At 38.2% G+C, this 144,179-nt stretch overlaps 1 protein-coding gene across 2 annotated transcripts; it reads left to right on the top strand.

Moving 5' to 3' along the window:
* Positions 1 to 35,523: 35,523 nt before the first annotated feature.
* LOC131066093 (uncharacterized) lies at positions 35,524 to 114,030 on the top strand. 2 transcript variants are annotated; one of them, XM_058000799.2, is made up of 5 exons: positions 35,524 to 35,886; positions 55,320 to 55,431; positions 113,237 to 113,308; positions 113,431 to 113,534; positions 113,910 to 114,030. In XM_058000799.2, the coding sequence occupies exons 1-4, from the start codon at positions 35,759 to 35,761 to the stop codon at positions 113,524 to 113,526; spliced, it is 408 nt and encodes a 135-aa protein (XP_057856782.1). In that variant the 5' UTR covers positions 35,524 to 35,758; the 3' UTR covers positions 113,527 to 113,534; positions 113,910 to 114,030. The 2 variants fall into 2 exon arrangements, with proteins under 2 accessions (XP_057856782.1, XP_057856781.1); XM_058000798.2 differs by having other exon boundaries at positions 35,525 to 35,886; positions 113,431 to 114,030.
* Positions 114,031 to 144,179: the final 30,149 nt, after the last annotated feature.

Here is a 144,179-nt window from a genome sequence, read left to right as displayed (position 1 = left end):
AGGATCGGTTCCTAGCAGAACCTATTGTAAAGTCTTTAACCGGACTAAGCTCCTAATAGAGCAAACTTCAAAAGAGTTCAAGAACAACTTGTGGGTATTCATCCCCACTGTGGTTTTTCCTAGTTGGGTTTCCACGTGAAAAATCAGGGTGTTATGTGTGATACTTTTTTATGTGATGTTTTAGTGTTTTCTGTTAAGTGGTAATGCAAGCTAATCCAATGGTGATTGTATTTCTAATGTAGTACTTGCTTAAGCATATGGGTGAATTTGAGATGAGATATTAGGTTTTGAGAAGATCTAGATGTTACCGATTTATGTCTTTTACAGTCATACTGTGTTTTACCGATAGTACCTTGATTTAGATCGGTGATATTGTTTATCGGTTAGTGTAGTCTTTGCAGTTTAAGTTGTTGAAGAAGTTTTTGTCCATACTGATTTACGCCCCGCTCTCAGTAGTTTGTTGGGCATTTACTGTTCATCATTATTTTATCAATTGGTATCAGAGCATCCTCTAGGTCCTCTGTGTTATAAGCTTAACCACTTGAGGAAAAGACCCTATTCTAATGATGAAGAGGGAAGGTCCTAAGTTCAACATAGATAACTTTAAGATATAGAAGGACAAAATGAAGATCTACACTAAAAGCATGGGTGCTCAACACTAGAACTATGTTGAGAATACTTATGTTGTCCCTACCGGTACTCTCATCGATGATCAAAGAAGAGAAATTCAGGAGAATGGGCAAGTTATGGAAGCTCTTATCAGCAGTCTATCTGATATTGAGTTTATAGATGTTCAAGATAAAGACAATCCCAAAGATGTATGGGATACTCTGGAGTCTATCTATGGTGGTGATGAGCATGTGAAGCAAGCTAAGGAAGAGAGCCTTAGGGGAAAATTTGAAGACATGTGGATGGTTGAAGGAGAGACCATTCAACAATATGGGATAAGAATTAGAATTGTTGTTGGAAACATCAAGAGTGTAGGAGGTACAATGGATGATTCCACCATTGTTAGAAATTTTTTGAGATCCTTATTACCGATCTACACAATAAGGGTTGCTGCTATTCAGGAGTTGAGATCTATTGATAAGAAAAAGGTATCCCTTGACTCCATCATTGCTAAGTTGACTGCATATGAGCTAAACAGTTATGATGGTAGTGTTCAAAAGACTGAATCAACCTTTAGAGCATCTGCTGCACTATCTAGAAAGGGAAAAGAAGTTGGTACCAGTTGTGAGCCTAGACAAAGCAGGGATACGGATGATGAGGAGATCCTGATGGAATTTGAAGTTCTTCTGGCCAAGAGACTTCCTAATGGAACTGGAAAATACAGAGGTAAGCTCCCTTTGAAATTTTTTTCTTGCAATAGGATAGGACACATTGCTGTCAACTATCCCAATAGTGATAATAAGGACAAACTGGAGAAGTTTAAAAAGTTCAAAGGAGGAAATAAGAGAAACTGTCTTGTTGCGGTTGATGAAGGTGTCACTAATGATGAATCAGAAGATGAAAAAAGTGAAGACATAGTGTTTGTAGTCGTTAAGCAAGATGTGTTAGACAACAAGGCTCTTGTCTCCTACTTTGATAATTCTAATGAGTGGATTATTGATAGTGGATGTTCTCACCACATGATTGGTGACTAGAGAAAGTTTCTGTCTCTGGAAGAGTATGATGGAGGTGTAGTCCGATTTGGTAATGATGCACCATGTATGGTAAAAGGCAAAGGGTCCACCTCTCTAAATGGAAAAAGCAGTGTTGATAATGTGTATTGGGTAGAAGGTCTCAGGCATAACCTTTTGAGTGTTTCCCAGCTGAATGATAAAGGACTCACTCTGGAATTCAAAGATGGACTATGCAAAATAAAAGGAAAGAGTGCTGAACTGATGGCCATCGGTATGCAGACCAGAGATAACTTATTTCAGTTAAATACAAATATCAGTCAATGTCTAATGACTAAGTTTGATGACAGTTGGATATGGCATAGGAGACTCTGCCATGTAAATTTTGATAATATTGTGAAGGCTAGTAAGATCAAGGAAGTTAGAGGATTGCCTGTGCTGAAGAAACCGAAGAATCCTTTGTGCAGAGAATGACAATTGAGGAAAATGTCTTCCTCAACCTTCAAAGGTAAATCTTTCACAGCAGATCATTTACTTGATCTTGTGCATGCTGATTTGTGTGGGCCTATGAAAACTAGGAGTGTTCAGGGAGATAGGTACTTTATGATTCTTACTGATGATTGCTCAAGAATGATTTGGGTCACATTCTTGAAAGACAAGTCTGAAGCTTTTGGAAAGTTTAAAGTCTTAGAGCACTAGTTGAAAATGAAAGTGGTAAGAGGATTAAATGCCTTAGAACCGACCAAGGAGGAGAGTTCACTTCTGGAGAATTCAATAAGTATTTCGAAGAGAACGACATCAAGAGGCAAATGTCTGCCCCCCGGACTCCACAATGGAATAGCCTAGCAGAAAGGAACAACTGGACTATAGTTGAAGCTGCCAGAATGATTTTGATTCAAGGGAAGGTTGCTCACACTTTTTGGAGAGAAGCGATGAGCACTGCAGTCTACACTATGAATCGGGTACTCATCAAGAAAGGTAAGGATAAAACTCCTTATGAGTATTGGATTGGTAAGACTCTAGTAGTAAGCTACTTTAGAGTGTTTGGTAGCAAGTATTATATCAAGAGAAGTGAATACCAGAGCAAGTTTGATGCAAAATGTGATGAGGGAATATTCCTAGGGTATTCCACTAAGAGCAAAGCTCTCAAGTGTTTTAACAATAGGACTCAGAGAATTGTTGAAAGTATCAATGTTAGAGTTGATGAAACCTCTGAGAAACCAAAGGAAACCAACAGCGAGCTGGCAGTAGATGAACCAGATGTAACCTTCTGGGAATCAGTTGCAAAACAACCAAGTACAAGTAACAGTGCTCCTACACCAGTAGATGTTGATGAAGATGAGGATGAAGAGGAAAAGAAAGAGGAATCAGTTAAGATCATTCCTAGGTATGTAAAGTTGCATCATGATCCAAAGCAGATCATAGGAGATAAGGATGCAGGAATACTTACAAGAAGAAAGGTGAGAAAGAATTCTTGCATGATTTTTGAATTTGAGCCCAAAACATTTAAAGAGGCACACAAAGATGAAGACTAGATTAAGGCTATGGAAGAGAAACTTGACCAGATAGAAAAAAATGGTACATGGTCTTTGGTACCTAGACCTGAGCACAAAAATGTTATTGGCACCAAATGGGTTTTTAGAAACAAGTTGAATGAAGATGGCACAGTGGTAAGAAACAAAACAAGATTGGTATGTAAGGGATATGCTCAAGAAGAAGGAGAAGACTATGGAGAAACCTTTGCTCCAATAGCTAGATTGGAAGGAGTTTGAATGCTACTTGCATATGAAGCCTTCAAGGGATTCAAAGTGTATCAGATGGATGTGAAATCTGCATTCCTGAATGGAATACTTGAAGAAGAAGTGTATATTGAGCAACCAGATGGGTTTTCCCTATCAGAAGACAATGATATGGTGTGTAGGCTACACAAAGCCTTGTATGGATTGAAGCAAGCACCTAGAGCATGGTATGAACGTTTACACTCCCATCTTGTGAAGATTGGATTTGAAAGAACAAGTGAAGATAGCAAAATCTATCTAAAGATAGAAGGAGATCAGATTCTGATCTATGAAGTGTTTGTTGATGACATAATTTTTGGTGGAGATGACAAGATGAGCCATGCGTTTGCAGATGAAATGAAGAAGGAATTCAAGATGTGACTAATCAGAGAGATTAAGTTCTTCATTGGACTATAGATTCAACAAATGAAAGATGGTATCTTTATTACTCAGTCCAAGTATGTCAAAGAGGTGTTGAAGACCTTTGGCATGGAAGACAACAAACTGGTTGGTATACCAATGATGACCGGTTGTAAATTGTCAAAAGAAGATGACTCAGTGTTGGTGAATGAGAATGAATACCGGTCAATGATTGGTAAGTTGCCCTATGTAGTACACAACAGACCGTATATTGCACATGCAGTGGGCATTACTGCACGTTTCTAGAAAAGTCCAAAAGAATCCCACTTAGTAGCAGTCAAGCGGATTCTTAGATATCTGAACGAAACTATAGATTATGGATTGTGGTATCCATACAGTAATGATTTCAATCTCAAAGTGTTTATTGATGCCAATTGGGCTGGTAATGTGGACGACCGGAAGAGCACAACCGGTGGTGCATTCTTTCTCAGTGGTAGACTAGTCTCATGGATGAGCAAAAAATAGAGTTGTATCTCTCAATCCACAGCGGAATCAGAATATGTAGCAACATTTATGAACCGCACTCAGACAATTTGGATGAAGCATGTATTAAGTGGTTTCAAAGTCCCTATATCTGAGCAGGTGAGTATATTTTGTGATAACACAAGTGCAATTGATATTTCCAAGAATCCGGTATTGCATGCTAGAACCAAGCACTTTGAGCTTGAGTATCATTTCTTGAGGGAGAAAGTTCATAACAAAGAGGTTGTATTGGAACATGTTTCTAGTAAAGAGCAGTTAGCAGATATATTCACCAAGCCTTTACCGAAGGCTACATTTACCTATTTAAGAGGTGAATTAGGGGTATTGCCCCTTCAAGAGGTGAACTAAAGGTATGTGCTCCACATCAGTTAGGTATTGCATTGTCAAATCTTTTCAGGATTGATGTGTTGAAGGATGCTACTCCTCAGGGGGAGCAGCATAGTAGATCATGGATGTTTGTGCCTCCACTTTGGCATTGTTGTCAAAGGGGGAGAAGATGTGAAGCAGAGAAGATATCTGCAGTATTGAAGACATATAATATGGAAGAAGATATTGAGATATCTTTGTGTATTTCCATCAATGCCAAAGGGGGATATTGTTGGCATATGTGTAGAGTTTGATGACATGCTGGGATTGTATGTTGTCATTGATGTCAATATGCTGAAGTATGAACCGGTATATTGAAGTAAGCAAACTGGTAAGTGAACCGATATGATGGTATGAAGTGAACCGGTATGATGGTATGAATTGGTATATGCAAAAAGTGAACCGGTATGTTGGAGTGTGAACCGGTATATGGAAAGTTTGTATCGGGGTTTCATTTGATATGACTACCGGTTGGTAGTTTCAGCTTCAGGGTTTCTGGTTGATGCATTCCAAGTCTGTGTGATTCAACCGACAACATCCTATGATGAGTTAGCATTGAAATGAAGATTAGATCGTGTTTCCATGTCAGCCTTGTGTGCGTGAAGAATCTCCTTGAGGATCTTGCATGAAGAAGATTGATTCTATCTACCTCGGGAATGTGCATAATAGTAGTAAACGGTGGAGAGCGCATGATGGGTTATCAGCTTCCAGAAGCAGTGAAGAACGAACGATGGAGAACGTCTTGAGATTTATTCAAGATTGTTCTACCCTATGTAATGTGTTTAAATGACCAAGATTGGACCGACTGTATTGTTAATCTAGATGCTTAGGGTTTTAGGTTTTGGCTACCGACCTAATTGTTGTCTATAAGGTCGATGATGATTTTTATTTGAAGTTGTTGGCAAATGTATGTATGTGAAGTGATTCTTGCCAGATCGGAGAACTGAGTAGAGATCTACAGAGTGTGATTGCAGATGTAAAGGAACTGAAGTGGACCTGCCTTGGCATTAAGTGTTGTTATCAGACCAATGTATTACCTGTTGACTTCTAACCATTTCAGCAGATGGAAAATCCCTTTACCGGGTAGCTTTAATAGGCTTTTTGTAAATCCTTTAACAGGGTGACTCAAAATCATCGAGTTCTTAAAATCCTCTCACTAGGTAACCTTTAACAGGGTTTTAACCTCTAACTGGGTATTTAGCCATCCCTTAACCGAGTGATCCCTAGCAAGATCGGTTCCTAGCAAAACCTGTTGTAAAGTCTTTAACCGGACTAGGCTCCTAACAGAGTGAACTTTAGAAGAGTTCAAGAACAACTTGTGGGTATTCATCCCCACCGTGGTTTTTCCTAGTTAGGTTTCCACGTGAAAAATCAATGTGTTATGTGTGATGCTTTTTCATGTGATGTTTTAGTGTTTTCTGTTAAGCGGTAATGCAAGCTGATCCAATGGTGATTGTATTTTTGATGTATTACTTGCTTAAGCATATGGGTGAGTTTGAGATGAGATATTAGGTTTTGAGAAGATCTAGATGTTACCGGTTTATGTCTTTTATAGTCATACTGTGTTTTACCGGTAGTACCTTGGTTTAGATCCGTGATATAACCTGTTAACTACTTAGAGATAGGTCATGTGATTGAGAAGGTAGTGAAATTTCCTATCAAAAATATTTTGCAAAACAATGTACATGTGCTCTGAGATTTATACAATACACTCCAAACTCCTCCTATTGGATCTCTACTTTATTTAAATAGGTGGCATATTTTGTGGAAGATACTATTATTTTCCCCTCTTGCAGTACTCAGTTGGATGGTTAAAGTAATTTTTTTGTCAAACATTCATCTATACATCTACCCCACTTCCACCTTGCGAATTAACAACTGCTACTTTCTAAATTCTAAATTAAAAAAATAAATTTGTTAACTGCTTAGAGATAGGTCATTTGATTGAGAAGGTGGTGAAATTTCCTATCAAAAATAATTTGCAAAACAATCAATACATGTACTCTTAGATTTATGCAATACATTAAACTCCTCATATTGGATCTCTACTTTATTTCAGTAGCTGGCAGATTTAGGGGAAGCTACTATTATTTTCCCCACTTGCAGTACTAAAATCATGTCGTACTATTACTGCATCATTTTATTAAGCCGATAGGCTTTTAGTGGGGGCTTTTGCCTGCCAAAGTGTAAGACATTCCGACAAGTTTTGTTTTTGGCAGTCGACATCTTTTCCCGGCGGTCGTGACATGTTGGGGGCAAGGGCATGTGGGTAAGTGAATTTTTTCTTAGATTGAGTAGTGTGTATTGCACGAATCTCGAAGACTTTGTGACCACCAAAAGAAAGGGAATAGTCAGTGGCTAACCCTAATTTGTTGTTTCCTTGTGTTTTTTTCGTCAATTGCTTTTTCTCTGCAATGTTTCAATTGTTTGGTGGTTAGCAATTAGTAACTGATGAGTGATGAAAACTGGTTAATCTTAATCTGCAATATTCTTCTGCATTGTTTTGAGTTGATTTATTCTGCAAGTTTTCAATTGATTGAGGTTTACAAAGAGTAAGTGAATTCTTGCAATGAATTAAAAAAAATACATAGTTAACAATCAATAAACCAAAACCAACACTTAAGATTCTAAGAAAAACACAAAACGATATGTAGTAAGTAGTCATTATACAACAAAGACAACGTTCTCATTACGTGATAACTTGCACATTTCATTTCTTAACAATTATTAATAATTATTCAGTTTTACATTTATTATGGTTTCCTTTCCTGTTTGTTGTGTTTAACTGTTTGTGAAGTAAATTTGTTGATTGCAAAACAATCTTTGTTGAGGTGCATCATTTAGGTCGCCTAAAATAGGTTGTCTAGAGCTCATCAACATACAATATTTTGACCGCCTAGATGACATTTCCTTTTGTAGTATTAACCGAGTTTGTAATTTATTGAATGTAAGGATAATCTCTATTTTCACTTTTTATGTAATGTAAAGGAAATGTATAATTTATTAAATGAAATTCATTTGTATAATTTCCTTCTCTTTTGTTTTCGGTCCTCATTTTCATCTGGATTCTTCCTAGCCTGCAAGTTTTCGATTGTTTATGTTTCAGTTTAATGGTTCTTGTGAGCAGTCAATTAATTCTTTTTTTGTATTTTTCATACTTTGTTTTTCTTTCACATTGGCTGGGTTTTTCTCCTGTATTAACTTTTTTAACGATTTATTTTGATTTGTTGGTTCTCACATAATAAAGCCACATTAATTCAATCAATTTTTTCAATGAATAGAGCGATGAAAGAAAGACAGGACATTAACAATGTCATGACGAAGCTATTGCAATAGAGCAACAAGATAAAGGAGAACCTCAAAAAGCTGATTCATCAACTTGAACGTAATATGGCCAAGCAATCAAGAAACCCTCCTCCTATTCCTGCCACTCCTGTTTCCACCATTCCTAGTATGGAATTATGCCCTCTTCCTATACCAATTGTTGACCAGTTAATAGATCCACTAGGTATTTTTGAGCTAGGAGACAAGATGCTTAAGTGGAATGATAACCAACTTGGATGGGTTGCATGGGTAGATACTGCCTATATTTAATTAGTCACTCTTTCGTTGTTTTAACTCTTATTTTGATTATATTTTGAGATTCAAAGTAATCTTTGTAATTTCGTACTTGATTGTTATATGTGTCAATCATAAATTGCAACTCTGATTTTTTGTATTGGTGTGCCTATTTCAAGTAATATAATAGAAATATCCACGCACCAAAATGTTGATTCAGTTTTGCTTTTGTTTATGTTAATTTTTCAGTTTTCTTTTGTTCCATCCCGATGAATACCTAAATGCATTCATATGTGTATTCAAATTTACAATGTACCTTTACATTGCAAACATTAAAAATCGTGTTAAAATTACAGCAAGATAACATTTATAGTCGGTCAAAATACATTGGTATGAAACCTCAGATGCAATCAACAAAGTTCTTTATTGTATTTCAGAATCTATATCATCTGATTGAGAAAATAAAACAAAAAGAAATAACAGACTGCAAATTGTGCATTATTTTTGGTGTACAACTTTCTGATTCACTAGGGTTTAGTTAGGTACTTATCCTTGACACAAAATTCCTCAATCCATTATATTGTTCAATGACTTCTAATAAGGATATTTTAAATGTCATAATAGGATTAAATTTAACATTATTCTGCAAGGCAATATACTAGTCCAGATGACAAGACTCCTTTCCTCAGACTGAATCTGAAACTGTTTGTACTCTAAAAATCAAGTAAATTATCCTTCTCTTGAAATGTACATCTCTCTTCTCTACAAATACAACTACCTCCTTTTCTGTAATTTTATTCAAAGATGCAAAATAATTTCCAACTGATTAAGTTATTCAGCTATGAACATATCTTTACCTGTCAATAGTTTTATTTAAGGATAATTTGTACAATATAACATTCTTGCAATAAATTAAACTTATACGTACAAAAAATTATAATTGTTTGTTAATAACCTGTATTGACATGTATGTTTAGTGCTGCCATTCCTCTCAAATTTAAAGATCTCAACCCAAAATGTCATCTGCGTCAGCTACCTCTGAATATGTACAACAATCCGTAATGGATACTTCAATAAGCTAATGCATCCTACCTTTTCAAAAACACAACTTTGTTGTCATTACTTTCATAATATACCTCTTCCATAATACATTTTATATTGATTCCATCCCTTCCATTTTGACATGCACCTTATTTTCTAACATACACAAATATAGTTAAGCATTCTGTAATTGATGCATTTTTTAATCGTTGTGACTTTTAATGGTTTAAATTTTTTTAATTGCATACACTCCAAAACACTAAACTATACATGAAGGAATGATCAGATATATGTCTCAGTACCCCTTCACATTAAGTCCTCAATATTAATATTATCTTTTTGTAGCAAATTGCCCAAGAGTATGCCCCCGCCCCATGTATAATTCAATCTATCAATGGTGGGGATGAGCTTCCTTTAGCATTACTCCAAGTTTTGTCATTCCAGAAAATGTAGGCTACCAAAGATGACACAAACAGATATAAACCAGTGTTGTCTGATGGCACATACATGCAGTTAGCAATTTTGCCTTCTAAGTATGTCGATCTGATAGATTCAGATGCTCTAAAAATAGGCTCGATAGTTCTATTGTCAAGTTATCCTTGCAGATATGTATGGAACACAAGGTAGGAAAGATACTATGTTTATTAAATACAATATCCTTCTTTCATATTCAATCGTTTACAACTACAATCCATAGAAACTTAAACAAAAGTATTTTTATTTTATAGGACTATTATAATACTTAGTTTACAGATCAAACAAAGTGACTGTCAATTCTTTGATAAACTTGCATACCTGTTCGAAGAACAACAACGAGAAATTATGAGCCAAGAAACACCATCATCCTCTAAACATTCCCTTCAGTTTGCTGCTACGTTACCATCCCCACAAAGTACGACCTCAGAAAATATAAGCCCTATCAAAAGTTTAAATCCGCACTAAAACAAATGGACAATCAAAGGAAAAGTTGCTGATAAACGACCAATATGGTCATACAGTACAACTACTAAGAATGACCACGTCTTTAGCTTTGACATTGTCAACAGTAAGGGTTGTGAAGTTAGGGTTACATGTTTTGATCAAATAGCTCGACTACATTCTGATCGTGTGGAGGTAGGTGCTCACTATGTCATTTCTAAAGGATCCATTAAGGAGGCAAACACAAGATACAATAAATTGAACAACCATTTAGAGATCATCCTATTTGATACTTCCATATTAAAACTTTGCACCCATGATGATGAACCAGGTCAAGTTCACTCCCCTTTCACCCCTATTAATGAAGTGGTTCAGCTAACTAATAATACATTAGTTGACATCATTGGTGTTGTTGTACATGTTGGAGATATCATTGCAATCCATAGGAAAGATGGCAGTGAAACAAAGAAGCGAGTTGTTAAAATTAATGATCTTTGTGGCTCAACAATTGATGTCAATCTATGGGGTCCAGCATCAGAACAAAGAGGACATGATTTAAAAAATATGTTAACCCCTGATGGTGTTCTTATACTTGTTGTGTGTAATGCTCATGTAGGGTAATTTAATGGGAAGGTTGTCAACATGACATCTGCAATAACATTACATATTAATCCTACTTTCCTAGAGGCAGAATCCCTCATGCTAAGAGGACATCTTCCATTACATACTCAGAATTTCTTGGGAGGATTTACTCACATTGATGGAAAATACACTAGGATGACTATTTCATCAATCCATTAATGTATGAGTATCAAACCAGAAACAATTCAAACCACTTTACTTGTTGTTCTGAGATTTGTGAATGTAACAGATAAAACTTTTTATTACGCAGCTTGTCCACTAAAAGTAAATGGAAAACCTTATAAAAAAAAATGCACTCAGCAGGTTGATGATTCATGGTTTTGTCCTAGATGTGAAATGACCATGGCAGAATGCAATTACAGTTACCTTTTACCAATGAAAGTGCAAGATGCAACAAGAACTATTTGGGCAACTTCTTTTGATGAGGTGGGAACTCAATTGACAAAGAAAATTGCAAAAGAGCTTTACGCACTGCAAAATGATGCAACGACAGCACAATCACCTTGCTCTGTCATTAATACACTTATTTCACATCGACACTCATTCTGTAATGCCCCACCAGGAAACCCTGAAGGGATTAAGCCATAACACAAGAATAGAGTGCAATAATTTTTTCTTTTAAAAAGGTTACACCACATTAAGATACAACAAGATATCAAAGATTCAGATTACATAGCGGAAGACATCAACTAACACCTAAAGAGTTTCCCAACGAGATTACTTAAATTTCACAAATCACTTAACTCACACAATTAATCCAATAAGCTAATTATCTTAATAACGAGATAATTATTAATCAGGATAATTTCTTTCAAAAAATGGAAATTTATAAATCACAAGCAAAGATTCATCCATTAAGATCTATTCATAATCTTCATTCAAGCTCTTCATTAAAATACAAGCCATACATCTAATATTCTAACACACTAGAATTTCATCATAAACATATGAGGTCTTTTCAAGCATACTTAATTTCCTTAACAACAACTGAATATATTCCATTACTCTAAGTTACATTCTTTCATATTCGAATTTATTGCATTTTAAAAGACGATTGCATACATGCATCTACGATGAATCTCATCTAAACCACTTATGCATTCGATCAAAATGGCATTCAAGAAAGGACTGCATATAAGCATTTAAAGTTAATTCCATCTTATCCACTTACATTCTAACATAAGCTATTCATACATGATAAAGTTGACTAAGGGAAATACAAGAGGATAACATCACATAACACCATAATGATCTCGGAGTTCACCCCTAAAGGGCTACATCTCTGGGTCTGCTCAACTGCAAGACCCCTCTGATAATTAATAAAGTTAAGAATACAAGAGGTTACACCATTACAATCTGGCCATCAAGGTGAAACATAATCAATATACAAACGACCACATCGGTCAATAAATACATAAACGATCCTTGAAAAGAAAAGGATCCAGCTAAACATAATCAAAGCTAATACAAAGGTCCATTGGAGCATCCACAAAACTGAGTCATCACCACCCAAGGTCTAACATGAAACCGATACTCACAAGGGCAAAGACAATAGGGCGACCCACAAACGTGCTCCTAACAGAACAATACGACAACACACTAGCGAACGTAGGGACAAGTGTCATCACACAACCTGGTATGGTTGCTATGGCAGGTCTTCATAGGTTCCGGCCCCATACACTGGGTTACCCTGGCAACCTAATCCGAGCCTCCGGCCCATCCAAGCCTCATGTGGACCCACACATCCTCTCGTGAAGACAAGGATGATGGTTTGCCATTTTAGGCCTTCTCACAGCATGTCGAGTCTATGTTAGCACTCGTCCCATGTGTGAGGCACATTTATCTTACTTAGAGATTACATTCTAATCTACTGCTAGGTTATCACTTATTAGACTCACTTTTGAAGGGTTGCCCAACAACCACTTTGGGCGCGGCCCCTAGTCGAAAGCCACTTCTCCATATGACAGTAGACTATACTCAGACGAACTCAAAACCAGGGAATAGACATGGTCAGACGAATGGAGTTCAAAAATGGAGAAATCCACCATTTGGTCAAACATGACTTCATACGAGGTGCACTGACAGACGGTACTCTAACTAGAGACTTGACCGACTAAGGTCAACCACGAATCATCATTCGACACCCACATAGAGGATATGACCAACTACGACACCACCACAATACAATAGTCAACTCGGGACCGAGGACTGAAATAGGAACCCCAAAACAATCCATACGACAGGGACCTATCAAACAAAGCACGACTTGCCATTACATAAGCAAAAGCGAATACAGAAATTAAACTCGCACAGGCAATCTCCAACAGATACAATCTTTTCCGAATTGATCTAAAAGTTAAAAGTCGATCAAGTTTTCTACATGATCTATGTTTCCAAAAATACACTAGCAGGAAATCATCATTGCAAGGTGAATACAATATCACAATTTGCAATAGTACCATTGTCTATCTCTCAAACAGAGGAAAAATACCATTCATTTTACTAAATGAGAATATCAGTAACTAAACAATTTTCCCAAATGATACTTAATTAAATTTCCAAAAGCACATCGTTAAAACTCATAATGTCCAAGGGTTAAATATTCATTTCTAACATTTCCAGATGGCCTATATTATTAAAATCTTCAAACAATATATATTCTTGAATAAAGTATGTTTTATCTCGAAAATTTTTCCAATATAAACAATATTTCATCTTTTTCAAAAGATGCTCCCCTAATATTATAGGTCCAAAAGGATTAAATATTAATTCATAAATATTTATAACCCTACGGTTAATAAAATATACACAATTAATATTTAATATTGCATAATAATCCAATTAAGTATTAATCAACATATATACATTTATTTCCATTGATAAATATATATTAATATTAATTAATAATTAATTAAACACTTTATATAAAAAAAAAAGGACTTTTAAACTAATAAATTTATTTATTAACTTTTTTTTTTTTAACTAAAAAAATAATAATAAAAAAAATACAAATTAAAAAGGGAGAGGGGGGGGGGGGGGGGGGGGGGGGGTTTCCACGTGGTCCCCATGGGAGAGCTCACGCAGCCCCCAAAGGGGAAGCGCTGCTTCCCAAGGGAGCACGCAGCATCCCCAAAGGGAGCGCTGTTGTTCCCAAAGGGAAGCACGCAGCTCCCCTTGGGGTGCGCTGCTATCCCAATGGGATACGCAGCTCCCCAACAAATAACAATTATTTAATTTTTAAATTTTTTTTTTCTAAAATTTGTTGTTAGTAAAATTCATACACAGCAAAAAAAACACAGTCTCACAGAGACTGAAATAAATAATTTTTTTTTTTTTATTCTCCCATTTGCAATTTTAAAAATACCCAGATCAGGAAAGGGGAAAATTTCTCCAATACCAACAACATATTGGCCAAATAAGATTGAATAACATTCATATATCAACCAACAAGCAGATATCTCTGATAAAAAAACTTGAATGTGAAAGCATTAACTTAGAATTTTAACAAATTTCATTGAAGAACAACCAATCTCAAGTTTATCTTTGAATTTAAAAAAAAAACAACCAGAGCAACCATAATCCAGAATTGAAATGGAAATAGAACAAGAAGAGATTGGATTGGAATTACAATCACAACTGTATCATTTTTCCCCAATAACTGAGATTTTTATTTATTTTTAATCTCCACAAACAGATTTCTTCATAATCCAAAACAATTTCTGATAAGCAAAGAACCAAAATATAAACCAGAATCTTACCTCTTATAGCAATCCTGGAAAAGATTTAGTAAGGAGCCCAACCTGCAGGCTCAAGAGATTTCTCCTCCTCCAAAACCCCCAAATTTTCATCCAAAAATATTTTTTCAACAAACATTTTTCCAAAAATATCAATCCCCCAAAATTTTTCCAAAAGTCTAGGTTATAAGGAAGAGTTGACCAAAATTTCATTTTTTTGGAATTAAAATTTTTATTTAAAATAATTCTCAAAAATAATTCTTTTCCAACTATATCAATAAATTGAATTGCTTTTCCCATTTAAAATTGATTTTCTCACTCAACTGAAATTTAACCTTTCTATTTCAAAAATGTCAAAAGATTAAATTAATTCTATTGCAATTAAATTTAAATCTTTATTTTTTCAACAGCATATACAAAATGCATTTAATATTCAAAATCAACCATTTAATTGAACTTACTCCCAATTTAAGACGAGCAATCCAAATCAACGATAATTCACATAAAGAAATCCCGATTAATTTAGTCCATTCATCTTTAATGCACAAATACATATTTAATCAAATTGAATACTAAGGATTAATTAATCAATTTAACCATACACACCAAGCACGCAAACCAAGAAAGTCAACCAGACAGACGACTCGCAAACCCAACAAAAAGGGGATACCAACGACAACTGACGATTCTCACTTGAGCACGACTATGGTCAACTAGGGTCTTACGACCACCTAATCCAACTCTAAGGATTAAAGAGGTACACTCAAACCTGCAAATCCAGGTGAAGACGAACCTCGCACTCATGCAGCGTTGTACCTGAAATCTCCTGCAACCAAGAGTCATACATGCATACATATATAAACTTAATGAAAGCGTTAGCCCGATATTAATACCACGAAATTAGGAACACTAAACAACTTGCATACAACTAGTGTGAAAACTACATCAATAGCTATGCATTAAATCAAACATCTGACTATAACATTATATTAAGATAAACTGACCAAGATTAAACCGAGATTAGAAATTGATTAGGGCAGGGGTACTACACATTCACTCTGCTGGTTTCTACTAACACATACAACTCGGAACCTAAGATGAAGGTTACAATCAACAAAATCTGCTCTGTTGATTATAAAACTGAGTGTGATGCTTTACTTGCAGAGATTGCTAGCCTCTCTGCATAGGCTTAGCTATACTAGACGTCCTGCCTAATTACAATGCTTTTGCTTCATACAACACTTATTACATTTCAAATTTTACATATTTTATATTAGTACAATCCTATAGATAGCTCTACATTTGGATGTTTTAATAACCTTGTCGCTTTTCCTTTCAATCCTACGTTATGTACACCTTTCTTTATATGTTGGAATAATTGTATTTACATATATGCACGGTAAATTTCTATGAATGGGCAAGTATATATATATATATATATATATATATATATATATATATATATATATATATATATATATATATATATATATATATATATATATATATATATATATATATATATATATATATATATATATATATATATATATATATATATTCCTTACATGTATAATTGCTTGCATTAGAATTTGACTGTTATTTCTTTGCAATACTTTCCTTATGTCATATGATTTCCTTCTATCATGCTTATTAGTTTTGCACATCATATTACAATTAAAATTAGTCCATTTATGTATGCATATATATTATAATAAAAAAATCCTATCTACAATATGCATCTATGTTTACATATATTAAAATGCATACAACCATGTGTATATTTACATCTGCAACCGCATATTCAACACTAAGAATGTGCATCTCTGCATATAGATAAATACATATGTACATGGACTTCTAACTATACAAGGTTTTAAACTCTTCTGGAAGTACTCATCGTTACATTGCACAATATGTTTGACTGCATACTCACCTATGCTGGTTAGTTGCCTTACAAAATAAATTTGATTTCCTTGAGATTTCTTCCATATATAAGTACTTATTGTTCATATTTTGGTGTAGAATTACATATTTACATTTATCTAAATTTTGCAGTTTTCTATTCCTTTCATTCATTACTAATTTTCCATTAATTACTTTCTTTGACTATGATGCTTCTACAAAGTTGCCACACTTTTCTATTCCTTTCTTTCCTTGCATTTTAACTTTAATTGTTGTCTTCCTCTACGATATAAACATGATTATGTATATTTCTATATAGAGACTGCATACTCATCTATGTTGGTTAGTTGCCTTCCAGAATACATTTGATTTCCTCGAGATTTCTTCTTTACATTTATCTAAAGGTTGCAGTTTTCTATTCCTTTCATTCATTGCAAATTTTCCTTCAATTACTTTCTTTGATGATGATGCTTCTACAAAGTCACCACACTTTTCTATTCCTTTCTTTCCTTGCATTTTTAGCTTTAATTGCACTCTTTCTGTATGATATAAACATAATTATGTATATTTCTATATAGAAAATACAATATAAAGATATGTACATATATATAAGTATCTCTAAATAAATATATATACAAAATTATATACTTATGTAGACATACATATGTATTTCTATTTGTGCATATCTATTTGTACAGATTTACACATATTTATATACACTTTTTTTTATTCATATATATATTTGTACATGTTCATATATATATATATATATATATATATATATATATATATATATATATATATATATATTTTATCACTTTCCCCAAATGTTATCGTAGCCAAAATTATAAACAAAATACCAAATATGGAAATGTACTTATATACAAATATATATTTATACATAGTTATAGAATTATATATACATATGTGTGTGTGTGTGTGCGTGTGCATATCTATGTATACAAATATACACATATTTCTTTGATATGTATATATACATTTGTATGTATATATAATTATATATATCTATGTATATATATATTTCAATAATGACTTTGAGAAAAAATCTCATAGGTAAAGTGTGCACTCAACAAAATAAACCCTAATCAATTGAAGTCTTGCAGAGCAAATACAATTCACAACAAAATGAGCACCACAAAACTAAACAGAAGAACATTACAAATTAAGTTAACCAGTTTTCAGTTGCTATATGTTTATGATTACGAGTTGACCAAAATTTAAGGAGAAGTACACGTAACAATCCAAAAGCGTCTGTATGCACCCAAAAATATCCACAAAAAAACATATATTACTTCTTACATAGCTTTATATAGATATAAACGTATTTATATATATGTATATGCCTCACTGCAATTATATATGTATTTACATACATACGTATATCTATGTACATATGTATGTATGCATGTATATATATTTTCAAGTACATATATATACACACGTATATATATATATATATATATATATATCTTACATTTATAACTATTTGCATTAGAATTTGATTGTTATTTCTTTGCAATACTTTCCTTATGTCATATACTTTCCTTCTGTCATGCTTATTAGTTTTGCACATCATATTACAATTAAAATTAGTCCATTTATGTATGCATAGATATTATAATAGAAAAATCCTATCTACAATATGCATCTATGTTTACATATTTTAAAATGCATACAACCATGTGTATGTTTACATCTGCAATCACATATTCAACACTAAGAATGTGCATCTCTGCATATAGATAAATACATATGTACATGGACTTATAACTATACAAGGTTTTAAACTCTTCCGGAAGTACTCGTCGCTGCATTGCACAATATATTTGACTGCATACTCATCTATGCTGGTTAGTTGCCTTGTAGAATAAATTTGATTTCCTTGAGATTTCTTCCATATATAAGTACTTATTGTTCATATTTTGGTGTAGAATTACATATTTACATTTATCTAAAAATTGCAGTTTTCTATTCTTTTCATTCATTACTAATTTTCCATCAATTACTTTCTTTGACTATGATGCTTCTACAAAGTCACCACACTTTTCTATTCCTTTCTTTCCTTGCATTTTTAGCTTTTATTGTTGTCTTCCTCTATGATATAAACGTGATTATGTATATTTCTATATAGAGACTGCATACTCATCTATGCTGGTTAGTTGCCTTCCAGAATAAATTTCATTTCTTTGAGATTTCTTCCATATATAAGTACTTACTGTTCATATTTAAGAAACACCAGAAAATATTAGTTAGCTTATGTAAAATTACATATTTACATTTATCTAAAAATTGCAGTTTTCTATTCCTTTCATTCATTGCAGATTTTCCTTCAATTACTTTCTTTGATTATGATGCTTCTACAAAGTCACCGCACATTTCTATTCCTTTCTTTCCTTGCATTTTTAGCTTTAATTGCACTCTTTTTGTATGATACAAACATAATTATGTATATTTCTATATACATAAGCTATCCCAACATTATTTCATAGTTGTTGCCATAATATTTTGGATCAACAACTCGAGCAACAGTATCTGCACCAATTATGAATGTACTATATGGTAAAAGTTCTGCCTTCTTGTAAAAATATGGCTGATTTGTTATAATGATTGTTTTCCCTATTGCTTCAAATTGTTTGACTCGATCCTTGATTTGTTTGAGTGTCAAAGGGGGCTTGTCAACATTTATAGCCGATATTTCATAGCATGAAAAGGCATTTTCATATATACTGGAAGCTATCTCCAAAATTCTGGCATGGCCATCATGTACATGATTGAATGAACTGAACAAAATCACTCTTCGACCACACTCCAAAACATGTCCTTTATCAAAAGAGTAAACTTTCATGCGTATTTGCCCAGAGATAAGTTGCTCCAATTCTTGATCTTCATCAAAAGATCCCCATAGGTTAGTTTTCTAGAATGACTGCCCGTTCGTTTTGATATTCAACTGTTGATTAGGTGGATTGGACTTCTGAAGGTTGCGCCCTGCCATCCAAATTCACAGACGGACCCTATTGTTCTATACTCTGAGACAACTTTCCTAGCGCTCTGGGATTGATCTGTTTCTTCTCCTCCCAGTCAATTCACCCACTTCTCCTAGGTCTCTCATTGGTGATGATTGATAGGGATAGGGGGGGCTCTTGTGTTTAGATAATAACGATGATATTTACGGTTCCATTTACTCTCGTACGCTGCTCCCCGCTTTATCTTCCACATGAACACCAATGGTGGGTGGGAGACCCCTCCCATTCTAAGGGTCGGGGAAGTACCTTGATATTATTGGTTCGAATCCAATTCGTGAGAGAAAGTTGACTGGCATGTGTAGGAGACATGGAACATGGTGCATCCCCATCCCGCAATCAATCGTAGGAAGGTGAATCGCCTGACACTGGGTCAAGAGCTACTGGTTTTTGAACTCATTAATTATCTCATTCTCTTGCAACTCCATAAGTGGGTCCATTGAGACATTGCATGTAGTAGCAATTCCCTTGAGTAGAAGCTGACTTGATAGCGTGTCTTCTCCCTCATGGTTCCTTAACCCCTTTGAAAGTATGATATTAGATCTCCACGTATGTTGTGATGGTCTTGCAGATACATAACATCTATGCTCCCCACGCTTTGAAGCATTAGATGCTATCTCTCCAGTAAAACCAATGCCCGATACTGGAATTCCTGTCGTAGAAAGTTTTAATGCACAGTTATATGCTAATAAAGCCATGTTGTCTGAAGTTTCCTGGACTACAAAACCCGCTGGCACCTTGACTATGCTCCACAATGATTCTTTCAAACAGCTACAAAGAAATATTGTCGCCTCCACGATCTACAGCACATGACATTTTGTTAAACAAGTCTTGCCATGAGATGACGTTTCTTTGAGGAATTCTATCAAACTATTCACGTGTGTTGTCTCTATTTTTCGCAATCATCTCCTTCCATTTTCTGTGATTTCACCTGCGCATTTTGTTCAACAAGTATCCATTGTTGATGTTTTGTTTACCAAACCTCCCATAGCCACGACATGCATATCAACCTCCTCTCAGAGCAAGTGCAATGACAACAACTAATGAAATCCCTCCATCTTTATGCTTTGATAAATGCCCATAACACCCCTTTCAACAACAATTCTCATGCATTTTGTCAAATATTTCATAAGTAGTGTTTGTGCTTTCATGATGTGCATTCATGTCGATCAAAGCAGCTATAACTTCAACATCTGGTGAAACCATTTACCTTCAACACATTGATGAACTTTCATAACCTGTTGTTTGAAGCTCGTTTTTAAATTCTTATGAAAGAGGTTAAGAATGCTCAATTTTTGAGCATTTCTAACCTCTTGACAAAGTGGGACCTGCAAGGTTAAGAAATGAGGTTAGAAATGCTCAAATTTTTTAGCATTCCTAACCTTTTTATGATAGGTTAGAAATACGGGTTAGAAATGCTCAAAAAGTGAGCATTTCTAACCTTTTTGACAAAAGTTTGAAAAATGAGGTTAAGAATGCTCAAAAAGTGAGCATTTCTAACCTTTTGCTTCAACGAACAATCGAGTACATCTTGGAAACCATTGGCCACTGAGAGGAATCAAGGAAGAATGCAATCAATATTTTTAAACATATTTTTATCGCAAATGACCAAACATATTAAAATAATTTAAAATATTAAATTATTATTTGAAAAATAATTTAAATATTTTAAATTTATTGCTTTGGCTGGGGAAAAATGGCATAACTTTCAAACGGTAGGGAGTTAGGTCCTGAAATTTGAAACACATGTCAATGATAGGGAAATAGGTCCACATAATTATTTACACCTCATGATGAAGTGTTAAATGAAATATTTTAATCATTTGGGAGCAACAGACACCAAAAATTGAAAGTTTAAAATATGACAGAGTATGCACTAGGTTCAGGCGAAAGTTGGACATGTGATACAAAATGATGTTTAGATCCTGACTGTCAACTGGTTTCCCTCAATTCGTGGTAATTCTCAAAATTCTTCCATTTTTCAGATTTTGACTAGAAAGGACCTTGGATAACGCGCTCATTACCTACATGTAAACACTCATTGGACCTTTACTCGACATTGAGATCGATTTGAACTTAAAATTTTATGTAGGCCAAATATTGGGGCAACAATATATATATATATATATATATATATAGAGAGAGAGAGAGAGAGAGAGAGAGAGAGAGAGAGAGAGAGATATACACATATTTCATTGATATGTATATATACATGTGTATATATATACATACATTTGTATGTATATATAATTATATATAGCTATGTATATATATTTCAATAATGACGTTGGGAAAAAATCTCATAGGTAAAGTGTGCACTCAGCAAAGTAAACGTTAATCAATTGAAGTCTTGCAGAGCAAATACAATTCACAACAAAATGAGCACCACAAAACTAAATAGAAGAACATTACAGATTAAGTTAACTAGTTTTCAGTTGCTATAAGTTTTTGATTACGACTTGACCAAGATTTAAGGAGAAGTACACGTAACAATCCAAAAGCATCTATATGCACCCAAAAATATCCACAAAAAACATATATTACTTCTTACATAGCTTTATATAGATATAAACATATTTATAAATATGTATATGCCTCAATATATATATATATATATATATATATATATATATATATATATATATATATATATATATATATATATATTCAAGTACATATATATACACACATATTTATCTATATACAAATATCTAACTTTAGAATTATATATTATATGCCTATGTATATGCCTTGAATTTCTTACAGTTCCATTAAAACAAGAGAAAGTAATTGTATGCTTGTTGTCATACATGCTTCAATGCCTTCTCTCTTCAACTGTTAGAATTCTAACACACCTTTGTTCTTTTACAACTACTAGATATCTATTGAACCTTCCACCCAACAAGGATATGACATCAAATGCAGGAGAAAGCAAACACATAGAACTTACTATGCAAAGAATAGAGGCAATATTTCCAACAAACGACAAATGAAACGACGTGCACATCAAATATTTGATAGTAACTCCCACACTCTATTACAAATAGAAACCAATGAACCTCAGCCAAGTAATGTGCCCCAAACACATTCAACTGCTCCTAAGCTCACCCTGTAGACTCCTTCATTCCTATACACATTATCTAACTTCCGAAAAAGAATTGATATGTTGGAGCTCACAAAGGCATGTTCTGTTTGTAAAGAAAGCTATGTGGACATGATTATTAAAAATGTGAACCATGCAGTTATATGCATGAGATTTTATGCTGAGAGAGGAATTCACCATTTCTCTTCATCAAACAATATGGACCCAGGTGAGCAACCTTATATTTTAAAGTGTCTTTCTCAAGTAGAAGAAATGCTCATAGCAAGGATTGCTCCTGTTTTGTAAGTTACTCAAAGGGGAGGGAAGTATAAGTATTCAGGTCACACAATTAACTTCCCATGGGATATTTCAGAAATTGCATTGTCCTTACCATGCAAAATTCAACATTTAAAAATCCTTATTGTCCGTAGAACTAATTTAGAAGTGTTAACTTATGACTGTTACGTTAATAGGTATCACATCATGAATGCATTGACTTACAAAATTAAGTATGACCAATACTATAAAGATGAAGTCATTGTTCTAGATGCACTACAACTATTGCCTGAATCTAGTACTAATATTTCAAAACTTTAACATTCAGTAGCTTCACCTCAAGAGGAACCTACACAAGAAAATGATGATGTAGCCAACATGAACAATGCTAAAGAAGTAATAGAAAATACTTCTTCATTTATTCCACGACTTCCATCCTTTATGCCTGAACTAGATGCAATCAGGACAATCCTACATCTGAATAATACCGACAACAATATTGTCCCTTTGGCCACAAATCAATTCATCGCCTATCAATGAGTACAATACAGAAGGTTTGCTTACAATGGCATTCCCAACACTGTTTTCCTAATGGATTGGGTTTAACACTTCAAGACAAAACAAAACATGTACATTTACATGAATATGCTTTGCACTTAATAAAATATTATGATCAAAGATTTGGCTAGCATGTTCGTTTCAGATATTATATCTACAATCTTATGATGAGGCGTCGATCTCAACAATATGTTGTTGTTTTCATAAAGACAAATTTAGAAGATTCTCTTTCGGTCAATCTTCATGCCCTAAGAGAACACTTACATAACACACCTTCAAATGAATTACCAAATCACATCATGCGATATGCTGCCTCTTTGCGCGACACACACACATTTTGGAGCAAATCCCATAGGGATCTTACCACAATGATAGAACAGTTAGGTCCACCAACACTTTTCTTTACGCTAAGCTCAACTGATACAAAATGGCCTGACTTGCAAAAAAATGTTTCCAAAACCACACTCAAATACTTTACAACCCAATAGAAGGCAATCTATTGAGAATTTAGTCAATAACCCACATACAACAACTTTATACTTGCATCTAAGATTTCAGATCTTCCATGATGAAGTAATTGTCAACCCGTTGCATGCCATTGACCATTGGTACAGACATGAATGGCAACACCGAGGCTCTGCACACATTCATGGCTTTCTGTGGCTGCCACAAACACCTAATATTGACAACCTTGATTAGACAAACCATGAAAGCATTGAATCAGTTAAAACCTTCTTTGACCAGTACATCACAACATGAAATCCACACACTGAAGTGGACTGCTCAAACATGCAATATATAACTGCAATTTTAGATCCATGTCTCTCAAATATAGATGCCATTTTTAGATCTGATCCTTGCACTGACTACATTGAATTGGTGAATGTTGTTCAACGACATACAAAGTGTTCAGAGTTTACACGCTTGAAAAGAACAACACAACTCTTGAATATCGATACAAAGCACCTTGGACTGAACAACACAACTCATCATTAACAATAGACCATAATAATAGCCCATCCTACAAGCTAGCAGGGAATGATAGCCGACTCAATGTTCACAACCCAACGATGCTAGCCATATAGAGGGCTAATGTTGATTGTCAGGATGTGTGCTCGAAAAAGGCAGTTCTCTGATATATCTCTAAATATGCATAAAAAACTGAATGTAAATCAGAGAACTATACTGACATGTTAAGAAGAATTGTTGGATCAACAAATTCAAAAGATACAATTCTCTTAGCATATCAGAGATTTATGATGGGCATTATTGCTGATAGGGACATTAGTGCTTAGGTGTTGCCAGGAATAATCATTATGTTATGTTGTCATATTATGTTTATGTTATCGTCGATAATAATGAGTTACGACAGTCAGTTAGTTAGTCATCCCGAAGGGCAGTTGGACGCGACGGTTGGTCACACCCCTTCGGGTATTATATATTGCATACCATTCCTTCATAGTGGCATCATGATAGTCATATTTGGGTTTAATGTTATAAGCACTTGATGTACATGGACTGTTGAATTAATACAAAGACTGGTTATTTAATATATTTCCATTATGTTATGTGCATTTACTTTCTGCATTTAATTGTTTACCCGTATGTGGCAAACATTTGGCGTTGTTGCCTAGACATACTCGGGAAAGGAAGGAGCGGATAGCATACGGACATGATGGGCCTACCCCTCAGTGAGATTAACCTAGAGGTCGATGCCGCGTGAATGAAACAATCATCGTGGGACGCAAAGTGTGATGGCAAGAGGCGAAGGGGAAATTGAACCCTGTAATAATCTCGACAAAATGTTGAGATAAATTATGGTCGAAAGCGAAAATAACAATTAAAAAAAAAATTGTGTACAGGGTGTGTGCTTGCTATGTACGGAAGTGATTTATGCCAAATATACTAAATAAGGACAAAAATAGAAAGATACAAAGTGACGAATGGGAAGTGGCACAAAGAGCGTTGAATATTAGACAACAAATAGAACAAAGGCATAGGCTAAGGCAGCTTGCCGAAGGACGACTAGCCGAGGGGTTTCTCGAAGGGAACCCAAGAGGTGTCATGGAGGTTTTGTAGGCAGAGATAGACGGAGAGAATTACACTCTCTACACTGTCATAGGGTTGCCCGAAGGGAACCTAGGAGTCACAGAGGGTGTCGAAGGAGAACTCTACAGTTCGCCAGAATACCACCATAGGGTAAGAAGTCGCGAAGAGTTGGTGGAACAAACAAGGCGAAGTCTAAACTTGATCGACGCTACCAGAGACCTACTAAAGAACTTGTCCATTTTGGAGGACAATCGGAGGGAGACGACCGAAGGTGACGGTACGACCGATGGTGCCGAGGGAGAACAAGGGTACCGTATGGGAGGCAATTTGTTCAGTTCGAGGTCAACAACCTTCTCCAGAGGACCCATGAGTGGAGGGTCAGGTGCAGGAGGTGGAGGCAGAGGATCACCAGGTACAAGAACACAAGGCACTAGAGGAGAAAGACCAAGCGGTGGGATGGCAGGTAAGCAGAAGTTGCTGAAGTTCAACGGCGATGGGAAGGAAGATCCCGTCCGCCATTGCTGCACTTGTGAAACCATATGGTCAACGAACGATGTTACCGACCAGGATGAATGGGTAACACAATTTCCAACAACCTTAAGGGGAGTGGCCATCGGCTAGCACTCAGATATGGATAAGGCCAAAGTCGACACATGGCCCAACCTGAAGAAGGAGTTTAGGATAGAGTTCCACCTCCTTAGAGATGACAATGAAATAGTAGCCAAAATCTATGGCACAAAGTAGAACAAGAACGAGATTGTCCGAGCCTATAGTCAGCAGCTCAAGGAACTGTTGGGGAAAAGAGTCAACCAGCGGATGGGTTGAAAAAGAGATGGTTCGTGGAGGGACTGAAACACTCCATCCGGAAGAAGATGAAAATTGTTCCACCAACCTCGTACGAAGATGCATATAATAGAACAATGGATCTCAAGAGTGAGACCAAGACATCCAAGAAGAAAAAGAAGAAGGATAACTCGTCCGAGGATGATGACTCTTCCGAGGGAAGTAGTAGCAATGGCGAGTCTGGCAAAAAGGTGCAAGCCCTGCAGAAGGACATGCTGAGGATGATGAAAGAGATGAAGGTTATGAAGGGAGGTCCGAGCAAGATTGACGAAGGGGAGCTTTGGTGCACGGAATGTAAGACGAGTGGCCACACGAAAGGCTCCTGCCAAAAGAAGGCCTATTGTGATATATGCCATTTGATGGGGCATCCCGCTAGGGAATGCCCCTACAACATGAAAACACGAAACCAACAAGTATTGCTTACGCAGGAACCACCAACTACATCTGGCGGTACCGACAGCTCCCAGGCGAACAATAATGCAACATCGGGAGGCTACCGAGATAACTGATGGGGAGGACGAAACAACAATAACAATACAAGGAGCTGGATCCAATACGACTCCAAAGGCTGACCGATGGTACAATGCAGAGCGTGCAACCAGTGGGGGCACTTCGGTCGAGACTGCTTGGAGGGAGAGGCCACACAATATTTGTGCAAATGGTGTAGACCAAGAGACCACGAAGACGCCACATGCTCGAAGTCCGACATCAACTTGCTCAATATCAAGGAAACCAAAGAAGAGGAAGTGTTGGCCATAACCCGCGCCCAAGCCAGACATGCAATGTGCCCAAACCCGGAGACGGAGAAGCGAAGGGTACTGGAAGCACAGGAAGAAATTGAGAAAGAGATATGAGAAAGGGCGAAGGCGAAGGGTACGACGGGTACTTCCAGGCGACCGGAGGCGAAGGAGGCTATACTTAATCAAATTTAAAAACTGGAGGTGCCTGTTAAGGTACACGACCTCCTCCAGACGATGCCTCGATTACGAATGACATTGCTGAATAATCTCTCCCAACCCCGCACCGATACCAACCACCGCACAAATGTTCCTAGGGGGTCTACAATAGACCCCATGCTACTAGAAGGAACTCGACCATTATAGAGATGGGTATCCTTGGCACCATTCTAACGGATACCATCGTCAATGGTGGATCAGGAGTGAATATTCTTCTAGAAGAAACCTGGCCGAAGCTGGGGAAGCCGACACTGTGGCCATCTACATTCAATCTGTTGGGAGCAGATCAACATGGAATCAAACCCATCGAGACACTGATGGGCTAGCAAGTTACCATCAGGACGCAACCCTTCATACTGGACTTCATTGTAATCCCACTAAAGAAAAAAGGGTATGATGCGATCTTAGGGAGAGGGTGGCTGGTGTCAGCCAAGGCCACCCACAACTGGAAGAAGAACACTCTGTCTATGGAGAATGGAGGAAGGAAGTTTATCATAGACCTTGGGACGTAGTTGGTTAGTGAGGAACTGGCATCATCTTCGAAATCAGAGGGTGAAGGAGAAGGCGACCTGAGGGACGAAGGACGAGGTTGTAGGGAGCCCAACGATGAAGGGATTCTCAAACTAGGAGAGTGCTCTGAGGATGAGACAGGGTCATTGAACGGACTCTTCCACTTACAGATGGAGGATTACGAAATGTTCTAGAGCTACAAGCTTGAAGTAGAGGAACCAGAGCAAGTAACAGAGGAGGTGTACCTACCAGAATACAGAGAATATTGGAAGGGAGACACCCCAAACCTCAGTGACATAGATAATCCCAAGATCATTCATGTTGACCACGATTGGAACCCTGTGTGGAAGGCCGTAACGTTCAAAATCTTTATTCTTCTTCTTCTTCTTATGTACGGGAAGGAGATCGTGGTCCCTGTAGAATTTGTGGTTCCAGGTCTTCGGATGGACTTTGAAAATAGACTTGCCACCAACGGGTCCAAATTGAAACCCTGCCGCGAGAAGCGCACAGGGGACCCGAGAGGCCGAAAGGACACCCGAGAGTCCAGAGGGGAACTCGATAGGATGGAAGGGGACCTGAGAGGTCGGGTAGGTGACTCGCAAGGCATGGGACCAAAGCGGGAGACTCTCGGGCGAGGCAAACTGAGAAAGGGCGATCCCAGAGGCACGAAACTCGAGCTGAATCTAGACACTTAGAAAAAAAATTAAAAAAATAAATAAAAAAAGAAAAAAGAAAGCCACGGTGGGACTACTGTGCGGTGGCAATGCCAATGGTGGGACCACCGTGCGGTGGCACCACTGACGGTGGAACCACCGTACGGTGGCAACACCAACGGTGGACCACCGTGTGGTGGAAACCACCGCTGCCGCAAGGAATAAAGGCGCGGAGACATAAAACGCCAGCCCCGCACAAACACGCAGCCCTTGCACAAACGCACTCCGCCCAACAACGCAACTCCCACACAAGCACAGGGCAGGCACACGCAAGGCATACACAACCATACACAGCCATCCAGGAGGTAGTTAAGTGTTCGACGTGCAAAAGGAGTCCCGTACGGTGTGTATGGTAGACGGTTGGTCGTGTATTCCATATGGGGTGATCTGTACGATGGAGGGGTGTTGACGGCACAGGCAGGTGGTTGTACGATTGGAGGTGTCAGTGTTGTTGTTGACCATACGGGGAGGTTGTATGGTCGAGGTGCCATCGGGGACATTACAGGAAAAAAAAAATGACGATGAAAAAATCATTCGATGACATCTGGATCCAGGACACTGAAAATATTAGAGGGGAGAAGAAGGGTTTTGACAACTTAAAATATCACAGAAATGATGCGCACCATGGACTTTCATGTGGTTTTGAGGGTTGTAAATTGGTGTTGGTGGCGGGGGCGTTGCCCCTCGACCTCGCCCTGTATTGCGATAGGGAGCGCACTTGGGGCGCTGCCCCTGGACCCCGCGAGGGGCGTTGCCCCTGACCCCGCGGGGGCGTTGCCCCTCGACCTTGTTGGGGGCACTGCCCCTCGACCTCGCTGGGGGCACTGCCCCCAGACCCCCAGTTTTTTTTTGAGCTACAATACACTTTTTGGAGTTGGGTGAAGGGCATCCGAGAAGTCACAGTAAGTGTTGGGGTTGTCCCGTACTGTGAGAAAGAAGCCTGCAGCTAAGCATTGGTGGGAAGCCATAAGCCGTAGAGGGAGACGAATTTGGAGGCTGCGAACAAACAGAGTCTGAGGGAAGGCATTGTAGGCATGAAAAGTCATACGGCACCAGGGAGTTATTCAGTTCAGTTATCAAACTTTAGGGAGTGTGATGGAGGATTTGGGGTGTCTCGTAGCCTTTGTGCCCGAAGGTTGTGGCCACTTCCAGGCATGAATGGTACGCTTTGAGGAACTCGGAGTATGTCTTGGCTGGACGAGAGGTTGCCTTGGTGGATGCACAGAGGGCACGGGAGGAGCTGACCACCAGGTTGGAGGCAATACTAGCATGAAACTTTGCTCAGTGTACCCAGGAGTTGGATGCCGAGAGGGCAGTGCGGGTGGCTATCGAGGATAAATGGGCGAGGGAGATAGTATCATTTGAGTAGCAGTTGGTGGAGGTTGAGATTGAAAAGCATGTTTTGCAGAAAAGTTTGGGTTAGGCATAGGAGGACTGTGATGTCCAGGGACGCACTTTAGCATCGGATGGTAGCAGAAAAGGGTTTTCAGGTGAGGACGCAACATGTGTATGAGTTTCGCACTCGACTATCTTTAGCAGTTCCTCCAGTTCTCTACCTTGGTTTTGTTTGATGTCATCTCTATTTTGTATTAAGTCATCCAGAGACACCTTCTTTTCTTAGGGGGGATGATGTTGCCGGGAATAATCATTATGTTATGTTGTCATATTATGTTTATGTTGTCGTCGATAATAATGAGTTACGACAGTCAATTAGTTTGTCATCCCAAAGGGCAGTTGGATGCGACGGTTGGTCACACCCCTTCGGGTATTAGGCAGTTCCCCGATATATCTCTAAATACGCATAAAAAACTGAACGTAAATCAGAGAGCTATACTGACATGTTAAGAAGAATTGTTGGATCGACAAATTCGGAAGATACAATTCTCTTAGCATATCAGAGATTTATGATGGGCATTGTTGCTGATAGGGACATTAGTGCTCAGGAAACTTGCCATATGTTGCTCAAACTCCCCTTGATCTCCTGCACATGTCAATTTGCCACCCTCAATGTTGGCAAAAAGATCTTCCAGCGTATAATTAACTATGATGAAGCTTCACAGATATGCATTTCTTTCATTTCTAATTACATGAAAAGACCATCAAAATTAGCAAACCTAACATTGCTACATTCAGCTCAGCAATATACATACAATCAACAACACAAATCATGTAAATGGAAAAAAAGAAAGCTACCAACAATTGTAAATGTCTTCCTCCAGTTCAAATCCTTACCTGCAGAAGATGACACTACTTTTGAATCTTTCTGTTGGAGTGAATTGATTTTGTACAAGCCTTTCCACAACATCCCTCTACATATAGGTACCTCAACTGATGAAATTATACTAAATTGGAAACAACTTCAAAGTACTCATTACATCCGATGGCATGTAAATGGCATTGAAGAACACTCCACTACTAAAAATAGTGAAGACCTGCACTTGCAAGATATTCCAGAATCTATAGATCAGGATCTCTACGAATGGGAGTTCCTGTCACAGATGGGAGCTTCAAACAACTTTGATGTTGCTACTCTTCAAATGCTTGGGAAACGTGATTATGACATTCACTTTAATTGGAGTGAATACATACCTAATGAATTCCTCCATATAATAGCTTCTCAATTCATTTCAATGGAGAAAAGCGAATCAACTCACACCCTTGGCAACATACACTCAAATGCCCCTAATGCCTTTGAGCTTGCAGCAAACCAAAAAATTGCACTTGATATTATAACCTCTCACACTGCACAAAATCTGAATACCTCACCATTACGGTTAATTATTCAAGGCACAACAGGTACTGTAAAATCATTTCTCATTGACTGTATATGCACACAAATAAATTTCCATTTAGATCCAAAGCAATACCCATTGCTTGTACTAGACCCAATAGGTGTATCCGCATATAATATCCAAGCTACCACAATCCATGTTGCCCTTCGTATACCTATTCAAGAATACAAACCTTTAACATGGCATTCATTGTTAATGTTTCAAGAGCAATGCAAACATTTACGATATACTTTGATTGATGAAATGAACTTTCTTGGTCCTCAGTTACTCATCAAGCTTGATAACAGATTGTGACAAACATTTCCCACCAGACAACATGAACCATTTGCAGCACTCTCAGTTATCTTGGTTGGTGATCTTGCACAACTGCCCCTAGTTATGGACAAACCATTGTATGCCTCCCACTCAACAATACTCGCTTTATGGCACTCCTTCAATGATGTTGTGACCTTAGATGTTTCTTTTCGACAACAAGGTACATGCCCCTCACAGATACACTTCCGTGAGCTTTTTCTTAATGTACGCTACACAACACCATTGTAAACAGACTGGGAAAGTCTATAGATGCGGTCAACCCATGCTTTGACACTTGGTCAAAACAACCACTTCAACTAGAAAAAACATTTGTTTGCAACCAATGCAGCTTCAAACTCACGCAACATTAAGATGTTAAAGCAATTGCACTCACCCATTGCACGTGCAACAACAATCATTGCAAATCACAAAGAAAAACAAACTCACCAAGATGAACAACTCTCATTTGAAATTCTTCTTTCTATAGACTAGTAAGTCATGCTCATTACAAATTTATGGATAGAAGTTGGTCTTGTGAATGGTGCTTTGGGTCAAATCAAAATGATTGTCTACGATGCAGGTTCTAAACCACCAGATCTGCCAAAATATGTTGTAGTCCTCTTCCAACATTACACTGGCCCACCATGGGATGCTGCAAATCCAAAACATGTTTCCATTCCACCAATTACTAGAGGAAACCGCACACAGATTCCATTAACGATGGCATGGGGTATTACTATTCACAAACCATAGGGTCTGACACTAGACTTTGCAACAATTGGCATTGGCAAAACAGAGAAACAAGGTCTTACGTTTACAACACTTTCTCAAGTAAAATCAATTAACCACCTCCAGATTCACCCACCTTTCACTTACCAGAGGTACTCAAAATTGCGAGGTGGTGCATCGACAATTTTAAGAAAGAATGAAGAAGCTCGTTTGCTGAAGCTTTCTCAGATCACAAAAGAAAATTACTTACAAAAAAAAAACATAGGTACTGCAAACACAACGCCCATGTGATTTTAATTCCATTTATCTTCTTTCATTCATTGCAATGCATTATAACTCTTGTGTCTTGAAGGATCAACAAGAAATGTAAATGATTACATCTCAACAAGCATTTTTCACTGCTGTTCACATTCATAAAAAACAGGGTCGCAAATCCCATCCACTATCTCTTCATACTATTTTCCTTCCTTCAAATTAGTTTCCTTCTAATGGTTACTAAACTTCTCTCGTCTTCTTCTACTTGCAAGGTATCAAAGAAGACATCATTTTAAACAACACATGCTACAAGGGTATCCCACTCTCTCTAACCTTTACACTCAATGATGTTAACTTCTGTTTGTACTATCCATCTTCTTTGCAGATTTCACAACCACCAGAAAAACTTTAGCAAACGAATCATCAACCATACTTTTAATAGTTGTAAGTACCATCCTTTCCTATTCTTTTCAATTTGCAAATTTTATTGCTTTCAATAATTTAATACGCTTAAAGTTTTGTAATAGAATGTTATTTCTCACAGGTATGCAATGGCAGACAACACATCACCCTACAAAACCAAACAAATGTTACAAGCTAGGGTTGTCGTTGCACCAAAAGATTGACCTGTCAGTGCCCGATACAACCACTAGACTTATAGAATCCATAGGAGGATGTTAAACCATGTCGCCAATCCCCGTGAGGGACACTGGTCCACTGCCAACAATCCCCCTCCCAGCGTCACTCGCCTCGACCTGTGTGATTCGAACCTGTGACCAAGCTCTGATACCACTTGTTACAAGTCAGGGTTGCCGTTGCACCAAAAGATCAACCTGTCAATTCCCGATACAACCACTAGACTTATAGAATCCACAGGAGGATGTTAAACCATGTCGCGAATCCCCGTGAGGGATGCTGGCCCACTGCCAACAACAAACACATACAAACAATACAACATCAACAACTATTGTAAGTACCTTCCTTTCATATAATTTTCAATTTGCAAGTTCTATCATACACTTATAATTTCCTAATAGATTGTTATTTCTCACAAGTTTAACACGACATCAGTTTTGTACATCGCAAATATATACATCAAATGGTTGTATAACATGCTGGCAACACCAACATGGGGGTTGGAGGGTGGATATCAAAGATTTTTTGGGTCCAACAAATAGTATTGGTTGGGTTTTATATAGTCTAAAATACAAACCATTTGTAATAACTACTTTTTATGGCTCTTTCGTGCTATACAACATGCTACATTAAGTAGCAAGGGGGATGGTGGGTGGGCCACTTCATATTTTGGGAACAACTGTAAACATTGGTTGGGTTATGTACAGTCACATTTCTACATATCTATAAAGATTACTCTTATTTTCCTTCAATGGGTTTGTTTCTTTATGACACTTCTACAAAGTCAAAGCACTTTTCTATAACTCTCATTCCTTGCAAAATTTGCTTTATTCGCTTCTTACTCTATAATGTCTTTACAATCACACCTATCGGCCTCCTATTGCAGGCACTCCCCCTGCAACTACTAGTTAATTTAATTAATTAACACTCCAAAATAATTACAAGAAATCAATGCCATCTTTTATTAGTCACGATTAAAAGGGGAAGATACCTAAATTTTGTAAGGATCATATCTTGTCGTAAAGAAGTATTAAGTTTCTTAAAACTTGGCATGGAAGGAAAAATCTAACCCAAATCGTATTTTTGAAAAAATGTTAGTTGAATTTATTGGGAAGTAAATTGAGCTAGTAGAAAAATGTTGTAAGGGGAAAATATAAGGAAGAAAGGGGTGTTTTTCCCTCTTGCCGCAACCCTCAAAATGCATGTGCATTAAGGAAGGTAATCATCATGTCTCCTAAAGCCTACAATCACTTGCTATTTGTATTGCCTATCCACATGCACACATTTCCTTCCTTTGATTATGAATTCACAAAGCATAGAAAAATCTCTACAATATAGAGAAGCACTTGATGAAAAAACAAACCACATAGAAATGACAATATTATTTTGCATTGTAGCTATGGATAAATGACTCCACAACATGACACAAATTGACAATATTACCTCATACAATGATTGAATATAAAGAAAATGTGTTTCTTGTTGGAAATTATGAAAGGGAGGCCTGCCAATATTCTTACATACAATTTTTAAATAACTTGACAACCAATACTCTTTTGTGCCTTATGCGTGCATCTACATTTTGTATTAATGTCCACCAAGACAGTGCCTACTACAACATTAGACAAAATTATGCTATTCTCTATGCTTTGATCGATGACCATACCTTGTTCCAAAGCTCCCATATTGGCACAAGTTGGTAGCACACCACAAAATGTGAAACTTATTAAGCGAGTATTTCAACATACCAACATATTTTTGTATGTATAGATATCATTCGAAAATAGTCTTTTTTTGCTAGATGCAATTTGATTAAATATAGTTTTTTAATCTTCTACGTACTATGCAATGACAACTAAAACATTTGAGGAACTTCTTCTATGCTTTATGCTTTGATAATATCCATACCTTGTTTGAAAGTTCTTATTTTGACACACTTGAGAATAAATCTGAACTTGAGTGCACATGCTTGAACTGAACAAGTAATATTACTTGTAATTTTAAGTTCCTGCCAATGATACTATTGCATCCATGATGTTTTTAAATTATTTAAATAATTATTAATTAAATATATATACTGAACAAGTAATATGTACTAACATATTACTTGTAATTTTAAGTTCCTACCAATGATACTATTGCATCCATGATGTTTTTAAATTATTTAAATAGTTATTAATTAAATATATATACTGAACAAGTAATATGTACTAACATATTACTTGTAATTTTAAGTTCCTGCCAATGATACTATTGCATCCATGATGTTTTTAAATTATTTAAATAGTTATTAATTAAATATATATAATTCAAACACTACAAAGAAACTCTGTCAGATCTTTAACTACAAAGAAACACGATCAGAAAGAAAAACCATTGGGTAGAATCCATCAATGGATGAATATGTATAATAGTTTGTCCGTTTGGCAGACAATTTACAATTCATTTTTGCAGCGAATTCTGTTCAAAATTTGAAGCTGAACTGTACACCCTCAATACTGTTTTTCTTCCTACAAGTTATGTTCTTCTATACCCATTTACCAGAATAGTTGTATCTATCATGGCCAAACTGAGCACTACAGGATTTCTTTTATTGCTTTCTATGATGGGTATGGGGGTTATTATCTATCTGAGACTCTGGAATGTGGAAAGTGATCTACACCTCGAGGAAGATACAAGAGTCGACCGGTATGTTCTACCTACCCACACTCAATTCAAATTGATTTCAGAGCTCTGTAATTTTCTAATTCATACCCTGATCTACTCTGAATGCCAAAACCCGTCATTGGACACTGCGTGAAATTAGTCGCATTGCAAGTGCAAGCTCACTAAACTGTCTCTTTTTCTTTGGAACCTACCAAATTATTATTTTACTGTTGTTGCTTTTTAAATGAAATATTTAATGAAGTTTTTTCTATCACATGAGTTTTATCAAACAATTTAGTTAAGAATCACTCTAAGATTATGTTAGATTAAAAGTTATATTAGGTTCAGGATAAAGGGATCAACCGCGGAATGTTTTTGCAATAATTGGGCTAGTTTCAGAGAAAAGAGGGCCGCCATGGCCAGTTGAAGATTGAGATTTTACGTTATATTTATATATGATTGTTGGATTGTGCGTATAGAAAACATCCCTAGACTGTTTCTGCTGTGATCGGGCTAGTTTCAAAGGTTAAAGGGTTGTCAGGGCCAGTGTAACGTTACATTTTATTAACATTTTATCATGTATATCGGATTCAGAGTGAAGAATCAACTTTTGAATGTCTCCACAAAAAAATAAGGTTAGTTCTAGAGGAAAATGACCTGTTAGGGCCAGTCTAAGGTTAAATTTTATAAAAATATTATATTGTGTTTACGTGAAGAATCAACCTTAGAATGCCTCTGCATTAATTAAACTCGTTTTGGAGTAAAAGGGCTGTTAGTGCTAGTCTAAGATTATATTGTATTATATTGAGCATATTGGTTTCAGGGTAAAAACTCAGCCGCAGAATGTCTTTGCAATAATTGGGTTAGTTTCAGCGAAAAAAGGGGCTGTATGGGCTAGACTAAGATTACATTATATTAATAATATAATATGCTATAGCCTATATTGGGTTCAGAGCAAAGAGTCAATCTTAGAATATATCTGAAATAATTTTGCTAGATTCGTGGGGAAAAGGGCTGTTCTATATATGTGTGGTGGATATTTTTTTTGGGTATAGAAAAATGGGATTTTTGAGTAGTATCATGTGCATATGAACATTGAATACTAATATCCATTATCGCAATGTCAAAATCTGCTGTCAAATAGCTGTTGGTAATTGATCTTATACTAGCATACTGCACTGGCACTTTTCCTTTGTACCCAACTAATTTAAACTTTTTGCAAGTTCCAAAGAGGTCATGAGCCTGATTAATATATTATATAATAAAAAACAGCTACTTCCTGCACGTCCAAGATTGAATGTAGCACCAGGTCCTGAGAAGCACTAAAATAAATACAAAATTAGCATAATTGCTACAGTAGTATTTTTATTGGTCAGCTTTCTATTCATTATTTGAAACGTGAATAGCAGGGGTCTACCCATCCAGCTGAATGGCCTTCACAGTCTTCTTCAAGGACATATATCTTCTTTATGAATCTGAGCACTTCTAGTTTAACCTGTGTGTGCTTTTTCATCAACATTTTGGATCACACTACATGATCTATCATCAAAATGAAGAGAGCAAATGGATCCAATGCATTTTCTACATGAAGATATCTCCTTGAATCATCTTGAAGGCCTTTGGATCCAGTCCTACATACTTAGAGATGGAATCAATCTTTCTGCTCTGCAACATTGGTTTCTTGGCTGGGGTTTGCTGCATCACCTAGTTCTTCTTCATCATATTTGTTTGCTAAAATCCAAGGTATACAAGTCTTCTTGGATAGTCATATTGTTGTTAGCATTAAACAACACAGTCTCTACCCCAATCGTATGCTTCATTTTTTGTCACATTCAGATGGGTGGTTTATTGACCTGGGTATTTTTGTGTTGCAAACACGCATACCCCATTGCATATCGGGACCCCCTCTTTCTTTTTTTTTTTTTTGCTTGTTAGCTTAGTTGGCATAGCTTGGCAATAATTTTTGTCTCCAGCTCTTGGGAAGGTAGTGATGTCTTGTCCATCCAGAGTGATTGCATGAGTCAATCCATGAAGTAAGTGTGGATTTCGTCCTTGCTAGGGGGATGTTCAAGTCAAGGATAGGTGAATGTCGAGTTTGGAATTCCAACTTTTGGATGTGAAAAGATTGAAATAATCCAAGATGTTGTCAAGGAAAGGTTGAAATGAAATTTCCTATGTGAGAGATGGAATGAAGGAATTTTTCTAAGGACAGAATTTCAAGAAAAAAAATGCCTTTGGATTAATTTCTTCCCTCAAAATTCCGTGTTTGAAATGTCTAATTTCATTGTTGAAAAATTGAAAATCTTGAATTGAATGTGAAATTCCTTGTCCAAGTCATAGATGCTCATTAGAATCTTTGTCCAAGGAAATAAAACGTTAGCAATTCCACTTCCAAGTCGTGGAATGTAAGAAATTTCCTTTCCATTGCATGGAAATGTAACAAAATCCACTTCCTAGTCAAATTAGCACTCAAGGAATTGCCTATTAATACTTGGAATTTTGGAAATATTCCAAATTTCTCCTCATAGGTGGAAATGCGCTCAAGAAATTTCCTTTCCATCGCATGGAAATGCAATAAATTCCTCCTCTAATGTGAAATGCTCAACAATGTTGAATTTTCATTGCAAATTACAAAACTTAGGTGAAATTCTTCTTGGAAATCAATAAGCAAGGTTACACCTTGTTTGAAATTGTTAATCCACCTTGCAAAGCACTAAAATTTTAAATTGCTTGCATTTTTTTCCTAAAATTGTTGGTTTACTTGGAAGCTTTGATCAGAATTGTTAAATTGAATTCAAATGCTGATTGAAATTGTTGAACAAGCATTCAATTCTGCTGAGAAATGATGGTTTGCTTTCAGAATTTGCTTGAAATTGTTTAAAAACCCTTGTAAATTTTTGCATTTTTTGCTTTGAATTGTTGAAACCCTTGCATTGTCCAGGCAGAAATGTTGCCTTGCGTCCAAATCCCACTCAAGATTGTGGAATTGCTTTGAAATTCTGATCAGAAATGTTGCATTGCCCTTGAAACCACTGGAAATTGTTGCTCACCCCTTTATTTGTGCTCAAAATTGCAAGACCACCTAAGATTAGTGCTTAACATTGTTAGACCACCTCTCATGTGCGCCTTGCATTGCAGCACTAAGTGGAATGGTGCTACACAACCTGCCCAGCAGTGCATACAGAGGTGAAATTCACACCCTGCAATGCAGAGCAGACCCTAAAATGCGCTCCGCATTGCAACATAACCTCTAAAACCCGCTCAGATTTGCACATTTATACCAAAATCCCGCTGAAGAGGTGTGTAATGCAATAAGGCCGACGTCAAGGTGAGGAAATTTGTTCAAAACATGAAGAGAATGTGTTGAAACATGCAAGGGAATGTAACAATTAAGGGCTGACCTAAGCATTTGATCCTCATGAAACGTGTTTAGGTTTAAAGCAAGGCTGACCTCCTTTGGTAATTGTGAAAAATCATATAAATGTAGAGTCAAAATCATTGTTTTGCATCAATCAAATTCAAATTCAAATAAATTGGAGGCAGATTGCAAGCAATCAAAAGAAGAACTCCAGAGAAGATAAGCGAATTTTACAGCGGAGGTAGCAGCAAATCCAAAGGTAGAAGTTCAAATGCTATCGAGGCAGAGTGGCAAATATGAGTTCGGATTCAATGCAGTTTGATAATTCACAGAGCAGAGTACACATCACTTATTCACATCACTTATACACATCAACACTATGAACAATGGGCATAGAGAAATTGAAGTTAAGCTTTTAATTGAGTTCAGACTAACCATGCACTGCAACTTGCAATCAACAAATTACAAATGGTATGAACCTATAGGCGTCACCATTAATCAACATTAAGATCTTCCATTCAATTAATCAACTCTATGTAAACAAATCTAAAACATGAGAAGTAGAAACCATGCAACATGTTGAAACTCATACTATGATCCATCATATCTTCAATGAAACTCATGTATTTATTTTGACATAGTCTTGGCAACAATTTCTTGTCTCCTCCTACTCTACTCTAAATCTAATTTCTAACTCTCTATTATTATTCTCTATTAACTAGAGAAACGGGAATCGCCCAAAATCGCCGAGTTTGGGCGATTTCCGAGTTGAGTCATGCTTGCTGAGTCCAGTGGGCTCGGGCTCGGACTTGGACGAGTTTGGGTCAAAAAATCGCCCAAAATTGCACTCGCCCAAAATCGCCGAGTTTGGTGAGTCCCGACTCCCAAACTCGGCCGATGACATGTAACTTTAAGTTAAAACAAAAAAAAACACAACTTCTAATATGTTTTGAATTGATTTTTTTTGGTTTATATTATGCTTTGAGCCTAAAAGTGAACTTCATTTCATTCATTTGGCAAAATAGGAGGAGAAAGGTGAGTTGTGAGGAGAAACAATAGAAAAATAACACCCAACACCTGTATAAAATAATAAGTCTTTTGGCTTCGTGGGGCGCTGCCCCTCAACCCCACCCTGTATGCCCTTGGACCCTGCAAGGGGCGTTGCCCCTTGACCCCAACTTGGGGGCACTGCCCCCAAACCCCCATCGTAAAATTAGGGGGGAAATTGTGCCGATAAAAGTAGGGAAATTTTAACCTCCGAGTTTGATTAGGCTCCAATTCCATATAACAACATATACTTTCATTTGGTGCATCACGAGTTGGAAAGTAAGAGTTTGCATCTCATTTGATCATATGATGACATGGATTTTTTATTCCATGAGTTTTGTAATATTGTATACATTTGACAATATTTATATATCTATGTTTGTTATTTCCTTCAGCTACAATTTGCGTTTATGCTTATGTGATTGATGTATACTTGTGTATGTAATCAAATTAGCTTCTATTTGATGATGTTATTGTGTCTTTAAGGTGTATTTAATAAAGGGTGCATGAAACAAGGTTTAAATTTATAAAAATCTCTAAATTTATTGAGTTTTTCTCTTTGCCGAGTCCAACCAAGTCTGAGCCGAGTTTTGACTCCGATTCCCAAGTCCCAAGATGATTCAACCTTGCCGAGTCCGAGTCTGTTTCTTTGCTATTAACCTTAACAAATGAGAAGGCAAAGCCTTATATAGAGGTCTTGATTACTAATGAGTGGCCCAAAATGATTTGAAATCAATGGCCAAGATAATTCTAAGAAACCCTAATTGGGGTAGTTATAACAAGCACCGGTTACATTTAATATGACCCAGTGGGAAAATTACATTTCTTGAATGTATGTCCTTTGAGGGAAAAGGACCGATGAGAAAATTACATAGCCTTGATGGCACAATTAACAAGGAGTAGATAAGGATAGGGCATCCACATGTTCGCTTGTTGATGAGTTAGGCTCATTGAACTTGAACATGTCGACTTGGCATTGCTGGATTGGTTGATGACGAGTGGTGGCCACCTCAGCGTATATATCTCTTGATACTCAATATCATCATTTTGCTTGATTGATTGTGATAGTTCATATTCCCAAATTGCATCATCTTGATCAAGTTTCTAATTTTGATTGACTCTTCTAAAACAATCTTTTTTCCTTAACTACAAGGAGCTTTTTAAGTTCCTTACTGAGGATTGGTCCAATGTTCTCCACTAGGCTGGCTGCAAGTTTTAGGGATGTTAGTTAGGGGTGTTTTAATTTTTGCCGTCGTTGCTGTTAATGCTGGTTCTTGCTGCAGTAGGCCCTCTTTTGAGACTGTTTCATATTTTGTTACTATTTATGTTTATGGCCATAGGTGGCCTGGTATTAAGACTCTTATTAGGATGCTAAAGATATTAGCTCTAATATATGCTGCCAATATTAGTTTTTGATATTAGTTAGCTGTTAATGTGCTACTAATGCTCTGCTAAACTTACGCCCGTTGGGCTGTTGTTATTGGGACATCACCCCTGTTTTGCTGCTTTTTAATATCAAAAACAATCTTCTTTCCTTGATCACATTTCACTTTCGCATCTTCATGTTCGGGAATTCACCTTGTAATGTCCCTTCATCCTTGGAATCATGAAATTCTTCCTTCTTGAACTTTCTTGATCCTAAACTCCTTGATGTAGTTCTTGACTTCATGTTGCAATTGTCTTATGCTTGCGCATCTTGATGTCTCCTTGCATTAATTCTCTTGTTGTTGTAGTAGATTCCATGTAGTTTTCCTCCTTTGCATTATTGAGTTCCTTTGATGATTTTGATTTCCAAGGGAAGTCCAAGGACATTGTGATCAACTTGTTTTTCATCCTTGTAAAGTAATCTTTCTTTGGTGATCTTCTTGGATTCTTCTTGAAAATGTTGATCTTGTCCTTTACATTGTGGAGGTATCTTCTAGTTCTTTTGCATTTCCACCTTCCACTTGGAAATCCCTCACCTCATGTGTTGTTGAAACATGCTTCATCTTCCTTGCATCATTCCATGTAATAACCTTGAATGTCTTGATGAAGTGTAAATCTTGATGTTGTCCACCCTCAAGCTTGTCTTTCCTTCGTCCTCTTTCATGTTGTGAAGTCCCTCTTTCCATGCTCCACACATCTCATTGCTTGCATCAAACCTGGAAAAGAACACTTTTCGAATCAAGAATAATGAAGTAAAACACAAACTTATACACTCCTAATTCATGATGAAGAACCTTAAGCAAGTAAAATGCAAGAATTTGGCAATAGGATAATGAAAGTTGACAATCTTGCATTCCAAATTCACTTTCATGATAATTAGCCTCACAAAATTATTCCCATAGATCTGGAAATACACCTTTCAACTTGGAACATACTTTGGAAATGACTTGGAAATCTCTAAAAATCACCCTTAAACAATTCCACCTTCAGGTTTAAATGATGCTCTCCTTGCTCCTTCAAATCTAGAAATGATGGTCCGAGTTTGGAAAATGCTCCTAGGTTTGGAAATTGCTCAAAATCAGGGTGTAAATCAGTTCCCTTTGCTGGAAAATTAGCTCCTTCTTAGGTCTGCTTATGAATGGCTTTGGATTGATATTGAACTGATTGTTTAGTCCCTCTTTATATGCTCTCAATGCATGACCTTAAGATCTGATTTCTTTACATAAATTTGCCCTTGATTGTTTATGAATTGCATTTGAAATGAGGTCTTGATCTCTAATTTATAGCACTTCACACTTTGAATTATCAATTCTCCAACTAGGCCGACCTAGGCAAGGTTTTTGTTGCATTTTGAATTTGCTTCATCCCGATTCAGGTCAGCTGGCCTCAATTCTCATTTTCACTTTTTAAAATTTCAACTTTTCCTTAAGTCCGCCATGAAAGCTTTAGGTGTTTCGCTTTCTTTGAAGAGGTATAAAGGTAGGGTTGTTAATGCATGATAGCCTCGGTAAGATAAATGATTGAATGAGAGATAAATGAAGTCTCTCATTCAAACATTTATTATCGTGAGGGGGCATGATCAAGTGATGTCTTGATCGGCCATGTCCAAAAGACATGGCCGGTCAAGGCATCGCTTGACCGTACCCAGCCCACTACATATACCAAATGAAATGTGTGAGAATGGACATTGAAATAAAAATGCTCCTCCTCTCCTGCAACATAAAAGAAGACAATCAGATTTATACAACAATTCAGTGATAGATAATACATAGAAGAAGATAAATTTTAATTCTGATCCACAAAATTAACATGGTATCAGAGCCAGGTTTCCTTCTATAAAGCCTAACCACTTGAAGGAAGATCTGATTAAGATCAGATTGATATCTCCTTGAAAGTCTCGAATATGGCCACATTGCAAGAACTTGTCCTCTCAAACTTAAACTACAAACGTCCCTTGCTGAAGTCAGAAATTCAGACGTATGTTCAGAAAAATATGTTCTCTAGAAAAAACTCAAGATACCTTGTGATTGAGAGGGAGCTTACTAATCAAGATTGAGCACTTATGAGGTAAAAATTGTAAATATTGATTATTATTATTAATACTAATAATTATTTTATGGGCCTTGTGTAAATCATAAGGAAGTGACGACTTCCAAATGATTTCCACTTGTATTTTTGAGGTTATTGGAAGGTGCCGATCTTACAATGACTCAAGATTGTGGATAGAATCGCCGACTGAGGCAATCCACGTAAAAGCTTGTGGATAGAATCGCTGATAGAGGCAATCCACGTGCGAGCTCATGGATAGAATTGCCGACTGAGGCAATCCACACAAGAGCTTGTGGATAGAATCGCCGACAGAGGCAATCCACTCAAGAGTTTGTGAATAGAATCGCTGATAGAGGCAATTCACATCTTGAAACTATGGTCCCAAGATAAGCATCATACGATTTATGAATATTGCTCCCAATACCTTTTACATTTATCTTACCTAGCTATAAGGGAGTGTTAATGCATGATAGCCTCGGTAAGATAAATGATTGAATGAGAGATAAATGAAGTCTCTCATTCAAACATTTATTATCGTGAGGGGGCACGATCAAGTGATGTTGGACATGGCCGGTCAAGGCATCGCTTGACTGGACCTAGCCCACTACATATACCAAATGAAATGTGTGAGAATGGACATTGAAATAAAAATGCTCCTCCTCTCCTGCAACATAAAAGAAGACAATCAGATTTATACAACAATTCAGTGATAGATAATACATAGAAGAAGATAAATTTTAATTCTGATCCACAAAATTAACAAGGGTGAGTGCTCAGCTTCAAGAACACAATTCACATTTTCTTTTAATTAATTCTGTTCTGCTTTTAGGTCTGATTCACACCTAGAATCTTCTTGAATGCAATCTGTTTGAATTAACTTGAATGAATGGTGCTGTTGATTCATCATAGGTATATACGTTCCACTCTCAAGGATTTTCATTTTCTTAATGAGGCCGACCTAAGGAGGATGTTTTCATTTTAAACTTAAATTTCTCTCCAAACAGGCTGACCTATTACACTAACTCTTCCTAGGCAGTATTAAGATGTGAAGAAGGATCACAAGGTGGGAATTCATGGTGTGTTCAAGGACTTGTCTAGGCGGGTTTTCAAGGGGTATAGAGACAAGGAGAAGGGTGCGTTTGAGGTGAGGAGAGGGACTAATGAAGGGTGCAGATGAGATGAGGTGAGGGACTATGTTAGGCGGTTTTGCAAGGTGTAGATGGACAATGCTAGGTAGATATGAGGAGTGTCCAAGGACTAGGTGCATCTCTATGTTGGGCGCAAGTGCAAGGTGAATAGGGACTAAGTTGGGCGGTTTTGAGAGGTATGCAAGGATTTTTACAGACTTGAGTGTGCTTGTGTGAGTTGTTCATGCACAAGTAGAGCGCATTTCCCCAATGCTCAAGGACTAGGATAAGTGCAAGTCAAAGTCACCCAAGGACTAAGGATGGAATTCCATGTTAAGCATGGACAAATGAAGGGCGGATTTCTTGATGAAGATGGACAAAGGGGAGTGCTAAAAAGGAGTTGTCGAGGATATAGGTCTCATGGGACTTATAGTTCTGGACTAGAAGGTGCAAGAGGACAAAGGTTGGTGAGTGCAAATCTAGACTAGAAAAGGACAAATTCAAACCAAGAGCACACTTGAAAGGTTGTGAGGGACTAGTGAGGGCAGATTTGAAGAGTCCCCAAGGATTAATGCTGATGTTGGGCGGGTTTGATTTGTTGTTGGGGACAAGGAAGATGCTACTTTGGTTGGTGCATGGACTAGGGACTAAGCAAGGGCACAATCCTACATTGTCAAGGACAAATGTGTGTTATGATGAACTTGCCAAGAAAATTCATGAATTTGTCCAAGGAAAACATGATCTTGAAAAAGGAATTTTAAGACTCGACCTTGACAAATGTGTGTTATGATGAACTTGCCAAGAAAATTCATGAATTTGTCCAAGGAAAACATGATCTTGAAAAAGGAATTTTAAGACTCGACCTTGACAAGGAATTTTCCTTGTCTATACATTGAATTTCCATCATTTGTCCACACTTACTATGTCCAAAATCTCAATTCCTTAACAACTTGTCCTGACATAATGGGATTCTCAATTGAGTAATTTGGTAATGTTAGAGTGGTAATTACGATATATATATATATTTGAAAACTAATGTATGTTCATAATTTTAGAATTCTCATACAGATAGGTTTATGCAAGAATGAAAAAATGTATTTTTTGACACTTTGTATGAATCAAATTCTACCATTAGTGATAGAATTTTAACAAATGAATCTACATGATATTTCATTACAAAGAATGTACAAAAGAATCTATAGCTTATTATAGTGATTTTTTAAAAGAAATTATAAAATTACAACTTAGAAGCATAACCATCAATAATGTAAGTTCTTAATTTTAGAAATAAAATAAATTTAAGTTCTAATTATATATAATATGTAAATCCTGTCTAAAACTAATGATGGTCAATAAAAGGTACTCACTTCTCAATCATATGGCATCATTGGTAACTCTTGCATTTAACAAAATTTTGAGCCATGAGAATCAGCTAGGAAAAATAAGATGTAAGATATAATTATTGTATATTATTTTATAGTAGTAAACTATAACAAAGATTAAAATAATACACAATAGATCATTTTATTTTTAGGAAATGATACAAAAGGGAAAATGGATCCAAACTACAAGGGTTTCAAACAATTAAATAAAATAACCCTCCTTCATATAGCCATAACCACTAGTAATTATTTTGTTTAATACTTTTTACATCATACCATCAAAATTCAACACATTTATTCATTTATACTCATACCCTTTCTCAACCCTATATTATTAGCATAGTAGTTATTACTGGTCCAATGAGCTTCTAAGTTTGATAAGAAAACCATGAACAATCATATGTCAATGTTATGACCTTCTTTGTTGGAGATTTTTTATTTATTTGGAGTAGAAATTCATTCTCTTTGCAGTGGTGTAATCTGTTTTTAATATAGGTGCCTAATTTTTCCATAAATTGCATATTATCATAGGTGTTGGTGAGCAATCTTCATTTTTGGACCTTTTGGGGCTCTGTTTGGGCTCATTTAGCAAAATTTTTGGGTTTTTCTTTTTCTAAAGTGCATCATCCTTTTATACTTTGTAATGGCATGATTAGATTGATCCTATTGTGTGTAGAAATTGTACTTCACCATTCGACCAAATTTAGCATATGTATGTACTAAGATCAAGTCTAGTCATTACTTTTTGGCATCAAGCACATGTAAACACACTAATCAGAAAGTGCCAAATCATATTCTATTAGGGGGATTCTCAATTGAGTAATTTGGTAATCTTAGAGTGGTTGATTGCATTCTCAATCTTGATACTCAATCATGGATTCTAGACTCGAAACTTGAATGCTTGACTTGACCATATCCACTTGACACTCTAACCCATTTGATCAATACACTCTCTTGGACTGACAAGACGAAATTCCTTCTCACAAACAAAGGCTAAAGACTACAAAATTATTGCCAAGCTAAAACTAAGCAAAAACACTAAGCTAGAAAGCAAAAAAGTGGGGGTCCCCATTTGCAATGGGGCATGTGTGTTTACAACACAACAAGTCTTTTGGCCCCTTGGCCCACAAGCATGGCAGGACCGACAATTCATCCATCTTGCGGTTGGCATATTTGATGAGGGAACTGGTACTGCTGCATCTCCCTATCAAACATTTCGCATGGATTCCAGATATGATTACTGTTGGAATTCAGATTGATAACTATTGATCTTATATTTCTGGATGGATTGGCAATTTTATTTAATAAACCAACTTAAAGGTTCCTTGGAGATTTATAAACAAATAAATAGTAATTACAATCATGTTGCATACCAATCACATTTATTAATATTACAGACTGCTGTATTTCCTCTGTATTATATTCAGAATCAGACTTGATCAATTGCTGCATTTAATCCAATGTGGTTCCCTTCTTTTATACCTTCGTTGGTGGTTGGGTCGTGACCCTTCAGTTTGGAGAGATATGACCCTACAAAGAAGCGCTGCCCTTTCCAAGCATTATGTAATTGTTAATTAATTATTTCCTGGCCGTCAACTAGGATTAATCTAAGTGTAACCGACTAGCATTTAAGATAAAAATGGCCAACCAGCATTTAGGATCGCCGACCAGTGTTTGCTAGGTGTTAGATCATTCACAAGGATGCGATCAGTATATAGGAGTATCTTCTTCCCTTGAAGAGTGCAAGTGTTTTTTTGTTATAATCTGCTGGTCTTGTGGCAGGGGCATGACATCCAGCCATTCTCCTTCCCTCCTCTGTTTTGCATTTTAATAGAGATACCATCAGCTGAATTTGAATGTTAGGAAGGGCTTTTACAAGTATTATTTTTGGAACTTGGGAAAGTCTTCCGTTGGCTCCCAATCTACTTTTTCCAGACTTTCAAAACTGTTCTGTGTGTTCACCTTTGGTTTCCCAATTTGCTTTCTCTGCCCTTTGTTCCTTGGAACCTTAATTTCAATTTCCTCATGGTAGGTTTTCTTTAAATTGGGACACTCCCATGTGAAATTCCTGTGAGCATGACACACCTTACATCTAAAGGGATATTCTCATTATTTATCTCTTGAAGAATTACCCTTGATTTAAATTGTAGGATGATCTATTCCGGAATGGGTTTTGAAATATCCAGATTTGCACAAATTATTACATATACACATAGAAGTCCCACTTAAGCGAACTTTTTGTTGCACAAACTCCCCCATCCCATTGCCAATTTGTTTGAAGATTTCCTTTCAAAATTCAGTTGGGAGACCACACATTCTTAATTAATCTCGAACTTTTGACATGTTTCTCTTTCTTTGGTGAAAACCCATTTCCCAAGGCTTGACAAACAAACTTGCCCTTCTCATGAACCACAGGCGTCCCTTGAAAGCTCTCTCTCTTTTTTTCGTAACAACAAATGACCATATAAAAACCTGGTGGAAAAAGACGTACCTTGGAAGAAAATTGAATCTTCCAGTTTCAAGCTAACCATTTTTTGAAGATCCAGTGCAGTAGGCCAAAGTACCATGAGTTTGCAAATTAGGGCTTTCTCCCAAATCTTTTAATTTTAGCACTGCTTGATTCATGCCTGTAGCAGATGATTGAAATTTCTCCCTGAGCAAGAATAGTTTGAGTACCATAACCAAAAGACTTGTCCTTTCATTTACTTTCCTTGTAGTCTCACTGTCTGGCTTTCCTCTCCCATTCCTTTGTAATCTCCTCCCGTTCTCCATTTGACTCAATCCTTCTTTTGCAAAAATTCATTCCATCCCTTTACTCCTTTGTTGTTTTCACTGTGTCTTTAATGAATTGATTTTAAATCCAACCAAATTAGTTTGATCTATATATTTTAAATTATGTTAGTTTGTTTTATTATGTTTAGGTTGAATGACATCTTTGCATAAACTAGGCTAGTTATGGAGGACACGGATTTGTTTTGTGCAATCTTTATATATGTATGTGGGGGTCTTTTCTGGGTGTGGAAAAATGGAAACCTCTGAGGCAAAGTCAATCCTTGTTTGGCAAAACATTCTTCCATCCCATTAACTCTGTTGTAATCACTATGTATTCAATGAATCATTTTTAATCCAACCAAATTAATTTGATCTATATATTAACTTATATTCATGCGTTCTAAAGTGTTTAGGGTGAATGTCATATTTGATTGAATTGGGCTAGTTTTGGAGGGAAAGGTTTTGTTCTATGTTAATCTTTATATATGTATGTGGGTATCTTTTTTGGGTGTGGATAAGTGGAAACCTCTACGACAATCTTTGTGTATATAGGTATACATGTAAAATTATATTCAAGTGTACAATTCTGTTCAGGGTCAGTAACATCTCTAAATTAATTGGGCTAGTTTTAGAGTAGAAGTGCTGTGTGGACGCGTGTGTTGTGCATGCATGCACATAATGCATGTACTTATGTGTTATGTTCTGTTTAGGGCTATGTTACCCTTAGCTTCCGGGGCGGGGAAACAGGTTTCCGGGACGTTTTTTTTTTTGCCCGGAATAGGGGACGACAGGGGACGGCTAGCTATATATATATGTATGTATAAGTTCCCAAACTCGCCACGAGTTAGGCGAGTTTGCCGAGTTGGCGAGTTGAGCCAAGCTCGGTGAGTTTTGACAACTTGTGACTCGAACTCGGCGAGTTTTTCCATAACTCGCCTGACTCTCGACGAGTTTTGACAACTTGTGACTCGAACTTGGCGAGTTTTTCTCATAACTCGCCGAGTCTGAGCTCTAGGACTCGCGCTGCGGCAGGTCAATGTTTTGACTTGCAAAAAACAAAAAAAAACATGAAGTGGCATTTCCTTATGTCTTTTCTCTTTCCTATACTTTAAGTTATATTCCATATATATTGTCAGGATGTTTGAGAGTGGTCTCAGACCTCCATGAGTTATAATGCAAAATCTAGTTTTGGAGGATCCTTCAAATTTCCAGACTTAGTCAAATTTTAGGCCATTTCAGGGTCACGATGGCATTCCAGACTTCTAAGGCGAGTTCGCCTTGATGTAAGGGACGAGACCTAGGAGGACACTATGCATTCAACCAAGGTTTGATTCAGCAACTTGAAGCGTGACCGGATAGTACACAAAAACCCTAGGAATGATCTAAATAATCCCTAATCACTCAACTGACCTAACCTCCTTCACTTCACCTTGAGGAGATCCACCTGACTTGATGACCTTTGAGAAACTCAATCCCTTCAATGCAAAGGCTAAGACACTAAAACAACCAACAACAAAACTAAAAGAGCTAACCCTACAAAGCAAAAAGTGGGGGTCCCCATTTGCAATGGGGCGATGTGTGAGTACCTCACAATAGGGATGTTTCTTAAAATTTTGAAAAAAGGGGGTGAGTTGGGGACATTTCCTACCTGTCCCCACATCCCAAAAAATCCCCCTATGGGGCACAAGGTTATTTTTGGCAAGGGACATGTCTTTGAGGAGCATATTTTCAAACCCTTCTGGCCTCACAATTCCCCCTTCTATCCAACATATATATAGCCCAAAAACTAAGAGGTCCAAGAAAGACCAAGGTCAACTATAGTCCCAAGGTAAAACCTAAGTTCAACAAGCACACTATTTAATGCTACCATACACAAGCTCTCCTTAAAGTTTCCAAGTGAAGATGTTCACGATGTCTCATGTTGGTGCTCCTAGCATTTCAATTTGGCCAAAGAAAATACTAAACAGAAGCCCCAAACAAGTAGATACTCTACCAACATGCCTTTCATGGCATAACAACCTAGCACACATTATAATTGGGCTTTATTCAATAATGGGTGCATGAAACAAGTTTTAAATCGTTAAAAATCTCTTAATTTCAAGGGTTTTTTAATTTTGCCGAGTCATTGCCGAGTCGTTGCTGAGTCATAGCCGAGTCACGAGTTGAGTCAGCCTTGCCGAGTCCGAGTCTGGGAACTTTGATATTATATATATATATAATGAAATTTAATAATAGCAATTAGCAACATAATAACATTTATAAATTAGAGTCTTGATTCTTATTCTAATTATTTGTAGATGATGTTTGATTTCAATGTTCTCAAAAAGATTTTCATTTATCCGCAAAATAAGTTAACTGTTCTCACTCAGATTGAATGATTAAGACTAAGCTATGAACACTCAGATATAAGAACAGAGTGCACATGTTACAAATGAAACACATACTTTAATAATGGTAGCTGTTCATTGATTGATAACAATAATTCATGGTGAGAAAGATTCTATAACTATTGAGCAGGCTTATCCATATATGATAGTTACAGTATTAAAATCTCTTCCAGCATACATGGAAATAATTGCAGAGAAATCTGACCTTAATATTGAGCAGATAACAACATACCCAGTGCAGCAAATGGATGAAGAAATACTCAGATTTATGCATAGGTACTCAGAATGTGAACAGCAACAACAAGAATCTTATATCTGCTAATTTTTTTTAATTAATTAATTTATTTATTGCTGTATGAGATGTAAACGGCTAGCCATCCCCGGGATGGCTAGGTGACGGCTTGGGCGTCCCCTGCTGTCCTGGGTATTAGAATAATATCTTTCTCTTTGTGTTATTAATGGTCATTTAAGTTGTTTCTAATTTTGCCTCTAGTTAATGATTGTTTCTTTTAGAAACATCGTCTTTGTAACTCTATTTAAAGAAGCTCCAGAAGTTCTGCAGTTTCTGGAAGGGTTGGTGGCAGACTCATCTCAAGTGGCAGAGTTAGTGGCAGGCTCTTGTCTTCTGTTGCAGCATGTTCTGAGAAGAAGGGGGCAACCTTCTCTGTTATTTCTCTTGGTAATTAGAACGATGACCATTAAGGGAGGGTATTAGAATAATATCTTTCTCTTTGTGTTATTAATGGTCATTTAAGTTGTTTCTAATTTCGCCTCTAGTTAACGATTGTTTCTTTTAGAAACATAGTCTTTGTAACTCTATTTAAAGGAGCTTTGTCTCCTTGATTAATTGAACAAAATCAATTCTTTGAAATCCATATGCTTCTGCATTTGTTTTACTGGGGATGGTCAACGGTCCCCGGGGAAAATGTTTACCGTCCCCGAGTTTCTGGAAATTTTCGGGGATCGGGGATGGCTGGGAAATGTTTCCGGCCATCCCCAAGTCCCCGAAAATGGGACGGTTTCTGAAACAGGTGCCTTGAAGCCGGAAACACGTTTCCGGGTAACATAGGTTTAGGGCAAATGTCACCTCTGAATTATCTAGGCTAGTTTCTGAGAAAATTTTTTTGTGGTGTGACAAACTCTGTAATGATTGGGCTTGGTTCAGAATAAAAGGGTTACTTCTGTGGGTTGCTTGTATATATGTTAAATTATATTCATGTATTCTGTTGTGTTCAGGGTAAGTGACATCTCTGAATTAATTGGGTACTTTTGGAGCAAAAGGTTTTTATTCCATTGCAATCTCTGTATATGTATGTCGATGTCTTGTTTTGGTGTGGAAACTTGGAAATTTCTGAATTATAAGATATCAATAATATATGCAAGGGAAGGTGAAAAGATACCCTTTTCACCCACGGGGTGTCCCATAAGCTCAAGGCTGTAAGGTAAAATGTTACCTTTATATCAGGTATATAAATTCATAAATATAAATAATATATAAATTTTATATAATGAATTTAAGTATCCATTGAAATCATAGAACCTACCACAGCGTTTCTCTGAGTTTTGGGGATTTAAAAATTTTTCTAGATTTTGGGGACAACGGGTTGATTAAAATAAATTAAGCAAACTAAAAGAAGTTGAAACTTATAACTTGTGAACATTTAAATATATCTACTAAAAATATAAACATGAGCCATTACAAAGAATATAACTCTTGAAGCTTATTTACATTTGAAATGGAGTGATCACATAAGTGTGTCAATGACAATCTGAAACAGATTTGATTTCGATGCTAGTGAATTTAACTTGCTTGATGTAAGTTTGTTCACTTTCATAAACACATTGAAAACAATGTTTAACCAATAAATAATATAAGCATAGACACATTGAAAACATTGTTTAAGCAAAAAGTAAATTGAGTTTGAACGATTTAATTTAATTCCTCCAGAAAGCATAGGATAAGAATCTTTTCCTGTAGGCCACCTCCCACATTCTAGTAGCTTAAAGTTGATTCGACCTCTGTATAAAACAAGGTTCTCAGCTGGCATTGGAATAAATGTTTGATCACAACATTGTTGCTGTTCAATTTCTATTCAACAGGTCCCCAACTTTCATTTATGGCTTTGTGTTTAATAATTTTATAATTTTTTTAGTTTCTTCTAACTAGTGATAACTTCCTCTCTACATTATGGCTTTTGTTAGCAAAATGCATGCCAAGGAGTTAATGCTTATCATTTTGTTTGTGAATGCATTTTGTTTCAACTAGAGCTTTCTAATGAATGAGCCATTCTAGTTCCTGTGCATGAATCGATTAGAATCACATGTGACAAATTCTAGTAGTTGAATTTTATCAATTTAGCTTTGTTAAATCTGGTAGGCTACTTGGATTCTTCACTCTGCTTTCTACTGTGCCTAAGAAGGATTGATTTCAGTTACAACAAACTTATGGAAAGCCTTATACGTTTTTTAAGCTGTTTAAAAGATGCAGACATGGTGGGATGCCTTCCTGTCCCTGTGACATCAGAGCATCCCTGATTTCAACAAAAAATAAGGGGACGCCCATTGGATACTAGACATGCTAGGGATGCCCGAAATTTTTAAAAACGGAGGGAATGAAAGGGCTGGCAGGGTGCAGATATGAGGGGTATATCTATTCTTCATTTCCTGGTCCCCTGAATGTCCTAGATGTCTAGGATGAGTGTCTAGGCCTTGGGGACATGTCCTAAGGAACACTGATCTACCATCAAACAGCTGTAACTGATTAATCTTATTCTTATCAAAAGGGCACAAAATGTCTTCTTTTCCTTTCGGACCTAACAAAATGTATTCTTATCATTTGTTTTATTTTGTTGAGTGTAAAGGAGATCTCTAAGATAAGATAATTGGGCTGGTTTTAGAGGAAAATACCTGTTTTCTATATATTTGTTTGTTAGTGTTCTGTGATTCTGAAAATGGATTTTGAATATTTTAATATTATCAGTTATCTGAATCAGAATCCAGTATCAATCAGCTTGAGATAATTTATTTTAGAACAAGCACATTAGACTTCCTCTCGAGTCTTTTCTTTCGGAACCAATTAAATCAATTTTTTGCCGTACTACATTATAGTTTTATGTTTTGTTGGTTTTTAAGTAGAAAATCAACCTTGGAATATAGCTGAAATAATTGAGCTAGTTTTAGAGAAAAAGGGCTATTCTGTGTATGTGTGTATGGATATTTCTTTGTGTATTAAAAATGGAAAATTTTGAATAATCATATTTATATACATTTTGTATATGAATATGAATTGTCATTATCAGAAAGGCAGAAACCACTGTCAAACAGCTTGTGAGGATTTATCTAACTTGCTGCAAGCACATACTAAACTGCCTCTTTTTCTCTGGAAACAATCAATATTTTACAAATCTATGCTATGGTATATTCACGTAAATGATTCAGTTTGGGATAAAGGATCAAGCAAACAATATATCTGAAATAACTGGGCCAGTTTCAGAGGAAAACGGGTTTTCCCTGTATTTGTGTGATTTGCTGTTGGTCTGGACAAGTAGATGTTTTGAATTTCTAAGGAAAATTACTGGGTTATGTTAAGATTAGAAGAAGCCTTATACAATGTCCATAACTGCTTCTGTGGAGGGTGTGCAGTTACATCATTTCAATGCATTAGAGTAAGGAAAGTTTAGTAAGGAAAGTTTAGGTTGATGGGAAATGACTTGTATTTAACAACTGAACATCACCTACAGAATGCAAGTGAACCAATCATTTGCACACACAAAATTTAGACACTATTCAGCTCATGGAATTTGTTTCTAGATTTACCATGGTTGTCTTTTATTTTCCTTCAATGAGGCAATTGCAGCACTTGGATTTCATATGGGTAATCTTTGTTGTTAATAATGTTGAGAGAAATTGGATGTGCGAAACCATGCAGGATTGTGTTTGAACAGGCACAGAGTGAAGCATTGGATGAAGCAGCTGAATGGAGAAAAAAGTATGATGAAGAAGCAGAGAAATCTAGTGAACAGCAGCAAAAGCTGGTAGAGGTGAGCTCATTATTGAGTGTTTAAGCATAGTGGAAGACCTGGTGTTGATTTATATTTTTTTCCCAAGGAATATCTTTTGCATGTTGAATGGAATTGAATAGGGGCTAAGTGTATTTGGAGATGTCTGCTAAAAGTGTTAAACTACTGGATATGCCATATCAAGTTGACAGAGGAGTCCATGATGGTGTGTCTATTGGTATGATGGCCATTGACTTCAAAGGGTTATGCTTCCTCTGGTGTAACTGTGTAAATTCTGTAACATTATGGAGAGTGATAAAGTGAAATGTTGCAGTGACCTTGCTCTTTTAACTGTAAATGCACATAGGACAATTAGCAAGAAATTGGATTGTAACAGATTGGAATTGAAAGACAAATTATTAATACATTTTACACAGACAAGAGACAATAAAAGAAGGCTAAACTATCTTGATGAAATGTTGGAATATGGCCGTCCAAATGAAATGATTATGCTTCTAACAGAATGCATCTTTCTTATTTTTTCCAGACACAAAAAGACTGTCTGTACCTCTGTGATCTGAATTTAGTTCAAATTACAAAGATGATTGCAAGCCTAATTTGTTTTGCAAGGTTTAAGTTGATAAATTTGAACCTGCAAGTGATAAATCATACTTCCAATTGAGTGAAATGAAACATTTACATTTCCCTAATCTAAAATTAAACAATTTTCGCACAGGTTACAAACAAATTTGAAGCTATTAGAGACAATATCCATGGGAAGTACATATAAATTATGTGTATTTTGAGTCCTATTAGCTGTAGTCTATCTATTTAAGTCAAACACTAAGAATCTATGATGTATTTGGCAGTGTTGTTGCTCCTCTTTGTGGTCTTTGATAACATTCATTATACATTGTTGGATTGGTTTAGAGTTTATTTGCTATAGCCTTGGGTTTAGGCCAGGCCAAAATTTCCTATGACAAACCAATTTGCAAACCAATTTGGATATACAGAAACTTTTAGTTTTAATGTGAAGTTTGTTATACTTAATTATCACATGTAATACTAATAATTCTATTTTAGTTCTAGGTATGACAGGCAATTGGAGGTAGATCCTTTTCTGCAAGAAAGGTTCATTATCAGAAATAGTTATTGACAGATATATGTATGGGCCAGTTAAAGTAAATGTTTTAATTTTTCTATTCTAGTGGCATACAAAAAAAGCAGCAACTTAGATGTGTGGATACTTAAACATCAATGAGATATTACCCATCAATCAGCGCTACTAGAAAACTGACCTAGCTTCCAAATATCTTTTTTTCTAGAGGGTTATATGAGTAAATATGATAGAGTGCTGAGCTGAAGTTCCATTTGTTAATAACCAAATAATCTCCTATGGATAGTTGTTTTTCTACTAGTTTTGGCCCCATTCCATCCCAGTCTGAAAAGCAGACCCTTCTAATTATGTTTTGGTCTCTTTTTGTCCAGTTCAGAAAGCTTTACTTGTTTTTCACAAGTCCCTTGTGTCCAAAGTTTTCTTTCATTGCTCAGGTCTAATAGTATTCTCCTTCGTCCTGACTTGTTAACTGGCAAGGAGACAATAGGCTCCATAATCATGACATCATTTGAAGATATCTTGCTCCGTGAAGACTTTGACATAAATTAATGGATTGAATGCTATGCAATATTTGAAGCATGTGTTGTTGGTCACTACCTGAGGTTGCAGATCAAAGAATCTAAATTTCCCAGTTGAAGCCCTTGAGGATCCACCAATTGAGAAAGACTACTGCAGACTAGTGTGGTAGTTTATTTGAAGACACCATTGCAAAGTGGAGGAAGAACATGAAATATAAAAACTATTGAAGAGCTAAATGCCAAGCTTCAATCTACCGAAGATGCTCTTGAGCAGGAGGACCTCGATGCCAAAGAAGAGCTCTCATGACCATGGAGTGAGACTGAGCTATCTTTGAGGGGGATAACATGAAAGCTTGTCTGGACAATCATGTTGTGACGTTTTCACACAACGCCCCATTTAAAATGGGGACCCCCTCTTTTCGCTTTTGTTTTGCCTATTCTTCTCTCTGCTTTTAGGGTTTTGAATGAGTGAGTTGTCTGTCTGGGTTAGGGCTAAACCTTAGGGGTTTCTTTTGGATATTTTTCAAGATGAGTCCAGTCAAATTTTGAAAGTTATTAAGCGTCCTCCCGAAGGTTGATTTTTGAAGTAAGGTGAGTCTGTCTGGAAAGTCAGATATGTCCCAGGTTAGGTCTAGACTCGGAAATTTTTGGGGTAAAATTCAAATTTTGTCTAAGTGTTAGCATTTTGAAGATGAAATTGTATATTCTTGCCTAGGTAAATTTTGATCAAATTTCGGAGGCAAGATGATGCCTGAAACAGAGAAAGTGCCCCTATCCTTCACTGGAGATCCAGGGCGTATTTCATTCTAAGTGCAATTTCTTGTTTTGTGAGGGCTTGCTAACTGATTCTTGGCCTTGAAGATGGCCTAACTCTGCCTTGTGAAATGATTAGAGACCTAAATTTTGAATATTTTAGCCAGAAAGGACGAAAGTGCTCCCGTCCCTCACCAAGGGACCAGAGCACAAATGTTATTTTATGCATATTTGTCACTGACTTTTCTATTTTGTTTTGTGCAGCGTCTTCCGGAATGATAAATGGACATGACTTGATACTTTTGAAGATTTTGAAGGCACAAAAATGGTGAATTTTGAAGGTTAAAGGAAAAAGTGCTCCTGTCCCTCTCCAAGGGACCAAGGCAAAGTGCTCCCGTCCCTCACTGAAGGACAAAGGCGAAAAGACTTATTGGAGCCATTCCTGGCCTTGTTTGGTCAAATTGAGACATCAAAGACATGGTGAAGGACGAAATGAACATGATAAAGCATCCAGACTTGATTGAAAACAAAGAAATGATGAAGTTTTTGCCTAGAAGGTAAAAAGTGCTCCTGTCCCTCACTGAAGGACCAGAGCACTTTTCTTTATATGCATAATTTTAGACCTTTATTGGACATTAACTTCTATTCATAGCATGAAGTAAGATGAAATCTTCCCTAGCAAAGAAATTCCGAGGTGAAAAGTGAGACAATTTGGCTTAGAAGGTAAAAAGTGCTCCCGTCCCTCATTGAAGGACCGTGCCACTTTTTTCAAATTTGCACTATCTTTGCAAGGTTAAGGTGATTTTATGATTTGAAGAGGTTAAGGGAAGCATGTTTTGTCCATTGAATATAATTTAAGCAGTCTACAAAGGAGTAAATCAACCCAAATGACAAAAAGTGCTCCCGTCCCTCACTGAAGGATCTTGCCACTTTTTCAAGTTTCTCTTCATTGTTCGATATTTTATGATAAAACTTGACCTGGATGGGAAAGACGAATGATGTTTTATGCCTTGGATGCAATTGAGAGGTTTAAAGAGCAAAAAGTATGCTAAAAATGAAAAAGTGCTCCCGTCCCTCACCAAGGGACCAAGACAAAGTGCTCCCGTCCCTCACTGAAGGACCATCCCACTTTTCTAAAAATACAAATTTCTTGCAAAGGCAAGGCAAGTTGCGTGATTGAAATGAATGAGAGAAGGCAAGATTCATCCATTGAAGATAATTTCGAAGGCTAGCAAAGGACAAATAAGCTTGTAATTGCAAAAGTGCTCCCGTCCCTCACTGAAGGACCATGCCACTTAACATGTTATCTTCCCTTTCTCACCAATTTTGGACAAATTGAGACCAAGGTGCAAGTTTGAAAAAGTGTTTAAAATGCCTTGAAGTTGAATTGAGATGCGAGAGTTGCAAATTTTATCCACAAGTGGCAAAAGTGCTCCCGTCCCTCACTGAAGGACTGTGCCACTTTTTCCAAATATGACCATTTACCTTGCATTTTGAAATGATATTTTTATTACCAAGGCTCAAGATGGTGTGAAATGTGATATTCCACCCCTTGAGGGTAAATTGAAGATTAATATGATCAAGAATTCATGCAATGGACTCAAAAGTGCTCCCATCCCCCACTCAAGGACCGTCCCACTTTTTATGAAAACAACAAATTCCCTCCAAGATTATGCTAAGGCAAAGTTGTGTAAGATGGTAAGGATCCTCTAAAACATGGTGAACAAAGGTTTGACTTCAAAAAATTGAGAATCCTAGCCTAAAAATGAAAAAGTGCTCCTGTCCCTCTCCAAGGGACTAGAGCGCTTAACATGTGCATTCTTTATTTTTGCCATATCCCAACGTTGACATCCTCCAAATCGCATGAAATGCCAAAATCATCAACTTCAAAATATTTGAAAAATTTAAATTAAATTGGCATTTAATAAAGGCGCATGGCATTTAATAAATTAATTTTGAGCCTTAGAAAATCGAAATTTTAATTATAAAGGCATTTAAAATTAATTTTTATTAAATTAAAATTGAAAAGGAGCGCTTGAAGTATCATTTTTATTATTTTAAGTCGGCCTCTTCCTTTTTTTAATTTTATTTATTTTTTGGCCTATTTTGCCAAGTCGGCCTATGGGGAGGTGAAATGGTGAGCGCTCTATATATTTGGGGTGTGTTTTTCATTATTCAAATCATTTACTCATTGTTTCGAGTGCGATTTGGAGAGGCAAGGAAGGAAGTGCAAAAGCTGGCCTATTTGGAGCAAATTTTCCTTGAGTGTTGAAGACTAAAGGTGGTGGAGTTGATGCTTGAGAAGACTAAAGGAAGGCGCATTTTGCTAAAAGGAGGACTTCGATTTGCATTTTACCTAGCCAAAATTCACCTCATTTTTGCATCATTTTTTAGAATTAATTCTGGAGTGGAGGTATGGCGAGATCATCCTAGTCCCAATGTTGAGATTTTGAATTTTGAACTTCAAGTTTTTGAAAATTACATGGTTAATTAGGAAATGATAACTCAAGATTTATCATGAAGTTTCCTAATTAAAATCTTAAATCTTCCTTTTGAATCCTAATTTCTACACTTCAAGATATATTATTAATTGTGAAATGTTGTGTAGGTATCAAGATGGCGACTCCAAAGCCCGGAGGATCTACAAGTCAGCAGGTTCTCATTAAGGACGACCTTCTTCGATCAAACCTCATCAAGGATGACCTCCTCCAGCCTAGCATCGACAAGGATGACCTTCTTCGATCAAACATCAACAAGGGCGACTTCTCCAATCCAGCATTCTAGGGCGAGGTACATCAACATCCTGCACATCAGAGACAAAAGAAGTCGGAGCAAAGGGTTCGTTGAAGAAGCAGATAGTTCCAGATGAATTAATTAAAGCTAGCTTCTCAACAACATCAAGTTGAATATCTACCAAGTCACAAGTGTCAGACGAGGTGGCATCTTAGTCATCACTTCTCCAGTCGGATTGGTCCACCTCAGCATGTCTAGATTCAATGTACCTAACTCATGGAAGGTGGCACAAACTTCGATGTACCTACCTCAGCTATCCATTGGTTGATTTTTCCAGAGAGGACATGTGTCCAAGCAATACAATTATTTCATTGGTTGAGCATTAAATGTTATGTAATGGTTGTAACAAACCCTAATTAGGGTTTTTATTATTGAATCTTGGCCATTGATCTCAAATTGATCTTAGCCATCGAATTGTATTGTGGGCACTATATAAACCCTGACATTTCATTTGTAAAGAAGGTAATAGAATAGAGTTAGTGAATAGAGAGTATTTAGAAGGTGATTAGAATAGCAATTAGAATAGAGTAGAGAGAGAAGGCAAAGATTGTTGCCAAGATGTTGTTGTAAAAGACTTGTAACTTCATTGAAGAAATGGTGAAATTTATGGGTCGATTCGACAATTTGCATGGTCTTTTTTCTTCTCATATTTGATTTCATGTTATTAGATGAGTGGAAGAAATGTGCTTGATTGATGGTGGAATTCGTATATCCATACTACTAGCAGTTTGTTGATTGCAGACTTGCCTTGTGTAGTCAACTGGAATCATTCAGCTTAAGCTTAACTTCAGTTGTCGCTTCTTCATTGATATGCATCAACCTGATGGTGTCTATGCCTGCAGTGATGATTTGAACATCATAAGGCTTTCGTTCGAAGATCGCACTAACCTTGTGGAGATGGTCCTGGGATGTCAAAACAAGACTTAGGTAGAATTTCATCAAAGATCATTCATTGCTCCTACATTCTTAGTATTAGGATTAGATCCTTTCCTCGCCCTCATCTTTTTTCTTTTTTTCAAATCTAAGCTAGTAAGAGCCTGTGTTCCAGCAAGATTCAAAGCAGATCAGACATTCAATCATCAAATGTAAGTCCCCTTGTGATTCCAGCAAAATCACATCATACCACAGAGAGCTTATCCACACGTAGAGACCCTACATACAAGAACCTTGAAGTCATCCCGATTGAACCTTTTCGCGACATCTTCAGCATTCAGAGGCTTTATTCAAGAGAGGATAAGGTACCCTTGGGTATTTTATTCTGTGTTTGATAGTGTACAAAATACACGTCAACAAATCATTAGAGTCAAAAGTTGGAGAAGTTCAAAAAGTCAATTGTAGAATTTAGAGGCTGTTTTGTTTCGGTAAACATTTACCATCAAATGACCCTCGACACATTAGAAGAGCCGAAGGTTGTGGTCAACTACTGTAAAGGTTTTCTTGTGCATGGCGAGCAATTTCTAGGTTTCCTAATGCAGGCTACTAGCAATGAGGTCAATAAAGCTGGATTACCCTTGTGATTTGATGCAATTACTATGAGTAGGAACTTTAAGATCTTCAAGAGAAAAGAGCAAGGCTGCTGAAGAATATAGGATCAAAATGAATGCTATGATGAAGGATACCTCATACCTTGTCCATGTGGCCTATTATATATTGGTTGGATGTCTCCCAATAATCCTTTAGGATGGAGATTCATCAAAGATCAAGTCTCTTTGGAAGTGGAGGTGGATATGTTCATGGTAGGAATGAGAATAGAGCTTGAAAAATGCAAGGATATGTCAGCGGACTTTGATGGGTTATATATCACCCTATTAACCAAAGTAAAATTCATCCTCAAAGATTCTTTTTTGACCTATCTCTCAATAATATAGAATCAGTGTGCAAGGAGATAGATATGGTGATGCATGCAAGGTGGGAAATCATTATCTGAATATGAAGACACTGAGAAACATTAAGACTGGATTCCCTCTGCTTGCCTACCAACTTTCACCCTGTTGATGTGTGTTTTATGCACATGCAAACACATAATAAAATACCAATGTATCTTATCCTCTCTTGAACAAAGTCTCTCATATGCTATGCTTCGTGATCAAATGAGACAATTCCAAGGTTACGAAATGTCAGGTCTTGACTTGTGGATAAGTTCAGTAGTTTGATGTGATAATGCTGGAATCACAAGGGGACTTATGTTGTACATGAATGCTCAATCTTATCATGGATCAGGATAGGTATGCTGATAACCTAGGATTTGGCAATGAAACTCCTGACTTAATTCTTCCAAAAAAATGGGCAAAAGGAATAGGGTTCAAAAAATCTATTCTAAGCCTAAGAATGTAGGAAATGGTGAACAAATCTAGTGGAATCAAACTAGGCAAGGTCTCACAAACAGTTATTGACACAAGCTTAGTGCAATCGTCTAAGGTATACTCCTATGGATTTCCAGATCACTTCAGTTGCCCTTGGTCGTACATCCAGAAAGCAAGAATTTCAAAAGGTTGGTGAAAACCTCAAGGCAATCGATGCAAGGTTAGACAAAGAGATTGCGGAGAAAGAAAGGTACGGAGAAGAGAATATCAGACTTAGAGATTATATTGTAGGGATAAGGCGTGAAAATCCCACCCTTATTTCCCCTATTGCAGTTGACCATGGAATGCATTCACACTATGAGGCAGCAGGAGGTACACTCTCAAAGGTGGAAAAGTGGATTGAGAATACAAGAAAGCAGGCAAATGATTTCCTTACTCAGTTTGTCCATGCATATGATAGGACAACAGGGCTCACATCCAGAATCCAGTATTTGGAGGGAGTTTGGGAAGAAACTTCGATGTATTGTGGTGCACTTGTTTTTACTTCCCAGGCAAAGTTGTTCAAACTGGATATAATCTTTCTTTGATTTCCCAGGTTCGGTTGCTTGAACTCAAGTTCGTCCAATTCAAACTCGTTCTTTCTATCAGGATCAAGCAACACCATGGTATCTCATACTAACTTGAAATCTTCAACTGGTTCAATTTCTTCTAGGCTGATTGGTAGACTGGTTCTCACGATCAACTGTTCCAGGAACAATGATAATTAGAGGCAAGTTTCCCAACCGCTCTTCTTTGTCTATCACTTTTCTCACTTGTCTGAATTCAGCGTGACTACTTTGGTTCCTCCAAGCAAGAGTGTTGAATTGTGAAATGATATCTCTTTGTTCACCTTGAATAAGTTCTTCCTCAAGCAATACCATTCCGGGACATAATCTTCGAATGATTGCAAAGAATGTTGAGCACGAAAACTCCTTGCAACTTTGAATTGATAGGATCCGCAGTTCAGCTGCTCACAACATGATAATGCTTAGCCATCAAATCAGTTGGTGCTCCATCCTGGAGCACCCATTTCTCAAGCTTCGCAGACGCATCCAGTGTACCTGCAAAATGCCGTGACATCCACGAGGACACAAGAGGAGAAAGAAGAAATGAAAGAATTAATAGACCAAGTAAAGAAATTACTACAAAGGTTACTCATTTGAGGAACCAGAACAATTGGCTCTACAGTATGCATAGAAATTATCAAGGTGGTAATCAAAATAACAATCAAGGTTACCAAAGTAACAATCAGAATTATCAGAGCAACAATCAGAATAACCAAGGATATCGTGGCAATAATCAGAACTATTAGAAGAGAACGTAGAATATTGCGCCCAACAATGGAAATGTGTCATCACCTCTTGACAATCCGCCAGCTTCGGAAAGTCGACTGGCTGACATAGTCTTCCTTGCGGAGGCTGCCTTATCAAATTCGTGCAGATTACACAACACTAGTCAACATTCAAAATTGCATTGTCCCGAATTCAAGGTTGATGCTGATATTTTCCAACAGGAAGTGCGAAATAATGAAGCATTAGAAAGTACTCTAACGGGATATGAAATTGGCCCCACTACAAGATATGACCAAGCATTAATCATTGAGGATTTCAAGTTTCCTCCAGTTTATGAAGAAAGTTTAGTGTGCGAACACGGTGGGAGATTTCCTCCAGAATCGGTGAATGGACCTATGGTTCCGCCTAATTCTCAGTTCCCACCTGCTTCAGCCAATGGACCTATTGAAGATCCAGACTACTATTTCTCACCATTGAATAATAGTGTTTTAGTTGAAGGAATTAAAGAAGTGTTTCATCAATCGTCAGGAAACACTGGACCAAGAGTTTATCAGAGGAATCAGAGGAATCAAGAGCCTTTAACTACTTCCGTTCCTCTGAACAATTTTGCTACGCCACCAAATCCAAGTGCTAGCAATACACCAAGCTATCCACAAGATTCACCTGAATATAGACAGAAGAACATTCCCCCTCCAGGAGAGGAGTTGAAGCGGCTGAGTCTGTGTGTGTTAGAAGAATTCAAGAAAGTCAAGGTAAGCCTACCATTGTTTGAACTAATGAAGGTACCTAATATCAAAGATACATTAATGAATGGACTAAATGAGAATACTGTCGGGAGAGCAACAACTCAAACCAGTTCCAACATTTAGAGAGGTACAAATGTTCCTCAAGCAAGCATAAATGTAGTTCAAGATTCATCTAATATGCCCAACAAAGAAGAATTAGTAAAGACGGCAAATGTGCCAAAGAAAGAAGATATGCTAGAAGGCAAAGCTTTTCTCACAAGAGATAATGTAAGAGAGTTTTTGTAGAATTTTTGGTATATGCTGCAACTATTTGAATCATAATCATTGTTCAATTGTTGGTGATTTTGCTCTTCAAATGTTGTCTTTGCATTCATGGTTCTCAATTCCTCCAAGTTAGATTAGAATCTTAGATTAAAATTTATTTTCATGTTTGTTAGATTGAGTGAAAGATTTGTTGAATATATTTGTGTGGAATCCTTAATCCATACCACTAGCCTCTTGCCGCTGGTAAGTGCGCCTTGTGTGGTCAACTGGAAATTTGAGTAAGCTTAACTTCAACTATTACGCGTCCGTTGAAAAGCATCAACTTGGATGGTGTCAATGTTAGATGGCGATAGTCTGAAAATCCTTGAGTATACCTTAGACGATTGCACTAAGCTTGTGTCATTACCTATTTGTGAGACCTTGCCTAGTTTGATTCCACTAGATTTATTCATCATTTCCTACATTCTTAGGCTTAGAATAGATTTCCTGAACCCTATTCCTTTTGCCCATTTTTTAGTAAGAATTAAGTCCGGAGCTTCATTACCAAATCCTAAGTTATCGGCATAACTATCCTAATCCATGATAAGATTGAGCATTCATGTACAACGTAAGTCCCCTTGTGATTCCAACATTATCACATCAAACCATTGAACTTATCTACAAGTCAAGGCTTGACATTTCTTAACCTTGGAGTTGTCTCATTTGATCGCGAAGCATAGCATATGAGAGACTTTGTTCAAAAGAGGATAAGATACCTTGGTATTTTATTCTGTGTTCGCATGTGCATAAAAAACACATCAACACACCCCTAACCTCCAACTTTGTGTTTCTACTAGATAGGACATACAACAACTTTGTGGAGCATTCCCATATTTTCAGTTTGCCTCTCTACAAACAATTTATATTGTGGAGTTGATGAGGAGTGCATACATATCAAGGGATCCTCCTCGACAAGGCGCTTCTTTTCAATCAGTAACCCTTTCCCTAGATTCTATGGCTTGTTAGTGTGTTCCTTTGTGTTTGTGTGATCCATCTCAGTATCCTAACTTTGACCTTTTTTCCTATTCTTAAAGTTAAGTCTATAATCACTTTTCGGTGATTCTATTCCACAAATGTAGCAATAAAGATTTTACTGAGACCTGGGATTAGCTGTTAAGGTCCTTAAGTTTGAAAGAATTGTAGTAAGTAAGGTTATATCAACAGCTTCTTTTCCCATGCTGTTCAAGATATATTGTAGTGTATGAAACAGTTGTCTATTTGAGATTCAATGAATATATATTGCCTTGTATGAAGGCTTCTTTTCATGCAATTTGGTTTTCTGAATTCTACTTTGGTATTCAAGGTTCCTGCTGGTGTCATAACCCCTCTTTGGACATTGGATTATCGTGATTAAATAAATACGATAATTAAAACATTTATTAATTAACATTTAATAATATGGGTAAATCGTCTCATTTATGAGACTTCACGATTTTCCTCTAAAGTGAGAGGGTTGTCATAACCCCACATCCTGGTGATGTAATCAATAATAGATTTTGTGATTCTTCATCATAATAATAAATTATCATTTATTATGTAATTAATAATATTATTAGTAATATTAATTATTCATTAATATAAAAATAATATTAATATTATAATAAGACTGTCATATCCCCTCCTTGATCGTTATATATATCTTAAATAAAGTGATTATTAGTAATTAATATGATAATTATGAAACCAAAGATTATTTGTAATGATTAAATATTATTATTTTTTTAATTAATATATTTATTAATATTTATTATTAAACTTTATAGTTTTATCTTATAATATTACATCTTAATGTTCTATATTTCTTCCATTATTGAAGAGACAAGTCGTAAGGAAAGAGACTACAGTATGTTAAGGATTATGTCTAGAAGGGAAGCATGAATATGAAAAAAAGATAACTATGATATCGAAGGTAGCGATGCATATTTTGGTGCTAATCTAGCAATGAGTGGCGAAAACGATATTGGTGTTATTTAGTATTAGTCCTCCATTAAGTTTGAGAAGTACTAGATGGATGGTATGAAAGATCTAGCAATCCTTCTTGTCCTATATCGATCCATAGTCTCCAAGGAAGTGCTAAGACAAACAACAAAACACATCAAATAATTACTGACAAAGAATTTAACTATATGGTCTCCCTATTATTAACAACTCAGGTGTCATCAAAGAAATGTTGAAAATCAGCGATCAACACCAATATCATCCAGCAATTATCCGGAAGACATCGACATTATATATATCATTAAGCAAATTCCAATTAAATAAGTTTAAATAGGATTATGTTATCAAACAAATATCAATTAAGACACGTAAGACATGTTCAACAATTAATAACTTATGGTTATGATTAGACTATAACAAATATTTACGAAGAAGTATGTTTAAGGGAAATGATATTAAGTAAATTAACTAATAATATTTAGAGGAGGACGTGGCTGTTAGAGAAAACCATTCCATTGAAAAGATATTACTTGACATTGCAACTATTCAATAGGTATTTAGAGAGGGAAGATAGTGTATCGGGAAGGGATGGAGATATATAATCTGTGCTCATTAAAATGAAATTATTATCGATCAATTCAGATCAGAACTGTTATCTAGTTACAGGCAGAACATCCTTGTTCCTAGTGGTATGCATGTTGATGTGCTTAATATGCATGCTTAGTATATGAAGCTCGATAATGTCTTTAACATAATTTTAACAATAATATTAACATAGTTTAAAATATGTATTATAGTAACACATAGTTTCATGACAGTGGCAGACCATGTCTGACATGCATCAGATCTGTCTGCCATTCCCAGCCACTAAATATATTCATAACTAATAATGTTTTGCAGTGGCAGTGTTAAAAATAGGTTATTAGCAAATATATAAATTATTGGTAACATTATTTTATTTATATATATATATATATATATATATATATATAGATATATATACTCAAATCACAATAAGGAATAATATAAGGGTTATAAATATGGATACTGATATAATAACAAATATTAATACAATAAATATAATTAATGTAGTATCTTTTAGTAATGACTCTATAATAATATATAATAATTCATAAAACTGGTAATTTAATAAATGTAAATGATTTATAAATGAATCGGAATAAGATTAAATTATCTAGTACTTGATCGACTAAAGAAATAATGTCTCAGATTTGTTTTCATGTTAAGATAGCCTTGACTCTTGATCAAGTTAGTTTAAGTCGTAAGCACTTGAAAGTAGATTAATTATGGTTTAATTAGACCAAATCCTAGTAGGGGACATTACAGCTGGCCTCAAATAAGTTGATAGTATTGATCTGATGTGCTATGTTAAGGGATTTGTTTTTCAAAATGGCCCAAATGGTCTTTTTCTCACTTCACTAATTAGAATGTTGCTTGACTAGTTTATTAAGCTCTCATTGAAGTTCTCACAATTTACTCCCTTTTATTCTTCTCTTGACCTCTATTTATCTTTCCATGATGAGTGACCACTCACCCCTTTGAAACAGCTTTAGTTGATCAGTTAAGTAACTTCTACAAACGTTCCAAAGATCTTACTGAATATCCCTGTGATGTGTGCAAAATTCAGATCAGCTATGCAAGATAACATATCTGGGATGCCCCCCAGACGTTTTTTATACATTCTAAAAGTGAGTTGAATTCATTTGTGAATTGCAAGGAGTGCCTCATCAACATCTAAGACTGAGATTACTTGCTAATGAAATAATACCTTGCATTGACCCTTATCCACAAGCATCATGCCCTGAGTTTTAAGATGTGTATTGGAGAGATAATACGTATTTAAATTCCTTTGTGTTGTGACCTTTTCACACATCACCCCATTGCAAATGGGCGCCCTCCTCCTTGCTTTTGCTTTTTAGGGTTTTGTCAGAGCATTGCAATTTCATGGCACCAAGTTTGTCATTCTTGAGCAGTTTAAGTCTTGAAGGGTCATAAGTCAGTTAAGGAAATCATGGTCAGAATGGTGTCTTGACACCATCAATGTGCTTAGAGGGCCCGAGGGACGAAGAGTGCAATCGATTTGAGTCAATTTGGACAACTTTCCATTTTTGGAAAGTTTGCTTTTTCCTATTTTTGAGGAAGTTTTGTTTTTGGCACTTTGAGCACGATCCCTAGAATGGCTATTTTTAGAAAGTTTTTCCTACTTTTTAGGGTGTCTTGCTTTTTTCTATTTTTGGAAGGTGGGATCTAGGGCTTGGTTGATTTGCTCAAGATCATAAAGTTTTGTGTCTCCGGGTTGAAAATCTCATCAAAATTCAAGTTTGGCTCACAAAAGCATCAACCTCCTAAATTTGTGGAGATTTGAAGGGATTCAAAGACAATATGAGAAAATAATTTTCAAATTTCAAGATAAGAGGCAAGATTTTGGTGAAGTATGATCACAATGAAGAAAGATTTTCATGAAATCTGATTTTGGAAAAGTTTTCCTGAACTCCGATTGGCATGATGAATGAAATCCATCAAGTCCGCCCAAGTGAGGAAATTTTCCTAAACTCTGCCCAGCTTAAGAGAATTCGATTTGCCAACTTGGAAAGGGTTATATGCAGTCCGATCTTGAGAGGGAAAGGTTTTTCTAAAGTCTGCCAGCATTGAGGAAGAAAATTTACAAAGTCCACTGACAGTGAGGAAAAAGTTTGCCCGAGTCCGCCACAGCTAGGAAATAATGTGGCTAAGTCTGACTTGGCTAAGATAGAAGGTGGTGAAGTCCAAGTTGCTGGGAAAACTTTTCATGAAGTCCGCCCAGCATGTGGGAAAATATTTTTTGAACTCCGCCAAGGTGAGGAATTTTTTTGATGAAGTCTGCTAGCTCATGAAGGAAAAGATTTCCTAAAGTCCACCTCAGCTGGGAAAGTGTCATTCAAACTCCGATTTGGGAAAGAGGAAGGAATGTTGCTAAGTCTGATTTTGAATTAGAAAGGAAACTATCAAAATTTGCCTGCATTAAGAAAGATTTTCATGAAATACGATTTGGAGAATAAAAGATTCCATCAAACTGGTTTTAGGAAAGTTTGAGTTCAAAATGAAGTTCGATTCAGGAAGTTAACTGAAAAATGGAATTAGAAATTTCTTAAAGGACTAAACTGAGCTCAAACTAAAATGGAAACTTTCTTATAGGACTAAAATCAATAAAGAAACAAGATTATTTACTGAATTAATGAGTTCGATCAAGAAACATATCAAGTTCGAATTTGGAAAGGCTGATTGGGTTTCTAAATTGCAGAATTTGAACTCTTCAAGGGTTTTTACTTATATTGAATCATTCATTCATTTCAACTGTTCGAGTTTGGAGAGCAAAATATTTGAAGAGAGGAATATTTCAGGTTTTCTAAAGCATTTCTCAGAGCTCCAAGAATGCTTCAAGGAATTTTCCAAGGCATTTGCAAGAGGAAGAAGTGAAGATTTTCAGATCAAGCATTCTTATCTAAATTCTGAAGGTGACGGGTATTCAAGGCAGATTTGTTGAGTTTTCAATTTGCTTTTCAAATTTTTGATGGAGTTTTCATGGAAAATGGATTTGGTTTTCACAACTTAGTCATTTTTTCAGTCTAATTTTGACATTCATTTCACGAATTTTGGGACTAAGTTATTCATTTTCAGATTAATTAAGAACCAAATTCAGTCCCACAATCTTCAAATCAGATTGGGTTTCTCAGTTTTTTTCTGATTTTACCAAATTTCTAAGTGTTTGCAGCTTCTTGAAAGCTAAAGGTGTTGAGAAATTGGAAAAATCAGAGCCCACTTAGCCATCAAAACTTCAAATTTCACGCTAAAAAACGAGAGTTCTAACTTATTTTCTTTCATTTCACAGGGTGCGGATGACAACGGAGGTAGGATCATCAAAAAGGACGCAAATTAAATTCCAAGTAGATAAGGATTCTCCACTTGAATAAAAAATGAACTCAAAATGGAAGAAGGTTGGTGATACCAACCTTGGGCATATCAACCTCAGAGAATTCAAAAAGAGGATGCACGGACAAAATGGACAACTACATACCCCAATAGCACATAGGATGATGAGGAACGGAATAGTGCAGGCAGTTGGATTTCTTCCAGCAGTTCAGTGCAATGAACTAGTTGTCAAATGCTCCAAGCATTATAATTCCTTGGAAAGAGAAATTGTGGCTCTAGATGGGAGAGTGCTCGCAAATTTGGGAGAGGTTGCCATAAGAGAGGCTTTTGGTATCCTTGAATATCATGGAGCTGTTTATAAAACCAAAGAGGAGACAACTAAAATGTATGAAGACAATACCGAGGATTATGAAGCAAATATCAACCATTGAAAAAACTAAGGCAGTATTCCGACAAGATGCCTAAGAGGCTCCTTAGGCCATATTTCAAAGAGGATTATGGAGACCTCATTGTGTTATTGAATAGAGTCATGGGCAGCCAGCAAGGTGCACCTTTTGAGCCCTGGATGTATTATTTCATCCATGAGATTACCGCTGGTGTTAAAATGATAAATTGTTCGAGGATAATGAGTGATTATCTTGGTGATTGTCTTGATGATCAGCTTATGAATTTGGAGAAAACAAGATCATTCTACATGAGCTCTTACCTTATTTATTCACTAGCAAGAACTTGTAGATACAGGGGCTTGGTTTGTAGAGAAATGGTGGGAAACAAAGAGAATCAATTCAGCGTGTATGATTGTTGCTTGCAATTACACTTAGAGGAGAAGTATCCATTCAAAAGGGTTAATGACGCCTTTCTCATGTACATCACAAGGACTCTATAGGGAGGCACACACCAAAGATTATCATAGGAATCCAAGGCGCTGATCAGCCGATTTGGATATTGGTATATCCAATATCCTAGATTCACATATTTACGAATTCAAGGATTCGCTGGTTGTCCTTATAGACTCCCTATTTATCCTACTAATAGGATGGTTTTGCTAGAAGTCCTAAGGCAACTTAAAATTTTTATGAGTGTTCAGAGGGTTAAACAGAAGACACGAGTTTCCTTTCCTCTCAGTGTTTGGAAAATATTAGAATATTGCCCATCTACTTAGGCTGCAACACATGCAGATAAAGAAATTCAGTGGTACCCATTTATCCAATTTCAGTCGAGGGCCTACTTTGATCCCTTCCACCATATGGGATTCGTAAACGGAATAAAAAAATATGAACACGGGCTTGATCTTGAGGACTATTGGGCCAATGCTGCGGACACTTTTGAAGTAAGAAAAAGGATATGGTCCAAAATTCCACTTAGTTTGATTTGGTCATCTGAAGTTTTCCGGGTGGCTAATCAGATTGAGGAGGATGATGAATACGAGTAGCCACATTATGCAAATTTAAGGGATGAGCCTCTTTCCCCAATTGATTGGTTAGATTCTGAAAGGGCTAACATAGGGGATCTGATGAGGCCAGTGATTGAATATTCCAAGTGGTGGGATGCCCCAAAAACCAATGAGCTCAAGGTAAGGAATGTGTCCCTCATGTATGATTTGATGGGAGCTGACGAATCTTTTTCTTCAAATCATGGTGAGATGTCCAATAATCCTAAGGGTCCTGAAAGTGTGGGTTCAAGGAAAAGAAAAGAAACAACTGGGAGTTCAGCCAAGGCAAGAGGGAGAAGGTTGCTGATGAGGAGATTGTAAACAAACGGGATAAGCCAAATCAGACTCAGTCTACCATTAGCGCCTCATCCACAACTCCAAACAGGCCTTCGGTGGATGAACAAGAACTAGAGAATGAGATAGGAATTCCTTCTCTTGTCTTTGAAGAGTAGAGTTTGGAACCACTTCGCCCTGAATTTGTAGAGCTGGAGAACACTGAGCCTGCAGGAGAGTTTTCAGACGGCATGATTTTAGTGCTCAAGGGAATCGAGGATGATCTTGATGATGATGGTACGAAGCAATCAACCATTCTTGATTGGTTGAGGGATAGGATAAAGGCCAAGGTACCTATGTAAATACAACAAGACTTTTGGCTGGATTGAACAAGACGGTAGAAAAAAAACCAGCTAAGAAGTTTTCCTTAATTCAGAGAAGTAATGCAGGATTTAGGTCCATTTAGGTGGTAGTTCCAAAGGTTGACAAGGCTCAGGAGGATATTACTCTTGAAGAGTATGAAGTGATTACCATTGACTTGGGCCGAACTCCTAAAGTACAAGAAGTTCAGGAATTTGACGATTATGTCAAAACCATTAAGGAGAGACTGAATAAGGAGATTGTGAAGAAGAAAAAGTTGAAAGCTGAAAATGAACAGTGGAGGAGATACGTTTAGCACTTGATGAATGCCATTGCTTAGGAGGTGGTAGCAGTTGCTCCATCCTTAGCCCTTCCACATGAGTGTGTAAAAGACTATGAAGATATGAAAATTACTTTCGGAGAGGATAAGGGATGGATCTCAAACACAACAGAGTAGGCTGCCATACTTGTTGAGAACCTGATGTCGGCGTATGAATCCGCATCTTCTTTTCTATGTAGAATCCAGGATATGTCCGAGGCTTGGGAGGATCTTCAGAGCATCCACAACAGAATAATTCCATGCTTGAGGGCGATGAGAGGGCTTCCCAAACAAGATTTGGTTGATGGAGGAGTAATTTAGGTTGGTGATGTTTATGACTTCAATACTTGGTATTTCACCTTGACCACCAGAGTTGAATCCTTGAAGAAGATAGAGGCCAAGTGCGCTGAAGTAGAAAAGGTCATCTGAGGTATTCAAGATAAAATCTTCCTTGTGGCAGCTGAGGTGCTTAAGCAGGATGTTGTACGAGAGAAAGATATGCATGTAGAGAATTTGAAGGTCAAAATCCAGGAGAACTTCTTCAATTCCACAAGAGCGATTCTCAGGCAAAGTTTGGCTAAGGTTTCGAACTTCTTGTTCTTTGATGAAAATTTTCTAGCACAAGTTGCTTATTGGGAAGCTGCTTTGGCCACATGTACTGATGAGTTGGATATGGCCGACTACAAAATTGGCAGCTTGCCACATGTCACCATGGAAGAGGTCCGTCCTCTTGTGTCTAAGTTCATCGAATATGCCACCTCAAAAAAGGAAAGTGGGCGCATCCTCCTCAAAAGTTGCATCCAGTGACACTTGTCTTGTTTTTATTTGCTCGAGCTTGTTAGGTTTAGGAAACCCTAATTAGGGTTTTGATACTTTGATATGGGCCTGTTGTGACGTATTCACACATCACCCCATTGCAAATGGGGACCCCTTTTTTTTGCTTTTTGGGGTTTGCTTTCTAGGTTTTTAGGGTTTGTCTGTTAGCCTTTGCATTTTGAGTGTCGCCAGGGGATCAATAGGATGGTAGGCTTTGGTTGAGCTAGGGTGAGTCCATAGGGCCCCAGAATTAGGGTTTCTTTGAGAGTCTTCCTTAGTCTTCCTTAGGGCCTGGTTTTGCTCTCGTTGCTAATTGTGTCTTGCTTTGTGAGTGGATATCATTCTTGAAGGTCCGAGCTAGGTCGAGTTGGTGTGTGATGAAGTCTGAAATGTCATCCTGATCTTCAAATGCCCTGAAATTTGGCTAAGTCTGGAATGTCCTGATCCTGAAATTGGACTAAGTCTGGAAAACTGATGAATCCTCCATAAACTAGATTTTGCAATATAACTCCTGGAGGTCCGAAACCACTCTCAAACATCCTGAAAGTATATATGGAATATAACTTAAAGTATAAGTGACATTCACTTATACTTAAATGTTATATTCCATAAAATGATCCTGACGGAGAGTTCAAAAAGTCAAATTTCGCTCCTGACCCTTCCAAAGGGTCCAGAGCGAAATTCTCCATAGGACATTCTACTTTGACCAAAACCTAGAACTAACGCATTCCTAGGCTTGAATGACGGTAAAAAATGCTTGTTTGAATGAAGAAATGTGAAAATGAAGTCAGGATCCTGGCCAAGATTAGGAATTTCGCTCCTGACCCTTCCAAAGGGTCCAAAGCGAAAATCTTTATAACTCTTGTTTTCCTCCTTATTTTGGCTAGGCGTTGGCTTGATGGGAGATGAATGGGTATGTTTTTGCCTTGTGAGGTGGTTTGAAACTTGAAAACTGAGCAATTTGGCCTGGAATGAAAATTTTGCTCCTGACCCTTCCAGAGGGTCCAGAGCCAAAATCTTATTAGAGCTTGTTTCTTCCTAACTTTGGCCAAGTTTTGATGTGCAGGGTCTCTTGGAATGAAGATTGGACTTTATTTGATTCCTTTGTGGATTTGGAAGCATGTAAAAATGAAGAATTTTGGACAAAATGGTGAATTTCGCTCCTGACCCTTCCAAAGGGTCCAGAGCGAAATTCCCAAATGCTCTTATTATGCAGTGAAGATGGTCAAGTCTTTGGCATGAATGAAACAAGAATAGCTTGTTTTTGCCTCCTGAAGAAGTTTCAACTTTGAAGAATGAGGGATTTTGCTTAAAACCTAATTTTCGCTCTTGACCCTTCCAAAGGGTCTAGAGCGAAATTCCTTATAAACACATTTTTTAGCCTTTCTTGGACATAAAATTCTATTCCTAGCACAATGAAAGATGAAATCCCACTTGGCAAAGAGGTTTCAAGGTGAAAAATGAAGGATTTTGGTCAAGATTGAGAATTTCGCTCCTGACCTTTCCAAAGGGTCTAGAGCGAAATTCCTAAAAACACCTATTTTCTTTGCAAGGTCAAAACAATTTTTTGGTTTTTATGGCTTGAATGGGTGTGAGGAAGTGTGTTTTTGCCTTTTGAAGATGATTGAGGTTGAAAGGATGAAGGAATTGAGCCTAAGAGAGGTTTTCACTCCTAACCCTTCCAAAGGGTCCAGGGCGCAAAATCCTAAAACCTATCTTTTCTTCCAAAGATTGGACTAGACCAAGCTTAGACATGGGTTTGAGAGGACTTTTGAATTGCCTTGAAGTGGAATTGGATTGCTAAGAATGAAAATTTTGAAGCCAAGAGGGAAATTCGCTCCTGACCCTTCTAAAGGGTCCAGAGCGAAATTTCCAAATTCTCCCTTTTTCTTGCAAATTTAAGACAAGATTTTTCAATTCATGACTTGGATGGGAGTGAGGCATGATGTTCCATGCCTTGGAAATGATTTGAAGATGAAAGGATGAAGGAATTGCTCTAAAACCTAAAAATCGCTCCTGACCCTTCCAAAGGGTCTAGAGCGAAAAATCCAAAACCAGTGCATTCCTTTCAAGTTTGTGCTAAGACAAGGCTAAACCAAGCTGGAAATTGCCCTTGAGACCACCTTTGAGTGGATGTTTGTTCCAAAAAATGATGATTCTAGGTTAGAGAAGGATTTTCGCTCTTGACCCTTCCAAAGGGTCTAGGGCGAAAATTTCAAAATCCCCTATTTTGCCTTGTAGGAACAAACCAAGCTTGGATTGAGTGAATGAAGAAGACCATTGCCTAGCCTTGGGAGGTGGATTGAAGACAGAATGATGGAAGAGTAAGCCTAAGCAAGGAAAATCGCTCCTGACCCTTCCAAAGGGTCCAGGGCGAAAAACATCAGTCCCCTTTTCCTCCAAAATTCAAATGAAACTAGGCCTAGGCTACAGTAAAAGATGCCATTTGGAATGCCTTGAAGAAATCTAGACCTTCGCAAAATGAGAATTTTGAGCTCAGGAGAGAATTTTGCTCCTGACCCTTCCAAAGGTTCCAGAGCGAAATTCCCAAAAATGCAATATTTTCTTCAAAGTTTTGATGAGCTAACCCAGTAATGGAGATAAATGAACCTTGGAGATTGCCTTGGAGGAGGTCAACGATCAAACTAAGGTGAATTTTGACCTAATAAGCAAAAATCGCTCTTGACCCTTCCAAAGGGTCCAGGGCGAAATTTACATTTTGACCTAATTTCCTCATGTGAAATGATAAAACTTTGAAATGCAAGACTTTGATTAGGTCAAAACAAACATAAGCTCGCCTTCCGGGAGATTTTGGAGTCGAAAAACAAGGTATTTAGGACCTAATTTGAAAAATCGCTCCTGACCCTTCCAAAGGGTCTAGGGTGAAATTCTTGAAAACACCTATTATTCACCTTGTTTAGGCTAAGTTGAAGGCAAAATGCAAAATTGTGATGGCAAACCTAGGTTGTGAAGATTCTGATTCATGAAGCAAACTAGCCTAGATGAGAATTCAAACAAGTCTTGAAATAATTTAGGCCTTCATCACTTTGGATATTTTAGTGCCTAAGAAGCAAAGAGCCTTCATTAAGCCTTGATCAAACCTTGATATTCCTCAATTTTCACTAAATTAGCCAAATTCAAGACATTTGGGGAGTCTAAATCAAGTTCACATGAATTAAGGCATTTGCAATTTAATTAATTAATTTCTAGGCCTTGAAATAATTGAAAAAATCCACCTTTGAGCTTTGGAATTAATTTAAAAATTAAAAAATTATGCTTAAGCGCTCAAAAATCATTATTGTGCCTTTACAAACAAGTCGGCCATCTTTTGAGAGGAGTTTTATTTTATTTTATTCCCTATTTGCCAAGTCGGCCTTGAGGGAAATCAAGGTGAGCACCCTATATAAGGGAGGTGTATTGTAGCATATTCAAATCATTCTTTCATTATCTCTCATGCGAACTTGAAGAGCATATTTGGAGGTGCAAAATTGAGCAAGTTGGAGGATAATTTCCAGATTTTGGAAGGTGTTTGAAGGCGAATTTCCAGATTTTGAGAAGCTAGTGGAAGGCGAAGCTTTTTGAAGGCTAATTGAGGCGTAATTCATCCAAAGGAAGACCACAATTCAATCCTTATCCAGCAAAATCTGATCTTCTTTCTTCATTTTTCAAGGTTCATAGTTAGGTTTTCAAAGGAGAAGGTATGAAGAATCCTTTTTGAAGTTCTTATTCAAGACTTGTTTTGATTTCATAGCAATCTTTTAAAGTCTAAGTCTTGAAAAATCTAATTTCTATTCATAATTAATTTGAAAATTTAGAATTCTTGAATTTATTTTGTCATTTTCAAATTAATGTCTAATATGTTCCCTTGAAAGTCTTAGATCCTATGCTATAAGATATTATACTCAAAGACCAACTTTAATCTTTTGTGTAGGCATCAAATGACGACCCCCAAAGCCGGAGGATCAACTACTTGGCAAACCCACATCAAAGAAGATCAAGTCAGGACAAGGACGATCTCCTCTAGTCCAACATTTGAAGGAAGGCATCACCAAATTGGCATCAACCAAGTGTTTGACAAGGTGGCATCCCAGTCATCAGTCCTCCATTCGGATTGGTCCACCTCAGCATGTCCAGATTCAATGTACCTGATTCATCAAGAGATGGCACTAACTTCGATGTACCTACCCCGGCTATCCATTGGTCGAATATTCCAGAGAAGACATGTGTCCAAATAATGCAATTATTTCATTGGTTAGAATTAAGTTTGTTGTAACAAACCTTAATTAGGGTTTTCATTGTAAAATCTCGGCCATTGATCTCAAGTTGATCTGAGCCATTGAATTGTATTGAGGGCACTATATAAGCTCTAGCTCTTCATTTGTAAAGGCTAATAGTTAGTCAATAGTCAGAGAATAGTTAGTCAATAATAGCTAATAGTTAATAGTTAGTAATAGAGGCCAGAATAGTAGAATCGCAATTAGAGTAGATTAAGAAGGGAAGGCAAGACATTGTTGCCTTAATTGTAAAGACTTCTTTTCATTGAAGATATGGTGGAATATGTTGTTTCTTGTGCATGGTCTCTTGTTGAATCTTCATTTTTGATGATAGATGATTAAATTGAGTGAAGAAAATTGTTGAATGCACCTGTGTGGAATCTGTCTAGTCCATACCACTAGCCTCTTACTGATGGTAAGTGCGCCCTGCGTGGTCAACTGGCATAAAATGAGCTTAATCTTAAGTCGTTACACGTCTATTGTTCATGCATTATCTTGAATGGTGATCATTGTCAGATGGTGTATGATTTGAACATATTGGAAGCATCCCTTAGAAGATTGCACTAAGTTGGTGTTGAATTGTTCAACCTGAGGTGAGACCCAGCCCAGTAGGACTCCACCTAGTCATTCATCCATTTTCTCGCATTCTAGGTAGTAGAGTAGACATCCTGAACCCTGCATCTTTTGTCATTTGTTTCTCTTCCAGTTAGTTAATAGGATTTGTGATTCCAGCAAATCAGACGTTTAGGTCATTGAGTACAAGTCCCCTTGTGATTCCAGCAAAATCACATCATACCGCGAAGAGCTTATCCACACGTAGAGATCCTACATAACAGAACGTTGGAGTTACTTTGATTGATCCTTCAACGAGATCTTCAGCAGTCGGGAACTTTATTCAAGAGAGGATAAGGTATCTTTAGGTATTTTATTCCGTGTTTGGTCGTGTACAAAATACACATCAACAGGGCCCTTGATCACTGTTTGATCTTGGTCGTTCATTTCTTTTCTGGTGCCTATATAAGACTTCCTCCTCTCATTTGGAGAGTGTGAGGTTTTTTGTTAAATTGTTGCAAGAAATTGCTTTGATAATAGAGTTTCTTATGTGCTTATGGGCTTGGGAACATATATTGTTTAAGTGGTTTGCATGGTTTACATTTTCTTTAACAAGTAGACTAGAATATGATTAATGTTGTTAAGTGAGATACAAGATTTGATAAGTGTTGGTCAAAGGTAAAACCCATGTGCTCATACTTTTGATAAGTAGATGATTTCTATTTATCATGCGAAGTTAGTCTGAGCTTGTTTAGTGTGGATGCTTAACTTCAATCTAAGTAGATATTGTTCAAATTGATGGTATTTACCTTGGATATGAAAATTACAAGCACAAACCTTTGAAGATTGCACCTACTTTGTTGAGTTGTTTAATTTGGCGAACCAAAGTATCATTTATTTTTCCTTGGTCAACACCATCTCTTCGATTTCTTAGGAGTAGCATAGAACTTCTAAACCTTTCCCCTTTTCAGTTTCTTTAAGATCCAAAATTGAAAATTCCAAAAAAAAGAAAAAAAGATAGCATTTATAGTCAAATCCGTCTAAGCCTTAACTCGTGAATGATATCAGTTGAGCGTAAGTCCCCCTTGTATTTCAGCAAACATCACCAAGGAAGCTATCCAACATAAAGCCGCTTGTTCGCATATATAAACCTTGGAGTTGCCGTGTGATCTTCACACAATCTTAGCACATGTAGTGATTTTGTTCAAGAGAGGGTAGAGTGTCTTTGGGCAGTTTTATTCTAATTTTCGGTGAATGATAAAATGTACACCAACACTGTAGAGTCGTAGATGACAATTATGTTGTCATTAACTAAAACCTTAGTTGTTAGCATAATGTGGCATGTAATGGGTACTTTTCCGAAGGTAGTTGGTAGTTTCGGCAGTTGGCATTCCAGTAACCGACTGAGTAATGTATAGTTTGGCATTGTATCGAGAAGAGGTGTTGTTGATTGTGTATCCATTACAGAGTGCAATAAAGACATATCTCTTTGGCCTATATGATTTTGTGATGTTCTATTAGTTACTTAATGAATATTGTCTGTGTATTATTTCTGTATTGTGCAATTCAAACTAACACTTGAAGGACCAAACATGTTTGGTGCCGTTGCCGATTTGAATTCCAGAGATCAATATGGCGGCAGGTGGTAGGCGGTAGGCACTAATGGGCCGACCATTCGATCAACAGTTGATCGTTACTGTTAGTGATGCACACAAAGAGGTGACCCAGATGGAAGCACGAGAGGGTCAATTAACGGAGGACTTGGTAGACCTGTGGGAGGTGTCGGTCATGTAGTACGTGCAAAGGGAGGCTTAGGAGAGAGCCGTTCTTGAAGGCACGATACGTGGCGAACTCACGGTCAGCACAACTGTATTTGACCTTCTCGGGAGCCTTCCAAGGTTGTTGGCATGGAATTTAATTGAACTTCAGGACCGAAGGGAAGAAACCAGCCTTGAATGTTGTTGACAACAAATCCTGCAGCAGTACGAAGAATGAAGCCATAGGGAAGAGGAAGAGAGAGATACAAGAAGACGCCATACCCCTGGCAATTAATGCCCCTACTTCCCAACAAATACCGACGACGTACTGATACCAATGGAGAGGTGGGCGAGGGGTCAGTACGAAGATCCCTACGTATCAGAGAACAAAACAAATGGAGACGTCCGCTCAGGGAGATTGCTGAAGGCTTGAAGAGTTCGGAAAGGCAGAGCAAGAGTCGGAGCTGTAGTCAGGAGAGGCAGAAACTGTGTACGTGGAACCAATTGGTAGAGGTTGCGAGCAACCTACCACTGCCGGATGTAGCGGAGGAAGATCTCGCCGACCAGGCCGCTCACTCGACGTCGAGTGAAGAAACCGGAACTCAGTTTGAGAGCAACCCGTCGGAGCAATCCGACTATGACGAAGAGGTCGTACGGGACCTGGAGGATGAGGTCACCTAACTATTTGAAAATAATCTGTATAGAATTGGGAACTTGTCTCGTGGAACAGTCAAAAATAGGAGGGTCGGAGCCAAAACCCTAGGAAGGAGGGACTATAGGAGTGAGGGTGACCATGGTGCGGAGGACGGAGGGGGACGCATAGAAAGCTCGTGTACAGAGCCGAATGGTCCAATCTGGTCGAACGTATACGGTACCTTCTAGGCAACACATAACACCTCCCAGGTGGGACAGAGTACCTTCCAGGTAAAAGCAATGGCACACAACTAGAACACTCCAGAGATACAAAAGCTTCCAAGATTCATGGGAGATAGGTCAGAGGACCCCGTACGACATTGCAAAACTTGTGTAACCATATGGGAAGCAAATGGCCAAGATGACCAAGATTATTGGTTGAAAGCGTTCCCAACCACTCTTCGGGGGATCGCGATTGAATGGTATACGGACCTTGATGTCCAACACAAAATAGGTTGGAATGCTTTGAAGAGGGCCTTCTAGGAGGAATTCAAACTCCTGAGGGATGATAATGAGATTGTGGCTGAAATCTATAGTACTAAGCAAGGGAAAAGTGAAAGTGTCTGGGCCTATAACCGTAGGTTGAAGGAGTGTTGACGTGTATTTTGTACACAATCATACACAGAATAAAATACCGACAGGCATCTTATCCTCTCTTGAGAAAATAGTCTCTAACTGCTGAAGATCTGCGAAAAGGATCAGTTAGATGGACTCCAAGGTTCTTTTAGTGGGGTCTCCACGTGTGGACAAGCTTTTTTAGTGGTATGATGTGATTTGCTGTTTCCTCCAAGGCGTCTTACGGATTCCAAAGGTCGAAGATTTTACTAAACTAAAAGGAACTTTCAGAAAAAATGGAAAAAGGACAGGGTTTAAGGAAGTCTAATCTAGCCTAACCCTATGAATGACTTAGCATGAATGAGATTTGGCAAGACTCAACCAACTTCAATTTTGCCATAAGATAACAACTCAATTGAAATTAGTGCGATCTTCTAGGGTAATAATGGTATTCAATGCATCAAAGACCAAGGACACTACTACGAAGGTACATATCCTAGATGCGAAAATGCTTGAAGATTAAGGACTCAAAATGTTTTCCAGTCGACCACGCAAGGCGTTCCTACAATCAGCAGGAAGCTAGTGGTTTGGATTGCGAATCCTACCAAATATCAAATCTCACACTTAGTCTTTCAAATTAACAAACTACTTCGATTGAGCGTGATTCGAGTACATCCAACAACCATGAAGATAACTTATGAAATTTGCAACAAAACACCATAACTTCAATATTTTATTGATTTCCAAGTCCTCATATACAACAATTGCTTGAATTTCTCTCTTCAAGACTCAATCTTGCTACAAAATAAAAATTGCTTACAACTCTAATCTCTCTATTTCACTCTTAACTCTATTCTCTATTTTTCTATTGACTATTCTATTACAAATGAAATGGAAAATGGGGGTATAAATAGCATCCCCAGTTACAATGAAAGGTCCAGATTGAAAGTAAATCAATGGACAAGATCATGACACCTAAACCCTAATTAGGGTTTGTTACAAATGACCTCCTTTTTACTGAACAACATTAAATACATAGCCAAATATTAAATTTGGCACAAAAATCTAGGAGGTATCAACCAATGAGAAATAAGATGTCATGTCATCTGTAACAACCTTTCATCTAGAATCTTATTCCCTTTCCAATTCTCTTTCTTAGCATATGCAATGAATTTTGTCACGATTCCTTCGATTTCTGTGCTTGGAATCTCGGGAAGATTCTTGATACTCTCTTCTAAGTGGATAACCTGATCAAATGCATCCAGAAGAGCTGTGTCCCAAGTAGGTTCAAGTTCCTTCGTTCTATCAATCAGGAGCATGGTAGCATACATCTGATCATATTGCTCATCTGTAACATCTGCGTCCTTGCGAAAGATGATCTTGATTCTATCTTCAAATTCTTGTAAATCCACATCTGTCTCGATCTCGATCCTTCTGCCAAGAATGGTACGAAGTACCTCAAATACTCTGTCCTGGATCGGATTGATCACCTCCTCAACTTGACCACATCTAACACTGATGTCCTCAAAGAGAACACTCTTTATATGGAGTAAGGTTGACCACTGAAACAAACTGTGAGAATCACCTTCTAAGATCCTCTCTTGTGCTAAAATTCTTCTGGATGTATGTCTTATAACTTTCAAGACAGGGATGACAACGTCCTTGGTATGGGCAAATGCAGCTACTGTTGCCATCAATCTGTGAATAATCTCAAGAACTTGGATAGCCTGATGGGTGATCTTCGACATCCTTGTAACAAACTCTATGGCCACCGTATGAGATCTATCCATCCAACTACATGTACGCTGGACCATATTCCTGAATCTTTCTGCTTCATTGATTGATTGAAGGGGCAATGCCTGCAATGGTGATCTAACTGGATCCTGACGTCCCAAAGGTTCATTGATGTGACTGAAATAAGTCCTCCATGCACCGACCTCTCTCTCAAGCTTTCTGTTCTTTTCTACTTCTTCTCTAAACTTATCCTTCAATGCCTCAAATGTGTCGGTGGCATCATCTAAAGTCTGCTCTGCTGTGGATGGTCCTAACTCAATAGTCTGTATATGATAGTCCTCTGCTAGGATCTCACCCTCATATTTGTCTGCTGCCGGTGTAGCTATCTGCAGTTTTCTAGATCCAGTCTCATCTCGAATCATCTTGGACATCTTTGTAGCCTTCTTCTTCTCTGTTGTCATATGTGAACGTCCCACGAGGCTCTCTAAATCAATTGCACTGTCCTCGTCCTCAATTACGATCACCTTAGTCAATCTTTCCTTCAACCAATCTGGGATATTTGATCTTGTCTCTTGAACTTGAATTTCTTTGTGTACTACTTCTTCTTGTCTGGGAGGAGATGTTACTTCATTATCATTATCTAAATCATAGTCTTGGAGAGATCCATCGGATGAAACATGCTGTGCCTGTTCTTCTTCCTGTCTGTCATTCTGTACCATCGATTCCATGGATTCTTCCACTCGAACTGCTCTATCCTCTGGCCTGGAAGAAGTACCTGGTGTTTGATCTTTGTTGGCACCTTGCTTTTTCTTGGAAGGCTCTTTCTTTTCTGATCTTTCCTTTCTCTTTGAACCTCTCGAATGGAGATTGCCCTCACTGGCACATCGAAGGTTACCTTCACCTGAATTCCTAGGATTAGGATTGCCTTCACTAACACTGGCTCCACCTTCGGCTGGCTTTTCTTCCAAAGTAAAAGACATGGCTATGCCTTGTTCTCTCAACTTCTGATGCTGAACGTCTACCCATCTGCGAGTACAAGACAAGACTGGTGCCATCAAATCATCTAAATCCACGGCCTCGGGCTCATTCCAATTCAAACTTATTGTTTTGCTTTCTCTATCATATGAAGATTGGATGTGCCTGCCGTTGTCCTGAGCTTGGTCGGCTACTCTGTAAATCTTACATTTCCTGATGAAATCCAAAGGCAATCTAGAATGTATCTTTCGTTTCACTTCGAGATCATCTAGGAGATTCATCATAAAATCTTCAATCTGGTACTCATGTCTAAATCTTCTACCGACCGTCTCCTCTAAATGTCCATGTGGATCAAAACTATTCCTCCAAGCTAAAGATGAAAAAGGATACAAGGCTAACTCCTTCTCTGCGTCATCCATGGCTAAGACATTAGGACATACCTCAACTGAATTACCCAAAATAATAGGTACCTGAACTCCATTCTGATGTCTGTGTCTGAATGCCTTCACATATGCTGCCAACTGCCTTGTTACTTCAAGTAACACAATTCTATCTGTAGGGTACCTCGGCAACATGTATGGAGGTAAAGGACATCCATACACTCTAATGTAAGTGAACTTGGGAAACTGAATGAACCAAGCACCGTACCTCTTGATGAATTCCTGGGCATCCTGAGATAATCTGTTGTGAATCCCTCCTTGCAACGTCCTTGTGATGTTCATCGTGAAAGTATCATTGATTAACTTGTAGTTCTTCCCTGGTGGATGATGCAAGTAGGTATAGGATTCACAAACTCTGACCTCACCGGGTCCTCTTCCAATCACTCCTCTGTGAGGTAGTCCTGCGTACTCAACGCTCCTGATTAAGGCATAGATGACGTATGAACTCATGTGGAAGGACTTAGTAGCCCTGAGTCTTCTCAACTGTACGTCTAAGCAATGGCTAATCATCCTAGCCCAATGTATTGTACCCTTTCCTTGAACAATCACCTGGATGAAGTAAAACATCCATTTCTCAAAATAGAAGGCATGAGGTGCTCCTGTAACTCTGTTGAGCATGGTAATCAAATCTCTGTACTCCTCTTGGAAATCAATCCTGTGTGGTGTGTTCGGTACTTTGCTCAGACGGGGACGACTCTTAAGTAGCCAGTTCTTGTTGATTATGCTTAGGCAAGCATCTGGATCATCATCGTACACTGATCTGGCTCCTTCAATGCTCTTGTATATCATGTCCCTGTGCTCTGGAAGATGGAAGGCTTCACTTATGGCTTCCTCTGAAAGGTACGCCAAAGTGTTTCCTTCGTTGGACACAATTGTCCTGGACTGTGGATTGTAATGACGGGCACACTCGATCATCAACTCGTGGCACTGAATGGCTGGAGGAAAACCGGCCGCCTTAATGATGCCACTTTCTATTATTCTCCGGGCGACAGGTGATGGCTTGCCGATGTAAGGGACCTCTCGGAACTTCTTCGTGCTAAAGTTCCCCAAGTTTGTATCTCCAATGTTGCTCCACTTGGACACGATCTTGGTCTCCACTTCTTCGGTCTTCTGATCTTCTTTCATGAGAGCCGAGCGACTGGTGGATGCTCCCGCCTTTGGGGTCGCCATACCTACACAACATTTCATTATAAGAAATAGGTTTTTGCAATAAATAACGTAAATAAGAGAGATAAACTTTAGGAAACCTCATGATAAGTCTCTAGAGTTACCATTTCCTAAAATACAACGATTGAGCCAAGAGAAATTCAAGATTCAAAATTTCAAAATTTGAAATATGACGATGAATGAATAAAACAATAACAATTAAATCGCCATACCTCGCTAGAGAGCTAACTCTAGAATGCAAAAACAAAATTTGCCTAGGCAAAATTTGAGGTATAAAGATAATCTTCAATATGATCTCCTCAAATTTGACTTTGCCACCCTTCGTCTTGAGAGAATGTGATCTTCAATTATCACCTTGGACGTGGTCTCAAATGGATCTTCAAGTTCGCACTAACAAATCTCCAAGTCTTTAGCAAGTTCCCCTTAGGCGTGGTCTTGGATGGATCTTCAAATTCGCTTTTGGTGTATCCTCAAGCTCGCACCACCTTGGGAATGTCTAAGCGCGCCACCCTTGGATGAATGAAACTCGCACCACCCTTGAACACACTTCGCACTATATTCGCCTCCCTTAATTCGCATGTAGAGAAGGTAAAATAATGATGTAGAAATGATAACTTTTACCCCCCTTATATAGCGCTTGCATCCTTTACCCCTTAGGCCGACTTAATAAAAAATAAAACCATTTTTTGAATGATTTGCAATGAAATGACAAGGCCGACCTCCACATATTAGCGCTCAAATCGATTTTTTATTAATTAATTAATTAATTATTTAATGCCTTGCGTTTTTTTTTATTTGAGAATTTCGATTTTAAATAAAGGCAAAAATAATTAATAAGTGTTTAATGCCATATTAAATGCCAATAAAAAATAAGATTTTCAATTTTTAAATCGATTTAGCATTTAATGAAATTCGAATTGTTTAATTTGGCGCCAAAGATATGAAAATAAAAGGACGTACCTCATCGCTCTGGTCCCTTGGAGAGGGACAGGAGCGATCCATGATTTTGATCTAGATTCTTGCGTTTTCAACGTTTAACTCCTTCATTTCCACGTCCCAAATCGATCATTTGGTGGTCCTTTCGAATTTGAATGCGTTTCTTGTGCGAGCAAATGCATCTTATGACCATCATCGCCCTGGTCCCTTGGAGAGGGACAGGAGCGATCCTAAGTTTTTAGCTTGAAATTCTCCATTTTGGTACGATCCTCTCCTTGTATCATCTTCCAAATGCCATTTAAAATCCTGTGCGTCCTTGTCTTAACGTGACTTTCAAAGAATGTCATGTGTTTTATCTAACATCGCCCTTGTCCCTTGGAGAGGGACAGGAGCGATCTCCATGTCTTTATGTTCATCTTGTATCTTTGACCTTCGAACTTATCAATGCTTGTGTCCTTTGCGCACGTCCCTTGTCTTGCTTAACCTCGCCTTGCTTCGATTTTGGAGGAATATGAGCGCTTTTGATAGGATCGCCTTGGTCCTTGTCCAAAGGACAGGAGCGATGTGGGGCCTTTACACCATTTGGCGATGTTTGGACGTTCAAAACTCTTGTTTATCACCTTGTTGTCATACCATGGACCCTCCAGAACATTGCAATATATTGTCCTTACGCGAATTTTGCATGAATTGATCAATACATCTAATATCGCTCTGGTCCCTTCCTGAGGGACAGGAGCGAAGTTCATCATTATGTGCTCGTTCTTGTTTGTACCAACTTGCAATCAACTTCGTTGAGTGGAATGACGTCCTTTCGACCTTCTTGGTAACTTGAAACTTGTTCGCCTTTTGAAATCTACGCCATTATGTAGATATCGCTCTGGTCCCTTCCCAAAGGACAGGAGCGATCTGGGTCTTAGAGCGCAAATCCTTCCATGTGATGACCTTTGCAACGTTGCGCTTGATGGAAATGCCTTGAGATGTCTTCGCCACCCTTCGTCTTGACTTGGATCGGCCTTGAACCTTGGAGGGACGACCTTGAACTTTGGAGGGACATATCATCACCATTGTATCGCCCTGGTCCCTTGGAGAGGGACAGGAGCGATCCTTCCCTTGTGGCCACTATCTTACTTTGCCTGGTTCCAAGTTTATATTCAACGGACTCGTCCTTCTTCACTCTATCCGCCCATGCCTTGACATCATTTGTAACTTTGCAAGAAAAGCAATTATATCAAAAATCGCTCTGGTCCCTTCCTGAGGGACAGGAGCGAACTAGGCATTTAGCACTGGTATGGACGTCCCAAAAATCTTCAATTTATATTCAATGCATTCATCTCATGTTCTCCTTCGTTTTTGAACGTAAACTTACCTTGACCCTTGTCTGGATTTTGCAAAATGGAGGAAATCGCTCTGGTCCCTAGGAGAGGGACGAGAGCTATAAGGTACTTCGCCCTGGTCCCTTGGAGAGGGACAGGAGCGATTTAGTCAATATAGGTCATTTTCCTTCGTTTTTGCATCTCAAATTATATTCATTTGGCAAAGCGTCTTCCTTTGGACGTCCTCAAATTGCTAAGTCATCAAAATCTTGCAAGGACAAAACGAAATTTGAATCGTAGCTCCGGTCCTTCACTGAGGGACAAGAGCGATTTTCTTCCTGGAGGTATTTCCGTGCTCATGAAAATCTTCAATTTATATTCAATGGAAAGATCTTGTCGTTCTCCATTACTTCAAACGTAAAATTTGTCTGGACTCTGCAAGGATGATGAGATATTTGAAATTGAGCTCCCGTCCTTCACTGAGGGACAGGAGCGATTTTGCTCCTACAGGCCAAAATAACAAGATTTTTCACATTTTAACACTTCACGAGGCGAAAACAAATCAATTCCAATGCCCAGGACCAAAATTCAAAAAAGTCAAAATTTGGTCAAAATATTCAATCAAACAAAAATTCATATTGACGGTCAACACTTAGACAAGTTTAAGCTCTACATGAACATTCCAATTGAAAATTAGACCAATTTGGCGAATTCATTGCATTCAAAATTTGCATTCTAGAAAAGAAGCGCAAAAGCTCTCAAAAATGACTGGATTTTGGCTTGAAAAGGCAAAATTTAAAACCCTAAGGCTTGGCCCTAAATCCAGACAACCAACTAACTAACAAAACCCTAAGAACGAAAGCGAAAACGAGCGAAAAACAAGCAAAAAACAGGGGGTCCCCATTTGCGATGGGGCGATGTGTGAAATGGTCACAACAAGGAGTTGCTAAACAAGATGGAGAATCAACCGGTCAATGGGTTGAAGAAAAGATGGCTTGTGGAGGGACTCATACCGTCCCTCAGAAGGAAGATGAGGGTGGTCCCTCCGCTGTCATATGAGGAAGCCTACAACAGAGCAATGGATATTGAAAGTGAAAGAAAAACATGAAAAGGGAAGAGGAGGGCGAGCGACGATGATGGTACGGATGAAGATAGTGATGGTGAGTCTAAGACTGTACAGGCCTTCCGTAGGGATATGATGCGGATGATGAGGGAGTTGAAGCCCGACAAGGAGAATGGCAAATGGGGTAAAGAACTCTGGTGTACCAATTGCAAGGCAGAAGGTCACACTAAGGGGACATGCCCACATAAATCCTTTTGCGACATCTGTCAAGTGATGGGACATTCCATCAAGGAATGCCCGTACAATCTAAAAACATGGAGCACACAAGTGCTCCTCACCCAACCGGAGCAAACCACTCCGCTAGCGACACCACCCAAACTAGCAAACTTCGATGCTTCACCAGGAGGATATCGCAACAATCGGTGAGGAAATAATCGGTCCAATACCAACACGCCAAGGAGTAAAATCTAGTACGACGCAAAAGGGCGACCTATGGTCCAATGCTGCAAATGTAATGAATGGGGCCACTTTTCTCGAGAGTGTCAGAACAGGAACAATAATGGAAGTTTGTTATGCAAGTGGTGCGGCCCTGGGAACCATGAGGACACTGATTGCCCAAAACAGAAAGGGGTGAATATGCTAGACGTCAAGGAGCCAGACAAGGAGGTACTGGCAATTACAAGATTGCAGAGCAAAAAGGCTCTGTACTCGGACTCTCGTACGGAGAAAGAAAGGCTCTGGGAGGCAAAGGCTGATATTGAACGAGCGATGGCAGAGGAACGATGGGCCTCACATAACTCTGCCAGTACTCCACTTCGATCAGGGTTTGAGAAAACTGTTGATGTGTTTTTTATCCACATGCAAACATAGAATAAAATACCTATAAGTATCTTTTCCTCTCTTGAACAAAATCTCTCAAATGTTGAAGATTAGCTTAAGGATCACTTGAGAAGACTCCAAGGTTCATGAATGTAGGGTCACTACGCGTGGATAAGCTCTGTTGGTTGATGTGATTATGTTGGAATCACAAGGGGACTTATGTCGAATTGTCGAATGCTTGAACCGCTGGAACTTAGATCATTTGATGTTGCGATTTTGTGATGAAGGGTTGAGAGAGTCTATTCTAAAGCCTATAATGTAAGAAGATGGATGAATGATTAGGTGGAATCCTACCGAGTGAGGTCTCACCATCAAACTGAACAATTTGACACAAGCTCGGTGCAATCTTCTAAGAACGTTTCAAAGATGTTCAAATCATTACCATCAAACATTGCTCACCATTCAAGTTAACGCATAAACAATGGACACATAACAATTTGAATTTAAGCTCATATCACTCCAGTTGACCACACAAGGCACACTTACAATCAGCAAGAGGCTAGTGGTATGGACCAAACGGATTCCACACAAATACACTCAACAAATCCTTCCATTCCATCTAATCAACATGAAAACAAAATGAGAAGTAGAACCATGAGGCTTGTGGAAATAACAAATTTCATCACAACTTCAATGAAAAAAGTATCTCATTTACAAGTCATAACAACAATTCTTCCTTCTCCTAATCTACTTTAACTTATATTCTATCTTCTATTCTATTCTTATTCACTAATTCCCCTACTAACTATTCGCTATTAACCTTTTCAAAATGAGGAGCTTGAGCTTTATATTGAGAGATCATTACAATGAATGGCTTAGATCAATTTGAGATCAATGGCCGAGATTTTACAATGAAAACCCTAATTAGGGTTTGTTACAACAAACTTAGTTCTGGCCAATGAAATAATTACAACACTTTGGCATTACCAATAGATAATGAGGGTAGGTGCCTCAAAGTTTGTGCCCTCATGGATGAGTCAGGTTCATTGAATCGAGACATGCTTAGGTGGAACTTCTCTGATTGGTGGGATGATGACTAGGACACCACCTTTAATTTGCACTTTGTAGGTTTGATAGATCATTATTAAAAAATGTTTCTTGATATTCAACATTATCCAGCTTCGGCGGTGATGATGATGATTTTCTAACTTTGATTAACTCTTCTGAAACTATCCTCTCGAAGGCTTCAACCTCGGAAGTGTAAGGTTTAGATCTTGGTTTTGAAGTATTGGTGTGCCTTAGAATGAACTCTTGATGTCACCACTATCTCTCTCCTTCAAAATTCCTTCTCTTGTGACTCCCTTCATGTCGTTGACGTTGTGGATCATGTCTTTGTGCAAATGAATGCATCATGTGTAATCACCTTCTTGTTTTTGTCTATGAAGTTCCCTTGAGGATATCTTCCTTGCATCTTAATCTTGATGTTGAAATATGATTCTTGAGCGACTTGTTTCATTCCTCCTCCAATGTGATCTCCTTGATTACTTTCTTCATCTCCTGAATAACAAACAAGCAAGCATCAAACACATGATATTCCTTCTATTATAACCTCCTAGTTTGATGTAATTATGTGATTTCATGTAATTTGCAGGTTTAACAAGGGCATCTATAGAGGATGTCGTTCCTTGGTTTGAGCAAATTTGTTGTTTCCTTGATGAATTCGCTTCTTCCTTTGTGAATTTTGCTGTCATTATTGATTGGAGTCGCTGCTTCTGGATCAGATTTGATGTCGATGCTTGACTGAATTCGCTGTAGATGATGATTGAACTCACTGCCTTGTTGATAAAATTTGCTAATCTGCTCCTGAAGTTCGCTGATTAGAAAGAGGAGTTGGATTCGATTGGTGTTTGAAATGATTGCTTGAGCTTCCTCTTATAGGCGATTAGGGGAAGATTGTGTCTTTTCCCATATAGGCCGACTTAGTGTAATAAAATAAAATTAGTAAATCCTTTCAAGCTGGTCGACTTACTATTAGACTATTGAGAGAATTCACTCATCTATCTTAATCCCTTAAATTCGCTCATGTCGTTGAGTTTGTGAAGTTCGCTTTTAGGTGTTTGAATATGAAATTTTCACTGATCTCCCTTGATTCTCGAAGTTCACTCATCTTTAAAACATGAAATTTGCTCATGTGGCTTCATTCTTGAAGTTCGCTGATGTAGTCCAATCTGTGAAATCTGCTCATCTTCTTCAGCACACGAAGGGCTGCCCGAATCCTCAGCTCTCAAGTCCTTTCCTGGGGAAAAACCAAAAGGGTTTCCGCGAAAAAAAAGAAATTCGCTCATGTGGCTTCATTCTTGAAGTTCGCTGATGTAGTCCAATTTGTGAAATCCGCTCATCTTCTTCAGCACATGAAGTCGCTCCATTTCTTCAACACATGAAGTCACTCTACTTGCCTTGTGCATGAAGTTAGTCCTAAATCTCACCTTTCATTATCACTTTGACTCCAAAATCACTTTTCCCAAGCATTGAATTAGCGCAAAGCAATGTTCTTACAAACAATATTGCAAAATCGCTCTTGATCTCTTGCTCATGAGTTCGCTCTTATATGCTTGAAGGTGAAGTTCAAAGTTCGCTCATCTTATTTCTAGCCTTGACTCATACGATAGCCCTTTATTAAACTCAGATTTTACTTGATAGTGACCATGCTAGCAGAATTTCATCAACACCAGAAACAGAATTTGATAATTAAAGCCCAGAAACAAATCATCCTCAGGCCATTATAGTGTTTAAGACTCAACATATGTCTGATCCCAAACCTGCATTGAAGAGGTTAACTTAATCAAGCTGAGATTTAATGAAAATATCTTAGAAATCACAGCAAATGATGCTTCCAGGTCTGAGATTGCTCAGAAATTCATTTAAATTCACCTTAATACTTGATCAAATCTTTCTCTGCTTTCTGTTTTCTCTTCTTATGATCTGATAGGCAGATATTTGTCCTTGTTTAGCCCTGCAATACTGGCTTCGATGCTTGGCAAGACCTCCTTTTATGTCTGATTTTGCCTTATGTGGAATTAAATATCCAGTGTTTTTTAAGGTGACACATCTTTGCTCAAAGGCCATCTCCTTATCTTTTTAGAGCCACACCTTGCCTTATGGTTCAACGTGGACTAAAGGGGTTTAGGAATGTGGTGAGGATGGTGAGGTGGATGCTCTTCCTTTTAAAAAAAAAGAGTCTTAAAAACTTTTTTCTCCACATTAGAGTTTGGTGGGGCCCAATCAATGCTACGGTGGAAAGGAAGTTTAAGGGAATACTATGCCTTAAAACAAGCTTTCTAAATCTCCATTTCAGATTTTGTGGGGCCCAGCAGGAGAGTCCTTAAAAATCTTATTTAATTCCTCCATTTTGAGTTTAAAGTGGGGCCCAACTTGTGATGTGGTAAGGATGGATAAGGAAATATGAAATGTTGTGGGGGTAGGCAAGAGTGGTAGGGGAAATGCCACGTGAGGAGGGAAGGAGAGGAATGTTTGGGAAAAGGGAGACGTAAGGGGTATGGGTAGGAAATACGTGGGGTCAGGAGGTTTAGGATGTGAGAGGTAAAAGGGGTTGGTGAAAGGAGTTAGGATATATGGGGAGCAAAATGGAACCGGAGGTATTAAGGGGTAATAAAAAGGGTAAGGGGGTAAGGTGGTAGTTAAGGGAAAAGGTAGGAAATGGAAGGTGGGTTAGGATAGGAAAGGGGTAGGAGGTAGAGTGGTAGGTAAGGGAAAGGGTAGGCTAAGGGAAGCAGAAGGGTAAGGGGTGTGAGATGGAGGGTAGAGGATGTAGGTGTGAGTGTAGGTGAAGGGTAGGGAGGTAGAGGTAAGTGTAAATGTAGGTGAAGGGTAGTGAGTGAGTATGCTAGGATGGGAAGAGGGTTAGGCAGGTGAGGGTATAGGTGAATGTAGGGAGGTGAATGAGATGGAAGGGGTGATGAAGGTAAAGGTAAAGGTAAAGGTAGTGGTAGGGGTAGGTTAAGGATGTGGGATGGGTGGAAGGAAGGATAGATGGAGTATAGAAAGGTTGGTGGATAGAGGATTTGGTAAATGGAAGTGAAGCGTGGTAGGGGAAAAGTAGGAAAGGGGGATGGGAAGGTAGATGGAAGGGATTTGGAAAGGAGAGAGAGATGGAAAGAATGGAAGGATGGAATGGTGATGGGGAAGGTGAGGAATGGGAATGGGAGTGATCGGGTTTGGGCACCCACAGGTAGTGCTGGGAGAATTGGAAGTGATTATGTCTTGGTCGGGCAAAGGGAGTGTTGACCCTCACTTCATTCATAAGAGGGAGACTTGATCAGCTCCTGAGCAACTACAAACAAAAGGTTAATAGCAAAGACTTGACAACAACTAATAACTAAGCTAAGACGACTAACCTAGAAAGTGAAAAAGTGGGGGTCCCCATTTGCAATGGGGCGATGTGTGAATACCCCACAACAAAAACCATAATCAAACAAATGTTGCAAGCCACCGTACCTATATGGGTATCTGACCTTCTGCAAACAATGCCACAATTGAGGATGGCTCTTACAAATGTGGTTGGTGACAACACCTTCGACTAGGAACAACCTCAGATGGCAACAAAACCACCTAGCATGTCTGCCACGGACCGTGTGATGCTCATTGTGAGTATCGGATAGAAGCCAACCATGGTAGAAATGGAGATAATGGGACAAAAGTTGATGAACACAATCGTGGACGACGACCCCGGGGTGAACGTACTGCCAGAGGAGACATGGAGGGGTCTGGGCAAACCAACCCTCTGGCCACCAACATTCCACCTTGGTGGTGCGGTTTAGCATGACATCAAGCCCCTTGGAATGCTCATGGCACAAAAGGTGGTGGTTGGCACACAACATTTCTTTCTTGACTTCGTGGTCATCTCATTGGAGAGGAATGCGCACGACGCTCTCCTTGGAAGGGGTTGGCTTATTATGGCCAAGGCAAATCACAACTGGAAGAGAAATACACTCTCCATCGAGAACGAAGGCTGCAAGTATGTGATTGACTTGTAGAACCAGGCGGTAAGCGAGGAATTGGCATCATCTGATTCTGACTCGGATGACTCGCATAATTGGGAATGGGGGTCACAAGATGGCAGGGAAAAGATGGAACCCAACGACGAAGGGATATTAGAATTGGAGGGATGCTAAGAGGACAAAACTAGTTCCTTGGCCGGACTCTTCCATTGGCAGATGGAAGACTATGAAGTGTTTCACCTTGATTGTCACATGCTACAGATATGTGAGATCGAGGAGTCAGGTGATGGTACGGAGAATACAACCTTCCCTCCAGAGTACAGGGAGTACCGTGAGGGTGTCGCACGGGTGGATGATACACCTGCGCACCGATTTGAACGAGATAAAGCCATCAAGTACGAAGAATCAAACGTGAAGAAAGTCAATTTGGGGAGCGATGAGAATCCAAAGGTGATCTTAGTCGGGGACGATTGGAATCCCGTACTGAAAGCAACAATGTTTAAATTTTTTTTGGAATACAAGGATGTGTTTGCATGGACGTACATAAACTTGAAGGGAATACCTCAAGAACTGTGCGCACATAGAATACCACTTGTACTTGGTGCCCAACCCATACAGAGGAGGCCATACAAAATGATTAAGAATTATGTGGGAAAGGTGAATGAAGAAATTGAGAAGATGCTAGAGGCTGGCATCATCTTTAAGGTTGAAACCAGCGATTGGGTCTCACCAATCGTTATCTCCTTGAAGAAAGAAGCAAATCAGATCAGGATATGTGTGGATTTTCGTTGCCTAAATGCCATAACCGTTAAAGATCCTTTCCCAATCCGGTTCACGGACAACATCCTGGAGGAGGTGGCAGGCCACGAGATATACTCATTTTTGGACGGATTTTTTGGATATAACTAGATTAGCATTGTAGAGGAAGACAAGCTGAAAACAACATTTATAGTAGACGGAGTATATGCGTACAATCAAATGCCCTTTGGCTTGTGTAATGCTCCAGCCACCTTCCAACGGATCATATGCACATTTTTGATGAGATGTCTGTGGGAAGTTTCAAGGCATTCCTTGATGACTGGTCTATCTACAGTAAACAGGAAACCCATTTGAATGCACTCGGGGAGTACATGGAGAGATGTCGGCGGGCCCGATTGGCCTTGAACCCCAAGAAGTGCCGATTCATGGTACCACAAGGTAAGCTATTGGGGCACATTGTGTGCAAGGAAGGGTTGAAGACGAACACCAATAAGGTAGGAGTTATTGTGAACATGGAGAGTTCGATGGATGTCATGGGGGTAAAATCCTTTCTCGGGCATGTTGGCTCTTATAGAAGATTTATTAAGAGTTTTGCACAAGTCTGACATGGAAGGGTGTATCGTTCAAGTGGGGAACAAAACAAGAAGAAGCATTTAAGGAGTTAAAATCTCGACTGGTGAGTGCACCAATCCTCACGTACCTTGATTGGGACAAGGAGTTCCATGTTCACGTGGACGCCTCCAATTATGCCATCGGTGCCACCCTGTCACAGGTGTGCGTATAGGGGTTGGATCACCCCATTTTCTTTGCCAGCCAGCTGCTTTTCAAGGCTGAGCGAAACTACAACACGATAGAGAGGGAGGCACTGGGAATGGTGTACTTCGTACAGAAGTTCCGCCATTATCTCCTCGCCACACCATTCACCTTTTACGTGGACCATTAGGCCTTGATGTACCTGGTGAACAAACCAATAATCTAGGGACGGGTAAGCCACTGGTTGCTATTACTTCAGGAGTTCACCTTTACCATCATAGTACGGCCGGGGAAGAGCCACATCATCGTCGACCAGTTGTCAAGGATTAAGTCCGGTGAACCTGTAGAAGGAGTGAACAAAGACTTTCTAGATGCCCATTTGTTCCTAATAGCAGCGTTACCTCCGTGGTATGAAAATATTGGTGAGTACTTGTCTACCTCAATATTTCCATGAGACATGCCACCAGGAGAACGACGTAAGTTGGCACTAAAGAGCAAAACCTTCCAGCTGATCAATGGCCTACTGTACAAGATGAGACCTGACCAGATCCTTTGTAGATGTGTGATGGAGTTGAAATTCCGAGCGTACTAAAAGAAGCTCATGACGAACTTGCGGGTGGCCACATGGGACCTGATGCCACCACACAGAAGGTACTATTGGCAGGGTTGTGGTGGCCAACTTTGCATAATGATGCATGAGAATGGGTTGTGGGATGTGATACATGTCCGCGTACAGGGAAACCATTGAAATGGGATTTCATGCCCCTTTTATCCCTCTCAGCCGTAGGAACTGTTTGAAAGATGGAGATTGGATTTTGTAGGGCCTCTCAAGGTGAAAATGCACAGATGCCGGTACATTGCCGGGCCACGAAATATCTCACCAAGTGGGCCAAAGCGAGAGCTCTCCCAGACAACACTACAGTGAGTACGACACGATTCCTGTACGAGCAAATTGTGACCAGGTTCGGGATTCCAATTCAGATTACAAGTGATCTAGGAGCTCACTTTGTTAAGCAGGTCATTCAAATGCTGAGGACAGAGTTTAAAATCTTCCACAATCTATCCAGTATGTACTACCCTCGGGCAAATGGTCAGGCGGAAGCTACAAAGAAGATACTTGTATCCATCATTTATAAGTCGTGTGGAGTGAAACAAGATGATTGGGAGGAGCGTCTTCCCGCGGTACTATGGCCGTACCGTACAACATACAAGGTGACGATGGATCACACCCCGTTCCAACTTATGTACGGCTAGGAAGCAGTGGTGTCGACAGAGTACACCGTACCAACCTTAAGAGTTGCTGTAGAAAATCAGCTCGGGGATGAGGAAAGTTTGATTGCCCGTCTTATGAACCTGTTGATGTGTTTTTCATGCACATGTGAACACAGAATAAAATACCTAAAGGTACCTTATCCTCTCTTGAGCAAAGTTTCCCGACTGCTGAAGATCTCACCGAAGGATCAGTCGAGGCAACTCCAAGGTTCTTGTATGTAGGTTCTCTACTCGTGGATAAGCTCTTTGTGGTATGATGTGATTTTGCTGGAATCACAAGGGGACTTACACTTGATGACTAAACGTCTGATTTGCTGGAATCACAAGTCCTATTTACTAATTGGAAGACAAACAAATGGCAAAAGATGCAGGGTTCAGGAAGTCTACTCTACTACCTAGAATGCGAGAAGATGGATGAACGACTAGGTGGAGTCCTACTGGGCTGGGTCTCACCATCAAGTTGAACAATTCAACACCAACTCAGTGCGATCTTCTAAGGGATGCTGCCAATATGTTCAAATCGTACATCATCTGTCAATGATCACCATTCAATATAATGCATGAACAATAGACGTGTAACGACTTAAGATTAAGCTCATTTTATGCCAATTGACCACGCAGGGCGCACTTACCATCAGTAAGAGGCTAGTGGTATGGACTAGACAGATTCCACATAGGTGCATTCAACAATTTTCTTCACTCAATCTAATCATCTATCATCAAAAATGAAGATTCAACAAGAGACCATGCACATTGCAAAGAAACAACATATTCCACCATATCTTCAATGAAAAGAAGTCTTTACAATTAAGGCAACAATGTCTTGCCTTCTCTTCTTAATCTACTCTAATTGCTATTCTACTATTCTGGCCTCTATTACTAACTATTAATTATTAGCTCTTATTGACTAACTATTAGCTTTTACAAATGAGGAGCCAAGGCTTATATAGTGCCCTCAATACAATTTAATGGCTCAGATCACTTTGAGATCAATGGCCGAGATTTTACAATGAAACCCTAATTAGGGTTTGTTACAACAAACTTAATTCTGACCAATGAAATAATTGCTTTATTTGGACACGTCTTCTCTGGAATATTCGACCAATGGATAGCCGGGGTAGGTACATCGAAGTTAGTGCCATCTTTGATGAGTCAGGTACATTGAATCTGGACATGCTGAAGTGGACCAACCCGACTGGAGGAGTGATGACTGGGATGCCACCTTGTCTTTCCTTCAAATGTTGGACTGGAAGAGGTCGTCCTTGATGAGGCTGGGCTAGAGAAGGTCGTCCTTGTTGATGCTGGATTGGAGAGGGTCGTCCTTGTTGATGCTGGGCTGGAGAAGGTCATCCTTGTTGATGCTGGGCTGGAGAAGGTCGTCCTTGTCCTGGCCTGGTCTTCTTTCATCTGCCAAAACAAATTAAAAGATGATTAAGGACACATGATAAATTCATTTCAACATAGCATTTTCAACTTAAATCATCAACAAAAAGATATTAACATGAAACTCGCCCAAGATTTTCTCCAGGAATAGACCCTATAAGAATTTCGCCCTGGACCCTTTGGAAGGGTTAGGAGCTAAATTGCAACTTTAGCTCAAAATTCACATTTTTGAAGGTCAAACATCTTTCCAAGGCATTCCAAATAGCTTTTCTCACCCTAGTCCAGGCCTGACTTAGCACAAAATTTGGAGAAAAGGATGGTTTTAGTGTTTTTCGCTCTGGACCCTTTGGAAGGGTTAGGAGCGAATTTCTTGTTTGTAGCTCATTTTTTCATCATTTCAACTTCAATCCACTTCACAAGGCAAGGAAACACTTCTCTTCTCTCATCCAACCTAAGTTTGATTTGATTTTGCAAGGAGAAAAAGGTGATTGAAGGATTTTCGCCCTGGACCCTTTGGAAGGGTCAGGAGCGAATTTCTTCCTTTAGCCCAAAATCATCATTTCTGGAGACAACAATCGACTCAAGGGCAATCTCAAGGGCATCTTTCACCTTGGCCTAGGCATGGTTTAGCATAAATTTGAAAGGAATATGTAAATTTTAGGATTTTCGCTCTGGACCCTTTGGAAGGGTCAGGAGCGAAAATCTTGACTTGAGCTTACTCCTTCATCATTTGTCTTCAATCAACTTCAACAGGGCAAGAACACCTCTCCTCGCATCCATCCAAACCATGAAAACAAAACGTTTGACTAGACTTGCAAGGAAAATAGGTGGTTTTAAGATTTTCGCTCTGGACCCTTTGGAAGGGTCAAGAGCCAAAATCACTTTTTTGGCTCAATTCCTTCAAGTTTGATAATCATTGCTAAGTCAAAGTCATTCCTGAGGACCTCTTCCATCAAAACTCGCCCTAGTCAGCACTTGGCTTGGCACAAAATTGGGAAAAAAGGTGATTTAGAGAAAATTCGCTCTGCACCCTTTGGAAGGGTCAGGAGCGATTTTCATCATTTGGCTCAATTCCTTCAAACTTGATAATTATTGACCATTCAAGGACATGCCTAAAGACACCTCTAATCTTGACCCACACTAGTCTTGGCATAAATTTGAGGGAAAAGATAAGTTTTGAGAAAATTGGCTCTGGACCCTTTGGAAGGGTCAGGAGCGAAAATCTCATTCTTGACCAAAAATCATCATTCTTTCAACTTGAAACTTCATTGCAAGGTAGAATCTCACCTTTCTTTGCCCTAGGAACAAGGTTTTAAGCCTCAGAAAGGTCAAAAAGTAGGCTTGTAAGGAATTTTGCCCTGGACCCTTTGGAAGGGTCAGGAGCGAAAATTCCTTTCTTGGCTAAAACCCTCATTCCTCAATGCTATCAAACACTCTCAAAGGCAAAATCATGTCCATTTTCCCTTTCAACATGCTTTGGACATCACAATTTGGTCAAATAGGGAAGGAAATGAGGTCTAGGAGGATTTTCGCTCTGGACCCTTTGGAGGGTCAGGAGCGAAAATCTCATTCTTGGCTTGATTCTTCATTTCTCCAACTCAAAATCACCTCAAGAGGCAACTAAACATCATTCTTCACCCAAGGGATAAGGTCTTAAGCCAAAACAAGGTCAAAAGAATAGGCTTGCAAGGAATTTCGCTTTGAACCCTTTGGAAGGGTCAGGAGCGAAATTCATCTTTTGGGCTAAAATCCTTCATTTTTTTCAAAACATTCCCAACGTCCAAACATGTCTACTCTTCCCTTCAAAATGCCTTGCAAATCCAAATTTGGTCAAATAAGGCAAGAAATGAGTCTTAGGTTGATTTTCGCTCTGGACCCTTTGGAAGGGTCAGGAGCGAAAATCTTGATTTAGGCTTTAATTGCTCATTTTTTCAAACTTCAATCTTCTCCTAGAGGCAAATATAGATTGTTTTCCACTTGAGGAACCAGGTTTTAAGCCCATTCAAGGTAGCAAATGAGGATTATAGTGAATTTTGCTCTGGACCCTTTGGAAGGGTTAGGAGCGAAATTCCTAATCTTGGCCAAAATCCTTCACATTTTTACGTTTCATCACCTCAAAAGGCAGAGACATGTTATTTCCTTCCCAAATTCGCCCATGGAACAAGGTTGGTATCCAAAACAAGGGAGCAAATGAGGCTTATGAAGAATTTCGCTCTGGACCCTTTGGAAGGGTCAGGAGCGAAATTCCTATTTTTGGACAAGATCCTCACTTTTCAAAACACTTCTCAAGGCAAGAACACATCAAGACTCACACACAATGCCTAATAAACCAACGCCCATCCAAAACAAGGAAGGAAAATGAGGGTTATAAGGATTTTCGCTCTAGACCCTTTGGAAGGGTCAGGAGCGAAATTCCTCTCCCAGGCTAGAATCCATCATCCCAAGGTCTAAAATCTCTTCTCCAAGGCAAAGTTGCATCGAACTTTCTCAAATATGCTTCAAAAGTCTACAAACTTGATCAAGCTAAGGAGAAAAATAGAGGAAATATGATTTTCGCTCTAGACCCTTTGGAAGGGTCAAGAGCGAAAATCACCTTAGGCCATGATCCTGACTTCATTTTTTCGCATTTCTTCATTCAAACAAGTGCTTTTGCCTTCATTCAAGCCTAGGAATGCATTAGTTCTAGGTTTTGGTCAAAGTAGAATGTCTTATGGAGAATTTCGCTCTGGACCCTTTGGAAGGGTCAGGAGCTAAATTCGCTTTGGACCCTTTGGAAGGGTCAGGAGTGAAATTTGACATTTTGGACTCTCCGTCAGGATAATTTTATGGAATATAACATTTAAGTATAAGAATTTCTTATACTTTCAGTTATATTCCATATATACTTTTAGGATGTTTGAGAGTGGTTTCGGACCTCCAGGAGTTATATTGCAAAATCTAGTTTTTGGAGGATTCTTCAGTTTTCCAGACTTAGTCAAATTTCAGGATCAGGACATTCCAGACTTAGCCAAATTTCAGGATCAGGGCAATCTAGACTTAGCCAAATTTTAGGGCATTTGAAGATCAGGATGACATTCCAGACTTCATCACTCATCAACTCGACCTAACTTAGACCTTCAAGGATGATACTCACTCACCAAGCAAGACACAATTAGCAACGAGAGCAAAACCAGGCCCTAAGGAAGACTCTCAAAGAAACCCTAATTCTGGGGCACCTGCTCACTCCCCTGTCTCAAGCAAAGCCTACCATCCTATTGATCCTGTGGCGACACTCAAAATGCAAAGGCTAACAAACGAACCCTAAACACCTAGAAGGTGAACCCCAGAAAGCAAAAAAAAGTAGGGGTCCCCATTTGCAATGGGGCGATGTGTGAATACGTCACAACAGAACCTCATGAAGTTAGATGAACGTCAGATGATGGCATAGTGGGCGACAGAAGTGGCCCAACGCTGACGGAAGTACTGCACGACAAACATCTCCTGCGGGTGAACTTCCGTCCCGGTCAGTTGGTTCTAAAGTATAACGGCCGCAACGAACTTCGACCTGGTAAGTTCAAAGTTCATTGGATGGGGCCTTATAAAATCAGGGAAATCGGGAAGAATGGAACAATAAAACTATCCACCTTGGATGACAATCCTATACGTGACCTTGAAGCTTTATTGGGAACTTGATAAACCAGTGGTAGCCATCAACATGTTGGGCTATGCAATGAAGGGGGACTAGACCATTGGAAGGAGTAAGGGAATAGAAGAAGATCCCGTGGTTGTCGCAAAACCTTTCAGACCCAACAAAGATTGGACGAAACTGCTCACTTTCATAGAAGAAAGGTTGGTGCTGAAGCAAGTCGAAGGCATTGTAGTGCCTTGAATTCATAAGCACCTTACGAATGCCTATTTTGGTGACCTAGCTGTGTGGATATGGCTCACCGGACACTGGAGAAAAAGGGCCCTGTATGAAGGACCTCGTCAGGGTTACATTGCATATGACATTGACGAGGAAGCGGAAGCAAGGAGGAACTCACCGGGAAGGAGGAAGAGCCAGTCGACTTAGAAGAAGAAATAGACCTGGAGGAGTACGGTGCGACTCTAGGACCATGTTTGAAGATGGTACTAAAGGTTGAGGATTTATTTGTGATAGCATCACGTCCCGACGAACAGGAAGCGGGCCCCAATTCGCTCTACCGGGTAATTCCCAATCTCGCGGGGCCACCCCAGGTTGATGGAAAAAAGGTAACCTGGTACCAAAAATATGGCAAAAGATACATCGATGGAAGATACAAGGGTGTGGGACTAGCACCTTTATTGGACAAAATTTTTGCTCTTGAATATGTGGGCACGTGTTGCTCGGAGGAATGCTACATAAGGCCACTGTACATGTGCGCATGGCTACATGACTTTGAAATCAGAGTGAGACCTGAGGAAGATCCCACTGGGGTAAAAAGGAAAATGCAGGACTTGGAAAATAAGAATGATGTTGAAGGACCGAGCAAAAAGATAAGGGAAGAAGGAATTGGCAATAGAGTAACATTGAGGAAAGGGGTGAAACGTCGGGTACAAAAAGCCAAGTTGCTTAAACAGAAGAAGACAGTACGATCTCCGAAAGTAAAGGTGTTACAAGGAGGCGATAGAAAAAGCACTCGGAGGAAGCAAATTGACAAGCTCCACGGTAAATTAAAGGTACGAAGGCTAAAATTTAAAAAGTCTTGCCAAGTTAAAATGTTGAAAGAATATTTGAAAAGAAAGATATTAGAGATAGAAAAAGCAAGGCAAATATTAAAGAGTAAGGGGGAAGGGTTAAGCAATATCAAATAATTAAAACAAAGGGGAAATATTATAAAGGTGAAAGAAAAATTTCATGTGGTGAAAAAAAGATTATTTTATAAAAAAATTAAGAGCATATACCCTAACCTTAAAATTGGAGAAAATTTGTAAATACTTCTACTCGGCCAAATCAAGCACAACGAATAGGTTAGAAGTCTATAGCAAGGTGAGAGGGGAAGTAGAGAGGGGAAAAACGAGGGCAGGATCGTACAAATGCGTACGAGCAAGAGAAGCAAGATTGTACGGTATCGTACGGACTGGAGGGTGCAAGGGTAGCCGTATGGATGCAAAAACTCGAGGAATCTTTACAAGGGATAATTTCGTACGCCATCGAAAATCTCTAGTGGAAGAGCCTCCGTACGAATCCATACGGGAACCACAGGCCATGCAACAGACAAAATTGTCGTACGATTCTGTACGAGAAACACAACAGGAAAAGTATTCATACGTCCTCGTACGGAATCAACAAGGTGAGTAGAAGTCTTCGTACGACCCCGTACGAAATTAGTTGGGTAAGCAGAAGGGGTCTTCGTACGGTTTTGTATAGAAGCGACATGGTAAGTCGACGGGGTATACAACAAAACCGTACGGAGTAGTTGAGAGCATTGAACATCAAAATCTGTACGATCAAGTAGTTGCATCATCGTAAGAGCAAAGACTCCATACCAGATGGGAAGGCCTGCGCAAAAGATTTGACCATATCTGTACAAGATTGCAGGAAGTTCGTATAGAGCTGGCCGAAGGGAGTTCGTGTGGTGGAGGCCTGAAGACGTTGTATGACACCGTACCATGAACAACTGTCAACATGGTGAAGACAAGCTGGGGTTACCCCAGTCGTGCTCGGAATTCAGACCGTTATAATAACGGTTAAGGGCAGGTAAAAGTTAGCGAATCCCACACAGGCAGCAAAGGGAACCAACATGGGGGAAGCAAGCAGCAGTAAAAAGTCCAAAGTAAGGCCAAGGGTGCAATGAGACCAGGAGAAAGTGATTGTTGACACCTTAACATTCGAAAGTGTGATAGGAAGCGAGTGCCGCAGTTGGTGGGACGAAACACCGGTAGATTACGAGTTAAAGAACTCGCTCAGAAGGCTGAAGTAGCCCATGCAATCCAAATGCGCATATTTAACATTAAGGAATTTGAGCCAATCTTGCAAACTATGGTGGCAGGGTATGATTCCCGTAGTCAGAAGTCTATGGTGCAGTAGGAAAAAAGTTAGCAAAAAAGTTAGCGAATCCCACACAGGCAGCAAAGGGAACCAACATGGGGGAAGCAAGCAGCAGTAAAAAGTCCAAAGTAAGGCCAAGGGTGCAATGAGACCAGGAGAAAGTGATTGTTGACACCTTAACATTCGAAAGTGTGATAGGAAGCGAGTGCCGCAGTTGGTGGGACGAAACACCGGAAGATTACGAGTTAAAGAACTCGCTCAGAAGGCTGAAGTAGCCCATGCAATCCAAATGCGCATATTTAACATTAAGGAATTTGAGCCAATCTTGCAAACTATGGTGGCAGGGTATGATTCCCGTAGTCAGAAGTCTATGGTGCAGTAGGAAGGATGTACCATCACCGTCTCATTCAAGCCGTTCGACTTTAGGTGAGTCTTTGGCATTCTAGATCGAGGAGAATCAACCACCAAGCCAACTAGCAAGCTCACAAGGGAAAGAAAAGAGTTTTTGCTAAAGTTGGTTTCTTGCAGCGACCTGACCCCTGTAGAATGGAATAGTTTGTGGAGTAGCAACAACAACAGGGGATTGAAGCGTTTTTTTATTGCCAATGCAGACTAGCGGTGCTTGATGGACCTCGTCAAAAGCAGGCTTACGGAGCAAGTTGGGCTTCCGACATTGCAATTCCGATGATAGCCCTCATGAACGGCATCAGCATGGGTAAGGTGTACAATTGGTCGCAGTTACTTTTTGACAGAATTCATGACTTCATGTCACTGGAACATAAAACATTCTATATGTGCCACCATGCAATTGCCCTTTTCTTGGAGGCCGTATGTACACAAGTACCTTTGGAGAAGGGTAAATTTCAGGTGCAGAATAGGGTTGAGCCGAACAAGCCAGCAATGTATTATTGGGTTTATTGGGAGACCCTCGGAAGTGAGATCAACTAACTGGCTAGGAAAAAGAGGAAACGAGAGGTGGAGGAAGAAGAAACTTTAGATGAGGATACAAACACCGAAGAAGAGGAAATTGAGGATTTGGAAAGCGGAAGTGGTGATGAAGGGTTTAGGATGGCACCTCACAACAGTGACTTGGAGGAGGTTGAAGGCGTCGAAACCCACGCACGAGGAGGTGAGGACGAGGAAGGGGCCACGACAGAAGGGGAAGTACACACACGACAACACGTGACACCAGAGAAAGTGGTAGCACGGGTCAAATTTGCGGCCACAAAATTGTCCCCTTTGGCTCACCTGGTATCCCCACAGTCACAGTTGCCATGCCCCATGGGGAAGCCATGCCTGTGGGCGTACTATTCCAGAAGGTACCTTAAGGGGCACCGTAGGCACAAGTATGGGTATCTCTTCCGTAGGTTGCATTGGCAATTGGAGGGGTAGTTCACTCGGCTGAAGGAGTCATACACTTGCAGACACCTACGATCACGACCCCTACAGCTGGTGGGGTAGTACAGGAAGGGGTTGCCGAAGGTGCGGTACGTGGGAAGACTCCTAAAATTGGCAGGGTAGTATAGGAAGATGTTGTCGAAGGTACCGTATAGGGGAAGACCCCTACAGATGGCAAGGTAGTACAAGAGCCAGGCATCTGGGATGTCTTGCTGATAGAGGAGATAGGCCAAGGGTTAGATGTGGACGCATCCTTGGATAATTGGCTAAACTAGTTTGCATTGGCACCACATGTACCTCCACCCCCTTTGCCACACACAATGGAAGTTGGTCTGATCATGGAGGAAGTAGTCGGGAGCATTGGGTAGGCTCCCAGTACACGGGGATGGGAAAAGGAGGATGTACATCTATGATTCATTTGGAGGATGAGAGGATTGAGTCTGGGGATCGTATGCTGCTTGATACAGAGCCACCACCGGTGGGAAATGATGCAGACATGGACCTTCATATTTCACGGCCCGACCCGCAGGATCCAATAGGGTCCATTCGACGATTCATGACTGCGTTGGAAGGGTTTACCTAGGTAGCACAAGGTATTGCCAACATGGCTCTATGCGTAGACGCAGGAGTAGTTTTGGAGGTTGGGAAGATGTTAGAGTTTATGAGGAGAGGTTGCTAGGAGTTTGAGCAACACTTCACCCAGCAAGGCTGGACGGGGGCGGAGACGGAGCAGATGGTCACCACTTGGCAGCAGGGGCAAATCATGCAGGATCAGGGGGTGCTGGGCCTTATCTTCCAAGGCATGGAAAGTTCCTATCGGGAACTATTTTTGCAGACAAGGCGGGCCTAGGTAGAACAGGCCGCTGCGAAAGAAGTGGCTGCTGGACTCTAGAAGGAGTTAGATAAATGTGCAAAACTTGCCACTGTGAAGGAACAAATACGAGTTGAGCTGGAGGAGACAATCGCCTCCTAGGTGACCCGTGTGTCAGAGCAGAGTGTTCAGATAAGAACACTAGAAGATAAGGTGGCAGCCTTGACAGGCCAAGTGGAACAGAAAGGCAAGGATCTACTGGAGGCAGCACACATGGTGAAGAAAGCCCGTGAGCGTCAGCTAGTGGCCGAGTGGGACCTATGGCTCCTCACGGCATAACTTCAGCAACTTCAGCGTCAGGCTCTAGATTCCACCACCACTCCAGGGATGTCCTCTCATCCCATCTCTCAGCAGTAGTTTTCTGTTTAGCTCCATTTTGGTAGTCGTCTGGAAGACTTCTTCTTTTTGGGGGGGGGGCTGATGTAGATGACAATTATGTCATCATTAAATAAAACCTTGGTTGTTAGCATAATCTGGCATGTAATGGGTACTTTTCCGAAGGTAGTTGGTAGTTTCGGCAGTTGGCATTCCCGCCAACTGACCGAGTAATATATAGTTTGACATTGTATTGAGAAGAGGTGTTGTTGATTGTGTATCCATTACGGAGTACAATAAAGACATATCTCTTTGGCCTATATGATTCTGTGATGAATATTGTCTTTGTATTATTTCTGTATTGTGCAATTCAAAGTGACACTTGAAGGACCAAACAAACACTTTGCAGGTGTGTTATCTATGGACCATATGAAAGCACCTTTTCCCTTAAGGGAAACACGATTTGTCTACCAATTAGATCTCTGCAATTGAGTGTAGTAGCTATTCCCTAGACGATGCATGTATGTTCTATTGTTTTATCATTGTTTCTCTATGTTTCCATTGATGCAGGGAGGGAAGGATGACGGGAAGCATTCTTGGAGATGGTAAAAAGTTTCTTAGATTTTCGGGATAGTGGGAGCACAGCTACTCAAAATCACAATTCAGACAATTAACATTACATCTTGTAACTTATTTAATAGCCATGCAGACCTTTTAAGGTTTTTGTGATGTAACAAAAAGATGAAACTCCAAAATAAATAGCAATAGCATACAATCTATAGGTCATTTGTATTATATTAATAAATGTTTTCTGCTAAATTTGTTATGTTTTTGTAATTGTCATCTTAGGCAGTGTACTTAAAAGGGTAGTTATGAATGGTTAGACTGATGATTGTGTCTTAATTGATAGACATCAGTCCTACAAATAGCATTACATGGTCAGGGTGAGCATGCTGATTTTGTGACAGGTCCTCCCTGTACTAGCTAACATTGTACTAACACTGCATATGCAATAAAAGCATTATTCACTCATTCTCTGTATATTTCTCATTGTGGTAATTTGTGATTCCCATAGTTTACAAACTTGGTGAGTTTGGCAAGAACTTGTGAGTTTCTTGGTGAGACTCACCGAATTTACAGCACAGACTTGGGAAGTCTTTGTAGACTTGCTTGATGGGGAGAAACATGCTGCAGGTCTGAACAAATGTACCTGACTTTTATGCCTATTTTGGTCATTTTTGTTATCAGGGATTAGGTTCTCAGCTGTGTAAATTTATTGTCAGTGATTGAAAGGATTTATTAATTGGCTGTTAAAAGCAATAAAATTATAAAAAATGGGATGCCTCATGAAGGTTTTTATTCCACCTGTCAACCTTGCCTTTTATGGTAATAGAGAAATTGCTTGGGTACTGCCCTTATACTTCCTGACTTCGTTGGGGCTTGCCACCCTAGACATCACCTCTGGTTTAAAAGCTTGTTTTGGGGTCTGCTGGATAGAAATTAATAAGTTTCATTTATTTTCCCTTAATTTTATGAATTCCTGACTAAATCCCAATTTATTGAATTTCATATATATATATATATATATTTTAAAAGTGGTAAATGTTTTTGACCTGGAGCTATGAACAGGTGAGGTCACAAGCAGGGTTTCTCATCCCCAATATAGGCATTCAACATAAACACCCCAATGGGGTTTGAACCTTGATGGCAAGAACAACACCACAACTTAACCATCATAGAATGCTAATATCAGCCAATTTCATTTATATATAGTTTGTCTAATCGTGCCCAATTTTATTACATATTTCATGTATTATCTAAGTTTATTTTATGCATTTATATTTTTTATTTATCTACCTAAGTCAAGTTTTTCAACTGCCAAGTTTTTTTGTGTCCATGTTTTTGAACTATGGTGATTCCAACTATTTTCTTGTACCACAACTTGTAGTTTGGTGTTATAGATTTTATAATAAACACAATCTGTTTGCTATTATTAAAAATATTAAAACATGTCCTAAATTGGGAAAAATCAGTATCATTGTCTTTGAGGCTATGACTCTCCCTTTCAAATTTATCAAACATGATCAATCTATTGTTAAATTCGGTTTTTATATATTTTGTTTAAGGGTTTGAAATCTGCATTGTTTATAATCTTAACAATGTATGTGATTCTTTTTCATTCCCTTTTTCTGTTCTATGTGAAATGAAAATGGGAGCCAAACTTGACAATCCCTTACAATGCCTGCCAGACCCAGTGATGTGTCCCTGCGGTATGCCAGTATTTACCAGTTAGTAAAAAGGCTGGACAGTGTTAGATTGCATATGGTCATACGACTGTTAGCTATTCTTCCTTGGATTGCTATGCTACTATTTAATTATAGTATTTCTAATTTATATTTTCTTAATTTTTAATATCATTAGTTTAGAAAAGTCTTGTTCTCGTATTGTGCTATGCTTGTTGTGTTCATTAGTCATTACATCATGCATTGCAATAAATTGTTGGAATCAGATTGGTTGTAACTTTTGAAATTTTAACCTGTGCATTTGATTTCCTTGCCCTAATTTTGGGATCTTTTTGGATTTACTACTCCATCCTTCTGTCCTTTCTTTTATTGGGTTAACATGAACTTGAAAATTTTACCAGAGAGCCAATGAAACAGTGAAGTTGAAAATTCAACCAGTAAGCCATAGAATCTAACCAGAAAGACAAGGAAATCATAAAGTTGAGAATTCAACCAGCAAACCAAGGAAATTAGGAATCTATCTGCTGTGATATCAATATAACCTTTAATCATATATTAATCAAATTGACTGTAATGCTTTACAGAGGTATTGCTCACTATTGGAGTTCAAAGCCTCCCATCTCTTGTATGACCTGCCTGCAAGAACATGGAGCATGGACACAAAATAATACTTTGCTAATCTATCTTAGATGTATTCAATGTATTTTGGTGCCTGGCTTCCAATTCTCATCACATTTTTAATCATTGTTGGATTAAATTTGTAAATGTCATCTAGTTATGCTAGAAAACTTGGAAACCGTAAGCCATATCTTTCCTGTTGAATCTGTTTCTGAAACCAAAGAATTATCCCACATGGCACTTGATTCATCATAGAGATCCAATTTTCTAGTTTGTGTCACACTATTTCTAATCCATTTTGGAACAAAATTCCTCATGTCATTGACTTGCACAAACTTTTTAGCTTTAGTATCACTTGTGAAATTTGACACAAACCAATTATTAATCATATCTGCTTAGTTAGAAGTAATGCTTTCTGTTACACTCCCATTAAAGATTTAGTGATCTTTTAGTGGCTTCCTGGTAAAGTATTAGTCAGATAGATCCTGTTGATTTCCTCTTTGAAAATAATTTTCTTCTGTGGTATTCCATTCTATCCTTTATTACAAGGGGATAATTTTTGAAAGACAAACAGAAGTTACATTTTCACATTTCTAATCATCTTGAGGCTTCATATAATCTGACTACTTTGTTCTAACCAAGGATTTAGTCCTTTCAAGAACCTCTTACCAAGGGCTAAAATGCTTGACCTGTAGATTATTCCAATGTCAAAACAAAGTTGCATATTATATCTCGTCTGACCGTCAAAGTTTCACTTGCCGCAAGGTGAAGAGTAATGTTTGACTGCTTTAACAATACTAGGATTGATGTTGGATCACAACAGGATGGATGGAATACTAAATGCCACTGTTTTAAGAAATTTTAAAATTTCCAAAGCTACAGGTCATCCTTGAGAACTTTATTGTTTTGACTGATTTAAATGGTGGCTAAAAAATTCTTGTATAGAAATCTCCTCTAATAAACTACCCTTTGTTTTGGAGATCAAGTGTCATAAAACTTCTTTAATGGGCAATAATCTGTTAAATAGAACTAGAAAATAATCCATCTCATCATCTAAATTTCAAGTCCTTCCTTCCAATTTGAAGGGAATAACATAGTTGCTAGAAAGGGGTTTACTTCAACCTGTTTGAAGCACAAACTTGAAATGGTTTTGTAGGAGCATTTCCTTGAGAAATTTGTACTTATTTTTGTTTAATAGCCATTGCAGTTGCACTAGGGATTTAGAGTGAACTTGATTTCTCCCCTTGAGACTTTGAAGGGAATACATGACTATTCACAAATTGAGGCACATTTCCATTCCCTTTCAATACAATTAAATGCTTTTGAGCTCGAGAGTTTGTCATTCCTTCCTCTTCAAACACAAGATGATAAAGTACAGAGCACCGATAAAAGAAAAAGCTGTAGAAGAATGCTGCTAAGCTCAAAAGTAATCTCTCAGTAGTGCTAATCTCAGAAATCAAATCTTGCCAAATGAAGCAATTCCAAATGTTCCCTTAGAAAAACGTCCTTCCAAACTAATCCAACTCTTAGAGGAAAGAGATGTCTCTTCATCTCCCTTTTGTCATAGCTGTATCAACTATCAACATGCATTTGCTAACTTGTTCAGTTGACAGCACCTTCTTTGTCAAATCCTTTAAAAGCAAAAATTAAAGTGGGGACTAAATCTTTCAATGAAATGATGAATTCAGAGAATGCAAGGCGATTGGAAGCCTCTCGATCTTGATTTGATTTGTTGTAACTGAATTGGATATGCAGGCAAAGCTGACATTTGAGAGGCATAAGCCAAACCTTTAGATTTCATAGTATGCTTGTTAACTCATGATTGGCACATCCAATGATTCCAATTACTTTTTTCTCATATGCATTATTGTCTGATCCCCGGTCTTACAAATTTGAGTTCGGTATAGTTTGGTTCTTGTGCTTTTGTCTTTCTTACAAATATAAAATTAGATTGCAAAGCAGAAGCTGGGCATGATGCATTTGTTGATTAAGATGCAGAGCATGGTTTTCTTCTACAGGTGACTCAGATCTTGAAAGAAAAAACTAAACAGCTGGAGGATTTGAAGACACATGTAACAAAATTACAGCAGGTGGTGGCAGTTTCTCTGTATTATGTGGAATTAATTTTTTCTGAATGTCTTGCAAGTTAATATTATTTTCCTGTAATCTTGATTGTAATAAATACAATTTTACTGTGTATTGCTTTCTTCAGGAAAATCATGAATTATTGCAAGATGTCGGGAGATTGAAACAAGAATTACAAGATCAAAAGTTGAAATTTGAGAAGGCAGGTCTCAAAGCAGCATGAGCAAGAAGGTAGAACCTTTTCTCTGCAATACTGAAACCGAGAGTTGGTTACAATAAATTTATTATTTAAATAGTTCAGAGGGAAATTAAACCACTTAATAAAAAGTGAAATGGAAGAGATTCTATGGGCCAAAAATCATTTTATTTGTACATACTATATATAACACCAAACAACTGAGGTCCTATTTTGACTGGATGTTGGGATAGAATTTGCTCCTTCTGCATGACATGACTAGAAATCATGCATTCCTTATGTTACCGGGGAAAAGATTAAAGAAATTTGACTTACAAAATAGAGTTACAGTAAGCAAGTAATATGACATTAATAATCAGCCAGACATGTTTGAGCCAATAATGGTCTTTCATCATTTATGGATGATGCAGCCAGTCGAGATGGGGAAATGCTTATATAACTGATAATCCTGCACTTAATGATCAAGAACATAGGTGATATGCACCTTTTCAAGGAAGGTGATTCTTGTCAATGACATTAATTTTGCATGCATATCTGGTTACTTGGTTGCAATTCACAAATAGCATTGAATATATCCCAGAGTATACAGGATACTATTATGTTCATTTTCAAGTATTCAATCATTTCTGTATAAATTAGCCACACTTGGTGTCCTCTACATGAAGTAGATAATGAGAAAAGGGAGATAATTTTATAGATTTTTAATTTTTTATCTATGTTCCATGGACTTTTAGGGACAGGAGATGGGGGACCACAGACCCAAATTTATGCACATATATAATGTATGTATAATAAAACCAAAGTGGGGGTTGGGGATAGCACCCCTCATGCATTCCCTGCCATGATATGGGGTAGGGCCAAGGGGTGGAGCCCCTGCCACCAAACCCAAATTAGGCATTCGAAACATGGTAATTCCATTTTTTTATAACTTCATCACTATGCTTTCTCCAACACCAAGTCTTTATTATTTCTGACCAAAACTTCAATTTTCAGAGAACTAACAGTGAAATTGGAGACTCTGATCGGTTTTAATGATGAGGGCTGCATAGTTGAAGATAGGAATATTGCTATTCGTAATCTTTTGTTTATTTTTTTCTCTGTTTTCTAGTAGATGAGTTTTTAGAAAAGTCCTTACAGCAGTCAGTAGAAACTCAGAGACATTTATGAACACTTGATACCATCTGCCACCACCCCACCACTTCTTCCACTTTCTACTAAGATTGAGATGTTGATGACGCATGAGTTAAGAAATATTTGAACACCAACTTCATAAAGTTAAGATAAGAGAGTGTATTGCTATTCTTGAATCTTTTTGTTTATTTTTTTCTCTGTTTTCGAGTAGATGAGTTTTTAGAAAACTCCTTACAGCAGTCAGCAGAAACTCAGAGACATTTATGAACATTTGATAACATCTGCCACTACCCCACCACTTCTTCCACTTTCTACTAACATTGAGATGTTGATGACGCACGAGTTAAGAAATATTTGAAGACCAACTTCCTAAAGTTAAGATAAGAGAGTGTGCATCTGAGTAAACAAAAACAGTAACATCTCTTTTAATAGTCTAATTTGCCTCCAATACCATGTAAATATTTCTTCTTTCTTCCAAGGTCAATGATTTGTCCATGTCATCATGTTTCTGTTTGTTTAAAGATTTGACATAAATCAAATTTGTTATTATGAAATAGATAAATTGCGGGGACTCCCTAGTGTCCACATGATGGTCGAAGGACTTCTAGAATTCCCTAGGTAGCCTTGAGGGTGTGGGATATGGAAACGTCTATGCAGCATATCGGATGCACCTTTTACAATGATTATTAATAAAAATTTTATTGTATTTTTAATTAATTAATAAATATGGTCAAAAGATGCATCGTGTATGTTGGATAGACAAAAGTGTGGAGCATACCCCCAAATATCCCCTACTTTTTGCTAGGCATCTTAGAAATGTATCCACCTCATTTTTGGGTTGAAGCAGGTGGGTGGGGGATGTTTCATCTATGTCCCTGCATCTCCAAAGTGTCTTGGTTTTTTAAATGTAGGGTTTTGATCAGAGAGGTGAGGGGTGGGCAGGGTGATGCAACGCTAAAGGTGGATTGCATTTTTTATTCTTCATTCTCATGGCTAATTAGTTTTATATCTTTTGTTGCAAAAATGAGTATAGGAGTTGGAGAGATTTATTTGTTTCAGAGGGAAACAATTTTTTGACCTTTGGACTGTTGACTTTGAGTATACAAGCAGGAATGTAGCTTTTTATTATTGCATGAGAATTAGACCTTTACGAATCACCTCTTCATGGTAGATGCATCTCTCCAACTATTCCACTATGGATCCACCAACAACATTAGTTAAAGTTCTTTCAATGAGGATTTGTTAAGTTGAATGATATAATTGTTGAGGAAAATAAGGATATAATAAGGAGGTTCTTGGCTTTCATCATACCATGATTTCTATCATTTAGAAAAATATAAATTCATAGGGAGCAGGAAATTTTGGGTGAATACAAGGATCAACATTTTTGTAACACTAAAATGGTTTCTGCCATTTTGGCTTGGTTACAACAAACTAGAGCTGATTTCTTATGCATTAAAGGCTATCTTGTTGAATTCATAGATTGTTGTATAAATTTGTCCACTTGGAGCCAATTAGATAAAGGTTTAATGTTTGATATTTAAAATATTAATATTTATGACAAAAAAAGTTAATGGTGGTTCTTTGACATAATGACACCTTAGGATCAAAAATCACACGCATGTCTATCCTTGGGAAGTGAATAAAGCATATTGCATCTATGCAAATTCTCACAAGTTGACTTCCCAATGGAAGAGATAAAAGATTGTCTTTAACAAGAAACTAGTCCTAGTTTTCTATTTTATGAGATGTTTTTTGGGACCTAAAACTCAAAAGAACGAGCTTTGGAAAATGGAAAGCCAGTGAACTTGTGGTTATTAAACTATGTTCATATCGATGCCAACATGGATCTAAGAAAACCCTTCCCAAACATAATCATATTGGAAGTAGTTGGATTGAACACATATTGATTATGAAGATATTTTATTAAAATATATATTAGAAGTAGGAGGGATTGTATATGCATTATGAAAATATTTCATTTAGATATAGACTATGGCATGAACATGGACATCTATCAAGGTAATTCTTGAATCAAGAAATATTTCAACTTCCCAAGAGAAGACAACAAAAAAGGGCCAATGAGAAACAAGAGAATCTACCTCAACAATAACACACAAGAAGGTTCTGACAATAAAATCAACAATACAAAGAAAAAATCAGCAATGAGCAGTTTTGAAGGTCTATGCTTACAAGAACAAAGATCTATCTTCCTAGGAAACTTATGCAACATCTGGTCCATTTGAAATTCTAAAGAACATCGAAGAAGAAACTATTTATATGCCACAACTATAGAAGTGGAGCAAGTTTAGAAATCAAAAGCTATTGAAAGTTTTTCAACACAAGTGTAGGCCTCACAACCCAAATCATGGGCTCTCGAACAACCTATGTGACATAAAAGAGAGGAACACTCACCATTGACCATCAAAGATTCAATGTTAGGAAATGTGGATCTATGGATAAGTACACAAAAGAAAACAAAACACACCACAATAGGAGGTACACATGGATTTAATGGAACAAGAGAATACAATCAATTGGATTACATTAAGAGACCAAATCAATGAGGAAGAGCACCTCAACAAGGAGAACTTGAAGAATGTGTATTCTCTCTTGGAATATTAGGGCTATTAGAGCCCTTGATAAATTCTAATTGCTAAGTGCAATGGAGGAAGTGTGACTTGGCAAAAGGAAAACTATGTTGCTTTGAGAGTCAATTTCATTACATGTATTCATATATATTCAACTAATTAAAATGCTTAAATGAAGTAAACTAGTGAAAATATTTAATAATAGAAGAAAAAATATAATATAATATCTATAGAAATGGAAAATGTAGAGGATAGAGTCTTCAATTCAAATTTGTCTTGGCTAAGGATGCCAATGTGATGTATGAATGTTTGTGTGTAGCCTATTGTCTCGTATGGATTGCAAACATAAAGACACATAGAAAGTGCGATCATTCAAATCAATTCTCCAGCTAACCTTCGTGTGGTTGAATGCCTCCAATAAACTTGCACACATAGAAGAGGAGAATGTTTGGGAGTTGTTTTCACCTCAACCAAGCCCTTGCTTTGGTGTTTCCACCTTTGTAGCAACTAGATAGATCATAAGATTAAAGGAAAGATAAATGATTTGATAAATAAGTGTAGAGAAGGGGATTTGCTGCCCTTAAGACGACAGGGTCTTAGGGCGCAAATAGACATCAAGTACCTCAATGTTAAATGCTCAAGTGAATTAGAAAGGAAGTGCTAAAAATTGAACTTTATGCTAAACTTGATAAGGAATATAAAATTGAAAATGCTTAATAACTCTGATATGCAATATCATAAAAATCTATAAACTATACAAAAGGGAAGTACAAGAAGTATAGAATTTGATAATAGGTGGATTAGCTCTTGACCTCAGATCCTAGTGCATTGTGGGGACATATGTGCTACCGTGTTGTCGTTTGCATAGAAACATTTAAAAAACTACCGAAAATGAGATCTCAATTTGATGAACTTGTTTATCTGCACACGTAGAGACAAGAAAAATGTTGGGGGCTCTATAGGGGTTTTCCTTAGTCAAAACCCCACTTCGGTGTTTCTACCTCCATGAACAACCAAACAAGATCAAAACACATAAAATGAAATAGACGTGTCATAGAAACAAACCCCGCTATGGAAGAGAACCCCTATCACGATATAAGACAATAGACAAGATTATATAATAGAGAAGATCGAATGCAAGAGAGCATTACTAGCAGTTTTGACTCCACTCTAGAGATAGTAGATGTAATTGACTTGATGAGAGAGGAGTCTTGGCTGTTGTGAGAGTCCAAGAGCTGAGAGTATTTTGGCAGAGCTTTGTTGTGAGAGAGAAAGAGATGAAGAGAAATTGAGAAAGATGTTTCATGAATGTTTTAGTTAGCTCAAATGAGGAGAGTTTTATTACCAATGCTTCATCATTGTCGCCTACGAAGCCAAAATCTTGAAATCCCAATCATAGGTTATTGTCATAAATGCACCAAGCGTAATGTAGAAGTGTGAAATTGGCAAAAGGTGTAATTTGTGACAATACACTTTACCCCCACTTTAGTGAGCTGATCATTCAAGAAGATTAACTATGGTATCGTAGCTAAAAAGATACAAAATATAAGTACTAAAAGTGCATTAATTATCCCAAAAAGGATATCATAGAGGACATAAAGGTGGACTAGGTGGATTTGAATGATGCCCCCAACTTTCAAGCTTGGGGAAAAATTTATAGCATCTAACATAAAATTTGGGTGTTGCAAAGTTGAAGACATGTTGGTTCTCGAAAGCAGAAGCTACTATGACGAGAAGAATGCTCAAGAAAGGTGTTGTGAGTCGAAAGAAAAATATGAGAAATATGTGAATATATCCCCTAGCCAAGAGGGTTGAAACATGAAGGCAAGTGAGCCAACGTTGCTTAATTTTCTTTTGCAAAAATGGGCGAAAAATTGACTATATACATAAAAAGTGGGCCCTAGAAGGGTCATTTTCAATATTCATGATGAGGACATTCGTTGAGAGTCATATAGAGCCCTAGCGAAGATGCCTCGCAGGTGAGAGTTTCAACTAACACGTGTTGAGGGGTTGTGGTCTATAATGGACACGATGAGCCCCTAGATGAGGTAGGCCAAAAAATGTTCATTTCATCTTCTTTTAATACATCTTTTTTCTAGTGAGAAGAGTACTGGTAGCACAAGTGTCCTGGAAATGGGCAGGCGTCCAGGACTTGTGCTGGTGTTCTGGATCTGAATTGTCATCTCGAGACCTAAGATGCATTGGCATCCCTTAGACATGCTAGTATCCAAGAGGCAAGCTAGTGTCCTCACAGTCAAAAAAGGAATTTGTGCTTAAGAACTTAGAATATTAAACTATTAAGTAGAATGCACAGTAGGTGTAGATATAATGTTTTTTGTGATAAAGATTCATTTTTTGTGGGGCCTACTTGAGGTTCATGAGCACATTGACTATCTTGTGTTGTCTATGTTGTAAAGCCATAGAGGATCATGGGTTACTTCAACAACACGGTCTCTGGTGAGTTTATACCATGCTAGAGATGTGGTTCCACTCGACCATGTTGATGGCCCTCGTGGAGAGGTGAGATGCAAACATCTCATCGTTTCATCTCTCTATAGAAGAGATGACAATGACATTGGTAGATGTATATCGGATCCTTCAACTCCCTATTTGAGGAGAGAGAGTCTTTTACAAGGAGGGACAAACAACTCGTGCTGCTCGAGATTCACAACTTGATGACATAGGCCGAGTTGTTCCTTAAGACACCTTCAAACACAAATACCTTGGGTGGCTCCAGCACAATATCCCTCGTCCATAAGATTATGATAGCAACAATAGTGCTGTGTGTATCATAGATGGATGGGGTTCCCATTTGCATGGGGCCCTTGTCAGATACATCGGGGACATGGAGTGACACACTGTATTCACTTGGGGTCAGAGCATGCTCACCCATTTATATCATGACCTTGGGCTATATGTGCACTATAAATATCATAGCTTGACGGTCTTTACACTCCTATAGTTGTGGGTTTTTTAGCATACTACTTGTACTAGACTCCCTGGGTTTGCTTGACAGATTGTAGGGGACATGCCTCGAGCGCACACGTACTTGTTGGTTTGACATTGGAGAATCAATGATTCACTTTTTTTGAGGTAGATTGTGGATCGATTAGATTCAGTGTCATGGTATGACAATCCTATCGGGGGGTGGACACACAATTCACCGACATGATCTATCTCCCACATATGCAACACGATAGGCTCCTGGCCAATCGACATGACCATATCATCATTCCTTACTACTAGCAACAAGTGATGCACTAGTTCAAACAAGTGCAGATAGTGCCTTGCACCGTGTTGACCTATGTATGGCCATATTGGAGTGTTGCGAAGGTTGGGGACCAACCCGAACCTATCGTCAGAGAGGTTGCATGTAGCGACATTGACGACAATGACAATGATAAGCTATCGTCTTTGGATAGTGACAATGTTGGTGTTACAAATGAATTCACGAACTAGTGGTAGGGAATAGGTCTAATTCCGATTTTTTTGGAGGATACCCCTGGAGGGGATCCTGATGCCCAAGAGATCGAGCTTGAGGATAGTGATCGAGAGGGAGCTATAGGGAGTGGCACTGATAATAGAGGCAGAGAGATCGAGGAGACAACTAAGGGTATTATGCTTGGTAGCAATCCCAATTATCATAACTAGCCACCACCAAGTGCGCAAATTGAGATTCCTCTTGTCGTTACATTCAAGGAGATGCTAGGGGCTTCAGTTAGTGGAGCCACATCACATGACTCAAACTGGCAGGTTGGTGGCCCAGGTATGAGTTTTATTATGATATAGGTATGATGTAGATAAGCTTCAATTTATGCTCATTTGTATGTTTATGATTATTATGATAGAGTATTGACATTTGTCCTCTTGTCTTTGTTTGTAGTGTACACACAAGAGTGGCTTGACTTCTTCGGTCAAGTGATTGCAAAGGAGATCCTAGTCGTCTAGACACGAGGCCCTATGTTGGATGCTTATAGGCTACAACAGATGGGCAATAGGCACATTCAAACGGTCATGTGTTGGATGCTTATAGGCCACAATAGATGGCCAATAGACACATTCAATTGTTTAAGCCTATAGCATGGCTTAGGACAACACATGAAGAGACCTAGGTAGAGTTGGTTCATAGGATGACAAAGCTCAACATTGTGATGGGACATAGGGATACGAGGGCTATGGAGCTTTAGACCACCCTTATTGAACAAAATCAAGTTGTGATGAGGGTAGAGAGTGTTGAGTAGGCATTTAATGTCCTTTAGAGCTAGGTGATGAACTCATGAGGGAGGTTGAGGTTGCACAAGTCAGTGCCCCCACTGATATCCAACATCCCCTAGTGTGACAACTCATGGACAATGTTACAACTCGGAGATAGAGAGAGGATAACCTGCAGGATAAGATAGTGACCCAAATGGAGCAGATTGTGGAGTTGAGAGAAGAGTTGAAGGGACTTCATATATGGAGTGAATTAGTTTCCCAATCACAGTTTGATGTGTTTGTTTGCTAGTCTCCCCATCCAAACTTGAATCTGCCAATTATACCAAAGGGTATTGGGATCCATGCTTGTGAGGCATAGACTTTTTTTATAGACATTATGTGTAGAGATTCTTTTTGTATAACATTTTTGATGTATATAGTCATATACACATATATAGACACCACTTTTTATCATAGTGGTGATGACACACGCACACACACATGAGATTTTGTTCCGCCATAACTTGTGTTCAAATATACGCTATTTCATGCATGTTATGGATACATGTTGATGTATGATTAGATAAGATGCTATCATGGTTTAATCAAACACATTTGAGACATGTTTAATCAAATGCTATGACACTCTAATGTGACATAATGATATACATGTATATACATTGAAGTGAAAAAAATAAAGCATGATAATTAATGAGAAACATTGCGTATAATGAAATGTTTAATCTACTAGTCATACATGTTAATTGATATTGTGAAATAAATGATTAATTGACTAAGATAATGTACTATAAAAGAGATGACTATAAATACAATGCATAGAATTAAAATACACATACACTTACACTTAATTCCTAATTAAAGGAATTAACCATACATACGTGCATCATAACACAATCAAAGAGCAACGTGTTGATGAATAAATGCCATAACACAACATACTCCAATCCTAGAAAGAGTTGAATGTCATGCACATGACAAATAGAGGAACTCTACACATAGTATTGACACAAGTGCATGGTGTTGATTGGTTCTTTTGGCGCTGTACTATCCATAGAAGATAGACCATAAGAACCAAAATTGTAAACATAGGTGATTGCGTAAGGACCTAACCAATTAGGGCTGAACTTCCTCATTTAGTTGTGTGTGCTTTTTCGTTTCTCAAGTTCTCATAGAGAATGCGATCAACTATCTTGAAAGTATGCAAAAGGATGTTTTGATTCTAATGCTTTGATAGAGATTTCTAATAAGTTTGAAGGTGCTTAATGGCCTTTAATCGACTTTCATTGAGCAACTCAATTTGGTTTAGACATTTTGTACGATAGGTGTCATCATCAATCAACCCCTTAAGGGAAACCTATAAAGACAAAATCTCCAGCTCTAGAGGCATAATAACATAACATCACACACAAGGTTGTACGAGGTAGTACCAATAGCCGTACAAACACTCACACAATGTCATGTCCCCTAATAAGTCATCATGAATGTATAGAATATTAATTATCTTATATTAAGTTCCCATTCACTTATATAAATAATTAATATTTATAAGATATGTATTTTTGTTTAGCTATAATTAGTCTTAACTATTACGGGATTTCAACTAACTCTTGTCAATAAAGGATGGGCTCACGATAGGAAGAGCATCATATTTCAATTATGAAAAGAACTCAGTGAAGGTTGATGATCCACGAGATATCAATAGTGGAGGATTGAATTCCTTTCGCCAGCTTTGCTCTGGCCTATTGGAATCGTAGAATTGAACTACATAGACGTGTTTCCTTTATCACACCGTTCGTGAGGGCAGTTTCGGCTATTGGTGGTAGTCACGGACAAGCACTACATGCAGTTTACATCCAACGTCCTCGTATTACATTTGGGAGCACTGCAGGGAACAAACTCCATGGCCAGGCAGAATATTTAAGCTTCACTCGTTCGCCGTGAACAATGTGGAGGCGAGACAGGAACATCCAGTTGCAGAGAACGGATAGGAGCCGCACTAACCGCGAAGAGGAGTCGGGTTTCCGGTTGCAAACATCGGGGAGAGTCCCATGCATTTCATATATGCCGTGACGGGAAGGAAGCCGAGGTGATAATCTTCATAACTTGTGCGTCCAGGCTAGAGGACCAACAATGTAACACGTGACCATCGCGTGAGCACAACCAATGATTTACAGTTGCCACGAAGGGGATAGTTTATACTCAGAGTTCATGACCTTCGACTTTCACACTACCAATCGGGAGGAGATGATGGTGGTCTAGGGAAATCACCATTGCGAATCCGACATTCTCAGATTGGCGAACTAATAGGTGCACCCAGGAAAGCCTAAATAAATGATGTGATTATAGTGCCTGTTCAAATAATGCGGTGATTAAATATTGAATTAATGCAGTGGTTAAATATTGAATATGAATAATGTTTGTCCAATCAATGCACCGTTGTCAATAAGCTTGATGGTTAATTCTGAATTGCAAGAATGTTGTTATTGGAAAAAAGTCACAAACAATCTATTGTTATTGAAAGGAAGTCACAAACAATCTATTGAATTCAATACAAAATTGGAAATACACATTGCCAACACTCAGCCTTAGACAAAAATTTTACAGTTTACATATTTATCTATGATCAGTCCTAGTCAAGAATTTTACAATGGTATCAGAGCTTTGAATCCTGCCAGCCTGTAGGGTATTTTCAGGAAAACTTAATGCACAATTGAGTATGCACCAGGGAAATTATAATTTCCGAAGTACTAGGGCCCGTCAAAATAGATTTACAAACTCTCCCTTAACACAAAATAGTTTGTCTATTCCGTTTGAAATTGAGGATAGCCACATAGAAACTGACGAAGAAATTATCTTTGAAACCAACATGGGAGACCCAGATAACAATAGGGATCTATTGGCTGCACTAATCAGAAGTCAACAAGATATGCAAAATAATGTTAACAGAATGACCAATTTGATGACCCAGTTTATGGCCAATAATATAAATCAGCACCAAAATAATGGAAGGCAGAATAATCAACATCAAAATAATGGGGGAAATAATGGGGGTAGAGATGATCAGTTAGTTAATAATCAGCCAAAAAGAACAGGAACAACTAGACCATTTATGCCTACATTCACCGCTAGAAACCAAGCACTTGAAAATAAACCTACAATAAGAGAAATACAGAAAGAAATACACCAGGATTGGTGAGGTTCCGATGAAGAATTTAGATCATCAATGACATTTAGAGAATATTTAGATGTCAGAATGAAACATAGGCCAAGAAGACAACGAGGAAATAACAGTGAATTACAAAGAAAAATTGGGAAAATGTCCATTCCTTATTTTGATGGTTCAAGTAAGACAACTTCTTGGGCTTGGGTGCAAAAATTAGATACATACTTCCATTTAAATCCTATGTTGGAAGAGGAGGCAATTAAATATGCTGTGTTACATCTTGACGGTGTAGCACATGAATAATGACATCGCAGACAAATAAGCTTGGGTCATAATTTGGTAGGCACTTATGTTGAGTTCACTGAGAAACTTATTGATAGGTTTGATTCTAAAGATCCTGAATTACATCTTAAGGATTTGACTCAGCTTAAGCAAACCGGAACTGTTGAAGAATATATTTCTGAATTTAAAAAATTGGCTGTCTTAGTTACTGAAATTTCAGAAAGACACAAGATTGTGATATTTATAGATGGATTGTCTGATTCCCTCAAAGGGTGGGTTAAATCCTTAAACCCCCTTAATTTACAAACAACTGTCAAAAGAGCAAGAGAATTGGAACCATCTTCAAAAGGAATTTTTTTTAACAAAGGACCACCTCCTAAACCGGAAAAAGACAAACAACCTTTCAACAAAGATGATTTCCCTAAAAACAGACTAGATAAAGAGGAAAGAGAACAACTCAGGAGGAAAAAACTATGTTTCAGTTGTAGGGAAGCTTGGCAACCTGGACATAGATGTTTAGGGAAGGGGAAAATTCATTATATTGAGGTTATGTCTGACAGTGAGGATGAAGAGAATGCTGATCCTAACATAGAACGAGCACCACAAAACATTGAGTCAGAAACAGGTACCAAACAAAGAGAAGGAGTAATAGCATCCATGACAGGAACCCCACATTATAATATTTTCAGAGTTAGAGGAGTTTTGAATGGACAACGTGTAATTGTTATGTTTGATAGTGGTTCTACACATAATTTCATAGATGTAACACTTGTGGAAAAACGTGGTTTGCAGACTGAAAAACATGAGGGATTTGATGTTAGAGTAGCAGGAGGAACTAACTTATCTAGCACTCATAAAGTTCTTAAATTGAATATTACCCTTGGCAATTACACTGTTACTGATGATTTTTATGTGATTGATTTAGCTGACACTAATGTTGTATTGGGCATACAGTGGATCGAAACATTAGATGAATATACATAGAGTTTTAAAAGAATGGAATTTTCTTTTAAAATTGATGATAAGAAGGTAGTCCTTTGTGGTATGTCTAATAGTGGCCCCAGGATCGTCAGTGCGAAAATAATGGAAGCCATTTTCAGACATGGAGATGTGGCATGGTTAGCACAATGTTTAATCTCCAACAAGGTATCAGGATTTGAATCTAAATCTTATCAAGCTGATTTGTTAACAATATTAGATTCACATCATTTGTTTTTGAATGATATTCGCCCAGGAATCCCACTTGATAGAGGTTTTGAACATACTATTGAATTAGAAGGTGGTGGTAAACCAGTAATTACTACTCCTTATAGACACCCTAAAACATTCAGGGATGAAATAGAAAAGGCAATTAAGGAGTTATTGGATATGCGACATATCAGACCTAGTTCTAGTCCTTTTGCTTCATCTATAGTATTGGTCAAAAAGAAGGATGGAAGTCTTCGAATGTGTATTGATTACAAAACTCTTAACAAAAAAACAATAAAAAACAGGTATCCTATTCCTCAGATTGGTGAATTGTTTTATGAATTGCATTGTGCCATTTATTTTTCTAAAATTGATTTGAGATTAGGGTATCATTAGATTAAGTTAAGAGAACAAGACATTCATAAAACTGCTTTCCGTTGTCATTATGGTCATTATGAATTCTTGGTTATGCCGTTTGGTCTAACAAATGCTCCAACAACATTTCAGTCCTGTATGAATCATATTTTTAACAAACAATTAAGGAAATTTTTGCGAGTATTTTTTGATGATATACTGATTTATAGAAAAACTTGGGATGAGCATTTGAAACATATTGATATAGTCCTTGGTATTATGGAATCACAATCACTGTATGCAAAGGCGTCTAAATGTGAATTTAGAATGACTGAAATTTTGTATTTAGGGCATATGATCAGTGCAAAAGGGGTACAGGTTCATCAAGGAAAGATAAGAGCCATTTTGGATTGGCCACCACCATGGAACCATACAGAATTAAGGGGATTCTTTGGTTTATGTAGTTATTACAGGAGGTTTGTCAAAGGTTTTTCACAGCTTGGGGCACCCTTGACAGATTTGACCAAAAAGGGGGCATTCAGATGGATTGAGGAAGCTCAACAGGTATTTGAGAAACTTAAAGAGGTAATGAGTTCTTGTCTAGTACTTGCTCTTCCAGATTTTAATCAGCCTTTTGTGTTTGAATGTGATGCTTCTGGTGATGGAATAGGGCCAGTGTTAATGCAAAACAAACATCCTATAGTTTACGAAATCATGACACTTAATAAGCTTGAGAAATTCTATTCTATCTATGATAAAGAAATGTTGGCAATCATGCATGCATTGACCAACTTTAGACAATATTTGGTTGGTAGCAGATTTGTGGTAAAAACTGACCATAACAGTCTGAGATATTTCTTGAGTAAAAAAGATTTAAATGACAGGCAACAGAAGTGGATTAGTAAAATTCAAGCTTATGACTTTGAGATTGAATATGTAAAAGGTAAAAATAATGTTGTTGCCGATGCTTTATCTAGAAGGCCTGGAATCAATGCGTTATCTGTTGTAACAGCTGATTGGAAATCTTTATTGCTGGTCGAGTATTCAAAGGATTCTTTTGCATGTGATTTGCTAGATGGTAATATACAAGATGATAAATATAAAATTGTTAATGATGTTATCTATTACAAGGACATGATTTATTTAACTCTAGGATCGAAGTTAAAAGAAAAAAATCTCCAATCTATGCATGACATTCCTCTAGCAGGGCATCTTGGATACTTCAAAACGTATCGTCAGGTAATAGAAAGGTTCACTTGGAAAGGCTTAAAAAATGATGTCTTACGCTATGTCAAGGAATGCACCACCTACCAGCAAAATAAAGCAGAACAGACGTATCCTGTCAGTTTACTACAACCACTACCTATACCAGATCAGAAATGGGAAAGTATATCCATGGATTTTATCACAGGTTTACCGAAATTCCAAGGTAAAGATTGTATATTTGTTGTGGTTGATAGATTAACTAAATTTGCACACTTCTTTTCTATTACTACAAAATTTACAACAGTTCAGATTGCAGAGTTATTCTTCAAAGAGGTTTTCCGATTACATGGTTTACCAAAGACTATAATCAGTGATAGAGATAGCAGATTTGTGAGCATATTTTGGGGAGATCTTTTCAGATTGACAGGTACAGAGTTGAATCATAGCACCAATTATCATCCGCAAACCGATGGGCAGACATAAATAGTGAACAAGTGGATTGAAGGTTATCTTCGTAACTATGTGGCCGATCATCAGAAGGCTTGGGTTCGTTGGTTATATTTGGGTGAATATTGTTATAATACTACCTTTCATATGTCAATTGGTATGTCTCCTTTCAAAGCATTATATGGCTATGAAGTACATTCTTTTCTTGACCTTGCTTTTGAACAAAGCAATGTACCTAGAACTCGTGATTGGCTTCAAGAAAGTCAAGACATTTTGTCAGCTCTTAAGGAGAATTTGCAATGTGCTTAGAATCAACAGAAAATCTATGCAGATAAAAAGCAAGTTGAGCGCCATTTCGAAGTGGGAGATTTGGTGTTTCTCAAGTTGCAACCTTACCGACAATCTTCTCTCAAACGTAGTGGGTCCGAAAAACTAAAGCCTCGGTTTTATTGTCCCTATCAGGTAGTACGGAAGGTTGGTACAGTGGCGTATGAACTTGATTTACCGTTCGATAGCAAAATACATAATGTATTTCATGTCTCGTCTCAAGAAAGCTCTGGGCCAGCAAGTGTCAGTATCCGAAGATTTACCTCCCTTGACTGACGAAGGGAAACTTGAAATGATACTCGAAGTAATTTTGGAAACACGGGATAGGAAACTGCGGAACAGGACTATCAGGGAATATCTCATCAAATGGAAAAATCTGCCTCAGGATGATGCCACTTGTGAAAATGAAAGCGTTTTGGAGTTGCTTGAGGGCAAGCAACACGAGGTAGGGGAGACTATCATGTCCCCTATTAAGTGATCATGAATGTATATAATATTAATTATCTTATATTAAGTTCCCATTCACTTATATAAATAATTAATATATATAAGATATGTATTTTTGTTTAGCCGTAACTAGTCTTAACTATTACGAGATTTCAACTAACTCTTGTCAATAAAGGATTGGCCCACCATAGGAAGAGCATCAGATTTCAATTATGAAAAGAACTCAGTGAAGGTTGATGATCCACGAGATATCAACAGTGGAGGATTGAATTCCTTTCGCCAGCTTTGCTCTGGCCTATTGGAATCGTAGAATTGAACTACATAGACGTGTTTCCTTTATCACACCGTTCGTGAGGGAAGTTTCGGCTATTGGTAGTAGTCACGGACAAGCACTACACGCAGTTTATGTCCAACATCCTCGTATTACATCTAGGAGCATTGCAGGGAACAAACTCTGTGGCCAGGCGTAATATTTAAGCTTCACTCGTTCACCGTGAACAGTGTGGAGGCGAGACGGGAACATCCAATTGCAGAGAACGGATAGGAGCTGCACTAACCGCAAAGAGGACTTGGGTTTTTGGTTGCAAACACCAGAGAGAGTCCCCGTTCCAAGCATTTCATATATGCCGTGACGGGAAGGAAGCCGAGGTGATAATCTTCATAACTTGTGTGCCCAGGTTAGAGGACCAACAATGGAACACGTAACCATCGCGTGAGCACAACCAATGATTTACAGTTGCCACGAAGGGGATAGTTTATACTCAGAGTTCGTGACCTTAGACTTTCACACTACCAATCGTGAGGAGACGATGAAGGTCCATGGAAATCACCATTGTGAATTCGACATTCTCAGATTGGTGAACTAACAGGTGCACCTATGAAAGCCTAAATAAATGATGTGATTATAGTGTCTGTTCAAATAATGCGGTGATTAAATATTGAATATGAATAATGTTTGTCCAATCAATGCACTGTTGTCAATAAGCTTGATGGTTAATTCTGAATCGCAAGAATTTTGTTATTGGAAAAAAGTCACAAACAATCTATTGTTATTGAAAGGAGGTCACAAACAATCTATTGAATTCAATACAAAACTGGAAATACACATTGCCAACACTCAACCTTAGACAAGAGTTTTACAGTTTACATATTTATCTATGATAAGTCCTAGTCAGGAATTTTACACACAATAGGCCCACAATGCATAAGTCATTACGAGTAGATTGGGTAGCTAAAGCTAAAGGTGAGTGGTAGAATGATGTTGCTACAATTAATTTTATTCAACAATTACAAAGTGATCCAAGTAGTCTAGATAATTTTTGTTCGAAGGGAGATACTTTGTGGTATAAAGAGCAATTAAACCTATGCAAAATTCCACTCTCAAACAAAAGATCCGTAGAGAACTTCATGAGTCTCTATTGGTGGTCATTGAGGATTTCTGTAGATATATCATTGAGTCGAGCAATATTTCTTTTGGGAAAGTCTAAACGAGGATGTTCAAAAACTTTTGGCTTTTGTTTTTTCATAGCCTTTAGTTATTCATAGCCAACATTGGGAAGAGGTCTCCATGGATTTCATCATAGGTCTTCCAAGATCTAAAGGTAATAATGTCATCACGGTAGTGATAGATTGCCTCACTAAATATGCCCATCTTATTGCATTATTATATCCGTTTATGAGTACAATGGAAAATGTATATACAAAAGCTACATGGTGCACCTAAGGTTATTCTTAGTGACCGTGATCCTATATTTACTAGAAAATTTGCACTTCATCATTGAAAGGGATCAGGAATGGAACATGTTCACATGTAGAATTCAAGCTCCTAAAATCTACACAGACCCTAATGTCATATGTATCCTTATTCGGAATCACAATGGAGCTAATCCAATCAGACTCATCCACTATAAATATCATACCTACAGAAAGCTTTCTATCAATCTCTTTCTTTACTTTCTCCTTAACTCTGGGCTGGGATTAAGACGATATGGACGTTGTTTGATAGGCTTTGCATCTGGACCCACAACTAAATATTCATTTATCCCAACTCTCCCTTAATGCCTAATGCCTGTCATTTCTGTCAACCTTTGGGGAAAGAAATTTGAATATTCTTTCAACAAAGCTGAAATTTAAGAATAGTCTGGTTATCCCAATAATCTCCTATAGAAGCAATCTTAGGTCGTTCCTCAATCCCAATATTAACCTTATATATATATATATATATATATATATATATATATATATATATATATATATATATATATATATATATATATATGGTAGCTTATGCAAGATAAGATCTTCCTAACCTTCCTTGTTCTGTTATTTATCTACATGCTTCATGTCTGATTTATATTGCATATGATTATCAGATTGTACAAACATTGCTTATCATTATGCTATCGGGCTAACAACCCGATAGCATATTAATGTCAATTGTTAATTGGCATTAATATGCTATCGGGGTATTAACCCAATAGCATATTAAATGCTATAAGTTATTGGGTTAAATTCGCCGATACATACTTGCTATCGGATGCATAAACATTGGCACCGATTCACATCTGTTATTGGGCTTAATTATATCAAGCATATTTGTTATCGGGTTTAATGAATACACCGCTTCATTTGGCATTAACATTGGTTAACAAATGCACTGGTTGGATTATATTCATCGTGCACTTTGAATCATCGGTGTTTATATGAACCGATTCATTAAATTGATCAGTCATTATATTATGATATTATAATATGCTATCGAGGGTTTTTGAACCGATAATCAACATTGTGTTAATGGTATAATTGTAAAGGCACCGATCAATGGGTGCATTGATCGGTCATGCCTAAAAGGCATGACCGGTCAATACACCAATTGACCGGTTGCCTAAATGATATATATGCCAATTGAATTCATTTGGAGAAGACATAGAAAATATTAAATGATCTCTCTCCTTCAGACCTGCAGATAAAAATCAGAATTATTAGACATTGACATAATTCCTCATATCCATATATAGCATTCATAGTTCATAACTTGTTCTTTAATTAAAATTGAAATAACTTTACATGGTATCAGAGCCAAGGTAATCGAACCTAAGGCTATTCAATTTTGATAAAATTCAAGGACTAAGTTACAAACTACATCACATTTCCATAATGGCCAACGCTATCAGATTCGAAGATAGACTCGGAGGTAGCGAAGATTTTTCAGCTTGGAGTTTAGAATCAAAATGATTTTAAGAGAAAACAAAGTTGATTCATATGTCCAAACTGAAAGTGCACAACCAGAAGATGAAACCGAGAAATCCACATGGATCGAGGGAAATGATAAGGCTATTAAAATAATAGTGGATGGGGTAAGAAATAATATAATGCCCATCATTAGAAAGCAGGAGACGGCTTATAAAATGTTCAAGGCACTTGAAAGGACATTTGAGATATCAAATGCAAGTCGTACTCTGTCATTAAAACGAGAGATCAACCATATCAGTATGAACAAAGGGGAGACAATTAACTCCTACTTCATGAGGATATCAAGCCTAAGAGATGACCTTGCTTCCCTTGGATACGACATCCAAAGCAAAGAGTTAACACTCATTGCTCTAGATGGATTGCCTAGTGGATGGAACGCATTCGTCCAAGGCATCAGTGCTAGGTCCAAATATCCTAAGTTTGAAAGACTAAGAGATGACTGTCTACAAGAAGAATCCAGATTGAACAAGGTAGGAATAAAACAGAAGAATATAGATGAAGACTTGCAAGTCCTAAATACAAACATCAATAAGAAGTACAAAAAGAAGCAATTCAGGAAAAGAAGAGCTAAACAAGGCAAGAACATTTCTAAGAAAGACCTATCACATGTTCAATGTTATAGGTGTGACAAATTCGAACACTATGTTGCAAACTGTCCGGAGAAAGGGAAGCAAGCCACACTTGCAAAAGTGAGGAAATCTAGAAGTGAAAATGACTCCGAGAACTATGTCCTCTACTCAGCACTTACAAGCCATGCTTCAAACAAATCTAACTCATGGGTGATCGACAGTGGTTCATCCAGACACATCACCGGCTTTAGAGAAATACTAGACTCCATGATAGAGAAAGATGATGAGGAAGTAACCATCGGAGACGATTCTTCACATCCAGTCAGAGGAATTGGAACCTGCACCATCAAACTGAAGACAGGCATGTCACTACGACTTGAAGAAGTACTGTATGTTCCAGGCATCAAAAGAAATCTAATCTCCATATCAGCACTAGAAGATCAAGGATACAGAGTGACCTTCATGGAAAACAAGGTATTGGCTTGGCCAAAGAGATCCTCCATCAAAGACGCTAAGGTCATTGGTCGAAGACAAGGCTATTTGTATGAGCTATGTACAGAGCCCAATCTAGCATTGATCCATGAAGCAACTAATGCAAATGAAGTATGGCACAGGAGATTAGGCCATCTGTATTATAGAGCTTTGTCAACCATGGGAAACCTTGTCACAGGTCTACCTAAGTTGAAGCAATATCATTCAGAGGCATGCAAAGGGTGTGCCTTAGGTAAAAATACCAAAAATGCATTTCAGAATAGTACTAGGAAAACTAGCAAAGTTTTGGAGTTAATTCATTCTGATATATGTGGAGCTATGTCCGTACCCTCACTAGGGGGATTTTTGTACTATGTAATTTTTGTTGATGACTACTCTAGGAAGACGTGGATCTACTTTCTGAAATGTAAAGAATCAGAAGAGATCCTAAGTAGGTTTAAAGAGTTTAAAACATTAACAGAAAATCTGTCTGAAAACAAAATTAAAACCTCAAGAACTGACAATGGGGGTGAATACACATCAGGACTATTTAAAGACTTTTGTAAAAATTATGGGATTAAGAGGGAGTTGACAATACCTTATAATCCACAACAAAATGGAGTAGCTGAAAGGAAAAATAGGACCATAGTAGAAGCTGCCAAAGCCATGATACTAGATCAAAATCTAAACTTGAACCTTTGGGCATAAGCAACTAACACTGCTCTGTACATACAAAATAGATGTCCTCATTCACACCTTGAAGATAAAAATCCTGAGGAAGTCTTTACCAAGACAAAACCAGATATCAACCATCTTAGGATATTTGGGTGTCTGATCTATATTCATGTACCTAAAGAGAAAAGACTAAAACTAGAACCCTCTGGAAAAAGGGGAATACTTGTAGGATACAGTGAAACTTCTAAAGCCTACAGAATCTATGTACAAGGGTAGAGAAATATTGAACTCAGTAGGGATGTAATCTTCGAAGAAGATTTAGCCTTCAAAAGGGCCCAAAATACAATAGAACCTGAAATTCATAATCCTACTCCTAACTTAGAAGAAGAACCTACTCCTGAGCTTCAGAGGGAGTATCTTGAGGAAACTATAAGTGAAACACAAGACCCACCTATAGATAATCGCAAGAAAAGACCACTATGGGCCACCAAAACTATAACAGAAGCTCAGAAGTTTGCTGCTCCTTCAGGAACCTTCAGGGAAAGCAAGAGGCCTAATAAATTCATCAACTATGTTGCACTTATGAATGATCTCTCTAAAGCTGAACCTAACAATGTTTCAGATGCACTCAAACATCAAGTATGGATAGATGCCATGACTGAAGAATATCAGTCCATCATGAAGAATGATGTCTGGGAGATTGTTCCTAGGCCAACCAAGAAGTCTGTTGTGTCTTCTAAATGGTTGTTTAAAATCAAGCATGCTGCAGATGGCAGTATTGAAAAACATAAGGCCAGATTTGTAGCTAGAGGGTTCTCACAGAAGGAAGGAATAGATTACGAAGAAACATTTGCACCTGTTGCTAGGTACACATCAGTAAGTGCTGTCCTAGCCATTGCAACAACAAAGGGGTGGAAGGTACATCAGATGGATGTTAAGACATCATTCCTAAATGGCGAGATCGTGGAAGAAGTCTACTTAGAGCAACCTGAAGGGTTTGAAATTCATGATGCAAAGTCTCATGTGTGTAGACTCAAGAAAGCTCTTTATGGGCTCAAACAGGCTCCCAGAGTTTGGTATGAAAGAATTGACACCTATCTCTCAAAGCTGGGTTTCTCTAAGAATGATGCAGATCCTAATCTCTACCTCAAAAGAAATAAAGGTGATATGTTAATATTAATTTTATATGTTGATGACTTGTTAATTATATGAGATGATCACCTAATAGATCAATGCAAGAAAGATCTATCCACAGAATTTGATATGAAAGACTTGGGGCTTCTTCATTACTTCCTAGGATTGGAAGTATGGCAGAATTCTGATAATATTGTATTGAACCAAGGGAAGTACACCTTGGATATATTGACAAGATTTGGAATGCTAAACTGTAGACCCATGACCTCTCCTATGGAAACCAACTTCCATAAACATAAAGAAGCAGCAGCAGAATCAAGACCTACTAACCCCACTCAATACAGGCAGATGATTGGGTCCCTGATTGTCTAGTAAATACAAGGCCAGATATCTGCTATGCTGTTAATGCCTTAAGTCAGTTCATGTGTGAACCTAAGGAGATACACCTGGTTGCAGTAAAGCATATAATGAGATATCTACAAGGTACCCTAAAGCTTGGTCTTAAATATGAAAAGGTTGACATAGATCTACATGGATTTACAGATTCAGATTGGGCTGGCAGTGTGACTGACAGAAAGAGCACTTCAGGGTGCTGCTTCAGTTTAGGGTCAGCCATGATATCCTGGATCAGCAGAAAACAATCTTCAGTAGCTCAGAGTTCCATAGAGGCTGAATATATTGCAGCTTCAATGGCTGCCCGAGAAGCAGTATGGCTAAGGAAATTGCTCGTGGGATTATTTGGATAACCTATGAAACCTACAGTCATTCAATGTGATAATCAAAGCTGTATAAAACTCTCTGTAAATCCAGTATTTCATGACAGGTCCAAACATATTGAGATTCCATATCACTATGTACGAGATATGGATGACAGGAATGTGATAAAGTTAGAATATGTGTGTACAGGAGATCAGACTGCAGATATTCTGACCAAACCTCTTTCTAGAGTGAAGGTTGATCACTTCAGAAAGGGTTTAGGTATGATAGAAAGGTAATCTGCTTTGTAATCTATACTTACATATATTTAAGATGTTTAAGGTGTAAACTTCTTTGTCATGTTTGGACTATCTCTTGGCTTCTTGCCACCTGTGTTCATATCTAAGAGGTGACGATCTCTCAGATACTGAACACTTGTATGTAGACATTATAAGGTGACGATCTTATGATAGTCAAACCAGTAATCATGTTGGATCACTGGTAAGTCATGGATGTGCCATGACTATGTTGTGATACAACATTTGTACAAATGTTATTGCATTATCACAACTTGGATATGATGAGAACTTAAGCACTTCTCATATGGTTATCCTTGTATTGCGTGTTAGGCAATACTGATATCACGTGTAGGTGATACCTCAACCATTGATCATGTTGGATCTCTGGTAAGTCATGGATGTGCCATGACTATGTTGTGATAAACATTTATAAATGTTATTGCACTTATCACAACTTGGATATGATGAGAAACTAACCTTTCTCATAGACTTATCCTTAAGTATTGCGTGTTAGGCAATACTGATATCATGTGTTAGGTGATATCTTGATGAATCTTACAGATCACATGTTTTGGTGATTTCTCACATGATCAGGTGATGATTCTCTTACTTTTATCACATGTTAAAATAATACTTTATGTCACATGCTCAAGTGATGTTCTTCTATTTTGTATCATATGTCTTGATGGTACTTCTCATGTATAAATGATTTTTGCTGACTGACATTATCTTAGTTATGAAAAGGAAATGTGATGCAGGTTGCCTTATCTATCTTCCAAAGTTAAGAGGGAGTGTTAATGCATGGTAGCTTATGCAAGATAAGATCTTCCTAACCTTCCTTGTTCTGTTATTTATCTACATGCTTCATGTCTGATTTATATTGCATATGATTATCGGATTGTACAAACATTGCTTATCATTATGCTATCGGGCTAACAACCCGATAGCATATTAATGTCAATTGTTAATTGGCATTAATATGCTATCGGGGTATTAACCCAATAGCATATTAAATGCTATAAGTTATCGGGTTAAATTCGCCGATACATACTTGCTATCAGATGCATAAACATTGGCACCGATTCACATCTGTTATCGGGCTTAATTATATCGAGCATATTTGTTATCGGGTTTAATGAATACACCGCTTCATTTGGCATTAACATTGGTTAACAAATGCACCGGTTGGATTATATTCATCGTGCACTTTGAATCATCGGTGTTTATATGAACCGATTCATTAAATTGATCAGTCATTATATTATGATATTACAATATGCTATCGGGGGTTTTTGAATCGATAATCAACATTGTGTTAATGGTATAATTGTAAAGGCACCGATCAATGGGTGCATTGATCGGTCATGCCTAAAAGGCATGACCGGTCAATACACCAATTGACCGGTTGCCTAAATGATATATATGCCAATTGAATTCATTTGGAGAAGACATAGAAAATATTAAATGATCTCTCTCTTTCAGACCTGCAGATAAAAATCAGAATTATTAGACATTGACATAATTCCTCATATCCATATATAGCATTCATAGTTCATAACTTGTTCTTTAATTAAAATTGAAATAACTTTACACACACACACACACACACACACACACAGATATATTCTTTTTAGCTCTAGCTTTTTTCACTAGCTCATCTCAAGTATCAGAAGCATTAGAGGCTAAATGAGAAGAAAAGGATATAGTATAGAATTAGTGGAATCAGAAGGGGATCCTAACTAGAAACATAATTGATTGGGATTAGAATTGGAGCTACATCAGTAGTGGGAACATCATGACCAGTCCTCAAATAGAATGATTGAGCATTTTTTCACTTCTGATAAGTAGTCTCAATGGTCAGATTGGCTACCACTAGTAGAATGGTGGCATAATACTTTCATCCATAGCTCATAAAAATGTCTCTATTTATGGAACTATGTGTAAGAATTTGCCTATAGCAACCCAAGATCTAGAGGCCAACGAATAGCACGAAAGCAAGAGAAAACAAAATAGGCAAGAACAAATTGTATTCTCATCAAGATGCAAAATGCCCAACTAAGTACAATGTACATGTGCCTACATATATATAGGCAAGGCAAAAGGAAAAGAGCGCACACAAGGATTGTTGGCATATGATGAAGCGGTGACAATGTATGTTGTCATTGATGTCAATAGGTGAACCAGTATGAACTGGTATGAAGATTGGAAGCGGTTATGGTCAACGGAGATGGAGTGGATCGGTGTCGGGGTTCACTAAGTGTGACTACCAGTTGGTAGTCCTTGTTCAGCGCTAGGGTTTCCAGTTTGGCCTATGCGGTGCAACCAATGACATCTATGATGAGTTAGTTAAGAGATAAGGATGAGATCGTGGTGCCACGTCAGCTATGTGCTTGTGAGCATGAAGATCAAATGCATTTCAATGTCTACCTCGGGAATGCACGATGTTCTGAGCGGTGTATGAAGTGCGCGTGATGGGTTATTGATTTTCAGACGCGGTGAAGAGTGGACGATGCAGAATGACTTAAGATCTGTTTTAGATCGCTTCATTCTATGCAATGGATCTAATGGTCAGGATTGGACCACTTGTAATTGTAAACCTAAAATGTTTAGGGTTTAGGGTTTATGCTATTGACCTAATTGTTGTCTATAAGGTCGATGAGGTTTGTTATTGTTTGGGTTGGCAAATGATGTGTTTGTATTCACATGTTGAGATACTTGCCAAACCATAGTGTGGAATCTGTAGAGTGTGATTGCAGAGGAGAGGAGCTGAAAAGGATCTGCCTTAGCAAGTAGTGCTGTTATCAGATCAAAGCTTTACCTGTTGACTTCTAACCATTTCAACAGAAGGAAAATCCCTTGACCGGGTAGCTTTAACAGGCTTGTTGCAAATTCTCTAACCAAGTGACTCAAGTTCATTGAGTTTTTTAAATCCTCTAGTGAGGTAACCTTTAACATAGTTTATAGCCATCCCTTAACCGGGTGATCTCTAACAGGATCGGTTCCTAACAGAACCTTATTGCAAAGTCTTTAACCGGACTAGGCTCCTAACAGAGCGGACTTTGAAGGAAATCAAAACAAGCTGTTGGGTATTGATCCCCACCTTGGTTTTTCCCATTTGGGTTTCCACGTGAAAAATCTGTGTTATGGGTTGTGGGTTTTCATGTGATGATTGAGTAGTTGCTGATTAAGTTAGTTATGGATGCAGTGCTAAATGATTGTGGTATTGTTAATAAAACTCATGCCTGATTTTATCAAGAAGTAGTCATCAAGATTTAAGGTCTGTCAAATGCTGTCTGAAGTATCTGTGTTTGACCGATATACCCATGGTTAAGTTTAGTGGTGAAGACAACCGATCAACATTGTTTTAATATGATAAAGTGTTGAGAAAGTTTTTGTTTGTACTGATTCACCCTCCCTCGCAGTACCAGTTAGGGTATTATTTGTTCATCATTATTCATCAATTGGTATCAGAGCAAGTCCAGGTCCTCGGTGATATAAGCTTAACCACTCGAGGGAAAAGATCCTGCTTTAATGATGAAGAGGGAAGGTCCTAAGTTCAATAGGGATAATTTCCAAATTTGGAAGGAAAAAATGAAGATTTATATCAAGAGTTTGGGTGCTCAACACTGGAGCTATGTTGAGAATGCCTATGTAATCCCCACTGACACTCTAACCGATGATCAAAGAAGAGAGATTCAAGAAAATGGGCAAGTCATGGAAGCCCTTTTTAGCAACCTGTTCGATATTGAGTTCATTGATGTACAAGATAAGGACACTCCTAAGGATGTATGGGACACACTGGAAACCATTTATGGCGGTGATGAGCATGTCAAGCAGGGTAAGGAAGAAAGCCTTAGAGGAAAATTTGAAGACATGAGGATGGTTGAAGGTGAGACCATTCAACAATATGGCATAACGATAAAGATTGTGGTTGGAGATATCAAGAGCACTGGTGAAACAATTGATGATGCCACCGTTGTCAGTAAAGTTCTGAGATCATTGTTACCGGTCTATGCAATTAGGCTTGCTGCTATTCAGGGGTTAAGATCTATCGACAAGACAAAGGTATCTCTAGACTCTATCATTGCAAAGTTGACTGCATATGAATTGAATAGGTATGATGGTAGTGTTCAGAAGAGAGAGTCGACCTTTAGAGCGTCTGTTTCCTCCTCACCAACCAGAAAAGGAAAAGAAGTCAACACTAGTTATGAATCTAGGCCAAACAAAGACATGGATGATGAGGAGATTCTGATGGAGTTTGAAGCTCATTTTGCCAAGAGACTTCGAAAAGGCACCAGAAAATATAGAGGTAATCTTCCTCTAAAATGTTTTGCTTGCAATAAGATAGGACATATAGCTGTTAACTGTGCTAACAATGAGAATAAGGATAAACCGAAAAGGCTTAGAAAGTATAAAGGAGGAGGTAGGAGAAATTGTCTTGTTGCAGTGGATGAAGGTGTTACCGATGAAGAATTTGAGGATGAAGAGAACGAGGACATAGTGTTTGTAGCTGTAAAGGAAGAGGTGTCTGATCAGAAAGCCCTTGTCTCTCGCATTGACAACTCTAATGAGTTGATCATTGATAGTGAATGTTCTCAGCACATGACTGGTGATCGGAGAAAGTTTATGTCTCTGGATGAATATGATGGAGGTGTTGTCCGGTTTGGCAATGATGCACCTTGCATGGTCAAAGGAAAAGGATCCATCTCACTGAATAGAAAAAGTAGTGCAGATGATGTCTACTAGGTGGAAGGCCTTAAGCACAACCTTTTGAGTGTTGCTTAGCTGAACGACAAAAGACTCGTTCTGGAGTTCAAAGGTGGAGTTTGCAGAATAATTGGAAAGAGTGGTGAACTTATTGCCACCAGTAAGCAGACCAAAGGAAACTTGTTTCAGCTGAATGCCAAGTTAAGTCAGTGCTTGATGGTGAAGTTTGATGACAGTTGGATATGGCATAGGAGACTTTGTCATATGAATTTTGCTAATATTGTAAAGTCTAGTAAGATCAAGGCACTAAGAGGATTGCCTTTTTGCTGAACAAACCAGAGAATGCTTTATGCAGAGAATGTCAACTTGGGAAGATGTCTTCCTCAACAATCAAAGGTAAGTCTTTTTCAGTAGAGAACTTACTTGATCTTGTGCACACTGATCTATGTGGTCCGTTGAAAACTAGAAGTATTCAGGGAGATCGGTATCTCATGATTCTTACTGATGACTGCTCAAGAATGATGTGGGTCACATTCTTGAAAGACAAGTCTGAGGCGTTTGGAAAGTTCAGAGCCTTCAGAGCATTGGTGGAAAAGGAGAGCGGCAAAAGAATAAAATGCCTAAGAACTGATCAGGGAGGTGAATTCACTTCTGATGAATTCAACAAGTACTGTGAAGAGAATGACATCAAGAGGCAGTTGTTTGCCCCAAGGACACCACAACAGAATGGCATAACAGAAAGGTAGTTGAAGCGGCTAGAACTATGCTGATCCAAGGAAAGGTTGCTCACACTTTTTTTAGAGAAGCGGTGAGCACTACAGTCTATACCATGAACCAGGCACTCATCAAGAAAGGTAAAGACAAAACTCCCTATGAGTACTGGAATGAGAGAACTCCTAATGTGAGTTATTTCAAGTTGTTTGGCAGTAAGTGCTATATCAAGAGAGGTGAGCATCTGAGTAAGTTTGATGCTAAATGTGATGAAGGAATATTTCTGGGATATTTCACTAAAAGCAAAGCTCTCAAATCATACAACAACAAGACTCAAAAAATTGTTGAGTGTCAATGTCAGGGTTGATGAATCCCTTGAGTAGCCTGAGGAAACCTGCAGCAAGCAAGCAGAAGATGAACCAAGGGTAGCCTTCTGGGAACCGGTTAAGAAGGAAACAAGTTGCAAACACCAGAAAGACCTCAGTGTTCCTATACCAGTAGAAGCTGTAGCAGGTGAAGAAGAAGATGAAGTGGATGAAGAAGAGGAAAAGAAAGCAGAACTAGCTAGGGTCATTCCTAGGTATGTGAAACTACATCATGATCCGAAGCAGATCATAGGAGATAAAGATGCAGGGATACTCACAAGGAGAAAGGTTAAAGAAAGCTCTTGCATGATTTTAGAAGTTGAGCCTAAGACCACTAGAGAGGTACTTACCGATGAAGACTGCATAAAGGCAATGGAGGAGGACTTGGACCAGATTGAAAAAAATGCAACATGGTCTTTGGTACCCAAACCGGAACACAAGAATGTAATAGGTACCAAATGGGTCTTCAAGAATAAGCTGAATGAATAAGGCACTGTGGTAAGGAACAAGGCAAAACTTGTATGCAAGGGATATGCTCAGGAAGAGGGAGAAGACTATGGAGAAACCTTTGCCCCAGTGGCTAGACTGGAAGGTGTCCGAATGCTACTTGCATTTGCAACATTCAAAGAATTTAAGGTATACCAGATGGATGTGAAGTCTGCATTCCTGAATGGAATCCTAGAAGAAGTGTATGTTGAGCAACTAGATGGATTTGCTTTGTCAGAAGATAGTAACATGGTGTATAGATTAGACAAGGCCCTTTATGGATTGAAACAAGCACCAAGGGCATGGTATGAATGGTTACACTCTCATCTTGTGAAGATAGGATTTCAGAGAACGAGCAAGGACAACAACATCTACCTGAAATCTGAAGGTGATCAGATTCTGATCTGTGAAGTATTTGTAGATGACATAATGTTCGGAGGAGATGATGAAATGAGCCATGCATTCACAGATGAAATGAAGAAAGGGTTTGAGATGTCTCTGATTAGAGACAAAGTTCTTCGTTGGTCTACAGATTCAACAGATGAAGGAGGGTATCTTCATTACCCAGTCCAAGTATATCAAAGAGGTATTGAAGACCTTTGGCATGGAGGAGAGCAAACTGGTTGGAACACCGATGGTGACCGGCTGCAAACTAACAAAGGAGGATGATACAGTGTTGGTGGATGAGAAGGAGTACTGGTCGATGATCGGTAAGCTGCACTATGTGGTGCACAACAGTCCGGATATTGCTCATGCAGTGGGCATAGTAGCCCGTTTTTCAGAAGAGTCCAAGAGAATCCCACTTCGTAGCGGTAAAGAGGATTCTTAGATACCTGAAAGGGATGGTTGATTATGGATTGTGGTATCCATATAATGGCGAATTTGGTCTCGAAGTGTTTACCGATGCAGATTGGGCAGGTAATGTGGACGATTGGAAGAGCACAACCGATGGAGCGTTCTTCCTTGGTGGAAGACTAGTCTCATGAATGAGCAAGAAGCAGAGCTGTATTTCCTAGTCTATAGCTGAAGCAGAGTATGTGGTAGCTTTTATGAACTGCACTCAGGCAATTTGGATGAAGCATGTATTGAATAGCTTCAAAGTGCCTATATCTGAACCGACGAGTATTTTCTGTGATAATACTAGTGCAATCAATATTTCCAAAAATTCGGTATTGCATGCTAGGACAAAGCACATTGAACTCAAGTATCATTTCTTGAGAGAAAAGGTTCAGAATAAAGAGGTTGTATTAGAACATGTTTCCAGTAAGGAGCAACTAGCAGACATATTCACTAAGCCCTTACCAAAGACTACATTTTACCTATTTGAGAGGTGAATTAGGGGTTCTGCCCCTTCATGAAGTAACTAAAGTTGTGTGCTCTACATCAGTCACATACTACAATGACAAATCTTACAGGATTGATGTGTTGAAGGATGCTACTCCACAGGGGGAGCAACATAGTGGAAGCTTGGAAGCTTGTGCCTCCATTTTGGCATTGCTGTCAAAGACGGAGAAGATATCTGATGATGTATGGGGGAGAAGATGTCTGATGATGAAGATATATGGCAGAATGCACACTGACTAGTCCAGATGGTGGTGGTTGTGATCTTTGAACCGATATATGTCAACGGTATATGTTATTAAGCATGGTACAAATATTGAGCAATGATACAGTGAGTATTGCCATCAATGCCAAAGAGGGAGATTGTTGGCATATGATGAAGCGGTGACAATGTATGCTGTCATTGATGTCAATAGGTGAACTGGTATGAAGATTGGAAGCGGTTATGGTCAACCGAGATGGAGTGGATCAGTGTCGGGGTTCACTAAGTGTGACTACCGGTTGGTAGTCCCTGTTCAGCTCTAGGGTTTCCGGTTTGGCGTATGCGGTGCAACCGATGACATTCTGTGATGAGTTATTTAAGAGATAAGGATGAGATCGTGGTGCCACGTCAACTATGTGCT

This window comes from Cryptomeria japonica, chromosome 11 (assembly GCF_030272615.1).
Source record: "Cryptomeria japonica chromosome 11, Sugi_1.0, whole genome shotgun sequence".
Taxonomy (NCBI): domain Eukaryota; kingdom Viridiplantae; phylum Streptophyta; class Pinopsida; order Cupressales; family Cupressaceae; genus Cryptomeria; species Cryptomeria japonica.
Note: the sequence above shows the minus strand (reverse complement) of the source record. Positions and strands in the feature narration are given on the sequence as shown.

Bases quoted from the DNA above. Each gene is read 5' to 3' on its own strand.
- LOC131066093 (XM_058000799.2), top strand. From the start codon at position 35,759: ATGGCCAAACTGAGCACTACAGGATTTCTTTTATTGCTTTCTATGATG. The intron at 35,887-55,319 runs GTATGTTCTACC...GAAACCATGCAG, and splicing joins GAAGATACAAGAGTCGACCG to GATTGTGTTTGAACAGGCAC. The intron at 113,309-113,430 runs GTGGTGGCAGTT...TGCTTTCTTCAG, and splicing joins ATGTAACAAAATTACAGCAG to GAAAATCATGAATTATTGCA.